This window comes from Miniopterus schreibersii (assembly GCF_964146895.1).
Source record: "Miniopterus schreibersii genome assembly, chromosome: 9".
NCBI lineage: Eukaryota > Metazoa > Chordata > Mammalia > Chiroptera > Miniopteridae > Miniopterus > Miniopterus schreibersii.
In genome coordinates, this window is record NC_138118.1 from 9,221,972 (window position 1) to 9,364,291 (window position 142,320).

The 142,320-nt window shown below is 46.6% G+C and overlaps 3 protein-coding genes across 8 annotated transcripts in view; 2 read left to right on the plus strand and 1 right to left on the minus strand.

Moving 5' to 3' along the window:
• The first annotated feature begins 2,405 nt into the window (after positions 1-2,405).
• Positions 2,406-112,424, plus strand: KIAA1549. Of its 2 annotated transcripts, XR_013999544.1 has the most exons (21): positions 2,432-2,570; positions 47,150-49,858; positions 52,538-52,626; positions 53,621-53,798; positions 55,031-55,161; positions 57,591-57,774; positions 59,011-59,070; positions 60,717-60,865; positions 68,065-68,242; positions 72,117-72,301; positions 78,908-79,104; positions 80,585-80,673; positions 85,805-86,010; positions 87,890-88,113; positions 89,137-89,290; positions 94,155-94,472; positions 95,515-95,561; positions 99,755-99,912; positions 104,434-104,579; positions 106,643-110,406; positions 111,014-112,424. XR_013999544.1 is itself a non-coding variant. In XM_081147057.1 (20 exons), the coding sequence occupies exons 1-20, from the start codon at positions 2,432-2,434 to the stop codon at positions 106,892-106,894; spliced, it is 5,793 nt and encodes a 1,930-aa protein (XP_081003183.1). In that variant the 5' UTR covers positions 2,406-2,431; the 3' UTR covers positions 106,895-112,424. The 2 variants fall into 2 exon arrangements, 1 of the variants encoding a protein (XP_081003183.1); XM_081147057.1 differs by having other exon boundaries at positions 2,406-2,570; positions 106,643-112,424.
• Positions 112,425-127,290: 14,866 nt separating this feature from the next.
• TMEM213 (transmembrane protein 213) lies at positions 127,291-132,106 on the minus strand. The gene is made up of 3 exons (XM_081147354.1): positions 131,943-132,106; positions 128,713-128,784; positions 127,291-127,789 (listed from the first exon to the last, which is right to left on the minus strand). The coding sequence occupies exons 1-3, from the start codon at positions 132,073-132,075 to the stop codon at positions 127,620-127,622; spliced, it is 375 nt and encodes a 124-aa protein (XP_081003480.1). The 5' UTR covers positions 132,076-132,106; the 3' UTR covers positions 127,291-127,619.
• ATP6V0A4 (ATPase H+ transporting V0 subunit a4) overlaps positions 131,806-142,320 on the plus strand; it is a 64,070-nt gene continuing 53,555 nt past the window's right edge. For 2 of the 5 annotated variants that reach the window (XM_081147350.1, XM_081147352.1), the window contains exon 1: positions 131,806-132,116. The gene's annotated coding sequence lies outside the window, so the exon portion shown is untranslated. The remainder of the gene's footprint in view (positions 132,117-142,320) is intronic. The other 3 variants (XM_081147349.1, XM_081147353.1, XM_081147351.1) reach the window with 2 other exon arrangements.

Here is a 142,320-nt window from a genome sequence, read left to right on the forward strand (position 1 = left end):
TGAGCCTGAGGTAAATAAACTGACTTCTTTGGCTTTTTAAAAATCTATAAAATGAGAAGTGGATGAGATATCTTTAACAGGCCATAATAGGAGCTCAGAAGTGTTCTTTAGTATGAAGCCTTAAGGCCTTGGCTTACTCCCTTCTCATATCAGACAAATGTGTGTAGGTGTGTGCATATACATGTGGGGGCATGTATGTGCGTACACACACACACATATATACATCCTACCTTGTGCCACTCAGTCCGTCTTGGACTCCGAGTCACACAACTTACCAGCTGAACTGTTAGAGCCCTGGGAGACGTTTTTCCAAACACTGAGGCAGAATGCTCTAGGTCCTAACAGAAGTAATATTTAGTTTTATGCCTTCAGAGCTCGGAGACTATGGGACCCAGGGGATCTCACTTTCCTTAGAAAGTTAGTGATCTCGAGTCTTTTGTATTATCTCGAAGTTGCGATTTTTATTTCCGACTGCTGTCAAACCCTTCTTAATGGCTGGGTAAACATTTAATTTCCCTGAATTGCCTGAGACCTGAGAGGGAGCTTCCTTTTTCTAGTACCCTGGGTTCTAGTGTAGGCGGGTGCTTACTGGAGGCTGGGGCCAAATCGAAAAGGTTAAACCTCTTTCCTGCGCAGGTGGGTGGTCTGGTTCAAGTCCACAAATGTATAATGAGGGTTTGCCGGTGCTGTGGGAAACCCTAAGCAGGGTGCCACCAGCTTCAAACTTTATATTAATTTGGTTGGAGAGGCACAGCATAATTTCAGAGAAGATAAAATAACAGGACGAGGCAACTTAATCACCTCAAGGTAGCAGTCTGCGGTCAAATGAAGTTTTTACACAGTGAGTTCAGAGAGTGAGGTGAAGTGTGAGTAGAGGTCCCAGACCTGGGGCCATCCCATCCCAGGGGCAGTGTCTCCACAGTGTCCTCACCTGGAGTTTATGAGCTGGAGGCAACGTCTGCAAAGCTTTCTCTTCAGGAGGGGGGTAGGGGGACAAGTTGCTAGGAACAGGGACTGCTTATGATGCGGAGGAATAATAAAGTACACATTAGGAACATGAACCAAAACTGTCTTCAACCTTTATTCTCAGTCCTCTTCCTGGAAGCTAACAGGCATGTGTGCAGAGGACTGCGCTCAGCCTTCTGAGATGGGGCTGTTCCTGCCTAGAAGGGTTGCAAGGATGGGCCTCCAGGGGGAACGGGGCAGGAGCACAACACCGACCCTTTTGTCCCTGTGGATGATTCACCTTTGTTACTGTCCCCCATAGTATCCCAGGCGGTAAGACAGTGCCCCCCACTCACGCCTTTCGTCCCCCGCCTAGTGCACCGCAACAGGACGCGAAGATTCAGAACTGCCGGTTCCACGTTGCAAGACCTTGAACCCCCGAGCGTTTCAGAGTGAGATGCCTGGGCCAACGCGGGTCCTTGGCCAAACGCTACCTCCCTTCTTCGCTTTCCTCCTTTCCCAGGGGATCCCTAGCCCCAGACGCTAACCCTCTGACATCCCCTCCACCTCCCGAGAGCGCTGCTCTCCCCCAAAGGGCCTGGACGTGCGCGGTTCTCTCCAGCTCCACTTCAACTCGGTTCAGCGGGCGCCTTCTGAAAGCCTACTACGTGCCGGGTGTGCGGGCGCCCCGGGTCGGGAGCGTCCTGTCCCCACGACCCGGGCAGGAGGCAGAGCCTCTAAGGGGAGAGGATGGGTCGAGCTGCGTGCGCGCTTCTCTCGCCCCGTCCGCTGCCTGCCAGGCTCCTGGGAAGCGAGCGCGACCTGCCCTCGGCTTTGTCCCCTCGCAGCCCCGAGGCCGTCCTGCAAGCGCAGGCGCCCGGCTCACACCTGCCGCCCCGCACACAGTCGGGCAGAGGCCCGCCGCGCCCGGGCCGCCAGGTTTCCGGCTCGGAGCCCTGCAGGCGGGCCTCCTGCTCTCCCCGGGGGCGCGCGCGGGGCCCCCAGGCGGCGGGACCCGGCGTGGGGTGCGGGCCGGGGCGGCGCCGGCTCCCGGCCGGGCCCAGGCCTCCCGCGCCCCCCGCGCCCCCTCCCGGGAGGCGGGCGCTGGGGGAGGACCCGGCGCCCCCGCGCCCCCGCGCCCCGCGCCTTCGCCCGGCCAGCGCGCAGGCAGGCAGGCAGGCGCCCGGCCGGCCGGGAGGTGGTGCTCGCCTCCCCGCGCCCGGGCCCGCGCGTTGCCGGGCAGCGGCCGCGAGGCTCCGAAGGGGGCGGAGCGGCGAGGCCGGCGTGCGGCTGGCGGCCCCTGTCCGCGGTTCCGGCCCCCGGCCCGCCCCCGCCTCGCCGGCCTCCCTCCGCGCCGGTGCGCGGCGCCCCGTCCCAGCCGCAGCCCAGCGGCCGCCTCCGCCGCGTCCGAGCGCGCCGAGCCGCGAGGCCGGGCCGGGCGCCGGTCGGGACCGCCGGGGGCGCGGCGCCGACGCCGAGCGCGGCCATGGACGGGAAGACCCGCGCCGGGGTCGCGCCGGCCCCGGGGCCGAGCGGCCGCGGGCCTTCCGCCGGCCGCCGCCCGTGGCTGCTGCTGCCCGGGCTCTGGCTGCTGCTGCTCGCCCGGCCGGCCTCGTGCGCCCCAGGTAAGCGCCGCGGGGACCCGCGGGCCGCCGCCGCGACCCTGCCTGCCTTCCTCGCCGCCGTTTTCAAAACCCTGCTCTCCCCGCCCATACTCTTTTATTCTCCGCCGCTCCCTCGCCCTCCTTTCTCGAGATGCTTTTCCATTCTTCTCGGGCCCAGCAGATAAAGGCGCTGAGAAAAACCAAAAGCGAGCGGATTGTGGCCAATCTGGCTAATGACGATCTGCAAAGCTATCCTGCTATCCTCGGACCCCGAGGCGGGTCTGGCGGCTTCATCTCCGGACGTGCCCTTATTTTTTATTTTTATTTTTTTTTCTGCAAAATGCAGGCAGTGGAATTGTATTTGTGCATGGCTGTATCAGTGTGTTACATCAAATGTTTGGGGACACTTTATTGTCAGGCTGGAGGGGGACATTCGGGGTGTGTGTGTGGTTTAAGAACGGGCGTTGCGTTACTCTGAGTGGCCCTGCGCCCCCCAGATACAGGGAGGCTGGCGGTGTCCCCCCAGTGCACCAGGACACAAAGAACATTCAAAGAACATCTCTTGGAAAGCGCCCTGGCCACGGGTCTTTCCAGGGAGCTAGCTGTATTGCTTTTACTTCTGCAAAGGCATTAGTACAATAGAGTGTGAAAATATTGTGATCCTGAAGTGTCAGGGCATGAAAGGAGTCAGGGTTGTTTTTATAATAGATGCAGTTTACTGACGGGTCGTCAGCATGGAATTAAGAGGCATGATTTATGAAGAAGCCTGTGGGCGGGTTTTGTTGTTGAGGAAATGATTTAATTCATTTTGCTTCTCTGAAATGTTTATTTGTCCACCCTGAGCATACACACAGGATGGTCTGGAAACCATCTCAGAGCTGACAGGCCCTAAGCCAGCGGTTGCCCCCCGGTGCACACACACTTGACCACTTTGTGGGCAGGAAAGGAAAGGTGGAATGAGCCACGCTGGGTGGACACGGGGCAAAAACAGAAAGCCTAATCCTCCCTTCTCTTGGGAGGAGGGCCAGAAGGCTGCCAAGTGGCTTTGAAAGGAAACGGAACACATTTGAAGGTGTCCCTTGGACCTCACTGTTGGAAATATAACCAGCGCCATGTAGGGGATGGTCCCGTAGAAGCCCGGGAAGAGACTTCAGGGATCATAGAATGGAAGCACTTTTACTAAAGAGGAAACTGACGTAGAGAAGTGACTTGGTCAAGGTCACAGGCTAGTCTGTGCAGAGTCATCACTTTTCAGTCTCGCTGCTGCCCTGACCCGCAGGCTTGTACACACCTGAGGCCTCCACAAAGGTTTCCCACAGCTGGGTGGAACCCTGCCTCAGAAAGCCACACCAGAGCCGTGGGCTTCTTGCTGGCAGTACACCAAGGGTGCAAACCACTTTGCCTAACGTAGCCCCCCAGGTCACAGTTCTGCTCCCTGCATGTTCCAGCCCTGTGTGTCCAGAGAGGAGAGGAGCCCCTGGGCTTTCTGTGAGATGATCATGAGGACTGCCCTTGGCTTTAGTCAACAAAGAAAGCCCACCTGATACTAATGGAGTCACCAGCTGTGGGACAGGCAAACGAATCATTTCCATTTACCGAGTCCTGCCTGTGTCCCGGGTGCTACGTTTTACACACAAGATCCAGTTTCCTTGTGGGTTAGGCATCATTGTCCCCATTTTACAGATGAGGAAACTAAGGCTGCAGGGTCTTTAGGTTAGTTTGACTCCAAACTCCATGCGCTTCACCTCTGTAACAGCTTCCCCGGGCGAATGTGGCCATCTGGATATATTGCAGAAGTGGAGGATATAAGTAATTCTTTTGATAAATCTGGTATCAGTAGTGGAGCTGTTTGTTCTGTTCGTCCATAACTTTTTCTTTTTTTTTAAACTTTTTCTTCTTTAGAAGTCCATTCCTGTTTCTTGTCAACCCATGATACAAACACAGGCGGATCCCTGTTTTATGGTGCACCGCTTTATTGCCCTTCACAGGTGTTGCCTTTTCTTTTTTTGGGTACAAATTGAAGGCAACACCCTCCACCAGCAAAAAGATTATGACTCGCTTTATTATGGTGGTCTGGAGCCGAGCAAGGCCGCAGTATCTCCGAGGCATGGCTGTATTCAGCCTGGAGACATGAAATGAGCTATGTGAGCACTCTCGAGCTGGCCTCACGGAAGCAGAGACTTCACCCTTCTGCTAATTTGTGCCCCGGGCTCCTCTGCTTTGCGCAGCTGCTTCTAGGCTGGGCACTAGGCTAGGAAGCAGCTGTCCTCAAGGACCCGATTGAAGCACGAAGCCCTGCACAAGCAAGCACAGACCCCTGCATGGACTGTTCATGGGCGAGACAGGCAGTGAGCGAAGGTGCTCCAGGGAAGACCTGCCAGAGGTGGCCCACTTCTTGAAGGCTGTGAGGAGTGGCATGGGTGAAGGGTGGCTTCCTGACGCATGGTGAGTGGTGGCTGAGAAGAGATTGCATTTCAGTGGTTTGGCCCTGGCCTCTTCTCTGTGCCACTAGGACCCTCTGGCCCCGAGTCCTGAGTGTTGTATTTTCACCATCAGAGTGGGGACGGGGGAGGCTTTGCTGAACTCTGACATGGTGGTTCTCTTTCTGAAGAGTAAGTGGTATTAGTCAGAAAATGTTCTGTCTTAATCCCGTTTTGGATTTCCTAGGTTAGACACCAGCTCCTTCTGTGGCTGGCTGAAAACGCCTTCCTCTTTCAGGAGGTTTCTCTTTCCTTGTTAACTTCTGTCAGATGGAGTCCCCCTTCCAGTTGGTCCCCTTAGTTCAGTCTTTATTTAAATTTCTATGTTTCTTCAATTTCTTGTCTATTTCCATTTCATTCAGCATTTTGAATGTGCCCTTTTTTGTTTGTGTAAACATTTATAAGTTTGGTCTTGACTGTTCACTGTTGTGGAAACAATTTGTAATACTTTGGACTTGCTTTTGAATGTTGTGCTTTTAGGAGATCCTACGCCCACAGCATAAAAAGAAAGAATCGTGCCCATTCCTTCATCGTATTCAGATATAAGTCTTTCTCAAAATAATAGTTATTATGAAACTGATAACTTTGTAAAGAATTTGGAAATTATTAGAAAGTATAGAAAACAGCTACCCATGCTTCCACAATCCACACATAACACTGTCAATAGTTTTGTCTTTTCTTTGTTAACACTGAAAAAAAAGGGAAAACGGAATCATATGCCCAATTGTATTTACCTTTTTCCACTCAATAATTAACTTAAGCATTTCCCTATTCAGTAATTGTTTTGAAAACACAATTTTCCATCCTAATAATCACTTAATGATCCCTTTATTATTCTTGGCTTTTTTGGCTGTTATAAACAATGCTATGATGAATAGCTGTATAGGTAAGGCTTTGTCTATATTTCTTTGTGTGTCAGTTTTTTGTTTTTTTAAAGTCTACATTTCTAGAAGGGAAATTAGGGTGTAACTTAAATCTAAGGCCCACCAGGCTGGATCTCTGCATGTTTTGGTCAGTGTGGTTGGTACCTAATAGGTGCTCAGTAAGTGGTTGTTGAATGAATCAACTTTTTAATGAGGCTGTAACGCTGGATAAAGCCTAGCAGTGGCCTGATTCACGTCGTCCTCACTAGTATTGAATATTATTTTTAAAATCCCGTGTTAAATAAATTTGTAATACATTGCTTTAATTTTGTATTACTTTTGAGTTGAATATTTTGTGTTTATTTGGTATTTGTAGTCCATGAATTTTCTGTGTTTTTGCTCATGTATCTGTTGTGGCATATATATTTAAATCTTTCTGTATATATGGATGGCAACCATTTTTTTCTATGTGTTAGCACTTTCCCCTTCCAATGGAGTTTTTTTTTTTTTTTTTAAATATATCTTTATTGATTTCAGAGAGAGGAAAGGAGAGGGAGAGAGAGATAGAAACATCAGTGATGAGAGAGTCATTGATCGGCTGCCTCCTGCACGCCCCTGACTGGGGATGGAGCCTGCAACCCGGTCATGTGCCCTGACTGGGAATCGAACCCCGATCGCCTGGCTCCTAGGTCGACGCTCAACCGCTGAGCCACGCCCAGCCGGGCCCGATGGAGTTTTAAAAAATTTTTATGTAATTTTGAAATTTAGAAGTTTTTGATTATTTTGAGTAGCAAAATTGGCCATTTTGTTTTTCTTTTTGAATGAATACCTTTTTAAAAAATATATATTTTTATTGATTTCAGAGAGAAGAAGGGAGAGAGAGAGAGAGAGAGAGAGAGAAACATCAATGATGAGAGTCATTGACCCACTGCCTCCTGCACACTCCTTGCTGGGGATCGAGCCCGCAACCCGGGCATGTGCCCTGACCGGGAATCAAACCTCGATCTCCTGGGTCCTAGGTCGATGGTCAACCGCTGAGCCACGCCGGCCAGGCTGTTTTTCTTTTTGTATTTTTTTCATTGCATTTATACTTATGGCAGTTTAAATTTTAATCTTACTTGATGTGCTATTTATTAGCCATTTCGAGGTGAATATTTGTTATACTTTTTGAGTGGTTTAGTATCCTATAAACAAGAACTAAGATAAATGTCTCAAAAGTGTCATACTTCTATCTTCCGCGTCAACAACTTGGGGATGGGGGAGTTGCTTGGTAAGAATTTAGATCTCTGGGACTCACCCTTGACCCACGTTAGACTTTTTGGTGGGGGCGCCTGGGCATCTTCCTTTTTAACAAGTTCACAGCTGATTTTAAGGCATTTTGGAACCACTGATCCAGATATTATAAATCCAGTAACTGAATTCATAGCATTTTGGGGGTATGGCACTTAATATCTTGCAGTTTTTTTTCTACCGTTAGAACAGTTGATTTAAGATCATAACATTGAAACAGGTTTTTTTTTCCTGTTATATCTTGTTGGCTTAGTTTTCTTTGGTTTGGGAGTCAAAGGACATGGAGGGCTTCATTTTAAATTCTCACTCCCGTTCCCTTGGGAACAGCTGTTGCAGTCTTTGTCAGGAAATACCTCCCTTAATCCTGAAAACAGAGCCCAGGCAGGGTGTTGTTAAAAGTCGCCTGGGACCTGGGAGCCACAGGTTTTTCTCTCAGTGCCCCGGGTGCTGGAGGCAGCTAATTACTGTAATTATACTCACACTGGGTTGATTTTCTCAGATAGGAAGATGCTGTTCTAACTGATCTAATTTGTTGCCAAGTTGTGACCACCCACTTTTCATCTGCGGCAGAGACAGGATTTCTCCTTCACACTCTCAGGCAGCGTGATCTGTTGGGAAGCACGTTGGACTGCGAGCGGGAAACCTGCGGGTGCTCTTTTCTGCTGATAAGTGGCTTTGTGGCTGTGGACAAGTTACCTTGTCCTGGGTTTCTTCATCAGTGTGAGATGGGGTCGCTCTGACGATCGCCGAGTTCTCTTTCAGCTCTTACACCTCCAGCCCATGTGTTGGCTGCCTTGGAATGTGCTTGCTATAGATAGTAAGTGTCCTGTGTCCATTGAATGCTCGTGGGTGCTGCCATCCACTGTTCTGTAGATGTTTTGACCCAGGGAATAAACCTTCATCTACTCTCCCTCTTGCATCCCCACCCCCAGCACACCTACTTTGTTCTCTCTTGCATGCCCCCCCTTTTAAAAAATATACCTTTATTGATTTCAGAGAGAGGAAGGGAGAAGGGGAGAGAGAGACAGAAACATCAATGATGAGAGTCATTGATCGGCTGCCTCCTGCACGCCCCATGCTGGGGATCGAGCTCGCAACCCGGGCATGTGCCCTGACCGGGAATCGAACCGCAATCTCCTGGATCCTAGGTCGACGCTCAACTGCTGAGCCACGCGGGCTGGGCTACTTTGCTCTTAATCTACTTAATCTTTCTCTTTGTCTCTCCCCCACATCTTGCTCGGTAATGCTCTAGGTATGCTAGTGCTATGGCACACAGCTCTGGGCATTGCTTTTCCTCATTGGTGAAAATCTAGCCTTGCTACTGAAAGTGTGGTCCACAGACCTGCAGCATCCTTGCCATCTGGGATCTTGTTAGAAATGCAGAGTCTCAGGCCCCACCCTGGACCTTCAGAGTCAGAGGCTGCATTTCACAAGGCCCTTGGGTGATCGCACACACACACTTAAAGTTTGAGAAGCACTGGGCTAAGCGGTAATGACTCCCGTTCCAACCTTCTGGGAGTAAGTGGTGTTGGCTCGCCAGGGCCTGAGTCAGCCCAGACTACGCTGGAGCCCATCCAGATCTTCAGAGACCTTGAGATACACCTGCCTTTGGGATCGACATTCCTTCACATGCCCAGGCAGCATGATCGGTTGGAAAGCTGCTGTACCGAGCATCCCTCATTCCCCTAAATTCCTTGGGTCTTCATGACCTGCCTCAGGATTCTTCTCTTAGGACCACTTCCCTATCAACCTTCCCAAGGTCCAGCAACTGAAGGGTTAATGCCCAGCTAGCGGGAACCTCAGGACTTTGCTGTAGAACAGCATGCCTTGGGTTGGTCATTTCACATGGCTGGTCATTTCGAATGCCCACCTGTTGTATACTGCGTTGAGTATCATCAGTCCCTCCCTCCTTCCCTCCTTCCCTCCTTCCCTCCATCCCTCCTTCCCTCCTTCCTTCCCTCCCTCCTTCCCTCCTTCCCTCCCTCCCAGATCTAGGACTTCTAAAAAAGTGTGTTAAGCGGATACATTTGATGGTAGTTGAAGTTACAGACCTAGGCCACCCTACCGAGAAAGAGCATGTAATTGCAAGAGAAAGAGGCCAAGGACAGATGCCCAGGAGACTAACGTTCAGGACAGGGGAAGAGAAGGGAGCCCACAGAGGAAACTGTCCTGACAACCAAGGGAGGGGAGAGCTTTTATATAGGTAGTTGTCACATTCATGTCCAATGCTGCTGCAGGAAACTTCCTCAGAGGATGGTGTGAGGGCCACTCGGTCAGAATCCCCTGAGGTTCTTATTAAAAACCTGGACTCATGGCCAAGCTAGACCTACTGAGTTAGGGGGTGCTGGAGGTTTTGTAGTCCTGAAACCTTCAGTACGCTCCTCAGGTGATTCTCATGCCTGTGAGGTTTATTACCCCCTGTAACCTGAAGGTGGCCTGGGGTTGGTGGAGCTTTTAGAAACAGGTTAGAGACCTGACCATGTTTATAGGCTTCCAGGAAGAACTGGTAAAGAAAGAGTGGTTGAAAATTTGAGGAGAAGAGGTAACCGAGGGATAATTCACCCCCAGTGAGGACGTTCATGTGGGCAGGCAGGCTGACGACAAGCGACAAGCAGGGGTGGGGAGAGAGAGTATTGGGAGAAGGAATTGGAGGGGCTGGTGGGAGGTTTGGAGTGAAGTCTAAGGCGTTGGGGGGGATTTGTAGTGATGCCAGTGCCCCCGTGATGTGATTTCGTCCAGCAGCATCTGACATTCCAGATGTGGCCAGGGAAAGGCAGGCGACTGGCTGAGTCAGGGCTGGGAGTCCCAGGGCAGGTGTGGTGACAAGCTAGGGGAGCTGGGGTCTGGATGCTGCTCGGTGGCCTCAGGCTGGATGAGGTGGGACCCGAAGCAGTGGAGGAGCAGAGAGGTGGGGCGGGGGCTGGAGGGACTGGCGGTGTTGGCATTTAAGGTTTCGGAAGGGATCCCCTCTGCGCTTGGGCTCCGTTATGTGGATGAAGGCCTTTGGGTGAGTGATCTGTGGATGTTGGATTTGCCAAGAGCGAGGTAGAAAGGACTGTGAGTGGGACACCAAGTCCTCAGGGAACAAAGGGAAGCGACCCAACGACGACTCCTGACGGGAGGAAAAACCTCTGTATTCTGCCCCTTTTCTCTGCCACCCCACTGCCCCATCAGTCAAGCCCCACATCTCCTCCGGGTTACCGACGCGGCCTCCACGCCTCTTGCTCCACCCGCCCCACCCTCCACCTTCAGCTGGAGCTTCCTTCACAGAAACGTCCGCTCTGCACTTCCAGCTTCTTTAACCGTCTGTGCCGGCTGCCCATGGTTTCATGGTGCTCCAAGTCTGAGTCCTCAGGTTCTAGGTTTACGGGGTGCACTGGGAATGGGGATCTGGGTGTAGGGGCTTGTGAGAAAGTGCCCACAGTGGGCGCAGACCATTCAGGACGTTGGTGCTTGCTCTGGGCAGCGTGGCTCAGTTGGTTGGGCCTCGTTCCATGCACTGAACGGCCTCTGGTTCAATTCAGTTCAATTCCCGGTCAGGGCCCATGCGCGGGTTGCAGGCTCGAGCCCCATTAGGGGGCATGTAAGAGGCAGCCGATGGATGTTTTGCTCTCACATCGATGTTTTTCTCTCTCTTTCCCTTCCTCTCTCTCTCAGATATCAATTAAAAAATCTTTAAAAAAACAACAGTAACAAAAACAAAAGCAAAATGTTGGTGCTGAAAGGGACCAGTGAGAGAGGGAAAGTGATGTGATTTGAAGACTGAGTTTTGCCCTCCTCGGATTGAGGGCCAGCAGCAGAGACAGACATCACTTTTCAACCCCTGGGTGTGCTTTACGGGGACAGAGCAGCAGCTGCCAGGGGGCCAGCTTCCGCCTTGGGAGATGCTGTGTGTGTTCTGGCAGTGACATGAGACCTGAGTTAGAGGGTGGTAGGGAGGGCCACCTGTGGAGGGGAGTAAGCCAGTAAGGGTGGGGTTGGAGGAGACAGATGTTGCTGGAGAGGGAGGCAGTGAGGGCAGGGGTGAAGTGTCTGGGATTTGGAGGGGATGGGACCAGCGATTCCTTTTAGAGAAGAGCAGGAAAAAAGATATAGGAGGCTGGATCTGGAGACGGGCTTTGAGGAGAGGGTGACTTTGTGGAGAGTGGTGGATGAGACCATCTTTTGAGAGGGGGGCAAGTGCGAGGTAGAACTGGGAGTGGGAGAAAATACAGGTGGTTTCCTGGGAGACTGAGAAGAGGCCTGGCTGAAGTTGGAAGTTCTGACCGTTGCTCTCTGCTCGCCTTTCTAGCAGCCCTGAGTGGCCCGAGCCTTGGCGGGCAATGAGCAGGTGACAGTGGTCCTGGGTCCCTGCCCAGGTGACGGTGTCTAGGTGGGAGGTCAGGGACTTTGAGGGCTCCTGCCGGTGTTTGGCAGGCAGTTCAGAGCCCTGTGGAGTCACTTGGAAACTCCTCCTTTCTTTGTTCCCTGGTCTCCTTTTGGGGCCTGTGGCAGGACCCCCCATCGCTGCTGTTTTGGGTGCTGGGTTCACTGTGGAGCCAGACAGCCTGCAGGGCTGCTCTGAAACACCGGGTAAGTACTGCTGGGAAGCTCTCAAAGGTGGAAGCCTCCAACATACCAAACAAACCATCTGCTGAAGCCAGCTTCTAGGGGCACTTGGGCAAAGCCCAGGAGACAGGTGTGGCCTGAGGACCAGCGGCGTCAACAACACCCCAGAGCTTGTTACAAAGGCAGACACTCAGGTCCCGCCCGGAATCTTCCCTTTAAGAGCATCTCCCGGTGATTTGCAGGCACACTAAGGGTTGAGGAGCTCTGGCCAAGTAGGCAGTGTCTCATTGAGGCTGGGTGCCTTTCAAAGATTTTTGATTGTTACCTAATTGGTGGGGAGAAAAATTCCACCCCGATTTCAAGGAGACTGGGAAAACGGAGCAGCAGCAGCAGGTTCAGAGCCGAGCTGGTGTCTGGCTGGATGGGCAGCCTGAGTGCCTTTGGAAGCCTCTGTCCAGTCCTGGGTTTTCCTGCACTGGTCTCGGCAGGAGTCAGGGTGGGTGACTGCCGGGGATTTCGAAAGCATCTGGAGATAGTTGAAGCAAACAGGTGTCAGCACTGAGGTGGCGCTGGAAGCAGCCCAAGTGTCCATCGATTGATACGGATGAATAAAACGTGGTACATCCATACAGTGGAATCCTGATCTCTTCTTAGGAAAGAGGGCCATTCTGACATGTGCTGCAATACGGATGGGCCTTGGCATTATGCTGAGTGAGATAAGCCTGTCACAAAAAGACACGCACTGTACGATTCCACTTATATGAGGGGCCTAGAGTCGTCAGAATCATGGAGACAGAAGTAGAGGGGTGGTTGCCAGGGGCGGGGGGTGGCAGGAACGGGGGGTGAGTGTTTAATGGGGTACAGAGTTTCAGTTATGCAAAATGAGGAGAGTTGGTTGTACAAAAGTGTGAAAATACTTAACACTATTTAGCTGTAAACTTAGAAATGGTTAATAGGGTAAATTGATGCTATGTGTTTTTTTTAAAAAAAACACCCCACAATTATTAGAAAAACAAAACCAAACTGAGGCTGAGTGGGATCCAGCTGGTCGGTTAGCAGGAGTGAGCATTGGTCAGAGCCGGGACCACAGTGGTCTGGGGACAGGGCAGGAGCACACGGCAGACAGGTTGGGAACAGGCGGGCTGAGGCAGGTGACAGGCTGGGACGGAAAGGCAATAGCACAGGGCAGATCTGGCTGGGTGGGGGGAGTGGTGGCGGGTTGAGGGGAGCAAGTCGGTGTCTGGTGTCTGGGACAGAATCACTTTGCTCCGTGGCACCACGAAGGATGTCCAGGCTTTTGTGCCTCAGGACTGCCTCACCTCTTGCCTGACCTCCCTCCTGCCCCCTCCCCAACCTTGCATTCGTGGGTGTTTTTCCCTGGCGAGTCATTTGATGGAGGATGGGATGGGGGACAGGGCTGGGGAAGGGGATTCTTGGAAGAGGTTGGAGTTTTCAACCTGGGCCTGAATACAGTCTCAGGAATTTAGAAAATCAAATTCTTCCTAGCCCTTGAAATTCGGCTTTGAAAAGTTTTTAATGCATTTTCAAGATTACAATAACTTTACTGCCTTTTTCCTGATTATAAAAGTGATATGTGTTCATTGCAATAATTTGTACTTACTGTTCCCTCAGCCAAGAACATTCTTATCTCAGATATTATCTACATGGTTTACTGCGTCCCTTCCTTCAGGTCTCTGCTCACATCTCCCAGTCAGAGAGGCCTTCCTACCCATGTTTTTTTTAAAAACAGCCTCCTCCGTAATTCCTTGCTCCTGACGCTGCTTTATTTTCCCCCATGGCGCCGGTCACATCTTGTATCTGTCTGCCCCTTCTCTGCGTCCCTCCACCAGGGCAGAATTCATCTGTTTTGGCCCGTGGTGTTCATTCGTCCAGCGGATCTTTCTTGAGTGCCTGCTCTGGGCAGGCCCTGTGCTGGTCCCTCGGGATGCGTCAGGGACAGAGTTGATTACATGGGCGTTTCTGGGTGATGACTTACCATGAAACAGTGGTGCAGACGAAGGGCTTGGCAGTGAGGAGCTGAAGTTTTCATCAGGGTGGCGTGGGAGGCCTCATGGACAAGGTGACTGTATTAGTTGCGGGGGCTGCCATAACGAAGTACCACAGACCGAGTGGCTTAAATAAGAGAAGCTTCCTGTCGCATGGTTCTGGAGGCTAGGAGTTCCAGATAGAGGTCGAGGGGCCATGCGCCCTCCGCAGGTGCCAGGGGAGGCTGTACTCCAGGCCTCTCCCCTGGCTTCTGGCAGTCCTTGGCTTGTGGCCCCATAGCTGCCCTCTTCACGTGGCATTCTCCCCGTATGCGTGACTGCGTCCAGATTTCTCTTTGTTACAGGAGAGTTACTGAGTAGGGTCCACCCTCCTCCAGTATGACCTCATCTAAACTGCTTGCATCTGCAGTGCTCCTGTTTCCAAATAAGGTCCCATTCTGACATACTGGGGCTTAGGACTTTAACGTAGGGATTTTGGGGGGACATGGTTTAACTAACTGTGACTTTTCATCTAAAATCTGAAGGAGATACAGGGACAGACCATGCAGGGTTTTGGAGGACGGTGTTCCCAGCAGGTGGAGTAGCCAGTGTGGAGGCAGCAGGGTGCCTGGTGCTGGGGGACGGGGAGGGGGCCAGTGTGAGGGGAAGTGGGCGCTGGGGGTGGGTAAGGTGGGGAGCAGTTGAGGGTTTAGAGCAGAGGAGTGATGTGACGAGGCTTGAAATAGAAAATTTATTGCACATGAAGTGAATTCAGATGGTACAAAAAGATGTAAGGTGGAAAGTGAAAAATCCCACCACTAGAGAGAAACACTGCCATTTCAGTGTTTCTCTTTTCAGACTTTATTTTCCTACTCACATAAGCACACGCGCACACACACACACACACACACACGCACACGCAAAGTACTGGTCTCATACGCCGCGTGTTGGCCGGCTTGCTTTTTTCACTTCACACTCTCTCCTAGAATCTCTGCATCACTGGCGAGATGGCCCCACTCCACGGTTTTACTCCACGCTGTGGGTGTGCCGGGCGTTATGGAACCAGTTCCCTGCCGATGGAGAATTATATTCCTTCCAACTTCTGCTGTGGTGAAAACACTGCTCTGAGGACCTTTGTACATCTCTCTTTACACACCTTTCTAATTATCTCCTCAGGATCCGTTCCCAGAAATAGAACTGCTGGACTAGGCGGTATTCATGTGTTCAGTTTTGATATGTATTGCCAAGTTGCTCTCTAGAAAGTTTGAAGCTATTGACATTCTCTCTAGCAATGAATCAGTGCCGCGTGCTTCCCCCCTCTGTAATACAGGCTGTTACTAATCATTGTTATCTTTCCCAGACTCATAGGTTAAAAAATACCTCCTTTAAAGTTGCATTTCTTTGATTGCTAATTGGCATCGGGATCCCCTTTGCACTCCTTTCTCTGGTTTTCTCTAGAAATCTCAGGGCTGACCTGGGAATAATTATCCAACAATTACACAGTGCTAGCCATGTGCCAAACACCATGCTAGGCACAGTGTATCTTGTTTAATCTAGACAAGAACTCCACTACGTAGGCATTGTTATTACCCCCATTTTACAGATGAGGAAGATAAAGGTTAGAGAGGTCACATAACTAGTAGGAGTCCTTATAACCCTAGGGGTTGGGGATGTGCATCTCCCAGCCAGGGTTTCCTTCGCTCTGGGTCCATATTTAAGAATGGCTCTATAGCCGGGCTGGTGTGGCTCAGCAGTTGAGCATTGACCTAGGATCCAGAAGATCGAGGTTCGATTCCCAGTCAGGGCACATGCCCGGGTTGCGGGCTCGATCCCCAGTCGGGGGCGTGCAGGAGGCAGCCGATCAATGACTGTCTCATTGTTGATGTTTCTCTCTCTCTCTCCTTCTCCCTTCGTCTTTCTCAAATCGATAAACATGTATTTTAAAAAAAGAATGACTGTAGCCCCGGCTGGGTAGCTCAGTTGGTTAGAGCACCATCCCGATATGCCACGATTGTGGACTCGATCCCGGTCAGGGCACATACAAGAAGCAACCAGTGAATGCAGAAATAAGTGGAGCCACAAATCGATGTTTCTCTCTCTCCCCTTTCCTCTCCCTCTCTAAAATATAGAAAAAAGATGATGTATTGTAGAATTGTATACCTGAAACATATATAATTTTATTAACCAATGTCACCCCAATAAATTCAACAAAAAATAAAGAAAAGAATGACTGACTATGATCTCTACCATTGGAGTGCCTGCTCACAGGCTTTTCTCGGTTGCTCGGGGGGATCCTGTGGACAGAAGTCCTGGCTGTGAAGGTGCACACAGGGCCTAGCACATAGAAGGTGCTCACTGAATACTAGGTAAGAGAAATGAAAGAGGCAGGCTCCTGAAAGCTGAAGTATTGTGCGGTGGTGCCATTTTGTTTTATTTCAGCAGATGAATAATTAAAATTTTAAAAATAAAAAATTTCAGGGAGTTAGAAATTCATCTTATGGACCCATATTCCATATCCTCCAGCACAGAGGGTAATATTTTTCTTTATACCAAATTTTCTTACTGCGTTTCCTCTCTGATCATGTCCTGGATCATATCCCTGTGGTTTTGATTATATTCGTATTTTGTTTTGACCATATCATTTCCTTGTGGTTTGTTTCCGATGGCAGAGTGTGTGGCTGTAATTCATCCCTTTTGTTAATAAATTGGTGTATTCCACTGGTTTAAAATCAATTTCTCATTAACTTTGAAATTTTGGTGGGAGGAAGTTGATGCCTTAAAATAAAGACCTTGTTCAAAACCCAACTGGTGTGTCCTACTTCCATTGTTTTATATGCCCCTCGAGCCTTTTCACTCTTCATAAAACACATTGTATTAACTCCTTGAGTTTTTGCCTGGATCTGGTGGTAAAGTTTAACCTTGTAAATAATTTCCAAAAATTTTAGACCTGAAACTGTTCTCTCTCTCTCTCTCTCTCTCTCTCTCTCTCTCTCTCTATATATATATATATATATTTTTTTTTTTTTGTAATATATCTTTATTGACTTCAGAGAGAGGGAGTGAGGGAGAAGAAGAGGGAGAGAGAGAAACATCAATGATGAGAGAGTCATTGATCGGCTGCCTCCCTCACAGCCCCCACTGGGCATCGAGCCTGCAACCTGGGCATGTGCCCTGACCGGGAATTGAACTGCGATCTCCTGGATCCCAGGTCGATGCTCAACCGCTGAGCCACGCCCGGCCAGGCAGTTTGGTTTTTTTAATCACAGTCCATATTGCTTTTACTCATTAAGTTCTCTGTCTCCCTCTTCCAATTCCGGGTTCAGCGCCGAGGAGCGGAAAGCAACGTGCCCTGTAGAAGGTCTATTTTATGGGTCAGGATCCCCTAGTTGTGCTGCAGAAACAGGCACCAGATCTCAGTGGATTGCAGCTGTGACTTCTGACTCACCGTGCTGATCTCTTTTTCTCCTTCCTGCACCTTTTGGATTTTGTCTGGTTCTGGAACTTTTGCTTACCTGGATCCTGTGTTTTTTCCTTGTCTTGGGCTTTGCAGCACCAGAATGCCTGCCTGTTGTGTGGAGGTCCCATGCGTTCACGCATGCATGCATTATTCAGCTAGCATTTTGTGAGCTTTGACTGCCATGTGCTGAGTGCCATGCTAGATTTTGGGACACTGAGATAAATACGACAGTCAGTCATGGCCCTCAGGGAGCTTGCTCCAGTAGGAGAGAGAGTCCTATGCGTGAATAACTGTCCCACAGGGTGCCAAGTGCTATAATAAGGACTGCATTGGTGATACAAACAAGGCAGTAACGTGGTGGATGTAGGAGTGAAGAACTGTGTGGGAGATTTTGCTTTCAGATAGGATGTAGGATGGAGCCTTCTAGTGTTGAAGAGGAGCACTGTTTCAGTTAGCTATTGCTGTGTAACAAATCAGCCCAAAATTAAGTTGCTTAGAATAATAATGATATATTATTTCTTGCAATTCTGTGGTTTAGGAATTTGGACAGGTTTCAGATGGGAGATTCTTCTGCTCAACGTAGCCTCGACTGAGGTCACTCACTTGGCTGCGTTTGGTTGGCATGAGGAGTGGCCTGGAAGGTCCAAGAGGGTTTCCCGCATGTGTCTAGTATCTTGATGCTCTTCCACATACCCTCCCTCCTCCTCCCTCAAAGCACAGTGGCCTCAGAGGAATAGACTTCATATTTGGCAGCAGGCTTCCAAGAGGGGTGAAGCAGAAGCTTCCAGCTTTCTTAAGATCCTAGGCTCAAAAGTTCTCCAAAGGAGCAACCAGAATGTTGTCCCTGCTGCATTCTGTTGGCCAGAGGAAGTCACAAGTCCTGCCCAGCTTCAGGGGGTGGGAGGGAAGAGGAGCTGCCTCATTGGTGGGTGAGGTAGCGTACGCTTAGGAATTGATGGGGGTCGTCTTTGGAGATGACCTACCACAAGCACAAAATGATTGAAGATATGGAGAAAAAGGTACAGTTACCAAAGCCAGGTCTCAGAGGAGACGGGAGTAAGTGATAACAGCAGGTATTGTAATAACTAATTAGTAACATTTAATGTGCACTTACCATATGCCAGGCCTTCTTCTAGGCACTCGACATGTATGAATTATATTAACTTATTTAATCCTGACAACAACCCTGTCAGGTACAATTATTAACTCCATTTTACAGAGGAGGAAACGTACAGGAGATGAAGTAATTTTCCTTAGGTCACACAGCTAGTAAGTGGGGCGGGGGGTCCAAACTCCAGGCGCCCTTGCACAGGAAGAATGGTGCCTCTTCCACTGAGACAGCGGGAATGGAGTGACGGCTGCAGGCGAGGGGTGGGAGGATGATGCTGTTGAAGAAGTTAATGTCCAATCTCTTTTTTTTCTTATCGATGGTGGTATGGTTATTACTTAAGTGTGGGTCCTGTGGGGCCGGGCAGGTTGGGCTCTGTGAAAAAAAAGTGGCTTATAATTGTAGTATCTGTGGATCATAGCAGAAAGGGATTGTTGAGTGGTCCAGGGCCCACGGAGGTGAGGACCATTCATGTGCAGCATCCTCCCATGGACCTGTGGGGGTTTCTGCAGCAGGGTCAGGTGGAGAAGATATATCATGGGGCTGATCCCAAAGTGGCTGTTTCAGCCCATGTTCAAAGTCTAGTAGAATGTTTAAAGTCTAGTAGATCTGTTTCCTCTCCAGCTGCTGTGATTGCCTCAGTCCCACAGGATTTCCCCAGTAGCTCTCAAAAAGCAGCATTTCCACCCTAGGTTTGAAACGAGTGCCAGGCATCCTCCTGCATTTACCCTACAAATGATTTTTGACCTTTAATTGGGAGCCTATTCAAGGAACCCTTCAATTGCCAAACGTCAAGTCTTGAGACTGCCCCAGCACCACTTAGAATGGGATTTTATCTACCCACTGTGCTCCCAGAGGAGACTCTACTCTTTTTGATGGAATAAAGGGTGTGGGCAATGACTGTCACCCATATCAAAGTGAGGGGCAGATGACTCCTGCTCCTCAGGCGGTGCTGGTGGCCTGCAAGGGTCCCGCCTGTCCACAGAACCGCACAGGGAGAGGTTATGAGGGCGCTGAGGGGGAGACTGCATTTTGTCTCATCCATCCCTTTAATCACCAATATTGGGTGGGGTGTGCAGTTTCCCAGCACTCTTATCACTCATGTCCTTGGAGACTGAGTCATAGAGGGGTATCTTCATCATAGTTGATCTCTTTGGAAACTCCAGAAGGCACCACCACATGTCTTTCTCGTCCTACACAGAGCACCTTAGAAAGCTTTTCTTGGGAAAAGCACATTCAAGACAGAAGCCTCCAGATGCACTCCTGCGACGGCCTGCCATGCAGCTTGGGCTCCAGGCTGGGCTTTCTGAGACATTCAGCCTTTTGCTGGGGTCGGAAACATTTTAGTGTGTATCTTCTGCACAACATTTGCACTGTCGCTTAAGCCACAGAGCTCCAGGGGCTGAATTCTGTTTCTCCTGGACCCCAGCGGCCCAGTGAACCTTTGGCCAGTTGAAGTTGAGACATCACTCGAATTCCTGCTTTGATTCGCCCTATCTTGGATTAGCGTCTGTGGTGTCAGCTGAAGCCTTTGACCAGACCAGATCTCATCCATGTCAAGGGGCCAGCAGCCTCCTCTATCTTGTCCTCGGGTTGAGATCTGACCCGATACGACATGGCCATGACATTTGGAGTTGAAAGTTGTTACAGGTGTTTAAAGAAGGGCCATATCTGATCCACAGGCACAGCTCCCTAAACATTTGTTCTGTGATCATCACACGTGAGGTTGGCCCCATACCCTTTGACCCATCAGTTCAGCTCTTAGGAATTTACTAACTTACAACTCTTTTTTTTTTTTTTTTAATATATATATCTTTATTGATTTCAGAGAGAGAAAGGGAAAGAGAGAGAGATAGAAACATTAATGATGAGAGAGTCATTGATCTGCTGCCACCTGCATGCCCCGCACTGGGAATCGAGCCCACAACCTGGGCATCTGCCCTGACCCAGCATCGAACCTCAATCTCCTGGATTATAGGTCGATGCTCAACTGCTGAGCCACACCGGCCGGGCAAGTTTTAACTCTTTGACAGTAAAATTTACATACTTATGAAGAGATTTCTTTTTTTTTCTTTTCTTTTTTTTAAATTCTGAGGATATTTTTCTGTTGCTTTTCAGAGAGAGTGGAAAGGGGGAGGGAAAAAGGGGGAGGGGGGAAAGAGAGAGAGAGAGAAACATCAATGTGAGAGAGACACATTGATAGGTTGCCTCCTGCATGCGCCCCAACCAGGTCTGGGGATCGAGCCTGTAACTGAGGTACGTGCCCTTGGCCGGAATTGAACCCGAGACCTTTCAGTCTGTAGGCCGACTCTCTAACCACTGAGCCAAACCGGCCAGGGCTATAAAGAGATTTCTTAATAGATGCTCTGATCAAGAAAAGTTATGTCTCTAATTTAACTTTAAATATGCTTTTTAATTTTTTCCATTACATTTGACATTCAGTATTATATTAGTTCCAGGTGTACAGCATAGTGGTTAGACATTTTTTATAACCTTTAAAATGATTCTCCTGGTAAGTCTAGTACCCACCTGGCACCATACACAGTTATTACAATATTATTGACTCTATTCCCTATGCTACACTTTACATCCCCAGGACTGTTCTGTAACTACCAATTTGTACCTCTTAATTCCTTCACCTCCTTTACCCAGTCCCAAAACCTCTCCCATCTTAAATAAATCTTATTTTGCAACCAAACTTTCAAGACATATTTCATGCTAAAATAATTGATAACCAACATCAGGGTCAAAAATGATCTGACAGTGATTACATTTTCTCTGTTTGTAAAATCTGGGTCCTAATTTCAGGCTTTTCATGGGAAATAAATGTAAAGACCCTTTGCCCTGTGCAGTTGGGCCTCCCCACGGTAAACCCCCACTCCCTTTCCCACGGTGGGCAGCCTGTTAGTTACCTATTTACTCCACAGTGCCTAACACAGAGCCTTGAACCAGTAGATGATTTGTGGTAGTCTTTTAGTTAAAAGAATTAAAAATATATATGTATCTTTATTGATTTCAGAGAGAGGAAGGGAAAGGGAGAGAGAGAGATAGAAACATCAACGATGAGAGACTTGTCATTGATCGGCTGCCTCCTGCACTCCCCTGACCGGGGATCGAGCCCACATCCCAGGCATGTGCCCTGACTGGGAATCCAGCTGTGACCTCCTGCATCCTAGGTCGAGGCTTAACCGCTTAGCCATGCCCAGCCGGGCACCTTTTAGTTTTGATGGTTGGTTAACTGCCAAGAGGGAAAGAATTAATATACAATAAGATTGTTTAAAAAATTTTGCATTAGTGCTTTTGGCCATAGTGCAAAAACAGATCTGTATTTCTTGAATAGTGTAACTTGTACGCTTACCTGGACAGGAGCAGGTCCTGAGCCATCCGACTGTGTTTAGATTGTATTGCATCGTTGCTGAGCGACCCAGGAGTGTTTGCGATCCACGTTAGTTGGGGGATGCTCGGCAGAAGCTGGCCCTCTCTGGACGGGGAGAGGAAGAGCAGCTGATGTGGGATCGTGGAGCAGCAATAAACTGAACTGGGGGGGAGAGAGACAGTTTTAAAGACAACCCCAGGCAGAGCCGTCATTATGGGAAGTATGTGACAGATTGTAAAATAGGCCCTGAGTCATAGAACTGCACAGCTGGGAAGTAATATAAATACTCACTCATATGTCATTTTTGACCACTGGCCCTGACAAGGGGTCCCAGGACCTGCACCTTTAGGATCCAGCCTGTAGGGGTGCAGCCAGCAGGATGAATTTCAGCCAATTTTTATTCTGTCAAGATTCAAATTCTGGGGAGAGAGCCTGGGGCTTGGGATGGGTGCCCGCTCCATGGCCAGGAGAGAATGGGCATCTTGGGTGGCACACACCTGGGTCATGTATCGCGATGGAGGTGGAAGGAGTGTTCCCCAAAGCAAGACCGGGGGAGCAGGTGTCGGGCAGGCTGAAACCCAGACCACTCCTCTGGCCTGTGTGTGAGTCACATGTCCGCTATGCACAACACGGCTTTTCACATGTAGACACACATGTGCACACATAACTGTAGATGAACACGCACATGTATCTAGAGGACCACACCCATGCAAAGATGCGGCTAGACAGAAATGTTTATTAACAGACATTTTCACAGACAAATACAAAATATGCGGACACACGAGTACATCCAGAAGCATCGCGTGTACAAGTATACGGGCAATAGCGTATACGGAGATGCACATATTGATATTCGCATGGAAGTGCACGCACAGATTTAGACTCACGAGCCCATGTTCACAGCAAAGCGCGTGGTGCCTGGAGAGAAAATGAGCAGAGGCGGGAAGGCTGCGAAGGAGAGGGAGTGGAGGGCCAGTAGAGACGAGGGGACAGCAAGTGATGTGGTGCCGTCTCTGGCATACAGTAGGAGTTCGTCAGTGTTTGAATGGAGAGATGGCAGAGCTGCCTGAGGGTACTTCAGAGGAGGGCCATGTGTGTGGTGACAGTCTGAGTCGCGGTTGTACCGTGTGGGGCCTTCCCCGTCCCTCTTTGTGGCACCATTAGCCTCTCTGGCACCGTGGCTTGAGCACTCCATGACTGCTGTGATTGAATTAAATTGCATGAATGCCCGCTCTCTGCTTCATATCCTTTCAGCATTTTCCCCGACATTCATTGGCCCTGATTAGAGCTCATTTTTATTCTTGTTAATCTAAGTTTTTATGCACACATCCTGTCTCCCTACTTGGAGTGTTAGCTCCTTGGCGGCGTAAAGCATCGCACATTGTACATTACTGCTGATTACTAATACACTGCTTCATTGAAGCTAGGGTGCCGCCGACAGTGTGATGGACCAGTTATTTTCTGTACCTCTGAGAAAGAAAAAACACAAAGTAAAAGCTGCCCCTTCCCCTGGCACACCCTTGGTTGTAAGTGCATGCTAATTTCAGATGCCTTAGGATGTGAAAAAAAGACAGCGTTTGGATGGATGAATCACAATAGGTGTGAAATCAGTGCTTGCCCAGTTTATTTTGTTCCATTGTGTGCATATTTGTGTTATGTGGAAGGTAGATAAGAAAGTTTATAAATGTTATAGGAAATGGCCTTAAATTTTCATATTGTGAAAATTCCACATTAAATTCCCGTTGATTTTTGTCTTGGGACTGAATCCTGTTGCTTTTCCTTTTGAATTTAGCACTATGTTCTTTCCTAAGGTGGCTTTCCTCGTTTTATTTCATTCATGTTTCTTTCATATTGTTGTTTTTCACTGTAGATTTTTCAGCTTGTTTGTTGTTGTGTTTTTTTTTTGATGGGGGGCAGTGTTTCATGTAGGAAGGGCGACCCTTATTTTAAAGACCTCACCTCATGGAACCTCCTAGAACATTTCCTTAGGCTCCAAACATCTCAAGATTATCACAGAGTGACAAGTGATAAAAGCAAGAGTTAGTGTCTCTAATGCGAGGTGCAAATTTCCACGGGTAAAAAATACATTTTTAGACTAGAGTATAAATATTTTGCAAAAGTAGCCCATTAGGTGATTATTAGAGCAGCTGGTTAGAGCTTCAGGCCCTGGAAATTCCCATCAACAATTTATAAGTTCCCCTTGCGTAGCTGTGAGTGACCTTCACGAACATCACTTGGTATACGGAGTCCTTCATTTATTCCTGGGAACTCATTTACAGATTTTACTCGCTGAGAAGGGCAGGGCAAGAAAGCATGTTTGTTTTTACTTGCCTTCACATCTGTTTACCACGTAAGCGTCCTGATTATTAAAATACTCCCTTGCCTTAGCCTGATGCCTTTTACGTGCCTAATCTTGTTTAGACCTAGAACCCTGAATTCTTAACTTTTCTAGGCCATATTATTAATCATTACACTAATAGTTGGCATTTTTTGAAAGCTTGCCACGTGTGAGTTCAGTGGCCCTTGACCTTGTGCACATTAGAATCACCGGGAAGGTTTTAAAATTCCAGCTCTACCCAGATGAGTGAAGCTCTAGGAGTGGAAGCCTGGCATCGGTCGTTGCCACAGCGCCCCAGGTGCTTCTCACGGGCAGCCAAGGTTAGCCCTTCCCGTGCATTATCTCATTTATCTAATGACTAACACTCGCCGAGGGGCGTGTATTCTTGTCATTGTTTCATAGATAGAAGCACCGGGGACAGGGCTGATTACCCCAGCGTTTGTGGACACTCCAGTCCAGCTCGTCTGATTCCAGACGCCGTTCTTTTAATACACATTAGTTATGCCTTCGAGCCAGACGGTTTGATGAAAACAAAGCGGTTGCCTTCTGCAATATTTATCAAGGTAACTCCCACATCGATTCGGGAAGCACTTCTGAAGCCCCGGCTGTTGTGCAGACGTCTGCGTCGTGCTCTTTCCTCTCGTAATTGGCTCATCGTGATGTATGGGCTTCCCATTGCGGCGCAGGAGTATTTGCCAAGTTGGCCCTTTGCTAACTCAGAGGGTTCCTGAATGATCCTTAGTGACTTGTTAAGTTTTGGGCGCTTTCTTAAGATTTGTAGTTATTTGAAGTCAGTTATTTTTGAGGAGGAAGTGGGTGCTGCCGTCGAACAAGTGGGTTTGTCGCTTAAGCCAGCGAGGTGGTTCACCTGGGAGCTGTTCTTGGAACTGCAGAGATGGCCATAGACAGTCCCTGGGGCCAGCCTGTGAGTGCAGACCCATCCCAGTCCCTGTCCCCAAGGAGCCGCGGAGGGATGCCACCTGCGCATCCCAGGAAAGGCCCGGGAAGGAGAGGGAAGGGGAAGGGAAACCGGGCTGGGCAGCCACAGGGTCGAGGAGAGACTGTTACAGGGAGAGAAGGGGAGAGATGATGATGCTGGAGAGGGAAGGTCAGGAAGCCCGCACCCCTTGCCGCCCAGTTTGGGAGTCGGGATACTCCGAGAGGAAGGGGTGTGGGTGGCGGAGGGGAGAGGCGCCCCTGGCCTTGGGGATGAAGGACTGATAGGGAGCTGGGGCAGAGGTGGGCTGAGGTGCGGGTGATGGGGGACCTCCTGTGAGATGGTGCTGATAATTTCAGCAGAGTAGGAGAGGTGATCTGATGAGAGGGTGAGGCTTCAGCCCCAGGGGAGAGCAGGAGCAGAGTGGCCACATGAGGAGGGAGATCGCTGAGCTGGTGGCCCGGTCCCCTCTGCCTCCAGCCAGGCAACGGGACGGTGGGGGCAGCACCGGCCGATCAAGTGGAAGTGATTATTCCTGTGCCATACAGTCCTTCAGTGTCCAGGCCCCGTTAAAGGTTTTTTTTTTTTATTGATTTTTAGAGAGCGAGGGGGAGAGAGAAAGACACGGATGTGAGAGGAAAACATCAATGGGCTGCCTCCTGCACACCCCCTCCCGGGATCAAGCCTGCAGCCCAGGCGCGTGCCCTGACCTGGACTTGAACCAGCAACCTTTCGGTGCACGGGACGGCGCCCAACCGACTGAGCCACACTGGCCAGGGCTCCCGGTCCCTTTTAAGTAGCAATTAGGTATAATTCAGATTGCAGAGGTGGTTTCCATTCAGCTTTTCAAGAATTCGTCCCCTCACACAAATTCAAGCTCACAGAACATACTCTTTTCCTGAAGACCAGGGAGGCCGGGAGGAAGGTTAAGAGGCAGCCTTGCCTCTTTTGACAGCTTAGTTGAGTGGCTGAAGCTAAGCGACCGGCTTAGTTTGAGTGTTTGGTGGATCTGTTAGAAGTGTTTTAAGGGTTTTGCAAGTTTGATAGAAATTTAGCTTTTGAAATTTTATACATCTCTGTCTATCGACACCTTTTACTTGTGACTTAGTGTACAATATAGGTACAGAAAAGTACTCTTAAGTGCCTTGCTGGATGCATTTGCACAAACGGAATACAGCTGTGTAACACCACTGAGATCACGAAACAGGACGTTGCCTGACCCCTTCAGAAGCTCGGTGCCCCCTTCCCCTCTCAGGCCCCTGCCCCCCAGGTAATCCTTGTCTGATTTTAAGTGGAAATATTAAATTAGGGTGTGTAATCATGTCACACACAAATCTGAACACAGTGGCGTCCCCCAAAGTGTTAGCTTGAGTCGCCGGGTAACTTGTTTTTGTGCAGATCTTGCAATGAGATGGGCTCAGCCATTGTCTGGAAAACGTGGCATTAATCAGAGGCCTGTGGCTTGGCACAGCCCATCCGTTGCTCTCGTGAACTCACACACGCTGCCCCCGATTCCTGCCGGGGGCTGGCTCAGATGCATTTGTTCGCTCTGTGTGACACACCCGTGGGTCTCTGGGAGCCTGCTGTGTCATAGGCAGTTCTGGAACCTGTCCCAGATCCTTGGCGCCCCCGGGCCTCTGCATTCATCCCAGGGAACACACATGGCCGTTGGGTAACCTGAGGAACGCTTAATGTCGAGGCCAGCGTTTCTTGGCACTCATCTTTCAAGCTCGAGCCTGAGGAAATGGGTTCATGGGCCTGCAGATTTATTTATTTATTTTTTGAAATGTTTAAAGAATTGCCCACATGAAAAGATGGTGAGATTTCGTGTCAAAATGAGGGTTTCGGGTTTCTCTTGGTTTTTCCTGCGCCAGGAGACGGGGCCGCCGGGGTGGCTGGGGGCTGCCACCTGTCCTCATCAGCCGCTCTCCCCGGGCCACCCTGTGAAGATACAGCGCATGTCACCGGTTCTCAGCTGGGCGGCAGCACCTGCGGGGGCATCTGGTGTCACTGTCAGAACACAGGGGACATTATAGACAATGGGTGGGGTCAGGGATTCCAACGGGGATCTCTAGATGCCTGCCTATAGGGCTGCTGTAAGGCCCTTATTATTTTTATTAAGTGAAAGTTCTGTGTTAGAATATCTTTGGTCTGTGAGAGACTTTTCTCCCTGCCCCTAAAAAAAGGAGTAATTGTATTAGGACAGAGAGTGGTTGAAAATTCTCACTGAGGATGCCCTGTGTCCCTTGTTTAAATAGCGTCAGTAGTCAAGAGTCCTTTTCTCTTAGAGGCCACAGATTCCTCTGGAGAAATCGACCAAGGCTTACGTACAAGCAGGAAAAAACCCTGCTTTATTTAAAGAACAAATTATAACCAGTGTTTTAAAGCAGAGAATTAAAAATAAAAAAAAACTCACTTAGTAAATGTAACAATAAATATGATGTCTTATTTGGTGACATATTCTTACGTGAAACCTGTTGGGGACAGACAGAAAATGAGAGGCAGATAAGAGCACAGGGACTGGGGAGAGGCTCGGAAATGGAGAGCGGTGGGGGAGGGATGGGGGCGGAGAGGGAGATTTCCTAAGCTCAGAGATGGGGGGAACCAGCTCAGACATGTTTCTTGTCAAAGCTTGCTGTTGACCTACACTGAGGATATATTTTAAAATTGCCACTCTCATCAAAGAACGCTTTATAATCTTATTTGAAAATTGTTTTGACTTAAAGGATAATTTTAATATGTGTAGCAGGGGAATACGTTAGCAATGTGGTTTTAAAATCAGGATGGTCAGAAATCACAGTCTTTGGGCAAGGTGGCACGTGTGAGTTCATGCTTTAAATATGAACTGTACTTTAGATAACATAAAGTTGATAGATGAAGCACACACACATAGAACACCAAGAAGTCTCACCCGTCTCAGAAGCAAGATAAGCCACTCTGGGGACCAGGAATGGCACAGAACCCTGAATAGTTAGCCGGGTGAGGGTCACCTTCTGCCTGGTAGAGGGGCTTGACTTGGAAAATGCAGCTGAGAGCCGAACACAGCAGATGCTCACAGCTCAGAGGTAGCACCCCGACAGCGGCTGTGAGCATGCAGTGAGAGGTCATTAGCACCTTCCTTCTGAGAAGCTCCGGGAATTGGCTGGAAGGACCCAGAATGGGAGTCTTAGTGCTGAGGCCTTGGGGCTGAGTTAACACGTGCATTCCTGGTCTGGGTCCCACCCCCTTGGAGAGTCTGGGGAGAGGCCTGGAAGCCCATAGTTTTAAAAGATCCTCAAGCAGGACCATTCTGAGAATCACTGTACTGGTCTGAAGGAGAGCCAGCTTTAGGATGATACGAGCTCAGTAAAGTTAAATCGGGAGAGGGTGTTTAATTTGTACCTAGGAGCTTTTGTATTTGAGCTCTTACATTGATTACCTTTAAAAAAAAAAAGGTAGTAAAATACACATAATCTTTAATTACTCTTTTAACCGTTTTAAAGTGTGCGGCTCAGTGGCATTAAGTACAGTCACAGTGTTGTGTAACCATCTCCACTGTCTAGTGTTGCTTCTGGGTATTTCATGTAAATAGAACTACAGTATGTGCTTGTGTGTGTGTGTCTGGCAGCTTTCGTTCTGCATAGTGGTTTCAGGTTTCGTTTGTGTTGAAGCACGTGTCCGTGCTTCATTCTCTTTTATGGCTGAATACTATTTCATCGGACAGAAAAACCACATTCTGTATATCCATTCATTAGTTAATGGACATTTGGGTGGTTTCCACCTGTCGGCTATTGTCAGTAGTGCTGCTGTGAACATTCCTGTACAAGTTTTTAAAAAAAAAAAAGTTTTTATTGATTTTAGAGGGCAAGGGAGAGGGAGAGGGAGATAGAAACACCAGTGAGAGAGAAACATCATCGCTCAGCTGCCTCCTGCATGCCCCCCCTGGAGATCGAGCCCGCAACCCGGGCATGTGGCCTGACCAGGAATCGAACTGGTGACCTCTTGGTTCATGGGTTGACCCTCAACCACTGAGCCACCCCAGCTGGGCTCCTGTACGAGTTTTTGTTTGAACACCTTCCAGTTCTTTGGGGTGTGCAGCAGCAGCATATAACCAAAGGACTTCCTTACGTCCTCTCCATCACTTGTTTCCTTTCTGTTGTGTTTTTTTTTTTAAAATTAAGGCCATCCTAGTGGGTGTGAATTGGTATTCATTGTGATTTTGATTTGCATTTCCTTAGTGATTCATGACATTGAGCATCTTTTCCCGTGCTTGCTGGCAGTTACGTTGCTTTTAAGTTAAAACTGATTCTGATGGGCCCGGCTCTCTTAGTCCAGGGCAGTAGCTTTGTATGTTGCGACTGGGACGCAGGTGCCGGAGGCAGACAGCCCGCAGTCCCACTCCTGGCTCTTGCCAGGCCCTGGGTGAACTGGAACTCTTGGGCTTGCCTTTCCTGTGGGCGAGGGGGTGATCACAGCACCTTCCCGTAGGACTTGGTAAGAACTGAGGGGGACATGTGAAGCATCCAGGCACAGAGTGAGCCCCCTGGAGCCGTTGTCATCATCAGTGAGCCCCCTGGAGCCGTTGTCATCATCGCTGTCACAAATGAGGAGATCTGTCATCATCTCCGAGCTTCTTTCCTGGGGGTCAGGCATGCTAAGCTGCCTTACAGCCTGGAGGGACACTCTTTAGTTGCCTGTCTGCTCTGTGAGGCCCCAGGGAGCCGTTTCTAGGCTCCCAGAGCTCACAGGTCCTTTGCCTTCCTTGCTTGAGTTTTCCCCACATCAGGCCCAACCTTGAACTTAACCTCTGCAGGTAAGGAGTGAATGTGTTAGCAGCACGGTGTCTGGGAAAGACCATCCCTGGGAAAGTTCCCGACTCCCTCACCTATCCCCCCTTCAGGGCTCCCCATGGGCCTGAGCACCCTTAACCAGGTACAGGGCTGGCCCTCCTGTGGCAGCACCCACTCACTGTCCTTATGCACAGAGCTGACCCCGGGTGCTGGCCTCGTGCCCCTATGGATTTAGTGTCTGAGATGTTATTTTTACTGTGTCATTTTTTAAAAATTAATGTTTAATGCAACCCAAGTTTATAGGCCTGTGTTGAGGTGCAGTGAGCATAGTTTTCAAACTGGGAAGCTGTTTTTAATATATAGATTCTTGTTTGCCGTGTAATTGTGAAGACGTTGAGCACAGCTGTTCAGGAACCGTAATCTAGAAAACTCTAGGGTGCAGTTCAAGACCCACCTCCCGAGAGAGGCAGTGTGGTGGTGTGGGGAGAGCAAGGGGTCTTGGTGGGGGACGGATCTGGGTTCAAATGCTGACCTCAGCACTTACCAGGTGTGGGCCTCGAACAAGTTACGCAATTCATCTTTTGGAGCCTCCGTTTTTTCAGCAACAAAGTGAGGAGGGTAATGGAGCGCCTGGCACAGAGTGGCAGTTATTGGCTCGTAAGCCTCTCAGTTGACCTTTTTTTTTTTTTTTGCAGTAAAATATACATAACAAAATTAGCCATTTTAATAATTTTTGAGTATACAGCTCAGTGGCATTCATTGCAACATTTTTAACCTTTCCTGTTCTTTCTTTGGGGAGCTCAGGCTCCCTCATTACCATATCTGAGGGCAGGGCTCCCCCCTTCCCCACGCTGCTCTGTGAGCTGCAGATACCTAACCCAGGGGAACCAGGGAGCCCTGGGAGGTCTGCTATTAATAGAGGTTTCTCAGGGTCGTTAGAGGATTCTGCTGAAAGCAATAACTAGTCTCTGGCTTTGGAGGCAGTTGGAGGGTTCTTGCTTCAGTCCACACAGCGATTCTATTTATTCACACTCCTCTGACTATGGGTGGGGAAGAAAAGGATTCTTTCTAGCTGTTTTCTAGAAACTTGAGTTAAGGGTTTGGGAAGAAGTAGAAATTGGAGCTGTTTAAGCATCATGTTTTCAGGTTATTTTAGTACTTCATTAATCTCTCCTTTGGAAAGGGGCTAAAATGAATGTGCTGCTTTGGAAAGATTCTGACACTCCTATTTCCTTTTCCCCTCCTTCATCATTGTCACAGTCTTCAAATTTCCTTTATTCTGTACTCACCATCTTTATGGAACTTGGAATATCAGAGAGAGAGAGAGAGAGAGAGAGAGAGAGAGAGTTTTACTCTAATACATGCAGAGCCAGTAATTTATCTGTAATCTTTGGAAAGGACAGTACAGAAATCAGCATCTTTGTATTGAATCCCTAATCAGGTGACTCAAGAAAGGTTCTCAAACACACACACACACACACACACACACACACACACGTTATTGTTTCAGATACCAAATAATTATTCTTTCTATAATTATATCTCTGAGTGTTAGGAATACCTTTAATTAACACAGACTTTAAAAAACCAACCCCTCTAATGAAATAATGGATGCAAGCAAGGATCATCGTGTCCGTTTTATCTTAGGCAAGAGTTGGTGAGGAGCCTCATAATGGACAGAACAGGCTGTCCCCACCTAAAGCCCCTCATGAAGTTTAGTGTCACTCAGAGTGGGACAGCCAGGTGTTAGGCACCTCCTGATGTGATCGATGCAGCAGGAATGCCGAGGACCACCTACAAAGTATTCTTGCCAAAAGTACTGATCCTGAATCTAATGAAGGCTCTCAATCTTCATTTAATGATCAGTTTATAGATTTGGGGGTTAGAAGAACATGTTAGATGACGCCATGAGAATATAGTCAGCCGAATATAGATTATGGCGTTCTATAAGGACAGAAGACCTTTTTCTTTAACAAGTAAGTAGTGAGAGCTTAAAAAAAGAAAGAAAGAGGGGAAAACTGTTCTAGAGTTAAAGAGACTTTGGGGACACATCGACCGAAGCCATGTGTTCCCCTGGGTAGGTCCTGATTTGAAAACAGCAATTGTACAAAAATATTTTGAGGCCATCAAGGAAAACTAAGTATGGAATGGATACCTAGATGATGTTAGGAATTATTTTTCATTTTGTTGGCTGTGATAATGATTGTGGTTCTGATTTTTAAAAGCCCTTATCAGGGGTGCTGAAGTATTTATTAGTGAAATGAATGGTGTCTGGGATTTGCTTTAAAAAAAATAAAGTTGGGCCCAGCGGTTGAGCGTCAACCTGGGATCTAGGCTATCGGGGTTCGATTCCCAGTCAGGGCACATGCCCGGGTTGCGGGTTCGATCAATGACTCTTTCATCATTGATGTTTCTATCTCTCTCTCCCCCTTTCTCCTCTCCTCTCCCTGAAATCAATAAAGACATATTTAAAAAATATATATAAAGTTGGGCATTGACGAAGCGAGCATGGCAGAAAGTTGGTGTTGAAGCTGGGTAGTGGGCTCTACTAGTCCTTCAACTTTGTGTATGTTTGAAAATTTCATACTAAAGTTAAAAATGCCGAAGTTGGTTTATTGGTGGCATTTAAACACTTTAAATAGGAAAAACAAATATGGAACTCTTTATACTGTTAGAACACCAGTTTCGGGAAAATTACCTTTTGGCTTATCTATATATTTGGGCTGGTGAGTTTCTTGGCAAATTGGTGTTTACATTAGCTTCATGTTTTTCCTTCTCCCGGAGTCCCAAGGAGGCCTCAAATAAACCAACAGAAGTCATAATTATAGATACTTAGAGAGTTAACGCCACGGGTAATTGCTAATCAGTAGGCTCTTCATACCAATACGCAGACAGAAGAGGGGGTCTGGGAAAGACTGTCAGCGAATGTAAATAAGTAAGGGGGAGAATAATTTGTGTGCTTGACTGAACTGGGCTGTGGAAGAAGTACATGTAAATAGCACTTTATTTGGCGGGATGGCCCCTTCTGGCCGTTGCAGAATGTTCGGTTCTCCTGCCACCCCTTAAACGAACGCAGCTCTCTAGGGAGTGGGAGGTGAACTTTTCTCTCGCTCTTCCTTTATGGGCTCATTTGACTTCAGTGATCATCTTTCTGCAGATAATCACCCAATCCGTATCTTCGGCCCAAATTGCTCTCTCGAGCGCCAGAATCACATCTCCACCCACCTGGCATTGGCTCCCCGCCTCCCACGCCAGCCTCGCCCGAGCCAGGCTCCCCTTGCTGGCTCCGAGCCGTGCACTCCAGCTGTTTTCACATCTGTCAAGATCTTTCTGGGGGAGGCCTTTGCACACGCCGTCCCCCTGCCCGGAGCAGCCCCCCACTCTCTTTTTCACCTGGCTCCTCATCAGGTCTGGGCTCAGACATTACCTCTTCAGAGCCACCTTTCCTGACCTCTGGTCATCCTCAGTCACAGACCTTGCTCATGTCCTTAGTCATCTCATTTTATAATTACTGTGCCTGTCTCCTCTCCTCCACTGTAAGGCCTATGAGCGGGGACCCTTCTGCCTTGGTTGACACTTCATACTCTGCCCTTAGCTTATGCGATCAGAAGATATTTGTTGGATTTATGAATGATTGAATGAGTGAATGAACATGTCAGGGCTTTGAGCTAGACGCGGGAAACAGGCTCACAAAAGATACAGTCTTTTCCTTCAAGCAGCTCATTGTACATAGTCTGCTAGGGAGGCAGACGAACAAGCCCAAAATGACAATTTAAGTTTTATGAGAAAAGCACATACAGGGCTCTGGGAAGGGTGGAAAATGGGAAGTCTGGGGGCACGATAGGAGTTAGGGAAAGAAGGGACAGGTATTCCCAGGAGAGGGAACAGCCTTTGCACAGCATGGTGGTCAGAGGAAGCGTTGAGTGGCTGGAGCGTGGGCTGGTTGCGGGGGCGGTGACACCAGCAAGACTGCAGTGACTGGGACTTGAAGGCTCTTGTGTGACAGCTGAGGACTTTGAATTTCTAAAGGCTGTTACAAACCATTGGAGGATCTTAGAACTGGAGTGATAAACCTTGATAAACTTCAGATAGACAGATAGGGGTAGATCAGGTCTGCATGTTAGAAAACTCCAGATGGTTCGGAGGGGCTAGAGGTAGCTTCAGGGTTTAGGGTGGGTCATGGTGGGGAGAGACCAGAGCCCGGACTGATTTCTGTGGCCAGGAACACACTTTTGATCAGGCTAGAGGTAGTTATAACCTTTCCCAACACAGCTTTCCTTGACTTTAGAGCCCAGGGGTCAGGATGCATGGGAGGTGGTGTCACACAGCTCGAATGGCACCGTGCACAAGTGGAGAGTGTCATGTTAGAGGTGCTCAGCTCTTGCTGGGCTGCCTGCCACCCTTTGTGCCCGGGTATATGACATCACTCAAGAAGCACTTACCGAAGCAACTTCTTGTTTGTCATGTGAAGGAATGTTTATGGATGCTCTGGGCTCTCCTGGTACTTGAACCGAATTCAGAGTGAGTACGGAAGCAGGGTCGGTGTCCAGTGTCTCAGACCCCTGTGCCTCCTGCACCCAGAAAGCCCGTCTCTTCATGGGGGCTGAGTGAGGCCATGTTCTGAGCAAGTAATGATAAGAGCCCAAACCAGGGAGTGGTGATAAGGGAAGAGATCTGAGAGTTAACTAGAAGAGCTGACTGTGAGAATGAGTTATTAACTGGCATATGAGGGAGGATCAGGGCTTTTTTAAAGGGCTGGTTAGATACTTAAGTGTAGTTCTCTATAGTGGGCAGTTGAATCTGTGACTCAGAACCACCTCGGAGCCCTGGCCAGTGTGGCTCAGTTGGTTGGGCATTTTCCTGTGCACCAAAAGTTTGCTGATTTGGTTCCTGGTCAGAGCACGTGCCCGGTTGCAGGCTTGATCCCCTGGGGGGGGAGGGGGTGGTGTGCAGGAGGCAGCCGATCAGTGTTTTTCTCTCTTTCTCCCTCTCCCTTCCCCTCTCTCTCAAAATCAATAAAAAAATAATCACCTTGGACTTCTCTCTTGGCCCATCCGTCCCATCAGCTAAGTCTTACTATCTGTTTGACCTTTGTGTGGTCTCTTTTACTTAAGAACAACTTTTCCGTTCCTGTCTGATCATTCCCTCCATGCCCCTGGCCCCTCCACCGTGTACCTGAGCGTAAGGTCGGTCACCGTTTTGTGCTTCACTGCCCCAGGCCGGTTCTTCCGCAGCATAACTTTGACAAAAAGATCACTTTGCTCAAAATATCGGGTGTCTCCCTATTGTCTACCGACGTTCTCACACTCCTCAGCCAGCTCTCCTACTGGTATTCTCCGCAACCCATGGAGCCACTGCTGTTTTGTTACACAGACACATCCCGCATTGTCTAGACCTGGAGCCTTTGTCCACGCAGCCGCTTCTGGCCAGGATGCCCCCTCCTCTCCCCCCTCTTCTCCCTTTTAAGTGTTCTGCTCCCTTGATATAAAATAAAAGCTTATGTTGGAGCTGAATTAAGGGACCGAACCTGTAGCATAAGCTCTGTACTGTGTGTTGGAATTAGACCCACCCTCTGAGACAACGATGGCCCTCGGTCTGTGTCCTGGGCTCCGGCCCCGTGTGGAGGCTGGTGGCTGCTGGCTCCGGGGCCTGGGGGGAAAGTGCCTCCTCATGCTTCGTCACAGGATGTCGTGTGCCATTCCAGCCCCGGGAGTAATCGGAGACAGGAGATTATCTCGAAGCCGGTGGTGTCCTTTTCCCTGTTATGGGACTGTGTTTTGAATTAAATTATTTTAGGAACAGATGGCTGCCTGGGAATTTTTTCTCCTTTGTTCTCAGTGAATCGAGTATTTAGTTGAGTTTGTTTTGGTTACGCGGGGTGCTGACGGGCTTGCTCTGCAGGTTGGTAAAGAGGCTCGCGTTTTCCTCGGGAAAGAATGAAACAGAACAAAGTGAAGCTCAACATCTTTCGACAAGTGCTCTGTGCCACGCTTTGAATTAAACCATTTTAATATTCTTCTCTCCTTAAATGAGAAAGCCATGCGAAGAAACAGGGAGTCCCTAAACTCTACCACGAAGCCTGCACTGATGCTTTAACTAACAGTATGCGTTTTTCGAAGGCTTCGTGGTACCAATATTTCAGTGTTGTTTGATTGCAGTTTTTTTTTTCCTGAAGTTACTCGTTGGTTCTCTTCATGTTTCAGTGAAGTCACTAGTTATCTGTGTCCCCATCTCTAGAGGAGGAAAGGAAAGGAAAGGTGTGACTAGTTATAAGGGATTTCTCCTGGGGAACTGAGCAAGTCTGAGATAGAACAGGACCCAGTTCTTCTGTTCTCTCTGGAATGTTCTGGAACTTTGGCCCTGTTGCTGAAGAGTTGTACATTTTATTAGCTAACACTGAAGCTCCCCACTACTGATGCAGGGGCCATTTGTCATTTGGGGGATTACCTTTCCCCTTTCTGGGGAAGCCTTCATTGTGTGAGGGTCAGAGGGCTGCAGGGTTGAACAGGTAATGTGGCATATGACCTACGTGTGATCAGGGGACACTCGCAGCTGGACTTTGTATTTTGGGGGAGTGCCACCATGAAGCAGGGGAGTGAAGGGTCCATTGGAGCTGTGCCAGTGGCAGCCCCAGCTTGGTGTCTGGTGGACACTCCCAGCAGTGACATCCCCGAGGGCTTCTCTGTGGCCTTGGCTCGCAATAGTGTTCTGAACCTGAGCTGCCCTATCCATTCCGTGGACCCTCTGGTATCCTTCCATCAAACCCCCCTTCTGCTTATGTAGCCAGAGTTGTTTCCATTGCAAACCACAGAGCACTGATGGAGAAAACCTTAGAACACTAACATAGGGTCATATTTCTTGCCTATCCATAGAAAGTCAACACTTTAACACCCATTCTTCTGGTGGTAATTCTCAGGAACTCTTTATCTTTTTAAAAAAATATGTCTTTATTGATTTCAGAGAGAGAGGAAGGGAGAGGGAGAGATAGAAACATCAATGATGAGAAGGTCATTGATCGGCTGCCTCCTGCAAGTCCCCCACTGGGGATTGAGCCCATAACCCGGGCATGTGCCCTGATTGGGAATTGAACTGTGATCTGCCGGATCCTAGGTCGAAGCTCAACCGCTGAGCCACGCTGGCCTGGCTTTTTAAAAAAATCCTCACCCAAGGATATGTTTTTATTGATTTTTTGGGGGGCGGGAGGAGAGAAACATGGATGTGAGAGAGAAACATAGATCAGTTGCCTCCCAGATGCACCCTGATCAGGGATTGAACCCACATCCTGCATTTGTGCCCTGACCAGGAACTGAACCCGAGACCTTTCATTGTATGAGAAGACGCTCCAACCAACTGAGCCACATGGTCCAGAGCAGGAACCCTATACCTTATTAGCAGAAGAGGGAACTGAGACCCATGAGTGTGAAATGAGTTACACAAGGTTGGCAGTTAGGTAACTTGGGGTGGACCAGGTGAGACCTGAGGCCTGCAGGTATTGTTTCTGATCTCTGTCCACAGTGCCTCTTGTTGGAATCAGAAAAGACAGACAGATGTCCTCTTAGTCACTAGGGCTGTCATAAATGTACCACAGACTGTGTGGCTTCAACAACAGAAATTTATTTTCTCATAGTTCTGGAGGCTGGAAGTCCAAGATTAAGATGCCTGTGGGACTGCTTTCTGGTGAGGCCTCTCTCTGCTTCCAGGTGGTGCCTTCTTGCTGTGTTCTTCCAGGCCCTTTTCTCTGGCAGAGTGACCAAGAGAGCGGACTCTGGTGTCTCTCTCTCTCTCTTCTTCTGAGGATGCCAGTTCATTGGATCAGAGCCCACCCTCAAGGAGCTCATTTAATATTAATTACCTCCTAAAGGGCCCTTTCTCCAAATACAGTCACATGGGGGGTGGTTAGACCTTCAACACACAAGTCTGGAGGGGACACACAATTCATTCCATACCAGATGTGGAATATGGCAGTCCAGACATTTTAATATTGTCTGTGACTTAAGAAAAGTTGAGAAACAAAGGACATCAAAGGGAGATTTCTAAGAGAAATCAATACATAGTATTGATATCTTAAAATACTGGGATTGGCAGTCAGTTACTTGTCAGTCGGCCTGAGGTTGATACTTTTCTGTGCGAAGAGCTCACTAGTGATGGTCCCTTAGGTAAGTACCCAGAGCCAGTTGTAGCCTGAAGTGTTGATTTGGGCGCCAGTTTTTCCTCACATGGGCCGTGTGGAGCCTGCTTTCTGGTTTCAGGCTGCAGTTCCCGTGGTAGAGCCTGGCCATCTGATTTCATGTCTGGAGGCAGCCTCCTCCCCCTGCTCTCCATGTGTACTTCACACGCCCTCCGCTGTCCTGGTGCACACTGCCCCCGCCGACAGAACTCCCTTTTCACTAGCAAATCTGTGCAGTTGACCACTTTCTGCTCTCACCCTCTCAGTCTCTCCTCCAGCTGAGGATCAAAGGCCAGTTCCCCTCTGGATTCCATTTCTTCTCAGCCAACTGGGCTCATCACTTCTCCTTCACATCTTCTGTTCCATCAGCATTGCTCTAGTCCAGCACTTTTCAAAGAAAGGTTCCTGTACTTGCATTGAAATTATCGTTGGCGTTGGTTCAAAGCATAGATTCCAAGACAACAAGAACAGGCGTAAACACAAACATACCCACCGATTCCTGAGCCCCAGGCCCAGCCACCTGGATGAGCTGAGTTATTTTAGGTTTTATTTTGAAAGAATTTTAGACATATAGTAAAGTTGCAGAGTTATTACAGAGTTCGAATATACCATTTGCTCAGCTTTCCCTAATATTAACTATATAATCATAGGAGAGTCACCAGAACTCAGAATTTAACATTGGTACAGTTCTGTTAACTAGACTACAGACTTTATAGGATTTCACTGGTATCCCCACTTTTTCTGTTCTAGAATCCAGTCCAGATTCCCACATCACATTTGGTTGTCACATCTCCTTAGTCTTCATAGTCTGTGATAGTCTTTTATGACCTTGAGATCTTTGAAGAGCCAAGAGACTGTCTCTGGGTTTGTCTGATGTTTTCCCTTGATTACATTGATGTTTTGTGTGTTTTTTTTTAGTTTTTTTTTTAGAAGCCTGTATCTTTAATGAGCTCCTTGGTGATTCTTATCTGTTGTCTGAGAACCAAACAACCTTCCTTGGACCCTTCCAGTTGCCTTCTTATCCCTCCCTTCACGACACAGCTAAACCTCTCCAAAGAGTTGTCTGTATATAATCCCCACTTTGTCACCTGTCATTCACTCTTCAACCCATGGCAACCTGGCTTCTGCCAACAGAAGGCCAAAGATATCTGCTGTCACATCTAGGAGCTGTTTCTCACCCATCCTTTTCTTGACCTCTCAGGGTCATTCCACCCACACAGGTGAGTCCTGTGTGAATCCTAAACATCTTTGCTGTTTTCTTGTCATCTCACATTCCTGGTTTTCCCCTGCTTCTTGGACCTTCTCCTCTTTTCCAGGTTTACTTATCTCCAGGCTCATATATCTGCTTGCAAACTTGATATCTCCATGTGGATTTTTCTAAAACAAAATCTCAGGCTAGTGCTTCTCAAACTTTAACAGGCATATGAATCTCCTGGGATCTTGATAAAAGCAGTTTCAAATACAGTAGGGGTCAATGGGCCCAAGAGGCTGCATTTCTGAGAAACTCCCAGGTGCTGCTGCTGGTCTATGGGCCACACTCAGAGTGACAAAGTTCTAAAAAACCCCACTCTAATCTAAACCATCTCAAGCTTCAATTACTGTGACCATATAACTGATCTCTCCACATCTCCTCTGGCCCCCATTAACCTGTTCTCTGCACTGCAGCAGGAGGTGATACCGTTGTGATTAGCTAGTTATTAATAACAGGAAAGGAGCAAAGAGGGAAGCCAGACATTATAGGCAAGTCGTTTGGGCAGCTTCACCAGGAAGCTGCAATTTCACACTCCTCAGGGAACAGCGGCCTATTCCCTGCAATACATCAGGAGGAGGGATCCAACAAAGGGAAGATATACATATACCCAGTAAAGGTGGGGGGACTAGGGAAGGTACTTGCCTGTCAAACAAACCTGGGGACAGACGATGGTTGGCCAGAATGGGCGTGGCCACTGCAAGAGCACAAAAATTTGGGACTACATAATACCCTGAAAAAGGAATTCGCTGTCTTCTTGTTCTGTTCCCATGCATGCATGAATATCTGCATACATGCTTCACACATATTGCACACACACATATATGCAGACAAATACACATATACAAAAACACATACTTATAAACTGGATGATGAGAATTCAGGTGTTTTTTATATTATTATTTATATACCTGGTAAATATAATTTTCTTTTTTAATTTTATCCCTCCTATACCGTCTTCCACCTTCCCTATCCCCCTCCCCCTTTGGTACTCACCATGGTGTTGTATGTGTCTATGAGTTTTTTCCTTAATCCCTTCACCTTTTTCACCCAGCCCCCAATTCCACTCCCCTCTGACAGCTATCTGTAGGTTCTCTCTAATTTTATAGTTTTCTTATCTATTTGATATTTGATAATAAAACCAGTTGGAAGGAAGAGTAACCTGGTAGAAGGTATTAGTTAGTGCACAGCTGGGGTGGGAGAAAGAGAGGGAAGAAAGACACTATTTTCTAAACCAGGAAGAAAAATGAAGAAATGGGGAAGGGTGGTTTTGATAATGGCAGTCACTGAAGTCCCCTCTTAGGACAACCTGAGAACTAGAAGCAGAAGGAAAGTTCCTAAAGAGTTGCCAAAGCGGGTAATGGTTGAATGATCTGACCAGCGGCCTTGTGTTTCTAAACTCGTAGGAACTCTAAGGGCCCTTGTTTTGTGGTAGGTTCACTATCCACAGAGAGTGGAGATGACTCATCACATTTTGAAAACTCCACAATTTAGCAAAGAAGCAAAAATAATGGTTCTGTTTGAACTAAAGCTCTTTAGAGATTTTTGATTCCGCTGTCCCTTGGGTGTTGCAGGCCAGCCCTCAGAGGGTGTTTTGTTCTCCGAGTGCCCATGTCTGCAGCTGCGAGCTGTCCCCAGGTGGACGGTGGGGCCTCACAGCTCAGAGGTTTCAGTGACAGAACTGAGCATGTGCTCTCAGCCACATTATAATGAACATAACATGTTTCAATGTAATTTCTTCACTAGCAGGTTTAATGAAATGGACTAATTTGACAACATGGGGTGGTGTGAAGTGTGTTCAACCTCTGAGTACTTATGAACCTGCCTTTGTAGGCTGGCTCTGCTCAGTGCTATTTTAAGCAAGTCTGCTTAAACTCTTTGAGCCTCTTTTGCAATGGGAGGGGATTGGCCACGGTCTTAAAGGATTCATTCAGCTTGAGAAGTCCATGATTCCCTGATTATTATATTTAGGGGAGATTTTTAAATAGGAAAATATGACAGAGTTCAATAAAACACCAAATTATCTTGCATGTGTAACACCAAGAAGTTCCTAGGGACAGGCATCTCTCTTTTTATAAGTTTTAGAAAAGCTTTATTATATATTACATAATAAAGCTTATATATAATAAAGCTTTATTTTTATTAATTTTAGAGAGAGAGAGAAACATCGATTTGTTGTTCCACTTATTTATGCATTCATTGGTTGATTCTTGTATGTGCCCTGACCAGGGAGCGAACCCGCAACCTTGGGTGGTATCTGGATCATGCTCCAACCAGCCGACCTACCTGGCCAAGGCCTATCGTAAAGCTTTTTAAAGACTTTTAAAAAGTGATATTATATATTACAAAGCTTTTAAAAAATGCTTTATATGTGTAAAATTTAAAAAAATTTATTTTTTAAATTACAGCTGCCATTCAATATTATCTATATTTTAAAAATGATTTTTAAGAGCAGTTTTAGGTTCACAGCAAAATTGAGGGGGAGGTGCAGAGATTTCCCATGTGCCCCCTGCCCCCACACATGCTCGGCCTCCTCTGTGATTACCATCCCCCATCAGAGTGCTATGAACCCACATTGACACAGCACTGTCACCCGAAGTCCCTAGTTTACCTTAGCTTGGAGTTCACTCTGAGTGTTGTGCATTCTGTGGGTTTGCCTTGTGAGTTTCTTTTTTTTAAAAATATGTCTTTACTGATTTCAGAGAGAGGCAGGGAGAGGGAGAGATAGAAACATCAATGATGAGAGAGAAACATCATTGATCGGCTGCCTCCTGCCTGCCCCCGACTGGGGATGGAGCCAGCAAGCTGGGCATGAGCCCTGACCGGGAATCGAACCGCGATCTCCTGGATCCTAGGTCGATGCTCAGCCACTGAGTCATGCCCTGCTGGGCTGCCTTGTGAATGTCAGTCACTGTTCCTCAGCCTGGCAGGAGGGCACTTCCTGCTCAGTTGCTGTGAAACGGCGTGGCAGGCACCTAACCCAGGGCGAGGTGTAAGGTAGGCACCCAGAAAGCATGTGTTGTTGTGGTCTCCACGGGAGAAGCCTCAGCACTTGCCATTCAGAGTGTGTTTGCAGACCTGCCCACCCTGGGAACAGCATAAAAGCTCAGCGCCCACCCCAGCCCCGATGGACACCACCTGCATTTAAACAAGGTCCCCCCGTGTCACTTGTGTGCACGCAAAATCTGAGGAGCACCGGGATCGCCCAACACTGTTCCTTTCTTGCTGTCATCACAGAGGAAACCTTTTGTGTACTAACGCTTTAGAGCTTGAAAATTGATCTCCAGGGCTTGAAATTGGAGTCCCCGAAGCCTTTTCTGCTGGGAGAGGGACTCACCTGGGCTTTCTAGCCTCTTCCTGAATTAATTCCAGAAGTAATTCCCCATAGCATTTCAGCTGCTGTCTCTCTCCTGGGGCTTGGCCAAGAAAAAAAAAGCATCACAGCTTGGCACACCTCACTTTCTTAATTGGAAGTTTCAGAATTTTTCATCCCTTTAACCACTTTGTCTTCCCTGTTCCCTGTCCTTTGAAGACTGCGTTTATTGAATTCTAATTTACATCAGATACTTGGGTTTATAAATTAGCCACTAAATGGTGCTTTTCTTTGTTATTTTATCTCTTGCAGTCTTCCGGTGCACTTATAAATATGTTTCTGATTCATTTAAAAAGAAATCTCCCTCCCTGTTCAGATGTTATATAACAAAATAAATTATGTCATAGCAGTTTTAAAACAGACACATAAATGATTTATCCTTAGGAAAAGGTTCACATCTGTCTGCTACGTAGGTGGACAGAATGTTGATTTAATGACCTCTTAAATGTATAACTTCAGCCTTTACCGTAGAAAAGAACAGCTGCTACTCTGCCTGGTGTAATCAGTATCATGTTTGCTCTTTTGCATGCTTGGAATGCGACAGGTAAATGCAAAAAGCACATAGGCAAGAAATCCTAGAGTCAGGTTGTATAGAAGACAGCAAATGCTGAGTAAGATTGCTATGAAACAACTTAAAATCTCTAAGAAATGGTTTTCTTTTTCTTTTATTGTTCATTTTTAAAAGACATTACATAGAAAGGAATGTGACCCTTCAAAGTAAGCAGCTTTTATCTGGTGTAAGTTTGTCATTTTCAGATGCTAATGGAACCAACGAGAAATATTTTACCTATATCAACATATGGCTAAATATCATTTACAAAAATTTTAGTTTATATACACAAAAATCTATTCACAGAATTTGTCTTCACTCTTGATTTCCACCTCTGCTAGAGTCACAAATACCTCTGGATGCCCCCTTTCAGCTTCTTTATGATTGTAATACTCTATTTTAATTCTGTATTATACCTTTTGTAACCTCACGGATTACACAGTATTATTTGTTCATTTATACCATCAGAATTTGTTTAGATTTAACCATACTACCTTTATCATTTATTTATTCTCTGTTCCCTCTTTTCAGGTCTTCCTTCTGGGATAATTACCTTTCCTCTTGAAGTATAGCAGGTCCTCACATAACATTGTTTTGATCCATGTCATTTAGTTATAATATTGGTGAGATGCTGTAGGAATTTAACTCTTGTTTATAACTTTTAGCCTATGGTAAAACTGATACATTGTTTTTCTTAAAGCTGCAGAACCTATCAGTGATGTTGAGAATTATTCTTGTTTAGAGAGACTTCTCTACTGAGTTTTCTGTTGGTATGACCACTTTTTGCTGATCTGAAAATGTCCTTATTTTAACTAAGAGAGTAATGCTGTTTATTCAAATCTAAGATGTCAGGTATTTTGTACTTAGCATTTTAAAGTTTATTTCAATGTCACTTGGCTCCTAGTTCTGTGAAGTAGGTATCTGATGGTGTAATTGCCATTTCTGTTCTCTGACTGCATTTATGATTTCTTTTTGTCTTTGGTAGTCTGTGGTATGATCACGTGTGTAGGTATAGGTTTTTAAAACATTCACCTTGCTTGGGATTTCTTGGTCTTCCTGAATGGAAAGATTCATGTATCTTAATTAATTTTGGACAATTCTTAGTGCTATCTTTGAATATTGTCTCTACCCAGTTCCCTCTGTCACTTCTTTTTAAAACTTTGATCAAATGTATGTTGGACTATTTCATTCTATCATTCATGTCTCTTAACGTCTCTTTTTTTATATTTCTCAGTCTTTTGTTTCTCTGTGCTTTGTTCTTAGTAATTTTTAGATCTATCCTCCAGTTCACTAAATTTCTCTTCAGCTGTGTCTAAATTGATGTTTATCGTTTATTATATATTATATATCGAGTTTTAAAATTATTATATATTTTTATATAATATATATAAATTATATAAATTATTATATATTTTTTCTTTCTAAATGTTCTTTGTCCCCCCCTCCCCCAATTCTTTTTGGCTACTTTTCATAGTCTCTTGCTCCTTACTCATGTTTCCTGTCCCATCTTTATTCTTTTAAATGTATTAAGATACTTTTAAAAATATTTCATAATTCCAGTATCTGAAGTCTTTACAGATTTGATACTATTTGTGTGTTTTTTGTTTTTGTTTTTCCTCTTTTGGGTGGTTTCTTGACTTTTTTCCCATAGTTCCTTATTTCCTCATGTGTTTTGTTAATTTTAAATTTTGCAATAATTTTTTGGAGTTCTAGCTGCAGAATACTTTGATGCTTAGTTTGAGAGTGTGTTCTTCTGGAGATGATTTATGTTAGCTCTGATAGGTGTTGGAGACCTGGTCCACTTTCAGTTATGATTCTCAGCACATACTTTTTTGAACCATACAAATAGTATAAGTTCCAAACTTGGGGAGACTTTTTATAAAATATTTGCACAAAGTCAGAGTTGTAACAGATACTTTTTCTTGCTGTCCTTTGAGAGATGGATCATTTTCTTCCTAAGTCATGTTTTCCCTGAGACTCTGGCACTTCCTGGGTCTCTACTTTTTGGAGATGGTCTTCAGTTAGGTTCTTCACTTGTCCAGAACCAACGTTTGTCCCTCGTTCTCCCACGGCCTAAGCCAGCAATTTTCAACTGGTGTGCCACAAGACTTTTTAAAACACGCAATACTTGACTTTTTAGTTTGGGGCACTGACCTCTTTTCCCTTAGATTGTCAAATAAAAAAATGACAGCAGCCAACACAACAATAGCTGTCCGATGTGAATGAATCAAAATTATACCTAATTTTTGGTCAGATCTGCAAAATATATATATTTTTTGATGTGCCGCAGAATTTTAGTAATTAGTTTATGTGTGCCATGAGATGAGAAAAGTTGACAATCGATGGCCTAAGCATTAGGCTGCGTGGTCTAGTGTCCTTCTAGGCTATCTGGTGACTTTAGCATTTGATGACCTCCAATGTCCAGCTCTTGCTTTGCTCCTGTGCTCGACACATGTCCCCCTATTGTCTTGCAGGCTCACTCAGTCACGTAAGAGGATGTTTTTGGAGTTTTGTTAAGCATAATTGTTACTAAGTTGGGAAGGCTTTGAGTTTTCTAGCCTGCCATATTGCCAGGAATAACATAAAGTAGAAATAATTTACTTTTGAAAAATAAAAGGAGTGAATTCAAGATGATCCCTATACTAATTCACACACTCGTGTTCTGATAGACTGCCTGGGTAAGTGAGAGGTGGATGTTATGAGTCATGATAGCTGCTCAGTCCCCAGCCTGTGCTGCAGTGGACAGTACCCTGGGCCTTCACCAGGGTTCTCGGCCACCACGTGTCCTGCTTCTCTATGCGTTGTATCTGGATCAGAGGTGGAGACGCCTAAACCACTTATATGATCACGAGAGCTGTCACAAGGACAGAGAATACAAAAGTTTGAGAGGATGAGAGGATGCTTTTGGTACATGTTAGAACTTGGTCCTAAGACACCACTCACTCATTCATTTAACAGATGCTTATTGGCTCTTACTTTATGTAAGGGAAACAGATCAACCGTCCCTCATGAAGCTCGCCGTGTAATGGGCAGACAGTTGATTTCAGTGGGGCATGATAAAAGGATATGACAGTAGAAGCCGGGGAGAGGTAGTAACCCAACTTGAGGAGGGAGGTGGTATCTGTGCTGCATCTGCAGGACCAGTAGTCATCCATCATCCAGGTGTAGAGCTAGGGAAGAGCATTGCAGGCAGAGGGACCAGAATGTGCAAAGTACTGAGCCAGAGAGAATTTGGGTTCAGGGAGTTGCAGATAGCTCCTTTGGCCAGAGCGTAGTCAGGAAGTTGTGAGACTGAAGCAGTGAGCCGTGAGAGCTGAGCCTGGAGGTAGCCGAGGCCTAAATGTAGAAGGCTGTCTAACTAGGAAACTGTTGAACTCTCTTACCTGGGTGTGAGTGACGCTGTCAGAGTTGTCATGTTCATTTATCTCAAGAGCCAGCTCTATGGAAGAGAAAGAACATGGGCTTGGGAGTTCAGGCAGGTTTACATTCAGATTCCAGCTCCACCTCTGTCTGGGTGAGCATGTAATTGATTTTAGTTTACCTTCTGTGAACCTCTCTTTTTCCTGTGATAAATGAGAGAATGGACTAGACAGTTTCCCAAGGCCACCTCCATTCTGTTGGTGACGTTAGAAAGCAAGAGAAAAAAATGCCATTGTGGCCTGGCTGGCGTTGCTCAGTTCGTTGAGCGCCATCCCATGCACCAGGAGGTCGCCGGTTCAATTCCCAGTCGGGGCACATGCCCCGGTTTTGGGCTCAATTCCCAGTAGGGGGCGTGCAGGAGGCAGCCGATTGATGATTCTGTTTCATCATTGATATTTCTATCTTTCTCTCTCTGAAATCAATGAAGACATTTAAAAAAATGCCATTGTGTACATACACACAAGCTTAAGTAAGGCCGGAGCTCAAGTGTGTGACTGTTTGCAGTTGTTACCCTGACAGTAGTGCTGGCAATTTGTGGCTTCCAATGAGCTGTTTGACGTCTATGAATCGTGGATATTCTCAGTGAGTGGGTATTGGTTGAAAGAGTATATGTTTTTATATCCAAATTCAGAGGTGAGCAGTGTGACTTGCGTGGCCTCTCCACTGACCCAGCTGTTGTTTGCCTTGTAGGTGAGCTTTCTCCGGACCAGCACAACCTTTCTTCGCCCTCCGTGGAGCTCGCACTGAAGGAGAGCACCGTGCACAGCACTGCACACGTGGCCTTACCAGAGACTGCCCCAGGGTCCCAGCAGGGCAGCTCTCTCCGCCTCCTGTCACCTCCATCCGCCGCTACTTTTGTTACAGCCTTTTTTAGCCCAGGAGACCTGACCCAAAGCACAACAGATCACAGCGTCTTTGTGGCAAATTCCGTGGCCGCGACGAGCAACGAGGTGGTCATCGATGACGATGAAATGGATAACTTTTTGCCAGAAGCTCAGTGGACCTCCTCCCGCGTGGTTTCTCCCTTACAGTACGTCACAGCCAGCCCACCAGGGTTGCCCGAGGAAACACTGGACTCCGCGCCGACGCCATCCTTGCCCAGTGTTTCTCCACGAGATGAAGCAGTGACATCCGCCTGGCCAGGCACAGCACAACAACCGACAGCGTGTGCCGAGTTCCCCGGGCGCTGCAGTGCTTTTTGGTCGACTCTTCTCACTTCCGAGGGCATGATTCCAACCCCTAGTAGGAATCTGGTGCTTTATCCTACTGACCCTTATGGGCGCTCATCGAGCAGGACTTTGCTGGAGGTCGTGGCTTCAGGAGCAGGGGGCATAGAAACTCTCCTCTTTAGCTCGACGTCTTCAGTGCCTGAGCCGTTAGGCGATCGCATTACCCAACAGCCACTCCCCACCTCGGCGGAGGTCTCAGTGCCTCCAAAGGATGTTCTGGTCCCAGGTGCAGACGGATACCCCGATGTGACCACTGTGTGGAGTCGGAGCCTGAAAGAAACCATGTCTCCAAGCACATCTCCTGCTGCAGCTGCATCACAGGCGGCCCTTGCTTTCAGGAGCAGCAGCCGCAGCGTAAATCCAGCTCTGTTTTCAACCCCTCTTGCGTTTGTGTCCTTTCCTGTTCCATCGGCCGACGTTTCCTATGACCCCGTGTTTTCCGGCAGCTCCAGGGAAGCGCCCCAATTGCCTGGCAGTTCAGTGGCCCCAAGTCATGCGGACGACACTCCCGCCTGGAGCCCAGCGCCTCCGCTCCGACCGTACACGTGGTGCGTGTCCTGCACCGCGGTGTCACCGCGGCACGGGCTGTCCACCAGCCTCATGGAGAAAGACATGGGATCGGGCGACGGGGCCGAGACCATGACCCTATTGGAAGCGAGCAGCATCTCTCCTCCCCCGAGCAGCGTAGTCGCCGACTTCTCTGAATTTGAGGAAGATCCTCAAGAATATAACCGACTTTTCCCCTCAAGACCAATGGTTCCGCTGTCTTCTCGGTCCGTGGGAACCTCAGAAACAAGCACGGGCCTTGCAGCTGCGGTGGACGTGAGTAGCGCCGTGACCACACACGCGTATCCTTCCCACGGCCGCCCCTCCCTGCCCCTGTCACTCGATACTGCGTCCTCCGGCTCCTTCTCTGCCATTGAAACTCAAGCGCCGCCGTCCAGTGTGACAGCTGGGTTCCCCTCGGCCAGCCCCGGGGTCCTCCTCGACTCATCTTTCTCCGTCTCAGCAAATGGAAACTCGCCATCGCTGGCTACCAGGGACCCAACTCTTTCCCCATCTTACGCTTTGGAGCCTTCGGTGGAGGCCTCACTTTTTCCTGACCGAGAGCCCTCCAGCTGTTTTCAGCATGAAACCAGAAGCCACTGGGAGTTTGCTTCCAGCTTCTTCTCAACTCCCCCGCTGGAGGCCGGCCGCTCGGTCCCGTCACCTTCAGAAACACTTGCGGTCCCACCTCTCACGTCGAGCGATTTGTCAGCGTCCATTTCTCAGGCCTCTTCCACCCTGGTCGAGACACTTACGTTGTCCGACTCTCTCCATCTGCAGCCACCTTGGCTCTCTGTCCCTAATTCCACAAACCTTGACTTTTCTCAGCTCTGGCCCAGCTCAGACCTCCTTTTAAATGCATCCACTTTTCTGCCTAGTTACTCAGAAATGCCACCTCTCTCAGGCTTCTCCTCCGAGTCTCCCAAGCTCTCTGGAGCATCAGCAGTTTCGCTGACAGATTCCGAAGCTCACTTTACCTCAGCTCTCTCGGAAACTACCTCTTCCTTTGAGTCTCCGCTCACGTCCTACGAATCTGCAGTCGCCACGCCGGTGCCCTCCGGGTCGGAGCCCCTCCTGGACGTTTTCACCGCTGGCACTCACTCGATGTCACTCTCGACTGCCTTTCACACGACACCCACTCTGACGGAATCATCTCTCTTTTCAACTCCAGCGTCTTCCGATGGCGATATCAGTGCTCTGGGTGATCACACGTCTGTCTTACCCTCTCTCTCCAAAGTCGTTCCTACCACCGCAGTATTGGTCACCGCCGTGTCCCTGCCGCCAGCATCCTCATTTGTTTCTGAAGTGGCCCCCTCACCGGTACCTACAGACCCACTGTCTGTGGGCCCATCTCTCCCACGCACAGAGTCCCCGATGAGCACCTCCAGGGAGCTGAGCGCGTCTCGTACCAGTGCCGCCCCCGACCATGCTGCGGACACCGTGCCGAACAGCGTACCCCAGAGTCAGAATCCCCCCGAGAGCAGCACGGCTCTTCCCTCGGCACCCCTTCATCCGGGCCCCACCTCCGCTCCCGAAGCCGTGGTCACTACTCCGGCAGTGGTGGCCACCAGGCCGCCGTATGTGTGCGACATTACAGTTCCTGATGCCTATTTGATCACAACTGGTAAGGCCCTCCTTCGTCGTCTCTCTCGGTTGGGGTGATCTTTCTAAGGTGCTGTTTGAAATGCTTGTGTGATGTGCGGCATCGTGGCAAAGAGTGGAGAGAGGCTTGAGGCCCGGAGATCTCCTGGGTTCGCGATCCTCACTCCTTTGCTGGCCACCTGTGAGCCCTTCAGACAGTCATTCGCCCTCGCTGAGCCTCAGTTTCCCCCACTTTAAACAAGAACGATACTGGCACCCACTTCATGGGGTTATTGTAAAGATTTAAATGTGCATTCATGCATATAAAATACTCAACCCAGTACCTGGCACGTAAGGAGCACCCCCAAAATACTGCGTAGTAGTTAGTGGTAGCAATAAGAACAAATAGAAGATTTAAACCTTAGAAGCCTTTGCTGGGATGTGTCTTTGGATCTCCCCACCCAGTGGGTGCTTAGGAGACACGGTTGAAACAAACCTGAGTGACTGGCGGACAAGTGGCACCTTCCCTTGCCTGTCCCACGAGACCGGAGGGCCGATCACGCAGGCCAGCCGTTCTCCGTGGGAGATGACAGGCGTGCGTGAAGGCCGGGACCGCGCCCATGTACTTACAGCACAGTGTTGGTGAGCGGCCGGCTCTGGGGGTTGATTTTGGTGGGGATGAGGGGTGGAGGTGGACGGGGGAAGAAGCTGGGCAGAGCAGGAGCGGCGTGGACGAGGGGGGGAGGAACAGGGAAGGTGGAGGTGGGAAGGAGAAGGAGGGTGCTTGGGCTTTGTCCTGAGTGACGAGGGACGTGAGCCGTGTTTCCTCTGCCCGCCACGGGGCTGCTGCTGCCTCCGAGAGGGCTGGGAGCAGCTGAAGCCTTCGCTCTCCTCACCGTGCCCGCCCCAAATGCGACAGCCATTTGTTAACCCAGGTGACAAGGAACTGTGGCGCTCGCTCGGAGTGTGCGTGGAGGGCCTTTAGAAGCTCTCCAGGATGTAGAGATGAATGACGTGGCCCTGTCCCTCCGTCCCTCGGTCCCTCGAGGCGCTTAGAGTCCAGTAGGGCGGACGCTGAGCCTTGTAGCTGCACTGAGAATGGTTGAAGCAGAGCTCGCTGAGTGACTATTTGGGATGAATCGGAGGTGACGTTAGAGGTTGAGTGAAAGGCTGTCATCCGAAGATGGAAGGAAGTGTCCTCCAGGTTGAGGGTGTGCGCACAGGTGGGGCGGTCGGACAGCCCCGGGACATTCAGCTTGGCTGGTCATTGATTAGACTGTGTAATGGGAGGAGGTAATTATGCAGGAAAGGAGGTTGGGACCAAGTGGTGAACTTCATCTGGGATTCCAGCAGTCCAGCGGGGACAGAAAAGAGTTTCTAATGGACAAGATACTTTTCTTTCTTCCTACACAGTTGTTACACAATAGTTACAAAGTGGTCAGTTACAAGAAGCTTATTAAAAGAACTACTGAAAGCTTCTTTATCTCTGGGATCCTATGACATTTATGATACTCACGGTTCTAATGTGTCTTTTAGAGTTTATTAGTCTACATATAATTAGAAACCATTTTAGAAGTATCTCTAAGAATATCAACCATAGGTAGCATAGATTAGCTTTCATGTATGACATACATTTAATGAGTTTGATATCCTTTGTTAGGGATCCATGTATTTTTCATAGCGTTTTGGGGTAGAATTCACCCATTGTAAATGTACACGTGAACAGTTTTAGTAAATGTGCAGAGTTGTGCAGAAGTATCCGTACTGTTACACGGTGTTTTTAATTTACTGTTATTTATATATATATTTTATTGTTGACAGTATTACAAATGTTGTTTGTTATATGGTATTTTTAAGTGGAGATGAATGCCGTCTTTGCTCTCAGTGATACTTTTGACCACAGGAAGTAATATCTCATTTAGAATCTTCATTTAGATTTTTACTTTTTTTTTTTTTTTGTAATTCAATATCAGAGAAAAGAGGGCCGGGGTGATTATTTGTCCTCTGAAAGGGTCCTTTTAAAAGGCAGCTCTGTACTGAAAGGGAGCGTGTTCTCCGTGCACCCATGACGGATTCTTAGGAAGGCACTGACCACACGTACCCATTGTGGGAGGTTGCCCTTCGCACACAGGGCCGACCTGACCCCAGGCCTCCTCAAAGCTCTTTCTCACCTCTCTTGGCTCTGGGGAAACCCTAGATATTTGGAGAAACTATAAGGTATTTGTTGATGATCTTTTCCTCCCAAAGATTCTTGGAGTCATATCCCAATGTTGCAGTTTTGGGTCTTACTCTGATCAGTTCGAGAAGGTGGAGGTTAGGGTGGTGGGTCATGGGGGACTATTTAGAGTAATGCAGCAGAACCTGAGTAACGTCATTTTTTATGACGTTTATGGGTTGCTGAAGGAACTTGACTCTTGCTGGACACGAGAACTCCATGCTCTGTCCCCGGGGTTGGCCACAGAATCAGATTCCTGCTCTCACCTGCGGAGGCAAAGCGTCGAGGGCTTTCTTAGCGTGTCGAGCTGATGCTGTGTGTGCTTGACCTGGTACCTTCAAGATCCACTATGTTCTTTTCCTCATTGGGGCCTTATTTACAAAACGAATTTTGGAACCGCTGCTACACTTCGGCACAGCACTGGCTCTGCCCTGGGGTCCAGAAATGGAAGGCCTGCCTTGTTCACAGTGACACTAACCTGCATTTGCTGGTGGCTTTGATTTGCAGTGCTGGCCAGGAGAGCTGTGCAGGAGTACATCATTACGTCCATCAAGGAGGTGCTGAGAATTCACTTCAACCGCGCCGTGGAGCTCAAGGTGGGTCCCTGAGGCTGGGGGTCTGACTCGGGAGCCCAGGTGAAGGCACAGTGTAGTGGAAGCCCTTCCTGACCCCAGACTGGGCCAGGTTTAGTCAGTCCAATCAGAGGGTTGTGTTGGCAGAGTTGGAACAAAGGGCCTCCAAGACCAGAGTTTGGGGTGATGACCCTAATGATTGTGCTTGATTTACCTGAAAGAACTTGGAGTAGAGTTGAAACTGGATTTTAGAGAGCGTGCATATGCGTGTTTCTGCACATTCAGTGGGATAGAGATACATTTCCAGATGTTCTGTGGTGGGCACTGTGCTAGTGTCTCCTCTCCCCTGATGAGCTCGGAAGCCACGCTTAGACCCCTCACCTTCCCAGTGGGAGCCACAAGCCGCATGTGGCTATTGAGCCTGTGAAAAGGGGCTCATCTGAGTTGATGTGGTCTGTCAGTGCCAAATACACACTGGATTTTATAGGCGTAGTGAAAAAAAGGAATGTAAAGTATCTCACTAGTAATTTACATTGAAATGATAGGTATCTTGGGTTAAGTAAAATGTCTTTAAAATTAATTTCATGTTTCTTTTTATGTTATTGTTATTTTTTTAATGTGGCTTCTAGAAATTTTATAATTGCATGTGGGGCTCACATATTTCTTTTGGCCAACACCGCTCAATAGAATGACTATTTCTTTATATGTGGGTTAAACACAGCAAACACATTGAATTCTCCATAATTCCTTATTCAGCTCATGTTGGCTCTTCTTTCTCGCCATCCTTGCTCTTGTAATTCTGTGCTGTTTTCGAGGATAGCAGATGTGTAAAAGTAATGGCTAAAATAAAAATCTGGCTGTCTGTGAACCACTAGCCCTTCCTGTAAAACCAGCTATTTATTTTTTTACCTTACTTTATTATTTTTCTACTCTGTACAACTTCCTGTTCATTTCATCGATGGTAATTCGATTCAGTAATTTGATAATTATTATCTTTTGTCATTTTTTATTTTTATAGGTTTATGAACTGTTCGCTGACTTCACTTTCCTGGTAACATCTGGTCCTTTCGTTTACACGGCAATATCAGTCATAAATGTGCTTATAAATAGTAAACTTGTGCGTGACCAGACTCCTTTAATCCTGGCTGTGAAACCCTCCTTCCTGGTGCCGGAGTCCAGGTTCCAAGTTCAAACGGGTGAGAACACTGACCACACAGTTGTTCTGACTTGTAAATTGAATTTCGCTCTTTTTAAAATAATATATATATATATTTTTAATTGGGGAAGATTTAAAAATATTTAAAATTTCAAAAACTTTATAATCAAGGAAAATGTCCAGCATATACAAAAGTACACAGAATAGTTTAATGAACCCCCTGTACCTATCACACGGTTTCAACAATTTTCAACTCCTTGTTACATCCATGCCCCATCCACATCCCCTCCTCTCACATTACTTTCTTTTTTGTTTGTTTTTTTTCCATTCAGTTTATTGGGGTGATGTTGGTTAATAAAATTACATAGGTTTCAAGGGTACAGTTCTATGATACATCATCCGTATATTGCATTGTGTGCCCCCCCCCCCCCCCCAGTCAGGTCTCCTCTGTCACCGTGTGTTTGACCCCCTCTACCCTCTACTACCCCCCACCCTCCTTCCCTCCGGTAACCAACATACTGTTGTTTGTGCCTGTGAGATTTTTTTGATCTTGTTTGCTCATTTGTTGCTTTCAGTTTTATAACCAAGAGTGAAATCCTGGTTCTTGACTTTTCCTGTCCGACTTATTTCTGAAATATTGACATTTGCGACAGCATGGATCGATCTCGCGAATATCTCACATTATTTTGCTATGATGTCTTATCATCTCATTCATAAGTATTTCAGCCTATGTCTCTAAAGATAAGGATTCTTAAACATATATAATACATGCGTGCGCATACACACATATACACGTATCCATATCTACATGCATGCATACATACATATCTGTCAATAATATCATCATCTCACCCCCTAAAATTCGCAGTAATTATTTCTGTCATATTTAACTTTTTATTGTGGGCATTTTCCAAACATACAAAAGTAGTGAGAATAACATATAAGCCCACATGGGCCCGTCACTAAGCTTAAAACATTGTCAACATTGTCCCAATTCTGTTTGATCTATCCCAACACGTTTTTTGAGGAAGCCAGAGTGTTTTAAAGCAATACCAGATGTCATGTCATTTCACCTATAAATACTCAAGAATTCATCTCTAATTCACATACATGTGAAATGTTTCAGTCAGTTAAGCATTTTCCCTTTTAAAAATGATAACGTCGCTTTGGCACCGTTGGTTGATTTAGGTTCTGTTTCTCTGTCTCCTCACTCCTCTCTGCTAGAGAAACGAGAGCCTCATTCATGGGCCTGTGCTCGCTGTTTTCTTTCAGTCCTCCAGTTTGTGCCTCCGAGCGTGGACACTGGCTTCTGCAACTTCACCCAGCGCATCGAGAAAGGCCTGATGATAGCTCTCTCCGAAGTGAGGAAGCACCAGCAGGGCACCTATAACCTCACGGTGCAGGTGAGAAGAGCACCGAGTGCCTTTCCGGAGGAACTCGCTTCATAATGTCTCGTTGGAGGTGCACGTGCTCTTGCTAATTCCCTTCAGTGGAGGAGGTCCTGTTCCTGTAGATCAGGGTTGATCTCTTTCCATGGCGTTTGGGTGGGGTAACCAGGGAGCTCAGATACGGTGAGCTGAGAGGAGCATATGCAGGAGATTCAAGAATGTTCTACAAAGGAACCTTATCAACTTATAGCATATCCAGTGGAGGGAGTGCCCTAAATACACTGTTGTTTCCTTTTATGGAATAGCAGAAAGGCAGTGCGTCCCTCTAAATCTGGGGAGTATAGCTACTAACCAAAGAACAGGCTGTGGATGTATTGTATGGAAACTGCTGCTGTTTTTATATTTCTTCAATATTTTTTCCTTCATATTTTTTGTTTTCTCTTTCTGGAATTCATAGTAAATAGATTTTGGTCCTCTTGGATTCACTTTTCATATTTCTTATTTTTCTTATATTTTTAATCTCTTACAAATCGCTGTTTTTACAGATTTTCTAAACTTTGTCATCCAAGTCATTAATTTACTCTTCAGCTGCATTTATTATGTTACTCAGCCCCTCTATTGAATTTTCTTTAAGCCATCACTTTTTTCATTGTTCTCTGCTCTTTTTTTTATTGCAGCCTTTCTCTGCAATGATGCAGCATTATCTTGCATAAGGATGTGATATCACCTTGAAAGTCTCTGAGGACATTAGAGTTTTTTAGAAGTTGTCTTCTGTGTGCTAAGTTATCTCGATTTTCTCTGCAGCCACGGTGCTGTGTCAATCTCGGTCCTTTGCTTTTGCGCTGTTAGTTTTCCTCAGATTCCTGGAGACGGTTGGTGGGTTGGTGTTAGGAATGAAGGAGCAGGTGCTTGATTTTTGGAAGCTTGGTTGGCTTTCCCCTTCAGCTGTCGAGTCTGTTTCCACGTCAGCCCTGTGTCCTGATGGGAGATTCAGTGGAGCGCTGGGCACTGGGCAGACTGTGTCTGCGGTGAGCTGCTTTCTGGGGCTGTCAGAGACGGGCAGACAGGGACCCCTGCCCCCAGTGCAAGGTAGGGAGGTGGTACCCCAGGATGGGGCAAGTCAGTGTGTTTTTCATGGCAGAGCTGCTTTTTCTTTCATTGTTTCTCCTCCTTTGTCTCTTGTGAGCAGTCTCTACCCACCTCCTTGCTGAGGCAAAGTCTCTTGGTCTTTCAGGCAGGAAGCTCACTGTCCTTAGGGAGCAGTACTTTGGGCTATTCTGGGTGGAGATGTGGCTGCTGTTGGCACCTCTGTGTTGGCCTGGGTGTGGCAGTTAGAAGGGAAAGAGGAGGGAGGAAATTGCCTGGGCTCTTTGGCACACAGCCTTTAATTAATTATGGCAGCCGGCTCTTGGTTCCTGTGGATCCCGACTGTGGAGCCTGGGAGAACGGCCCTCAGCTCCACTGTGGCCTGTGCCTGTGTGTGTGTTGGGTCTTGGTCCCACCTTTCTGGTTTAAAACAACATGATTCCAACCTTTCCATTTTCCAGAAATTTTAAAGGCCCTCAGGTTTTTACCCTTTCTCAGCGCTGTTGTGGACGTATTCCTCTTTGCTCAGCTTTATTGCTCTTTCTGTGGGATCTGGAGGGGGAGGGGGAGGGGAGGGACAGGACTCTAGATGCATGTGCTCAGTTCATCACTTAATGTAAAAAACATCTTCGGTATCCTGAGGATTTAAAGTATTGCAGAAGGGAACCAGGTCATTAAAGCCCGTTTACTCTTCCTTTAAAAATGTTCCCTCTTTTTTTTTTTTTTTAAATCCTCCCCCGAGGATATGTTTATTTATTTGAGGGAGAGAGAGAGAGAAACACCAGTGTGAGAGAGAAACATTGCTTGGGTGCCTCCTGTACACACCCTGACCGGGGGTCAAACCCGCAACCTAGGTATGTGCCCTGACTGGGAATAGAAGCTGTAACCTTTCTTTTTTTTAATTTACGGTTAATCCTCACCTGAGGATATTTTTTTCATTGCTTTTCAGAAAGAGTGGAAGGGAGGGGATGGAGGGAGAGAGAGACAGAGAAAGAGAGAGAGAGAGAAACATCGATGTGATAGAGACACATTGGCTGGTTGCCTCCTGCACTCGCCCCAACCAGGGGTGGAGAGTGAACCTGTAACCGAGGTACATGCACTTCACTAGGAATCGAACCTGTGACCGTTTGGTATGCCGGCTGACGTTCTAACCACTGAGCAACACCAGTGAGGGCTGAACCTGCAACCTTTCGGTGCACGGGGTGATGCTCCAACCAACTGAGCCACATGGCTGGGGCTAAAAATGTTCCCTGTTTTTGAATTTCGGTGAGAGAAACTATGAGAGGGAAACCACAGCCAGGCTTTCAGCGGAACGTTTTCACTGGATTTAGAAGCTGACTCCGGCTTCCTCCTTTCAGATCTTGAATATCACCGTGGGCTCTCCGCGGGTGGCGCCCCGCCGGGGCCCCGTGAACATCGTCTTCGCCGTGAGAGGCGCGCAGGGGTTTTGGAACGGGACCCAAGTGAGCGAGCTGCTCAGGAACCTGAGCGAGGTGGAGTTCAGCTTCTACCTGGGCTACCCCGTGCTCCAGATCGCCGAACGTGAGTACCCCCCCCCCCCCCCGACGGCGCTGGGGATGCTGCCATGGGTGTTTCGCTGGTGGACCTTTTTCTCAAGTGGCATATTTAGCTGAAAACCAGAATATAAATCAGATGACACTGGAGCTTCTCAGAGTCAGTCAAGCCAGGGTGGGCCTCCAGAGCCCTCCTCATCCACTGGGCCTCAATTTATTCTCGTTTCTAAGGAAAGGGGTCCCATTAAAGATGAGACCAGTCCTGGAAGAGGGGAAACCAGAGGGGTGGAGAACAGATCTGTGGTTGCCAGGGGTGAAGGGTGGGAGGAAAGCTAGACCACAAAGGGTAGAGGAGGCGATTTAGGGGGGCAACGAGATTGTTGTAGGTCTTTATTGTGGTGGTGGTTACATGACTCTATGCATTTGTCAAAACCCATAAAACTAGATCCCCCAAAAGAGTGAATTTTATTTTGTGTACACCTAAAAAAAGAATAATAAAGGCATACAAAACCTTTCTTCCTGGCAGTTAGATTCACAGTGCAAATGGAATGGGGTGGGGGTGAGAGAGACATTTACTTAAAAACAACAACACCAAAAACAAAATAAAAAAAAGCAATAGATTCCAGAGTTGAAGTCAGGCCAAAATAAAAAAATAAAAACATAAATAAATAAATACTTTTTTTTTTCCAAAATGGAACAACCAAATGGTTCAATGATTCTTAATGTATTTAGTGTAATGTGACTTAAATGAAAAAGAGGAGCTGTCAAATGCAGCAGTAGACAGGGGTAAAATTCGTTATTTATGTCGAGCAACTTTCGACTATGTATATGAAGATGTGAGTAAAATAATATGCTGGGCAGCAGGTGTACGCCAGGACTGGCCCACGGCAGCCAGGACGTAGGGTCACTTGGCCCCGAGTCACTGCTGGGAAACCTGGAGCCCTGAGGAGCACCGTGTGAAAGCTCATTGCTCTGCGGCAGTGACATGTGGGTGGTCCTGTGAGGCAGTGTCCCGCGGTGCCCCTGGAGCAAGCCCTGATTTCTTTTCGTCCCTCTTTCTCCTGGAAACGGATACCCCGAGAAGCTGTTTATTGCCCATGCCGTCACACCAGTCTGGCATTTTCTTCCCCGTTTAGTGCTGAATCGTACAGGAAAGGCAATGCCTGTGACTTAACCCGTGTCTCCCGGGACTCTGCCCTTTCTGACTGTTGCAAAAATGCTTTTGACAGATTTGTCTCTTTCCCTACCCCTTCCCCCCTTATAGCCTTCCAGTATCCGCAGCTCAACCTGTCGCAGCTGTTGAAGTCCTCTTGGGTAAGAACAGGTACGTGTCACTTCCGTCGTGTTTCGGGAACTGTTAGACTAAAAAGTCTGTGCCGGCGTATGAAGAATTGATCCCGCCTTTCCCGTTTCTCAGTCCTAAATTCAGGGCAAAGCGTCCCTTAAATTCTTGGCAAAGAATGAATGAGAAAAAGAATTCAGATTGGACGGTGGGAACGGGTCCCACTGAGTTAGAGCACAAAAAGCGTTGGCCTTCTCTAAAATTCACGCATCGAGTCCGGGGCAGCCTAACAGGAGTTGACAGCTTTCAGACCCAGAACAGGGCGAGGTTCTGAAGCGAGGATTTTTTATTTCTCCTAAAAGTCTTATTTATTTGGTTTTCAAAGGACAAGTAAGGTAACTTGGTGAGCAAATAAGAAGCTTTTTAAAAGTCTTGCGGGCCTGGGTCGGATATTTACAGCTATGGCATCGCCAAATAAGACTTTCTGACCTCGTTGTACAAAAGTGTAAGAGGTAGGACCATGCTTACCGGTGCCCAGAGAGTGAGGAGCGCAGTGCAGCTGGTCATGGCGAGAAAGCAAGTGGAATGGTGACAGTCACCATTTGTGGGTTCCTGTACCTGCACGTCTTCACATACAACATTCCACATGCAGGCCCACCTCTCGGCGTGGTCCTGAGGCCTCATTTCCCAGATAGTTTTCATAGCCGTTAAGTAACTTGCCCGCGGTTCTATCTCAGAGGGGATTTGAGCCAAGCTGGCCGAAAAGAAAATCTGGCAGATTGTCTCTGTAGATAATCTTGTTTACAGCAGCTGGCTGAAGACAGGCACCTTATCTTGAGTCAGTTTATGAGTCCAGATAAGATATGAACTTAAACCATTTCCAGAAATTTTGAAATAAGTGCAGACAAAATGTTTGATCTTGCTCAGGCCATCTTAGCCCCAAAGCCCCCGTGCATCGCTGAGTTTCTGGGACTTCTGGCCACCAGTCTTTGTAACACGCAGAGCTTGGAACTGAAGATAAGACCCATGAGCAGCACTTCCTGGATCCTCCCTTGCTTTTCCCCCTTTTAATGTCTCCACTCTAGGGCAGTGATTTTCAGCTGGTGTGCTGCAAGAATTTTTAAAACATGCAATACCTGACTATTGAGCACTGACCTCTTTTCCCTTAGATTGTCAAAAAAAAAAATGACAACAGCCGCCTGGCCGGTGCGGATGAGTTGGTTGAGCATGTTCCCATGCACCAAGAGGTCATCGGTTCGATTCCCAGTCAGGGCACATGCCCAGGTTGTGGGTTCAATTTCCACTTGGGGGTATGCAGGAGGCAGCTGATCGATGTTTCTCAGCAGTGTTTATATCTCTCTCTCCCTCTCCCTTCCTCTCGCTCTAAAATCAATAAAAACTTATTTTAAAAAAATGACAACAGCCAACACAACAGTAACTCTGGTGTGAATGAATCAGAATTATTACCTTTTCTTTTTTGGTCAGATCAGCAAAAAATATACTCTTTGGTGTGCTGCAGAATTTTAATAATTAGTTTATGTGTGCCACGAGATGAAAAAGGTTGAAAATCGCTGCTCTAGGGATTGGCCCTTTCCAGTAACCTTGTATTAATTTCTCTTATACCCGCACCCTTTTTGCCTCCACCGCTAACTTGTTTTGGGCCTGTGTGTGTTTTAATTTAAATGTAGTCCTCCTGGGCGTCGTTGAGAAGCAGCTTCAGAATGAAGTGTTTCAAGCTGAGATGGAGCGCAAACTGGCCCAGCTGCTGAGCGAGGTTTCCACGAGAAGGCGGGTGTGGAGAAGGGCCACCGTGGCTGCTGGGAACAGCGTGGTGCAGGTAGCCAAGGAGGCCCGAGCAGGGGCGGGGGCGTTGTCACGACATGGGGAATGCCACCAGGGAATTCTGATTTCGGTGGAATGCGGCCTCAGGTGGTGACCGAATTGGGCAGCATTTCAGATCAACTAGAGTCTAGCAAATACTTCCCGAGTCCTCAGTAAGTGGTCGGTGCAGGAATGGACCTTGTGGGGACCACAATGAAAATAATTGTGTCATTGGGTTGCCATGCCAGCGGATGACCTCATTTTTCAAAAAGTCATCTTTTAATACCCCAGATGTAGTCAGTTATGGGATGGTAATGTTACTCATATCATCACAGACATAACCATTCATCTGGAAGAGACCTTAAGAGACCAGAAAGCGGAAAATTTTCCGCCCTCTACCCTAGCACCTCATCCTGCCTCCTCCTGCCACCCCTGGTGGTCTCATGTCACCCAAAATGCTCTTCACCCTGTCGATGAGCAGAAAAGTTACAAATGACAGATTCATTTGAATCGAAAAGTGACCCATTTTGAAGTGCACAGGCTCCCAGCACTTTGGAGGCTGGGGCTGTGATTTATCCCCATCTCCGTGTGCATTCATGTTATTTCGGATATTTTCCTTTACCAGCTGCTGGCCTGTGGAGCTAGGAAAGTGGGATGTTTGGAGCTGTGCATCCGGAGACAGGAAACCGGGTGGGACCCGGAAGGGCAGGGGCGAGGAGGTGGGTGGTTTAGGGGCATGAGGGAGAAGACTGCAGAGTTGATGCTGGCAGTTGGCCTAGAGCTGGCACCGTCATCCCCCAGCTCTTCCACCAGGTTTTCCCCCGTACGCATTGCTTTTAATTTCCCCTCCCACAGACACGGTGGTTAGGTTTCTAAAACAGTTCCTTTGCCAGATTGCAATAGAATACAGAGCAATTTAAGAACTAGTAAATTTGAGAGTTATATTAATTAATATAAATATAAAACAAATAAATATATATTTACATGAATATAAAACAAAAAATAAAAATGAAGGTGAGTTATAAAAGCTTGGCCTTGTTCAGTGACCCTGGCTTCATGCAACTCAGGGTCTGGGCGGAGGTTAATAGATGCCCATAAAACAGTTATAAAGCACCATACGACACGACCAGGTGCTAGATTCGATTGGAAAGCTCCATAAGGTAGGAATATTGGATTTGTGAACGTTAACCAAGCCACCCCACGGTAACGGTGCCATCTGATGGGTTGCTTGGAAACCGTGCCCTGCTGCTCGTCTGCATCAGAGACAAGGACTTATGTGCCGGGCATAGGACTCTTCAGCAGACATCATTTGCAAAAGTGCAAGTATTAAAATGATCGAAATGTCCAGCAGTTGGGGAATGGGTGAATAAATTGTCATGAATCTATATCTGTTAGAATATATGTGCAGCTGTTACCATTTTTTTGAATTAGTGATATAGAAAAATCTTCAAGTGAAGAGAGGCTATAAAAGAATGTATGCAATATAATCCGAATATTAATGTAAAACTCATGAAAAAAATGAATGGGAGGAAATATGCTAAAATATTTACAGCGGTTTCCTACGGTTGGTTGAATTTGAGGTGACTTTAATTTTATTTGTTATACATTTTTCTTTGTGCTTTTAAAAATGTCTCCAATGAACGTGTAATTTTTATAGTGAGCATGTGATTTTAGTCAGCAAGTCATTTAAAAAATGAAATAGAAAATGTTGCCCAGAATGATGACTCCATCACACCATGGTTGTATGGATTCCAGAGAGGAGTCCGATAAGAGTCATCCAGAAAGGATGCTGGACTTAGATTTCACTGACTGTTATTTTCAGATTGGCCAAGCTTGTAGGATCTTTAAATAAGGTGGATATCATTGGAAATCCGAAATATGGTTCCTGCAAGAAGAAACCGCTTCTAAAATTGATCAGAACAGCCCCGGCTGGTGTGGCTTAGTTGGTTGGGCTTTGTCCCGTGCACCTGGGACGTTGCCAGTTCCATTCCTGGTCAGGGCACATGCCAGGGTTGCGGGCTTAATTCGTTCTCACATCGATATTTCTCTCTCTCTCTCTCTCTCCCTTTAGAAATGAATTAAAAAATCTTTAAAAAAATGTATCAGAACATTTTAATGGAATAAATAGGCACATAGGTAGGAGGACACAAGGGTGTAATCGACTTGCTTTTTAGTAGCCCTTTGTTAGTATCCATTCTAAAGGCTAATAAAAAATTAGTGCAGCACCGTTCGGGGTCAGGGAGTAGGTGGCTAGGGAACAGAAGTGGTCAGGGAACTGGCCTAGAAACACCAAACAAAGGGCCGGCCAGGGGAACCCAGCTCAGGATGGAGAAGCACCAAGAACAGTTTCTCCAGGGCTGCGGGCTGCGACCTGTGTTGTTAAGAATCTCTATCTGTGATCTGGAAGAAGGCGCTCACAGTGAAATCATGAGGGTGTTGATTTGCCAGAAGTTCCCAGTGGTGAGGGAGTCCAGCAGCCATGTCAAGCGTGCGGAGCAGTGTTACAGTCCTGGACACGTGGCTAGAGAAGTGGCAGCTATTTTGCCAATGGCAGCTGTGGAGAGCAAGGATTCAAACTGCGTGTATAAAATAGAGGGCTCGGCGTCATTGCTGATCATTTACTCAGAACATCAGCCAGCGTTCTGCTGGAGTCCGAAGGGGCAATAAAATTGTTGCGTGTTAATGAGAGAAATGGCAGGAGAACAGAAAGCTGTATTTGTTTACAAATGTTCTAGATTCTGAAGTACTAATGTAAAGGGCCACCCTGAACACCAGAGAGAGAATACATTTTGGAACAAATCAAAGTACTGCTTGATGCAGCAGACTATGAATTTATGAGAATTTTTTCCAGCTTGATTGAGAGAGACCTGACATACCACACTGTGTGAGTTTAAGGTGTACAGTGTGATGATTTGATATAAATACATATTGCGAAATGATTACCACAATAAGGTTTGTGTATGTGTGTGTGGTGAGAACTATTAAGATCTTTTAGCAACTTTCAAGTATATAGTACAGTATTATTAACTGTTCACCCTGCTGTATATTAAATCCCTAGACTTATAACTGGAAGTCTGTGCCCTCTGACAACCTCGAGCCATTTCTCCCATGCCCAGCTTCTAGGCAACCACCGATCTACTCTCTGTTTCTATGAGTTTGTTTTTTTTAAGGTTTCACAGATAGGTGAGATCATATAGTATGTGTTAACACGATACTCTCTAGGACCATCCATGTTACAGATGGCAGGATTTCCTTCTGGTTTTATGGGTGAATATCATTTCGTGTGTGTATGTGTGAAGGTGTGTGTGTGTGTGTGTGTGTGTGTGTGTGTGTGTGTGTGTGTGTGTGTATATATATATATATATAACATTTTCTTTTTTCTTTTAAATATATCTTTATTGATTTCAGAGAGGGGAAGGGAGAGGGGGAGAGAGAGAGAAACATCAATGATGAGAGAGTCATTGATTGGCTGCCTTCTGCATGCTCCCCTCTGGGGATCGAGCCCACAACCCAGGCATGTGGCCCGAGTGGGAATCGAACTGTGATCTCCTGGATCCTAGGTCGATGCTCAATCACTGAGCCACGCCAGCCAGGCTATAACATTTTCTTTATTCACCCATATATAGACACTTATATTGTTTCCATGTCTTGGCTATTGTTAACAATTCTTCAGTGAACATGGGGTGCAGATATCTCTTTGAGGTAATGAGTTCTTTTCCTTTGGATATTTAACCAGAAGTGTAATTGCTGGGTCATATGTGGTAGTTCTATTTTTAAATTTCAGAGGAACCTCCATATTATTTTCCATAATGGCTGTACCAATTTGCATTCCCACCAACAGTGCACAAGGGTTCCCTTTTTTCCACACCCCACCAACACTTATCTCTTGTTTTTTGATATTAGCTATTCTAACAGGTATGAGGTGATATCTCATTGTGGTTTTGATTTGCATTTTCCTGATGATTAAGATGTTGAACACCTTTTCATATGCCCGCTGTCATTTGTATGTCTTCTTTAGAAAAATGTCTATTTAAAAATAGATGTATTTTTTTTGCTCTTGAGATATATGAGTCCCTTTTATATTTTGGATATGAAACCTTTACAGATGTTTGATTTGCAAATATTTTCTCTCATTCCATAGGTTGCCTTTTTATTTTTGTTGATTGTTTCTTTTGCCATGCAGAAACGTTTTAATTTGATGTAGTTCCACTTGTTTATTTTTGCTTTTGTTGCAAGTGCTTTGGGTCTCATGTCCAAAAGATCTTTGCCAAGAGCAATGTTAAGGAGTTTTTCCCCCTACATTTTCTTCTAGGAATTTTATGGTTTCAAGTCTTATATTTAAGTCTTTCCATTTAGAACTAATTTTGTGAGTGGTGTAAGATAGTCCAGTTTTATTGTTTTGCATGTGAATATTCAGTTTTCCCAACATCATTAATCAAAGAGACTGTCTTTTCTCCATTGAGTGTTCTTGGCTCCTTTGTCAGCAGGATCTTTTGTGGTTCCATATAAACTTTTGGATTGTTTTCTCTATTTCTGTAAAAAAATGCCATTGGAGTTTTGATAGGGATTGCATTGAGTCTACAGGTGGCTTTGGGTGATACAGACATTTTAACAATGTTAATTCTTCTGATCTGTGAACATGGGATATCTTCCCATTTATTTGCGTCTTCTTTAATCACCAATGTCTCACAATTTTTCACTTCCTTGGTTAAATTTATTCCTAAGTATTTTATTATTTTTGATGTTATTGTGAAACAGCACTGTTTTTTAAATTTCTTTTTCAGACCGTTCATTGTTAGTTTATCGAAGCACAACTGAGTCCATTGTGCTGATTTTATATTCTGCAAAGTTACTAATTCATTTATGAGTTGTAATAGTTTTTGGTAGAGCCTTTAGGTTTTTAAAAATATATAAGGTTGTGTCATCTGCAAGGAGAGACAGTTTTACTTCTTCCTTTCTGATTTGGATGACTTGTATTTCTTTTTCTTGCCTGATTGCTATGGCCAGGACTTCCAGTACTGTGTTGAATAGGAGTGGTGAGAGTCAGCACCCTTGCCTTCCTTGTTCCTGATCTTAGAGGAAAAGCTTTCAACCTTTTGTTATTGAGCATGATGTTAGCTGTGAGTTTGTCATATATGGCCTTTACTATGTTGAGGTATGGTTCTTCTATATTCAGTTGAGAGTTTTTATCGTGAATGAATGTTAAATTTTGCCAAATGCTTTTTCTGTTTCTATTGAATGGTCTTATGATTTTTATCTTTCAATTATTAATGTGATGTATCACATTTATTGATTTGCAAATGTTGACCCATCCTTGAATCTTAGGGATGAATCTCACTTAATCATGGTGTATGATCATTTTATTGTGCTGTTGAATTTAGTTTGCTAGTATTTTATTGAGACATTTTTGCATCTATGTTCATCAGAGATATTGATCTGTAGTTTACTTTTCTTGTAGTGTCCTTACCTGGCGTTGGTATCAGGATAATGTTGGTCTCATAAAATGAGTTTGGGAGCATTGCCTACTCATCAGTTGTTGGGAAAATTTTGAGAAGGATTGGCATTAACTCTTCTTTAAATGTCTGGTAGAATTTGTCAGTGAAACCATCTGGTCCTGGGCTTTTATTTATTGGAAATTTTTTGATTACTGATTCAATCTCCTTACTTGTTACTGGTCTGTTCAGATTTTCTGTTTCTTCATGATTCAGTTTTGGTAGGGTGTATAGTTTAGGAATTAATTCATTTCTTCTAGGTTGTCCAATTTGGTGTATAATTATTTATGGTAGTCTCTTTTTATCCTTTCTGCTTCTGTGGTATCTTTTGTAATGTCTCCTCTCTCATTTATAATTTTTGAGAACTCTCTTTTTCTTGGTTAGTGTAGCTAAAGTTTTGTTAATTTTGTTTATCTTTTCAAAGAACCAACTCTTATTTTGTTAATCTCTTCTGTTGTTTTCCTGTTCTCTATTTGATTTATTTCTGCTGTAATCTTTATTATTTCCTTCTTTTTGCTAACTTTGGTCTCAGTTTTTTCTTCATTTTCTAGTTCTTTGAGGTGTAAATTAGATTATGTATTTGAGATCTTTCTTTTTTCTTGGTGTATACATTTATAATTATGAACTTCTTATAACTGTTTTTGCTGCTTCTCATAAGTTTTGGTATGTTGTGTTTCCATTTTCATTTGTTTTAAGATATTTTCTTATTTTTTCTTTGGATTTCTTCTTGGGTCCATTGGTTGTTTCAGGAGTGTGTTGTTAATTTCTGTGTACTTGTGAATTTTCCAGCTTTCCTCCTATTATTGATTCTAGTTTCATATCATTGTGGTTGGAAAAGACACTTGATAGAATTTCTGTCTTCTTGAATTTGTTGAGACTATTTTTGTGGCCTCACATATGGTCTACCCTAGAAAATGCTATGTGTGCACTTGAGAAGAATGTGTATTCTGCCATTGGATGGAATGTTCTGCATATGTCTCTTAGGTTTATTTGGTCCATAATGGTGTTCAGATCTGCTATTTCCTTATTGATCATTTCTCTGAATGATCTATCCATTATTGGGGATGCGCTATGAAAGAATTTGAGAGAGTCATTAGCCCAAGAGCAGTGGTTCTCAGCCGGCAGTGATTTTGCCCCCTAGGGCACATTTTGGCACTGTCTGGAGACATTCTGCTTGTCACAGCTGATGAGTAGAGGGAAGGGCTGCTTCTAAACATCTTACAGTGCTCAGTACAGGCCCCCACATCGAAGAATTCTCTGGACCAAAATGGCAATAGTACCAAGGTTGAGAAACCCCATCCCAGAAGAGCAGGGAGAAAATGCTAATAGATTCAAGAAGGGATTGGATAGACCAGGCGACCAGGGGTGTACCTCGCCTTTGCGGTTGATGTTATAACATCATGGAGCTTCTTGGGAGCAAGTCTAGACTCCTGGACTTGGCAGCCCTATGGTCTGTGTATCCTACTGGCCCTTTGCCTCAGAGAAGACTTTGAGCAAGATGAAGCTCCTTTGCTATTCTGCACAGAGGATCTTTTGTTTTAACTGCCCCCCCTCTTTCCATCAAGAGAGCATCGGGGGCATTCTGGAACCCGGGATAGGGTAAGGAGCTGATCACGAGGACTGGAATATATAGTGATTAACACACTCAAGGCTGAGTACCCAGAGGAAGGGGCAGCTGGACACACGCGCTTCTAAAATGCTGATGGTTACCGTTATCTTCCAGGTGGTAAACGTGTCCAGGCTGGAGGGAGAGGACGATCCCGTGCAGCTCATCTACTTTGTGGAAGATCAACACGGAGAAAGACTCAGCGCAGTCAAGTCTTCCGATCTGATTAACAAGATAGACATCCAGAGAGCAGCCATTATCTTGGGTTACCGAATTCAGGGCGCCGTCGCCCAGCGTAAGTGCTGTGCTGGGGTCAAAGGGCAGTCTTTTTCTGACAGTGAACTTGGAATTCGCTTATTTATTTATATATTTTTTGGCTAATCCTTGCCCAAGGATATTTTTTCCACTGCTTTTTAGGAGAGTGGAAGGGAGGGAGGGAGGGGGAGAGAGAGAAAAAAAGAGAGAGAATCATCGATGTGAGAGAGACGCATTGATCGATTGCCTCCCCTGTGTGCCCCGACTGGGGCTGTGGATCGAACCTGCAACCTGGGTAGGTGCCCTTGACCAGAAATCGAACCCGTGACCCTTGGGTGCACGGGCCAGTGCTCTGACCATGGAGCACGCTGGCCAGTACTGAACTCTGAAGTCGAAGCATTCTTCTGGGGGTATAACAGACGTATGTCTTACACCCATATTATTAAGTGGCACTTACATAAGAGGTTAGCTGTTAAAATTGATTTGAAAAGACCTTTCTTTCCAATGCTGGTAGTTGTAGCCTTCACTGCTGTTTTTCCTACCTAGTATTTTGTATTCATAGCATTCGAGTGAGTTATAGTAGCTCAAGTTAACTTTAATCCCCCCCCCCCCCTCCTGTCCTATTTCTCTTTTTGAAAACTTGTCTTAGGTAAAATAACATGTTTTCTCTGTATTTATTCCAAAACCTTACATGTCATATTTTGAACGTTGGTGGGGACAGTGAGTCACGCAGGAAGCTGGGAGGTGCCCTCTGCATTTATTGGCTTCCTTCTGGGTCTTTTAACACAAAGAAGTCCTTGGTCCTTACCGTTTTCAATCCTGTTTCTCTCCCACCCTAGCCTCACACCACTCCGCAATTTAGAATGAGGTTATTTTGATATTTCTTTATTATTTTTGGAAGATAGTAGGCCCCTGTGCCCCTGGCAAGGGCTGCTCTCAGCGCCTTTTTTCCAACTAACCGATTTTGGATATTTAAAATTAAGAAAAAGAGTGGCATGGAAGGGTGGATTTCTCTAAATATACCTTTATGAATCAGACTGCTATTTTAATGTGACTGTTTTTCCTTTATGATCCTGAGAGCAGTCCTTGTAAAAGCTCAGGGATGCTCGCTCCCGACATAAAGGGTAAGTCAATGTTTAGAAGGAATTCAGCATCAGAGAACATTGGGAAACTCTGTAGAGTGAACACATAGGTGACAAAGGCCGTTTCAAGAAAATGACAGCTTCAGAATTATCCTCGGCAGTGGGAGATTCTTCGTGAAATCTGCACTGGTCCCTGGACACTTACCAGGACGAGGGCCGATGGGCACACTCTCTCCATTTTATAGAAGGTGCTGGGAGACTTTCAGCAAACAACCGTCGGTGGTGTGTGTGTTTGAGATATGATTGTATATTAGTGTGCTCTGTTCCAAAGCAGTGAGAAAAAATAAAGCATGTACTTAACATTTTTTTCACATATGACATTTCTGGTTGTCGGAGAGGTGCCCCACTCCAGATAAACACTTGACCTTTTAAAAAGATGAACTGCAGTAGGGTAGGGTATGGGCACCTTTCCAGCCCACTTCCACCTGCCCTTTGCGCCTCTCTTTCCTCCCTTTCGTGCTAAAAACCTCAGGGGTGACAGTCCTGGGATTGGAAGCCCCAGCCAACACCAGGGCAGCTGTGGGCCCCGTTTCGATCCACTGTGCCTCTCACAGGGTTTTACTAGGTTAGAATTAAGAAGAGCATCCAGCTGCCCTAGCCCCTCGGTGTGATTCTGTCCCTCCTTCTGTATTTTTAGTTGTTTTCATGCAAAATGAGCTATCTTTAGGCCAAATTAAAAAATGTAAACTTCGCCCCGGCCGGGATAGCTCAGTTGTTGAGAGCATCGTCCGGAAACACCAAGGTTATAGTTTGAGCCCCAGTCAGGGCACAAACCAAAACCAACCGATGAGTGCACAAGTAAGTGGAACAACAAATTGACCTACCCCCCCGTTTCCCCCCTTCACCCCCTCTCTAAAATCAATACATAATAAAAAAAAAAAAATTAAAATAATTAAATAAATGAAAGTATAACGTCCTATCACTCTGTCACCTTTCCCGTTTCCCGCCTAGTCTCGCTCTGTGATTCGTGCATCCTGCATAGTGTGCGCTGTAGAGAGCTGGGGGACGTCCCCTCCCCTGTCACTCTCTCTGGAGCCTCAACCCAAACTAAAAGCAGCACCGAGAATCGTTTTCATCGTTACGTCTTTGAGCAGAAGCCTTTCGATCCCAGGGCACGTGTTGACCGTTATTGGATGCGAAAAGGGCATGAAGCGTGGTCCCCGAGATGTATTTGAATAGGAGAGACTTAGAGCCATGACCATATTAATGAGCAGGGTAGTTCGAGTACCCCAGTGTGGTACATTTGTGCAGTAAAATGCATCTCAAAAGAAATCATAAGGTACCGTCCGCAAGACACACGCAGCCAGGACAAAAGACCAAAGAGAAACTGGTGGTGTCACAGGGAGGTTGTTGGGAGTCAGCCCTAACGGGTGAGGAGTTTGGGCAGAGAGGAGGGCGTTTTGGTTTTCGGAGCCTAGTGACTGGAGCCTGAGCTTTCAGAAGAGCTGAGCCCTCTGGGGCGATGAGTAGGGAGTGCAGGGGGAGTGAAGGGCGAGGGCCGCTGCTGGGAGGCGGGGCTGGGGAAGGAGCTGGGGCAGGACACTGGCAGGACAGTAACTGAACCATAATTGTCCAAGGCCATGGGGGGGGGGGGCGGCAGATTCCAAGTAAGTTTGATTCAATTTTACTTAACTATTATTATTATTATTTTTTTATTTTTTATTTTATTTTATTTAAAAAATATATATATATTGATTTTAGAGAGAGGAAAGGAGAGGGGGAGAGATAGAAACATCAGTGATGAGAGAGTCATTGATCGGCTGCCTCCTGCACGCCCCCGACTGGGGATCGAGCCCGCAACCCGGGCGTGTGCCCTGACTGGGAATCGAACCCCGATAACCTGGATCCTAGGTCGACGCTCAACGCCTGAGCCACGACCGGCCATGCTATTATTATTTTTTGAAAAACAAGCTCTGGCCTGTTTTACTAAAGGACAGTTTTGCATGATTTACTTTTCACCAGTCTGTCCTGGCAGCTTCTGATGGTATCAGAGCCCCCTGGGTCGATGCTAGCTGGTGTGCCCACCTCGGTCCTCTGGCTGCTGGAGCGATGGGGCCCAGTGTTGGCCAGCGTGGTGTAGTCTGTTCTCTCCGATTTCCTCCAGGCTGGGCAGGTGCTGGCGAGGGTGACCAGTTCGCTTTGCCTTGTCTGGTCATCTTCAGAGTCTGCTTGTTCCCACTTTTCAAAACGAGTTGGAGCCTCGAGTTGATTGACTCCAGCGACTCTGTCGTCTTTTCAGCCACCGTCTTCCTGCCTTGGGTGTGGGATGACCCCCCAACCCACAGCAGCCACCAGGATCCCTGGGGAGCCAGAAAGGAAGTGATTTAATGTGATTTAAAAAGTCACAGCTGGGACCTTAAGTAAAGCCATTTCGATTAAAAGCCATGTTTCAAGGGTTTAGGGAGAGACTGGTGAGGAAATTAAGGCAGTGCTCGTAGACTACATTTAGGATTTCTCATTTTTGGTGAGAATTGAGGATGAGCTTGTAGGGTAAAAAAAGTCAGGAGACCCGGAGTTCACGTAGCTTTGCCATTGAATTAGCCATGTGTAGACACATTCTGTCACCGTGATCCCCGATGTGTCGTTGATGTAACCTGTGTTGCGTTTGTTTACTTGTTGGCCTTTTCTGGCATCAGGAGATCACAGCCTCTAACCAGTTGTCTTGAGCTGCAGTGACAGGGACCTCCCTGGTTCCTCGTAGAAGAAGACACGTCACTGCCCAGAGGGGCTGTCCAGCAGAGGGGTTACTGAGAGACCCTTCCTTGTGTGCAGCCGTGGACAGGGTGAAGAGGCCGCCGCCCGAGTCCCAGAGCAGCAGCCTGTGGGTCGTCGTCGGCGTGGTCATTCCCGTGCTGGTGGTGATGGTGATTGTTGTCATCCTCTACTGGAAGCTCTGCCGCACAGACAAGCTGGACTTCCAGCCCGACACCGTGGCCAACATTCAGCAGCGGCAGAAGGTAAGGGGCAGGTCCCCGGCCGTGGCGTCCACAGCCGCACCCGGCAGGCAGGGTGGGGAGCTGGGGCTCTTGGCGCCGAGGGAGCTGGTAGGGGAATCTGGCGTTAAAGGGGGCGGCCCTTTGCCTTCCCCTTGCTTACTGAGACCCCAGTTCTGTAGTGTGAACTACACACCAAGAAGATGAAGCTGTGTAGACGCTTAGCCATGCCTTGGAGAGCCTCTGAGTTCCACTGTGATTTCGTTTTTTGAGACCATCAGTTAGAAGATCGCAGCTATTTTGGGTATGAATTCTGATCTCTCTTAACCCTGGATATCTTCAGAGAACGGGACCGAAGGGAGAGTTTTCTCTGATCTGTGTGTCTGTCTCTTTCCTACGAAACTTCACTGGATGGCTCCTTTCTTTTCCACCCACCTATCGCAAGGCCACGTGTCCGCCTTGACCGAGGCCACTTAATCATCAGAGATGGTCCAACACACGCCATGAACATTTTCACTTAAAATATATGAATAGGGCTTAGTTTCCGATCTTTCCGCATACCTCCATTTGTGTGTGTGTGTGTCTATGGAGAGGAATTCCCTGTATTATTTATTATAATAAATACCTATAATGCATCAAGTGCAGTTTCCAGTTTGGGTTTCTTTAGACAAGAGCAAAGCAACCCGAGTGCCAGATTCTGTAGATCTGTTAACCCTGCCCCAGCCCGCCCTGCTCCGCAGTCTTTGCTCGGTAACTCGCCTGCTCCCAATTTGACAGCAGTGTTTTAGCAGCTCCTCGCCCACGTCTTTCCAAAGCATTCAGTTTAGTTTTTATAGCGATAGCAATTCTCCTCTGCCATGTTTCAACAGTTCGTGCAGTATTTAATTGTCACATACAGGTTTCAGAGCAAGGATATCGATTCTCGGTCAATACCTAGCTCGCCTGGTGTGAGCCAAAACATGCCAGGCACCAGCGAACTCGCTACCCGCCGACATTTAGCACAGCTTGAGATCGGCCGTGACTGAGGGAATGGAAAGCGGCCATGAGTCTGCTCTATTTGTTAATAGACCCTCTAGGGGGTCTCAAAAATTTAAAGGAGTCCCTCAGCTCTAAAAACTGGGTAAGAAAAAGCAGATAAGAAATAAAGAATAGCCTGACTCACCTTTGAATTTTACTCTGATCGGGTGGGTATAAAAATTTCTGTGCACTACAAACCTAGACCTACTGAATAAAAAAATAAGTACTGTTTTTAAATTCATTTCACTTTTGTAAAAGTAAGTGGAGACTTCTTTTTTTCTTAAGGATTGAATAAGAAATGCAGAAATCTTGATTAAATTGCAAGCGTATGGTTATCAAGTAGAGTGGGAGCATTTTATACATCGATAATTATATTTGTGATGTGGCTTCATTTATTATTTACCTCGTCTGCCAAGGTTGTTTTGTTATTAGGCTAATGAAAGGCATGGAAAAAACTTGGAAAAAAAAAAGTGCTTGCTAAATGATTCAGAGTGTGAATTTCACCGTAACGAGATCAGCAGTAGGTTTGGAGATGTTTTCGTTCGGGTGCGAGAGCACAGTTTCAGACGGTTATGTACTTAGGTCTCGTGTGTCCCTCAGTTCCTAATGTAAACACTCACTGGGGAAGCCCATCCATTATCTGTTACTTCCAGAAGCTGTCAGAGGACAGCGTCCCTGGAGTTCATAACAGGAGAGTCCCCAAGCTTTCTCCATCTCCTTCCGAAATAGTGTCCCATCCCAGACGTGGCTGTAAGTCAGACGGGCAGAGTTTCAAGCAGAGCCTCCGTCCTTTGGAGCCGCTCATACATTCTTGCAGCAGATTTGCAGGAAAGGTCATCCGCATGGAGCTTCCCTCGTGTTCAGGGGGCTCTGCCTCCCCGTTTCAGAAGCACGGGCTTTGTTTTGCTAGCGCAGGAGCCCACCGTCTAGATCTTGTCCAGTGTTTGCAATAAGAAAATGACGATCTCCACCTAGTTGAAAAACACATTTCTCCACTTCATAAGCGCTTCTTCTGAGATTCCCTGGCAGTAGCCAAGGGCCTCTCGCCTGTTCCTTGGGGCAGATGGAAAGGGTGCTGTCTCCCCGGAGGAGTTCCCCTCCTTTTCGGGTGCCTTTCAGTTTTCTCTCTCTGTTCTGCTCACCCCGCCCCTGATGCTGCCTCCCTGCTACGCTCTGAAATCTTGTAGCAAATCCCAGAGCTACGAACATCTGGAAGCAATAAATCCGGTGACCAAAAATCCACACTCCCTTCCCCTGTAACGAGAAGGAAACCTCTTCAGATTGTCTGGGAGGAGATTAGTTTTGAAATATGATAAGAAGGAAAGGCCTTTCTGCCATATTCTGAAGCAGGCTCCTTTTTTATTTCTAATAATAAAGAAAAAAAAAACGCTAACCCGTGTCTTTCTTTTTATCTGCATTCTCTTTAATCCGTAGCCCAAAAAGTCATCCCTTGTCACTGTTCCCAAAAAAACTGCAGCTTGGACCCCACCTCGCCCCGCAGAGGTTCTATTTAAAGATACGAATGGCGTTGGCTACCTGCTGCTGGTCCCATGGAAACTTGTGTCTTCTGTCGGGGACAGTGCACACCTTGTTGTTGGTGCGGGACCGTAGATCCTGGCTGGGAGGTGATGTGGGGTGGCTGTGACCTGCTGTGCTGGGGACGGGAGAGCCTTGGAGTCCTGCATGCCAGGCCGTGGCGCACGGGCGGACACGCACACATGGCGGTAATGTCCCCTGGTCATTAAACATCACAGTGGTCCTGATGAGCTTCCGCAGGTCACAGCCACCAAACTGTAAACGCTTAAGCAATGGGGATCTCTTCGATCCCAGACACTGCTGGGATTTGCTCTGTGGTTTCTGTTGTCATCTTAGTGCTCCTTCCCGGGGTTCAGGCTCGCCGAGGGCTGGGGACCTCACCCTGTCTTGTTCCATCTGGGTCGCGTTAGGTTTATGGCTCACGTGTTTTAGAACTCATCGGGCATCTCTGCTGTTACTCGGCCGACCTGCTCTACCAGGCCTCCCTGACTTTTGGTGACATCCTGGTAGGGTACTGACCCTGGGGCCTGTCCCCTTTGTGATCTAGTAAAGAAAGAAGAAACAAAAGAGACGTCCTTCCTCAGAAGTAACTGGGTCCTAATGCGACGATTAAGGCTCTAAATTAATCGCTGCTCTTTTATGAAATACTGATTCAGGTTTTTTCAATACAGCCAGACTTAATGCTAGATTTTTTTTAAAAAAAAGAAACTACAAAAAATGTACCAGAAAGCAGGGATGAAACAAAAGTAGCTGATTCCAGAAGTGAGGGGGGCAGTGATTTCTCTAATTTTTTCCTTCTGTGTGTAAATGGCTTTTGTTTTGTGCCTAAGCCCGGATTAGTTGCCAAATTTCTATTGTTGCAGGAGGTGGTGACTCACCCAGCCTGGGAGAAGTGTAAAGATCCAATGGGTATATATAGAGATGTTAGTTGGAATCAACAATAGCCAACAGGACTTCAAGGCTATGATGGATGTATCTTCCAATAAGTTTGATGCTTCCACTGACCTTTTTGAAATTCATTCCATCATCAGCCTTATTGAGGGTGTGCCATGTGTCACATGCTGTTGCTGAATTACAGACTTTCATGTCTGAATTTATATCTGTGGCTTCATCTGGTGCCTGAGAGCTCTTAGCTGACTGTGTGTGTTAACTGCTTAATGCTTATCAACCAAGAGCAATAACGATGCTGCTAGTCTCATTTGTAAGGTACTTGGGCATTTGTGAAGCATTTGGACGTATACATGAATTTGGTTGTTACACGAGCCCCTCTGAGAGTTTGTCAGGGAAGGGCTTTCGTGCCTAGACGTGGGGTACACAGGGTGTGGTTTGTATTTTCCCTTTGTTCAGGGGGAACTTTGGAGAACTTTGCTTACAGGAGGTCTCCAGTCTGTGGCTCCTCCTTCGGTTTTGACAAAGCAAATCACCTACCTTGCAAAAAAGAGTTTCCCAATCACTAGAGGTATTTCCTTGCTTACTGGGAAATAGACCAAAAAGGTTTGTACCAGGATCGATAAGATGATGGTGATGGTGATGGTTAGATGACCCTTGATTACTATAACTGTTACTCTTTCATTTAGAGGCACCTCGTTTTTGGAGCTAAAATGAGGTATCGCTGGGGGGAAAGCGGCCACGTGGGTGAGAGCGTCTCTCGGTTCTGTAAGTAGTCGGTCACTTGTGAAAGGAGGCTGGATAGGGGGACCAGCGTGGTGCCTGGGCCACTGGTGCTCTCAGGAAAATGACGTTTAGGTGAGAGCATAGATGGAGGTTGTCCATCTGGAATTTGATTCCCTTAAGAGGGCTACCTGCCTCTAGGAAGGTGTGCACCCCACGGATTTTGGGGGGGCCCCATTGAAGGTCAGTGAGGAAATCCATTTATTCTGGGTGGGGAGCCATGGAGCAGCAGGTTTGAGTTTATTGTTTTCGAAACAACATTCCTGAGCCGAGGGGTGTGTGCCAGTCACAAACTGCCTGTGTGTGGTGGAGTCGCCTGCTCTTGAAACACGATCTCATTAATTTAGGAAATGTAGGCAGGCCAGTCTTTGCCTTTTGTTTCCAAGCAACATCTTTGTAAACTATATTTACTGTAAGTTTTGTCTCCCTCTGCTGGCATAGTCACGATTGCAGGTTACTCTCCTACCCCATCGATCCTGGCTGTTTAGTGCTAACAAGACGTTAGAGATCACACATCCAGGCCATTGGTGGTGTTACTCATCTGTGCCTAAACTTAGCATAAATACGCCAAACCTTTTGCTTCTACACATAGTTTCTTGTCTAAGCTAACTCCTCAGGTGGGTTTACCTGCGTCTGTTGACTGATAAGACTGTTTGTAGGTGTGGGACACAGCCTGGCCCGGAGGGCTCGGGCTTGCAGTTTATTTTCTTACGCTCTGCAAGGGTTAAGGAAACTGTTAATTAAGGAAACTGTCAATCCCCAGTGGTGTCCCACCTTTACCGTCCACGTATCCGTATATTTTGAGCACCTCTCCTGTCTTAGTCCAGGCGGAGAAGCTGAGGCCCAGGCTCTGGTTGCAGGCTGGTGGGGTCCTGGTTGTGGATTTGGTCTTGGTACCTCGTGTCCCCAGGTGCCTCCTGCATCTGCCAATGTGACAGAAGACCTCTTTCCCCTTTATCATTGTGCCCCGATTACTTCTGTCGGCCACTCCTTTCTAGAAATTCTTTATCCCCTTGCCTTCTGTTACATTGAATGGTCCAAATTCTTCCTTTTTTTTTAAAGTCAGCTTCTGTTTTGTTCCTGGCTTCCTTTTTTCTCTCTGAGTCCCCAAACTATTAGATGTCCTCCAACATTTTATTCATAGACTATTTTTATCTTTAAAAAAATGTCAACTCCCCCACATGTCACCTTCTAGATAGATGCTCTCAAAGTCACATCTCCAGCCTGGAAGTCCCCCCAAGCTTTTGTTCTCCGAATCCAGCCACAGAGCTGCTTTCCTTTGGAGCTTTTTTTTTTTTTTTTTTTTTTTTGCCATTTCAACCCAAGCATGTTTAAAGCACAACTTGTATTTTTATTTCCTCAAGTCATCGTTCCTTCATGGGTCACCTCTCTCCCTGAGTGTCACTTCCACCGCAGTCTTCCGTCCTGGTCGTCACTGGTTCTTTCTCTCCTTTGCCACTTGCATCTGTTCGGCTTCCAGGCCTTCCTGCCTGATGTCTAGCGAGGTTCATTCCTTCCTTTCCTTCTTTGCTAAGACTTTGGGCTCCGGCTCTTGTCATTCCATGCATCTGGTATTGTTGGGCCCTCTTCCTGGTCCCTTTGTGTCCTGCTTGGATTTTAGAAACTGCCTCTTTAGAGCTATTTAGTGCTGTAGAAGCTGGCATTTGGAGTTGTCCCCCTGTAGGCCAGTCTTCTCTTACTCCCTATATTCCTACCCTTCTAGGGCAGCTAATGAGATCTCTTCCCAGCCTCTAGGGTTCTCTGGTCCCCAACACAACCCAGAACACACTCTGTGTTGCTACCTCTTTTTATGTCTTTTTAAAAAATATGTCTTTATTGATTTCAGAGAGAGGGAGAGAGAGGAATAGAGAGAGAAACATCAATGATAAGAGAGAGTCATCGATTGGCTGCCTCCTGCATGTCCCTCACTGGGGGTTGAGCCTGAAACCCCCGGCCATGTGCCCTGACCGGGAATCGAACCATGACCTCCTGGATCATAAGTCGATGCTCAACTGCTGAGCCACGCTGGCTGGGCGCTCTTTTTATTTCTAAGTTCTGTCTGTCCTCCAAGTCCTGCCACAAGTCCCCATTTCTCTCTGTGGAATATTGTGCCCGTGTCACTCTCTCTGGAATCGCAAAATGCTACTTTGACAGTGGGCCAGGTATCGTCTTGTGATTTCTTTTGTATTATGGCCTAGCTATTTAATCCTTGTACCCTTCTTTAATTTTTGGCAAATACTTATTTTTTCTGTAAACTTGAGGTACAAATGGCACTTTGCACGCTCAAGTTGTTTTAGAGATGCTTGCGGTATTAGGTTGGTGGGATGGCAGGCACAACCTCGCCAGCCCGCACAGTCTTGTTTACAGTCGCCGGAGTTCAGGTGGCCCCTCGCCTGTGTGTTTCAGCTGCAGATCCCCAGCGTGAAGGGCTTCGATTTTGCCAAGCAGCACCTGGGCCAGCACAGTAAGGACGACATCCTGATCATCCACGAGCCGGCTCCACTGCCGGGACCTGTGAAGGACCACACCACGCCCTCGGAAAACGGAGACGTCCCGAGCCCCAAGGCCACAGTCCCCTCCAAGAACGTCCGTCACCGAGGAAGGTTCGTGCTGGGCTTTCTGCATCGTACTCTGTCTCGGAGCATGTTTCCCTTTCAGTGTCCGAAGGGCTGACGGTGAGTGTTGCCCAGGTCTGCAGCCCAGGAGACTGGCCACAGCCTGCCGAAGCCAGCGAACCCGAGGGCTCTTGAGCCACTCGAACCGACTAGCAAAGGACGCTGTCCCTTTCTTTCCCCAAGGCACTTAAGAGTATGAATCACTGTCCATTGTGGTTTGGCGGTCCCCCTGTGATTAGGGATTGGCCAGCTCAAGAGTATATATTCTGGTGTGAGCATGCTTGGCCTCTGGAAATATCAGAAATAATGTCTTAAAGGCACATAGCACATGATACACACCCAGTACTGGCTTTGTCCTGGCCCGTTGTCCCTTCATTGCACCGTCCGCAGGTGACCTTCATCACATCTTTTCGTGACAAGGGCCACGGCTCTGTTAGAGGAGACCAGGTTCAGAATCAGGCTTCGTCAAGTTGACTTTAGATCATCGCACAGTCTAGCTTTGGCTATTAAACCCTCAAGTTATCAGCCTTCCGTTGAGCTTTGATGCTCCAAATCCCGATTTTCCGCCAAAGGAAAAAGTGTGATCATACCAAGATTTGAAACGATGTTATAATTTCTGACATCAGAAAACCTACCCGGGGGTTCTGGCCTAGTTTTAAGAATTTAATGGATGCTAGAACGTGATCTTTACAAAAGAAACTGCATTATGGAAAGACATGTTATTTGCTTAATTATCTCGCAGGCTAAGCATAAATCGTTAAGGATTTGCGAGTACAATTTTGCAGTCTTTCTCCTTCCCTTGTAGTCTCATCCTAAACATGTAGTCACGACATCTCGATGGCCTGTGTGGTTAATGTAACATCTCAGCCTCCCTCACGGGCACCAGAATATGTTGGCATGTCAGCCTGCTGTTCAAGCCAGGCAGCACCCAGAGAGGGGTGCTCACTGGGGAAGGATCTCTGCTAGCCTGGTGCCCCCTGGCTCCCCACTGCCCTTGCTCTTTAGATACGGAATCAAACCTCAGGGGGATGTAAGTGTAGGCTCCTTCCAAAGACCTGGAGCTCTGCGGGGTGAGTGCCGCACACCCCTGGCTTCCTAGAGATCCCGCAGACCCAGGTCACCCTGTGCCAGGCCCGAGCTCCAGATCTTCTGACCCAACCCATGCCAGACCCAGACTGCCGGGCCAGGGCCCTGGTAGCTGAGGGACCGTCCCCTAATCCGGCCCCTAGTTGCCTAGCATTTGTTGAAATGCAGCCTGCTGGGCCCTGTCCTGTGTGGTTACACTGCCTGCAGGAGGTAGCCAAGTGCTATGGATGTCCTTGAAGATGTCGCGGCATGAAATAATTTTTTGGATTGCCCCCGTTTCTACCAGTCTTGCCTGGAGGCCCGACTTCCACATCCAGATGAACGTGACCGTCCCCCCTTTTCTTTCCGTTTCCTAACCCTGACGTTTGTTCCGTGTCTGCAGAGTTTCGCCCTCGGATGCCGACTCCACCGTAAGCGAAGAGTCCAGCGAGAGGGAAGCGGGAGACAAGACGCCGGGCGCGGGGAATGACGGCAAGTCCCCCAGAGCCCCCCAGAGCCCCAGAGAATCCCACAGAGCCCCACAGCGCCCCACAGAGCCCCACAGAGTCCCCCAGAGCCTCACAGAGCCCACAGAGCGGCCTGTGACCCTCCTCGCTCTCCAGGCTCCAAGTGATAGTGATGAGGTCCCAGGAGGCGAGGGTTTTATTCTTCAAATGCTGGCCTTAGAAAGATAACCCGTGCAGTGGAGCCTTCATGGTCCGCGTGGCGAAGGTCTCGGCATCGCGGGTCACTGTCTGGCAGGGGCTGGTGTCTGCGCTGAGGCGGGGTGGGTGGGACAGGTCGGGGGTGCTTGCTGGAGGTTAGGGACTCCCGGGGGTGTTCTGAGGCTCATAGCCATGCTTCATTCTACCTTCCAGTTCTAATGATTTTCCTTCCTGAAGGACAATGAAGAATCTGGCTAAAACCAGCGTCTCAAAAACTGCCTCCAGGCTGCAGTGGCCTCCTTAGCATCCAATTCAAGGACGTCACAGCCCTCGCTATCAGGAAGTTGTGCATTTGTCGTAGGTCCGAGTGTACATGATTTGGTCCTGGTTTTCCCTCTGGTGGATAGTCCAGTGTGATCGGATGTTTCAGCATCTTTGTGTCTGTAGTGAGGTGCTGTAGCTTCTTCGGCCAGGTCCGAAATGAACTTCACTCCCGTTCTAAGTGGTAGAACCGTGAACCTCATGCCCTTTAAAAAAAATGAACCCCGTGGGTCTTACAGACTTGGAAGCATTTTCTGGCATGATGACAGGTGGCTGGGTCTTAGGTCAATAGATTCTGTTAACAAAAGTGCTAGTGTAGCCCTCGTGTTTGCTGGAGATTATGGATGTTTCTGTAACAGAGAGAAAACCGGGTGCCTTGGGACGTGATTTTTAATAGTAATGCCTATGCTTGTATTTTTCTTCACAAGTTTCTCTGTATGAAAATGTGGTACAGAGGGACCGGTTTTGGGACGGAAGCCAGAGGGCCTGTTCTGTCATTGTCATGCTTGTGACCTTGCAAGTAAGTCCCTTGGCCTCTGGGGCGTCTGTGAGACTAAAGGAGCTGATTTCTGAGGTCCCTGCCAGCTCCTCTCAGGTGTTTCATTTCGATGTTAATCTTCCCCGCAGAATAAAGGGAAGAGGTTTTTCTTTGGATCCAGTTTCACAGAATCTTAAAAATGACTTAGCACCATGGTAACAGGTGCACTGTTTCAGAGAGAGAGAGGATTGAAATCTCATTTTTGATCCTGGGAAAGAAATATTTGAAAAAGAGAGTCAGCTCTGGAGTTTCTCGATTTCTTTGCGTACCTGAGAAAGTCTTGCTTTTAGTTCCCACATTTAACTCCTTACTGATAGGATTACAACAAGTCTGTTCTACACACCTAACAAAAATCAGTATCGCTCTCAATGTATATTCAAAATCCCAGTAGTGGGCATGTCAGCTTTGGGACAGAGGTGACAGTGGGAGGGGACAAGTGGATTAGATGTTCTTGTGAGTATTAGAAGCTCCGATCTGAAGACACCAGAATCTGTGCATTATTTCCATGTTTTAGGAAGACGGTTTTCTCACTGCAAATATCAATTCACTTTTAAAACTCTGTTTACTTCCTTAAAGGGATAGCGCCGCCTGCCACACAGGCATTTTATTGCTTACATAGAACTCAGTTAAATCCCCTGTAAAAGGATTCCGAGCTTGTAACCATAGCCTTTGAATTATTCTGTAATTCACATAAAATGTGTAAGTCACGCTGAAATACAGATCAGTGAAGGCAGGCGGTTGCTTGAGACTGTTCTGGGACGCTCGTCCGTGTTGCCCGGGGACCAGTGTCCCCTCTCTCCACAGGGGGTGGCAGGGCCGTCGCTGTCGTCTGGGGTTTTCAGGACCCACCTTGCGCCTGCAGCGCAGAAGAGACCATTGTTTGGATTTCGGTCGATTCGAGGCTGTGCTGTGGTTCCCTTCCCAGCTGACCATTTGGAAGGTGGCTCGACCGTCCCCGGACCCTTACGAGATGATTTATGCAAATGTCACCGTGCTCACAGTCATTGCAGGTTTAGAATAAGTCACATCAGTGCCACTAGCTGTGAGGACCGGGTCGAGGAGGAGGCGCACGCCTTCCCCGAGTGGAGGTGGCCTGTGGAGCGGCCCTGCTGTGCCAGACACGGTGCTCCCCTCTCTCCTGTATCAGGAATATTCCCAGCAGTGCGCGGAGTGTTTTCTTGACACTCTCCATAGGTTGCATGTGAGCAAGGGGCCGATTTTTCAAGTAAGTAGAAGTTCATTGATATGACGTCCACAGAGTCCAAATTCTAGGCTGTCGCATAGGAACTAGGCTGACATCTACCTTGACACCTGCTAAAGAGTCTGCAAAGCAAATTAGATTTTTAACTCGATTGCACGGCGGCTATTTTGACTATATGTAACACCAAAGTTTTTCAAGAAATTGTGGAGCATCCATTTACAAAATGATTGACATCGTAAGTTATCTTTTCATTAGGGCAGATTTCCAGAGGCCTCTTTGAGTTAACATTTTATCAACTTAGTTGAGGGGACTGGTCATCCGCTCAGCGAATGTTTACTAAGTGCCTGTGATGGGCAGGTGCTGGGATAGGATGAAGAAGATGCACGTGGCCCCTGCCTCACAGGATGCTAACGTGGGTCACAGGCATTGAAAATAAGGCAGTGGGACTGTATTTACCTAGAGGTGATGAAATAATATTTCTTTAAAAATGTCTTACTGCTCGTGCATTCCTGTTATTCAGATCACCTGCTCCTCTGTAATTCTCTTTTGTTGATATTATCCGATGCTGTAGTTTCTATCATATTTTTTTGTTTATGTTATATTTAAAGAGAAAGGTGTTTTAATCCAAAGTCCCTACTTGCCTTAAGGCAGGATTCACACTGCATTAATCTCTGCGTATGCATTGTTTTCCATTGGCCATTATTTTACAGGTAGTTTTTTTTTTTTAAATGTGCAATGCATAGCAAGTAATAAAATACATAAACATATAGATAGAAACTGGGGCGTGTGTTTATACATGCACACATACATCCTATATGTGACAGATATATATGTGTATGACAAATTAAATAAACCCCTCTTTTCAGCCATCAGAAGGGCTGGGCTCTGGGCAGTTTGGAAGCTTGAGGGTTTCCTGTGCATCCCCTCTTCTGCGGTTGCAGTTGGTGAATTATAGAGCGAGGATCTGTGACCGCAGTGGGGGGTGGGATGGAGCGTGGACAGGAGCCAGCCACAGGCCTGCAGCTCTGTGGTACCCAGGCGGGCAGACAGCACAGGGGGAGGGGCCGTCCTTCCTTCTCCCCCTTTGCGTTGCAGCCACTTGGAGCTCTCTGCACCCCGGTCTTTTTACCATCCTGGAGGAAAGTGACCTCACCTGTAGGTATCAGGTGCTTAACGGGCTGTCCTTTGTGACATTTGCTATCACTTTATGAGTTTGCTATCACTTTATGAGGCTAGCAAGGCCAGGCTCTCTGGTGCAGCTTATGATCTCCTTTTAGGCCTTGTGCCTGCAACTTGAGAAGCTGCCACCAGATGTGTGGTGGTTGCCTGGCCGCTTGCACTGACAAATAGGGAAGAAAGCCGGAATCCGGACAGCTAGGCCTCCTCGCTGAGAGAGACGATGCTCACTCACAGCTGTATATATCATTTCTAATCGCTTGGGGCAACAAAGGAATAGAATGTAAATGGAGAGGAAATACCGAGACTTACATAGCATCGGTGTGCATTGCTTATATCAAATATCAACTATTATTTCTTACTGCTTTGTTCAACTTTATGAGGAGAAACCTCCATAATTTCCAGTTACGCTTGAGGTTTCAAACCTCAGGCTTTTGTTTGAAGACAGTTCCTTTGTGCTCACTCCTTCTCTTGGCTTGCGATCCACTTAATTTAAAGCAGGATCCGGACCTCCCGGAGGTAACTGTGGCTTATCAGAGGGACATCAGTGATCTTCGTGTGTCTAAGTAGCTCTGTGGAGGTCTTTCATGTATTCTGCCCCTCTCATCTATCTCTATCTCCATCTCCTTTTTTGACTTCTTAAAATGAAAGTTCATTAGGATTATTTCCACTATAAAAGTAATACTCATTAGAGAAAATACAAGAAATTGGAGAAAATCACCCATTATACCAAGATTTAGTTTGTTAACATTTTTAATTGTTTCTTTTCTACCTATACATTTAAACTTTTTTCTTTTTTGCAGTTCTGGTTACTTAAAAAAAAATTCATTTGTGGTAAAACATACATGCCATACATTTACTCTTTTAATCATTAAAATATTTATTTAAAATAAATTTTCCCCTTTTAACCATTTTTTAGTATACTCATCATCTCTTTATTATTTAAAAAATTTTTTTAAAATATGTTTTTATTGATTTCAAAGAGAGGAAGGGAGAGGGAGAAACAATGATGAGAGAGCTGTTGATCGGCTGCCTCCTGCACGCCCCTGACTGGGGATTGAGCCACAACCTGGGCATGTGCCCTGACTGGGAATTGAACCCCGATCTCCTCGGTCCTTGGTTGACACTCAACCACTGAGCCACACAGGTCGGGCCTGTCATCTCTTTTTAAAGTGGGAATGAATTTCCTTCAGGCAACAGGTTTTTCTTCTCATGCCTCTTCAACTTAATTTTCTTTCTGCATCAGATTAGAAGACCCAGCAGGGTTCATCAGCGAATGCCTGCATGTCCACAGTCCCCGCGTCTTTAGTATAATTGCCTTGGCAGCTAAATGTAAATCGTTGTAAATAAGAGTGGAAGATCAGAGCTGCTGTAAGTTCCACAAATTGCAATTGACTGAGCAACTTCAGGCTCCTTCTGCCCTTTGCCCTCTTTTACTGAAGATTTTGACATCCCTGTAGACAAAACATGGCAATTTTTGGCACAAAGTGTCATAAGGATTTTCTCTTCATCTTTTCTGATGATATTTGTAACTTAATGAGGCTGAAAGAGATGATCCTGAACCCAGATAATTTAAGCTCACATAGGCCACAAAGTAGGGATGTGTTTTTGGTCAGGAGCCCATCTGTGGATTCTTTAAGGATTAATCCATAATTTTGGTTATTTGTGGTTTCTTTAGGATGACTTTATATATTTATTTTCCTTCTTTTCCTTCTGTTCCAGGGCCTCCACCGCCCAGTTCAGGGAACGAGCAGCACTCATCCGCCTCCATCTTCGAGCACGTGGACAGGATCTCCCGCTCCTCTGAGGCCAGTCGCCGGGTCCCCAGTAAGATCCAGCTGATCGCCATGCAGCCGATCCCTGCACCTCCAGCTCACCACCCCGTCCTGGCTGACCGAGTGGCAGAAACCAACAAAATTAACAAAGAGGTATTTGTTTTTATTAAAAGGCACGTAAAGACAAAAGCTCACATGCCGATTTGGTGTATTGCTTAAAAATGAGTGAAAGTTGAAGTGTCAAAAGACAGCTAAAGGTCTGAGCTGCTGACAGGTATTCTTCATTTAAAATTTAAAATTATACTTAGTTTCTTTAAGATCAGATACTGTTCAGGGCCACTGTTAGGTGCATTCGCAGATGTGTGGAAAAGAGACCCCAGACTGCTATCCTTCAAAGCCCTGCTTCACCCAGTGTGGTTGGTTTAGGGAACTTGAATGTTTAAAAGGTGCCCGTCATTTGCAGAACAGCGTGGCTCGCTGTGCCAAAACTGCGCAAACAATGTGATTTAGGCTGAGTATCTGTTTTCCTTCTGAGAGTTTGGAATTTCGGCACATGCCAGGCAGAGGGGGTGACCAGCCCCCGTTAAAAACCCTGGGTGTTGAGTGTCTGACAAGCTTCCCTGGTGGACTTTCACACGTGTTGCCACAGCTCAGTGCTGGAGGAATTAAGCACAGCCTTTGTGACCCCACTGGGAGAGGACTCTTGGAAGCTGGTGCCTGGTCTCCTCCAGACTTTGCCCCGAGTGCCATTTCCCTTTGCTGATTTTGCTTTGTATGCTTTTGCTGTAACAACTGGGGCTAGAGGCTGAGTCCTGTGAGTTCTCCTAGTGAATCATTGAACCTGGAACCATGGTAGACTTTGTGCTTCCTCATAGATCTGTTCTGGTGCCAAGGCTCTAGAAATTCCTAGAAAAACCCTTTTCTAATGAATCCCCTCCCCTCCCCTCCCCTCCCCTCCCCTCCCCTCCCCTCCCCTCCCCTCCCCTCCCCTCCCCTCTTACCTGGGGATATGCTTATTGATTTGAGAGAGAGAGAAACATTGATGCTACAGAAACATCGATTGACTGCCTCCTGTATGCACCCCGACCTGGGATTGAATCCGAAACCTTTTTGGTGTACGGGACAGTGCTCCAACCAACTGAGCCACCTGGCTGGGGCTAGGAGGGGCTTTCCTAACGGTCCTGCTGGTAAGTGTCCGAGAGCCTCATGCAACTGACCACCCTTCTCAGTCTCAAAGAAGTATGTGTGCGGCACAGCCAGGATTGTTCCATTTTATTTTGGCCTGCATCCTGCTCTCTCCTCCCAGATTCCCAGCGAGCCCGTCTGTCTGCACTGCACCCCAGCACAGCAGAGCTGCCACTGCCTTAGGTCGCCTCCTTGCCCCCAAGCATTCCTCTGCATTCCTGTTTCTGGCCCTCACCCTTTCCCCACTCCCTCCTCTTCAGGTCCTACATGCTCCTCAAGACCTAGCTCAGGCCCCACAGAGCCAGCGGTGATGTGTTTCCATACGTGAGGATCTTCTCTTTGGGGAGGGGGGCATCTCATGTCAGAGGACTTGTTTTGGTGACACAAGATAATTATCAGTAACCGGGGATTCTGTTGTATAATGCAAATAACGTCTTTGAAGCTGTCTTCATTTAAGAGCCTCTAAGGTGATTATTGGGTACGGAAAACATTTGTTCTCTCAGGAAATACTATACTCTATTTAGTTGTCAGTGCCCCTTAGTGTCCTCAGAGTTGCCATGGCCCGTCTCCCAGGTTTGGGTTATCTTTGGGGGCCAGGACGAGGCTTCCCCCTCACACACAGTGGGCGAGTTTGGGGTTAGAGCCAGCTGGGCGAGGGCAGGTCCCCTGAGCCCTGTATGGGTGTGCTCGCCCATTGTCACACCCTTTGGCCTCGTGGGAGCTTGGGACAGCCATCTAGGGGGCAAGGAACGTGGCAGGAAGGCCTTCCCAAAATGCTTTCTGAGCCTGGGTGCCACAGACCCTCAGCACGTTCCTGTTGTCTGGTTCCTGCCACCTCGCCCTGCAGATCCAGACGGCGCTGCGACACAAGTCGGAGATCGAGCACCATCGGAACAAAATCCGGCTCCGGGCCAAGCGCCGCGGGCACTACGAGTTCCCGGTGGTGGACGACCTGTCGTCGGGCGACACGCGGGAGCGGCACCGGGTGTACCGCAGGGCGCAGATGCAGATCGACAAGATCCTGGACCCCACGGCCAGCGTGCCCTCGGTGTTCATAGAGCCCAGGAAGAGGTGGGACCCGGCGCGGAGCCGGCTGCCTCTGCTGTCAGGGCTGCTGTGGGAGGGCCTGCCCATTTTTAAGGGAAACGTCTCTGAAAACAGATGCAAGAGGTTTATGCACAGAAAGGCTGTGCAGGCTCCGGGGGTGGCTTTGATCCTTTGTGGGTGGCCACTTGTCTGCAGGAAGGCTGCTCTCATTCCCCTGCCTGGACCTCCATGGCCTCAGAACGCTTCCCTGAGCTAATGTCTCCTGGTCACCCCTCCCTCCCGAGACCCACCCCTCCCCATCGGCCTGGGCCCTCCTCACCCTCTCAGCCTGCTCACCTCCTGGTCTGCTCACCCGGGTCAGAGCGGGTGGATGTCTCCTTCCTGTCCCACAGCCACCGTCAGAGTTTTGGGCCTTACCTTCCCCTTTGCCTCTCGGACTCCTGCCCCTAACACAGATGCATTTCCTTAAACTGCTCTCAGTTTCATCTTTCTCTGCTTAGAACCTGTGATGGTTCCGTGTGCGGCCTGTGTGCCCGTAACTGGCAACAGGCAGGGCCACCTGTGCACCGCACAGCGGCGTAGACAGACCTGCCACTCCGTGAGTTGGTGGCCTCGTCACCCCCAAACCTCCTCCTGCATTCCCATTTCTGGCCCTGGGTGTGGTTGTGCCGACACCTCGCACCCCTCCCTGTCTGTAGACCCTGTTTGCTCTTCAAGAGCCAGCTCAGGCCCCTGCAGCCTTCGATGAATCAGTCGCTCACACTGACTGCACCCTTTTCCCAACGTCTGTATGAATAAGTGACACCGTGCGTGTGTGGCCTCGGATTGTTCTCTGTTGTTCCTTGTGTGTTGCTGTAGTCTGTCCAGGAGGATGGTGAGCTTCCTTGGAGCCAAGACTGTGGCTCACACATTGTTTTTATGCAGTGGGTGTTTGCCGCAGTGGCCAGCACGTCGCAGGTGTTCACAAAAATGCCTGGTGTTTAGTTGATAAGCGGGTGGCAGGAAGGTCTATTTCCTATGAGGATAACCTCTTTTTTCCCCTGGCAGCTCGCGGATAAAACGTTCTCCGAAGCCCCGCCGGAAGCACCAGGTCAACGGTTGCCCCGGGGACGCGGAGAAGGACAGGCTCATCACCACAGACAGCGACGGCACCTACAAGCGGCCCCCCGGCGTCCACAACTCCGCCTACATTGGCTGCCCGGTGCGTATGCCGACCCTTCCTCCTGGCGCCACTGTTGGGTGGCTCTTCGGGAGAAAGATGACCAGTGGGGGCTGCCGCCCCGTGGGGTCGGTGCCCAGTGGCTGGTGCTCCGGGGCTGCTGGGCTGGGAGGCCTGCAGGGAAGGGTAGGGAGTGGGCTGCTTGTTGGAGGGGAGACTTAGGTCATGTGAACCAGGGCCTGCGTGTTTTTCCTTTCTGTGTGCGAGTCCTCTCCCCTTGGGCTTCAGTGTGGACACTTCTTCAGGGTAACTGGAACACAGACAGAAATATCCAGAAGGTTGTCTTTTATCTCCCTGGCTAGAGCCTTTTTCGGGTCTCTTGGTGATAGGAGGGATATTTAGGGTTTTGTCCCTCCCTTCTGTTTCTGGAGTGCTAGGAAGGTATTGTATTTGCTCATAATGTATATTTTTTTATTTTAATGGGAGAAAGAGCTTACTGGAAGTTAAGAAATGCGGAATTAAACATTTTTTTTCAAACAGAAAGGACACAGACAGTTGCTTGAAGTGTAAAAGGCAGACATTGATAGCTTTAAGACACACAGACCCCATTGAGTAGGGAAGAGAGGGCCAGCCTCCCCAAGGGGCCGGGAGAGATACAGACACGCAGGCACCCGAGACAGGGAGCGCCAGATGCGGGCGCCTGCAGCCTTGCGCCAGGGTGTGGCCTGTCTTCTTGCACCAGACCCCCTCCTCCGCCAGAGGCAACTCACACAGCCGTCCTTGTGTAGAGGGGAATTAGCAACAAGCACGTCCTTAGAGAAGGGGCACATGATCCCTTTAGACAGAGCTTACGCAACCAGCCACTTACTTGAGTTTTATATTTTGTCTCCTAAATTACACTAATAACTAACACTGCCAGACACTGCATACAGTTATACAAATGTGCCAAACACCATGCTGACCTTGGTGACCATCTGAAAGAGCCCTGCTTTTCTTTGGGAGCCTTAAGACTGACTGTGTCCCTCCTCCCTCCTCCTGAGGGCTGGAGTGATTCCAGGGAGTTGGCAGGTCAACAAGTCAGACTGCTTCGCCCTCTTGGGCGATGGGCGATGGGAGATGGGAGATGGGGAGGCCTTCCTGCGTGCTGGGAATGAATTCCCAAGGTCGGGAACCAGCCCTGGCAGTTCCTACAGTAGATGGCGTTCTTGCACTGCTGTTTTCAGGCAGGTGGTTGTCTGGGCGTCTGTGGTCCTTGTTTTGCTGTTGGGGAGGGCTGTCCCCTGGCCCCCCAGGAGAGTCATGCGGTGACACTAACAAACAGGGAGAAAGAGCGTTTCTCCCCCTTCCACTTCCCTGACCAGTGGGCTCATTCTCTCAAAGGAATTTGCAGGGGACCCTTCTCAGTCCCAGTGTCTTTTTAAATTTTTTATTTTTTTTAGCAGCCCTGAGTGCCATCACAATGCCATGGAGTCGGGTGCAGGGACTAACCTGCTTTCTCTACCTTGCCGTCATCCATGACCCTAGATCAGGCCGCTTTCCTGGTGGCCCCAACCATCTTTTTATTTTTGTATTTTGTTTTCAGCAGAAAGCGCAGGGGTTCCTCCTTCAGCTGGTAGGAAGAAACCCTTGCCTGGAGAGTGCCACCTGTCAACCGCTTCTCTCCAGTGGGTTTGTTTTTCAAAGATGCCTTAAAATGAAAATCTTCCCCAGATGCACTTCTTACTTACCCTCCCTAAAAATTCTGAAACACGGATTTTCAAAAATAATGCCTTTTTCAGAACTCACCTTCTCTTGGGTAGTGTACTAGGCATACGTGTTTTTGAATTACCTTGACTTTTACACTTTCCCCCCTCAACATATCATCATCTCCTTGAGAGCTCTGTTCTCCTAAAGTGAAAAAAATATTCCTGGATTTCTTACAACTAAGGTTACGTTTATAATCCGGCCTAGGCAAACTTCGGCCCTCAGCCAATCCAACCAGCTTTTAGAAATAAAGTTTTATTGGAACACAGCCGTGCCCATTCATTTGCATATTACCTGTGGCTGCTCTTGCTACAGGGCAGAGTTGAGTTAGTTGCAGCAGACACTTATATGATTCACAAAGCCTAAAATATTTACCTCTCTGGCCCTTTCTGGAGAATGTTTGTCAACCTCTGACATAATTGATCATTCAAACCAGACGCTGTGAGAGTGAAAGGATAACAGGCATAAACCGAGATTGTCCTGGGCCAACCAGCGAGTGTAATACCCACAAAGGATTGCAGAATAGGCGCCAGAACACATCATCTCTGGTGATTAAATGTAAAAAGGTTCGTATATATTTCAGAGGAGCGATAGATGAACATGTATCTTTGCAAAGGAAACTAACTGAGTATAATGAATTGTCTGTGATTCAGGAGACTGGAATTCAAATTCTAGCTCGGGGATCTTGGAGAAGTACTCACTTTTGTACATAATTGCCCTTTTTCATTTTTTATTGAGTACCATCTGTACGTGAAACACTGTGCTCCATGTTGAGATACAGAAAATGAAGATGACCTGCCTTGGCCTGCAAGTTCCGACAGTCTAGCCTGGGAAATGAGGAGGCCACAGGATGAAAGAACAAGAGGCTCTGACATCCTGGCCGTGGAGCTCTGGGCCTTCTTGGCAGGACCCTTGGGGCCAGTGGGAATCCAAGGGACCCTTCCCTCCCGTCTTCAGAGAATCTCTCTCTTGCTGTCAAAGTTAAAGCTTCTCTAAAAGTATGACCATAAGGGTGAGATTGGCAGTGACTGTAGCTCTGGACTCTCCTCAAGTGTGTGTAAGTTTTCCTCCCCCCGGTGGAGTCTCAGTTTGGGTTCGTGGCTGTGTCCATGGTCCCACCACTCGCTTCCTTGTGATACAGCTACCTCGTCAGCTACTGGAACACCCCCAGGAGCATCACCTCTGTCCCTGGAGAGACCTTCTTACTTACCAATAGGATGTGTTTCCAGACACATGTTTCCATTTCTCCACCAGGAACTGTTAGGTTGTTGGCACACTGCTGACCACAGGTTTTCCTATCTGTTCCTCAAGAAAAACCAGTAATAGGGGGAGGGCTTGCATGTGGACCTTTTGTTCACCTCCAAAGAAAAACAACAGAGTTTATTCAGTGCTACGTGATAAAGCAGAGACCCCCTTTGGAGCCCAGAATCCTTACTTAGATGCCTTGATAGAAAAACAAAAACAAAAAACTATGTTCAGCTCTCTTTAGTTAAAAAACAAAAAACAGCCCAGCCTGTGTGGCTCAGCGGTTGAGCATCTACCTACGATCCAGGAGATCGAGGTTCGATTCCCAGTCAGGCACACGCCCGAGTTGTGGGCTTGATCCACAGCAGGGGACATGCAGGAGGCAGCCGATCAATGACTCTCTCATCATTGATATTTCTCTCTCTCCCTCTCCCTTCTTCTCTGAAGTCAATAAAGACATTAAATAAATAAATAAAATAAAACATTAAAAACCAAAAGGATTCCTTGATGACAAATGTCACTTAGTAGGACCTTTACTGGCTCATTGCAGTATTGGAGAAGCAGACTTACAGGACCAGGGGAGGGGAGAGCGCCTGCCCCATCTCAGGAGGGCAGTCAGAGCCTCAGATCCTGCCAAGAGAATCCAGAAATCTGAGGTTTAATAGGAAATTTTCAGATTTTTAAAATAGTGGCTAAGTATGTTTTTAAATACTCTGCCTGGGCCAAACAAAACAGGTCTGTGGGCTGTTTGTGGGTTTGCCAGTTTGTAGAGTGGTTTTCTCTCTGGAGTTCAGCAGCTGCTGCCCTGAAGTGGGTGACGCTGGCGTGAATAATACCTGATCATCTGCTGGACGGACCGTTTTCATTAGAAAGCGTTTTCCAGGCAGTTGGCTAAGAGCGAGGATGTGTCTGTGGAAAAGGTTTCTCTTTGTGAGAGACTCGCCGAATCCCCACAGATGCGGCAGTGTCTTCGGTGGCCCCTTTGGTCGGGTGGTCAGCCAGCTGAGCTGAACCGTGGACCCGCAGGGCCAGCAGAGCCTTCTCGATAGGAGCTGCCCACCCTTCCTCCTGGAGGGCACGGGGCCACCAGCCCGTCCTGCAGACCCCCTGCTTGCTTCAGTGTCAGGTGGAGCGACTGTGGTGTTTGGGCTTCCGGAGCCACTGGGACCGCAAGGGCCCCTTTTCCCCTTGGTTCCCTGCTTTGTCCCCTACTGTTCACCTAAGTGTATATGATGACAGCCTTTTGCTCATAAGGTAGCATCAGAAAGTAAGATTTTTAAAAAACCCTAATTATTACTTATACCCCTGCCTCTTAGTGGGTATGGAAGATGTTTAAACCTGTCTTGATGACTCATGTTATCCAGAGATACCTCCGTCTGAAAGACAGTTTCTGAATAAATAAATACTATTTACTGCGGTAAACCGTTGTCGTAATAGGTGTAAAATTATTTATATGCACACAGTTGTAATACGGTGGTGACTTTGAACTCTTGGGGGTGTGTAGGGCTATTTTTTCCTATTGTTAATAGACCGCTTTAGTTTTCATTTCTACGTCTCCGGAAAGTTGACTAGCTATTTCAGTGAGTCGACTCTGCGACATCAGTTTTGGTTACTTAGGGGCTTTCCATAAAAATGTATACTTCCAGGCACCGAAATGCGTCTCCGACGGTTGCAGGAGTTTTGGCGGACCGATTGTTGAATGTTTTCATTTTTTCCTTTATGCCTGATTCAAACTTTCCGCACCCGTGAGAGCTAACACACTCCTCTCCGCTGTCGTCTTAAAAATTCTTACGGGCACCTTTTCCTCAACGTCAGTGAAAACCGATCACTTGCGCTTTGGCCCTCGATTGGAGTTTTGTGCTCGGGCCACCGCCGCCTGTGTCTGATTGTCCGTCTCTCCGCCGTGTCCCCTCTGCAGTCCGACCCCGACCTGCCGGCAGACGTGCAGACGCCGTCGTCGGCTGAGCTGGGCCGCTATCCGGCCCTGCCCTTCCCGGCCCTGCAGTACGCCCCGCCGCAGCCGTCCATCGAGGAGGCCCGCCAGACCATGCACTCCCTCCTGGACGACGCCTTCGCCCTGGTGGCCCCCAGCAGCCAGCCCGCCGGCGCGGCCACAGGCCCCGGGGGCCCGGCCGGCCTGCCGGCCAGCAGCACCCCCGCCCGGGAAGAGAGGCGAGCCGCCCAGTGGGGGTCCTTCTACAGCCCGGCTCAGACAGCCAGCAATCCGTGCAGCGGCGTAAGTGTGGGCCTTCTGGAATCCTCCAGCCCGGAGCTCTGTAGATGCCTCCTTTCGAATTCCTCCCGCTGCATTAAATGCCAGTTAGGGCCACTGTCCCCTCTCACCGAGATTATTGCAAGAACTTTCTCATTGTTTCCCTGCCTCTGGTCTTCGGCGTAGGGTGCCGGGGGGGGGGGGGGGGGGGTGGCTGACAAAAGAAATGCTATTTATTGGTGTTGATCGGGCCAGCGAGCCGAGAGGCTAAGACACGATGGGTCCTCTGGGTGACAGGAGGTCTTGGAATGAAGACGAGGACCTACCAGGAGCCTCTGAGTCTTGAGTTTTCACTTTTTGTTTTTCTTAATTTTTTCCCATTACAGCTGACATTCAGTATTATTTTATATTCGTTTCAGGTGTACAGCATAGTGGTTAGACAATCAGGTACTTTACAAAATGTTCCCCCTGATATTTCCAGTACCCACCTGGCCCCGTACATAGTTATCACAATATTATTGACTATAGTCCCTATGCTGGGCTTTACGTCCCCATGATTGCTTTGTAACTACCAAGCTGTACTTCTCAGTCCTTCACCTTTTTCACCCTCCCCAGCTCCCTCCCCTCTGTTCTCTGTATCTATGAGTCTGTTTGATTTTTTTATTATTTTTTAAAAAGATGTGGAGAGAGAGAAACACGAATGATGAGAGAGAGTGATTGATTGGCTGCCTCCTGCTGGGGATCAAGCCCTCAAGCCAGGCATGTGCCCTGACCGGAATCGAACTGTGATTTCCTGGTTTATAGGTCAACGCTCGACCACTGAGCCACACCGGCCAGGGCAAGCTGTGTGTGTGTGTGTGTGTGTTTTAAAGTCTGGTAGCCCAGTTCCCCAAACTGAACCTTCTGGGTTAAGTGATGGCGGAATGCCCAAGTAGCATGCTAACTTTTTATGAGAAAATAATTCTCCTGAAAGGTGATCCCATAAACCTCAATTTATAAGTTTGCTGTTGTCACCTTCTAATAAGTATTAACTATTAATCTTCATCTTCTTTTGAATTTCTTCCAGAGATATGACGACTATGGAATGACTCCCCCATCAGGCCCATTGCCAAGGTAAAGTTCTCAGGAGAAAATGTATTAGGAATCCTCGCACAGGCTGTTTTTCTTTTTTTAAAAATTTAATTTTGTAAACTTTTTTTTAATGTAATATGAGCAGATGCAAAACTCTGAGTTGTATTCTCTTGATCTAACTAGAAGAGGAGGGAAGAAGTTAGAATTTAAGTTCTGCTTCCAGTAATGGCAGAATAGATCATTTGCTGAGGACAGCTGGGAAAGTTAGACAAGGTTTTAAAATAAAAATACAGAACCCAGAGAGCTAACGGCAGTGGAGCAGTATGGCCCCAGGGTCTGGGAAATCCCGGGAGGTAGCCCTGCCTTCTGAGCCGCTCCTTCCCAGGGGCACTGATTTTGGAGGAGGCGGCTGAGAAGCTGAGCAAAGCTTCTGACAGGCTCCCGGGGCTGGGAGGATCAGCAGAGGCCCTTGTGAGCACCCAGAGGCTTGCGCTCAGACCCTTAGGGGCTATACCTTGGAGTAAGGGGTAACGGTAGGTACAGGGTTCCCTACAAGGACCAAAACTCGGCTTCGGATGGTGTGACTCCCTCATTGGGTTGAGGTGACCAGACGTCCCTCCAGCTGCCTGGCAGAAACAAATGTTGACTCTCCTTTATGGGAAGATAATACCATATTAGACCTCCCAGTATCATCATAGTTTTGCATGAGGTCAGACACACAAACAGACACACACACACATAGACACACACGACCAGGCATATGAGAAGAAAATAAAATATGATTTTCAAAAAGTAAAGAGAAGCCGACAATAAAAAAGGAATTAGAGGGGATCCAGGTATTGGAGGTACTGAACACAGATTTTAAAATAATTATGTTTAGCCTGGCTGGCGTGGCTCAGCAGTTGAGCATCGGCCTAGGATCCAGGAGATTGAGATTCAATTTCCAGTCAGGGCACATGCCCGGGTTGCGGGCTCGATCCCCAGTCGGGGGCGTGCAGGAGGCAGCTGATCAGTGACTCTCATCATCGATGTTTCTCTCTCTCTCCCTCTCCCTTCCTTTCTCTGAAATCAACAAAATAAATAAATATAATTATGCTTAATATAGAGTTAAAACCCACTGTCTGGGAAGATGTACAAGCCAATGATGCTGGTATAATTTTTATGTTTATAAGCAACAGACAGAAAATAAAAAAATTTGAAGATACTATGTAAAATACCACTCAAAAATATAAAATACCTCAGAGTAAATGTAACTGAAGATATTCAGGCCCTGTAAAGAAAGGTGTTCATGGGTTGGACACTCAGTATCTTTTAAATGTCAGTTCTCCCCAAGTGATCAACAGGTTCGTTGCGGTCCCTTTCAAAACCCCAGTAGTTTACTCTTTTGTTCTTTTTAAGTCCATGGAAACTGACACGCTGATTCTAAAATTTATGTGGAAATACAAAGATATTAGGATTATTCTAAATGTTTATAAACTACTGTCAAGTAATTAAGACTGCGTGGTGTTGCTGTAAAGCTAGAAACGTAGACCAGTTGGATAGACCAGAAAGTCTATAAGCAGACCTACACGTGAGTGGACAGCTGATTTATTACAGAGAAGGAATTGCAGGAAAACGGTCGCAGAAATTATATGCAGCTTCCCTTCAGTGACCAGGAGCCTCACAGGAGTGGGAACGCTGTATGCTTCCTCTGCACTTTTTCTGTTAGTTTTCTGCATCCGCCCTCATTTTCAGAAGGGCTTGTTTTATTTCCCCCAGCCCCGCTCCCCCGCCCAGGCACTGCGTTGTGGTCCCAGAACAACACAGGCGGGGTGACCCGGGGAGGTACTTAATGACAGGCGACCATACGATCTGGTTCTCCCAGTTCAGTTCCGGTTCATACCTGTTGTCCAGCATAATTATGAATAACTTCCACTCTCCAAGGTGTTCTGGTTTGGATGACAAACTTTATGGTCACCCAAGCTGAAGGAATCCGGACTGTGTGGATCAGACCGAACCCCGGAATGCACAGTTAGGAGAAAAGAGCCGCAAATGTAGGCAGGAGGGGGCTAACCGTCTGTGTCAAGTAGCAATAATTAAGTAAAGAGTGAGAGCTCGTTATGGGTGGATGGGCCAGAGAACAGAATGAGGCCAGGTGAGCTCCAGTGTACAGATCTCGCCTTATGTTAACCTCGTAGATCTGTAAGGTCAGCGATGTCACCGTCTCTCCCTGAGGTCGCTCTAAAACAGCAGCAGTTATTTAAAGAGGAATATAGATGGCCTGGGTGCCCGTTCCTGAGATACACTCCAGAAATAACACCGTGGAATGAGGGCAAGTCAGTCTGCTTTCTCATCGAACTGGTTTGATCTGTTAATTACGGGTCGACTGTTATTTGCAAAGAATTGTACTTAGACCCTCATCTTTTTAAATTCTTGACTTTCTTTAGAGGAGTGGCTCTCAAGTGGGATTCTGAGACCCCTGGAGGGTCCTTGCGACCCTTTCAGGGGGCTCTGTGAAGTCAAAACTATTTTCATGATAGTGCTAAGATGTCATTGGACATTTTTCATCATTTGCACTGAGGTGTGGGAGCGATGGCGGGTGCACACGCTGGTGCTTCAGCAGGAATCAGGGCAGTGGCCCCGAATCGTACTAAGTCGTTGTCGTCTTCACTGCGGCACAATTGCCACTTCCAAAAAAATGCCACTTTTATGTTAGGATGTCCTTGATGGCGTAGTAAAAGTGATTAATTTTATTCAACTGAAAGCCTTGAGTCTTTAATAGTCTGTGTGACAAAAGAGGAACTTCAAATAAAGTACTTTGCTGAACATGGAATTTTGAAGGTGTTTTGAGTTCAGGTGTTTGAGCTGAGAACCAAACTAACCGCTCCGTGTTTTTACTGGAACCAACAACCAGCAGACATCGTAATTCAGACTTGGGTGTTTGGCAGACACTGTCTTGAACGTGAACTAGGTGGGCCTGTCACTTCAAGAAAAACACCTGACAGTATCTGTTGCCAGGGATAAAATTACAGTTTTGGAGGCTTTTGTCTGCCACCAGGAACTTGACAGCGCTCTGGTCCTTAAAGACGCTGCTGATGAGCTCGATGGTGATATTAATGAGTGTGATATTTTTAATACTGTGAAATGAAATGTATCAATATCTAGAAAGACTTCAGAACGCAGCGAACTAATATTTTCCAAATGACCAGTGTCATAAAGTCATGCTTGGATCCATTCCAAGTGCAAGACAGACCACCAGTGGGTTTTAATGTAATAGAATATAGAAAGTTCAAGTTCATTGTTTCAGATGCCACATCGCCACTGACCCTTAAGGAAACTCCGTTGAGCATTGGTGTGGTATCAAAGAAGAAGGTTTATCTGAAATATTGAGTATTAGCTGAAAAGGCTATTAAAATATCCCTCCCTTTCCCCCTACTTACTTATGGCAACTGATTAAATACAAAGTATATAAGAATCCACATGTCTTCTCTAAAGGAAGTTTGAAAAAGTAGTAAAAATTTTCTTGCTAATTTTTTTTGGGGAGGAAATATAGTTAATTTCAGGGAAAATGTTAACATGTAATACATTTAATAGTGTTATTTTAAATGAATTTAAGAAATAGGTATTTAAAAAATTTCTAAGTTTTAATTTCAAATACAATAAATATCTATAGATACAATACACACAAATAAAAGCTCTGGGAATCTTCACTATTTTTTATGGGTGTAAAGGGATCCTGAGGCCGTAAGCTTAAGAACCACTGCTTTCGAGCACTGGTTTTCTGCCTTGAACTTCAGGATCATCACTGGAACTTTAAAAACTACCAATGTCTGGGCCCCACTTCTAGAGATTCTGTTTTAATTGGTCTGGGGTACAGTGTGGGCATCGGGGCCTTTAAAAGCCCCTCAAGCGATGCTAACGTGTAGCCAACTTGATGACCACCCCTTTAGTTCAATGCTGGAGATGAGCAGCCCTGGCCCTTGACTGCACCTTCCCTCGAACTGTAAACTAAAGTATTTCTTCTTTCATCATCCGACAGAGATTTTTCAAGCATCTGCTAATTCCGGCCACTGATCTGAGGGCTGGAGACTCAGCCGTGAGTAAATAGGAAAAGTCCCTGTCTCAGGAGAGGAGATGGACAATAGGCCAGTAGCCAAATAGGTCTTGTTTTTCTGTAGGACTCAGGGCGCAGCTGATCGACCACCAGGGCCAGGGTGCAATGTGGTCCTGATGTGCTTGGTGTGCTTTGCTTTCAGACCCGGTTTTGGCCCCGGTTTGCTGCAGTCTTCGGAGCTGGTGCCTCCCGAGCCCCAGCAGCCACAGGCATCAGCTGAAGCCCCGTTTGCTGCCCGAGGGATCTACTCTGAGGACATGCCATCAGTGGCCCGGCCCCGGCCTGTCGGGGGCACCACAGGTACATGTGGCTATTTAGCTTGCATTTCTGAACTAGAAGATGCTTGCTTTTTGGCTAAATTCTGGCAGAGCTGGTTTCCCTGTGACCCTGGTGAGATGTAGGCCAGGGAGGTGGGAACAGAGGGAGGGGCTGAAATCCCATGACTGCCGGCTGCTGATTCTTTCCTGAATCAGCATCTCAAAAGCTCCCCTTCGCATGGAATTCACAGCACACCTCTTCTGGGGAAAACAGTTCTAAATTCTTAGGGTTAAACGGATAGATCTATGTCTGAGCACTTGTTATGGCATTAAAACAGGTATTTGTTTTACAGAGAGCGCTTTTCCAGCTTGTAAGAAACAACTCTAAAAGCTACTGGTCAGTGACTGGGGTGGAGATTTTTGTTTTATTTGGTCACTTCTGGGAGGGTGCAACCACTGATTACTCCTTGAGCCTCACCTCCCTCATTGTTTCCCTTCTACCTTTGTTAATATGATCATCTTCCCTTTTAAAAATTTCATGTCATTTTTTCATGCCTCTGTGCCTGGGTGCTGCTATCTCCTTCCTGCTGCCAGACACGTGGCCCCCGGGGAAGCAGGTAGCCACTTGGAACCATGGTAGCTCCTTTCTGCTCCTCTTTGCTCCTCTTTCCAGCCCTCATTAAAAAAACTGTCTTAGTGTCATTTGTGGGTAACCAGTGCCACTCTTAATAATTCAACAGTGAAAGACCACTTTTTCTAAAGTGGTCTACAAATTCATTATAAGACCTTTAAGTGTTTGCACATGGCTCTTCTTTCCTTTTAGTATTTAGGTTACTTTAATTACCTGTCGAAATTCAAATAAAAATTTATACCAGAGTATCTCTGCATAGGAAACATTGATTGGTTTCCTCCTGCATGTGCCCGGACCAGGGCCGGGAATTGAACCTGCAACCCAGGTACGTGCCCTGGACTGGGAATTGAACCTGCAGCCCTTTGGAGCGTGAGCCCATGCTCTAACCACTGAGACACACCGGCCAGGGCTTGTGTTAATATTTGAACTCAGAACAAATTCTCATCAAGTTCAGCACATGCTTGACGTTGGAGTGATTTGTCCCGAGATCTTATAAATCCCCAGATTTTCAAATGCTGCTGTACCTTCCACTTGGTTTCCTTAATGGGTCCAAGGGAAGTGTAAGTGGACAAGCTAAGAGAGCTCCTGCAGACCCGCAGTGAGAGCCGCAGCACCCGACAAGGCTGATTGAGCTGGTTCCTATATGACAGCTGGCTAGTCTGCCCCACCAGTTTACCTGAGATCCAGTCGTACCCCAAGATTACAGATTACTCTTTATGTCGCCAGACATCATCTCATGGCTAGCTGATAGCATAATGCTGTGTTTGTGAATGTTGTTCAGCGTTCCTAAGGCATCTGTGTAGCTTAAGATGCTGAGTGCTTTCCGTTCCTTGTACAGCTAGCTCTGCGTACTCTGGAAAATCCTCAGTTACCACTCATCTTACCGCGTTTTATTACAAGGGCTCACAGTCACTCTATTTTCCCCACTCATTTCTTCACTCTCCCTTTTGAAAACTGAAGCTTTAATAACAGGCGCCATTCATGTTAAATGATGTATTCTGCTATTTTCTAACTTTCTGGAGAATATATACCTTTATTATTTTTAAAAATTTATCTTTATTGAAAGTGTTACAAATGTGTCCCCCCCCCCCGCCAGCCCCCTCTCTGGGCCTTCACTGCACTATGGTCTGTGTCCGTGGGTAATGCATATAAGCATATAAGTTCTTTGGTTAATCTCTCTTTCCCCTCTTCCCTTCCTTCTGAGATAGATTCAGAGACATGGAAGCATACAACAGACTGATGATTCTCAGAGGGAAGAGAATATATACTTGAAATTAGTTTAGCCAGGCCAGTGTGGCTCAGTGGTTGAGCATTGACCTATGATCAAGGAGATCAAGGTTCAATTCTCGGTCAGGGCACATGCCCGGGTTTCGGGCTTGATCCCCAGCGGGGGGTGTGCAGGAGGCTAATCAGTGACTCTCATCATTGTTGTTTCAATCTCTCTCTCCCTCTCCCTTCCTCTCTCTGAAATCAATAAGTACATATTATTTAAAAAAAAAAATCAGTGTAGGTCAATTCCAAATTTGCAATAATTGGTGGATAATTATCCATGGTCTCCTTGGTAGTTCTTGTATTTTTCATTGTCTGTCTGTTAACTAAACAAATAACATATCCTGACATCCTACAGGGTGTCCCATACTTTACAGGTACTGTGCTTTGCAGTGAGTCTTGTTTCTTCTGTTAATTGTTGCATAGCACGTATGCCAAAGAAAATTCAGACATGTTCATTTTTAATCTACAATAATATAGAAATTATATGTAAGAAACACTTGAAGAAATTATTTTCTAATACTTTCTAATAGATTAAATTGTGTAAAAACTTGTAATGAAAAAAATACTAAGATACTAGAAGAGTTCCCTTTCTGACTGTGTAAAATTATCAAACGTATATATGTCTGAAAATTACCAAAAGCAAGAGGATAGTAGTACCTAGGGAAGATTTACAGCAGATATGACCAAGAGGATCATTTTATTACAGAGGATGGCTCATGTAAATTGATAAATGGACAGACCTCAAAGGGTAGGAAAGATAAATGGCCAAAGTACAGGAAGAAAATACACAAAAGAAATGTGTGTGTACCATATGAAAATAAATGTATGAAAAACACTATTACATTATTTCTGGTGTTCGTGTAAATCATTAAACTTTTGGAAAGCAGCTTGTCAATGACTTAATGAGCTTTCGGTTTGGTAATTCCACTTCCGGGAATCTAGGCTCCCCTTCTCCCCCCAAATCCAAAATATTGGAGAAAAACTACCTGGGCAAAGATGTTTATCAGAGAATTATTCATAAGAGCAAATAATTGTGAGCTCCCTAAATAGCCAGTAATAAGGGCATCAGTGAGGAAATGGTGTAGCTTTTTAAAATGAAGAGCTCAGAAAGAGCCAGAAAAAGGGAATTTAAGATTTCTGGGTTGCCTCCTCTGTGTTTGGTACTTGACCTACTTTATCTCTTTTAATCCTTGAAATAACACCACGAGGTAGGTTTCTTTTTATCCCATTGGAGAGGCGAGGCGTTGGGGCTCAGCAGGAGCCATAGCTGGGTGCTCAAGGTCGTGGGGCCTCCAGGGCTGGGCTGGGATGCAAACCCAGGTTGTTGGGCGTGATGTCCCAGTTGAATCATGGGGAAGCCTGGTTAAGTGAACAAAGCAAGATACATAATGTGTCTGAAATGTGATACCAACTACCATCTCGGTCTCAACACAAAGGTGTTCTTTTCTCCCTCTGCAGTTGTCTGAATCTTTGTAAATAACGGAGCACTGTGTTGCATTTATGTTCTTTGCAAGATTCGCTCAAATGATGTCTGTTGGGCAAACAGAACTGATAGTCCCAATCATTTTAATACTGTTACGAATCTTCGGTAACTGACAAGCGTGCCCGCAAAGTACATTGCTCTGACAGGAGCCTGGAAGTTTTTTTCTGACCTTTGGTTTTTGGTTTTTATTGTATATCCAAATAAAAAGCGGAGGAGCTCTTTTTCTTAAAAAAAAAAAAAAAAAAGTATTTGCTTAAGGGAGGCTGTTAATCAGACAAGGAGAGGAGGAAGAGACTTGAAGACGGAGAGAACTGCCTCCCTGACCTCTGAAATCTCTGAATCTTTATAGGACTGGCCTGAGCATCACAGATGAATTTGGTGACCCCAGGGGCATTTGGAAATAAGTCATTTTATTTCACAGTGCTTAAAGATCACTTTTTTCCTCCTTTAATCTGCAGATTAGGGATGTTGCCATATGCCAAAAGTTGATGGGGAAAAAAAATAAATTGGTTCAAGCCCGGTCTTCCTAGCCACATGAGCCACAGCACGTGTGAGTGTAGGACTGAGCTCAGAGAACCTTCTGGCTTTGCCATCAGTGCACCTCACCAGGTTGGGTGGGTGGCTTTAAAGTTTTAACTGTGATATAGCTAAGTTATAGGAACAATGTGAGTATAATGAAAATATACTTTAACAGTCTGAATGAAAATAAACACGCACCCTGCCTTTTAAGAAAAAAAAAAGCGTATTGTGTTTTTGGCTCCTTGTGAGTCTCAAAGCCACGAGCAAGAGGAGCTGGATTTTGGCTTCTTGATGGCGGCTCCTAAACCTTTGAGGCCTTTCTTCTCAATAAATAAATTTGTCCTTATTTGTAACCTCTGCAGAAATGAATGGAAGGGTCGTTTAGTTAAACCCTTTCTTCCCACCCTTTGATGTCTAGCCAGAAAATAAGACCGTCACCATCAGCCACTCTATTCAAAGGAAGCGAAAGCCCGTGAACCCAGCTCAGGGTCTGGTTTTCTTAGGAAATGTCATTCTCTGGAGACAGAATTGGTGCCACATTTGAACGATGCTCATATTCCTGTCCCCAAGGGAGGGTGGTGGTCACAACCAAACAGCCTTCCCGTGCGGCCTCGCTCTCCTGCCGGTAGTGACCAGGCTGTTCCATTTTGTCCCCTCAGGCTCCCAGATTCAGCACCTGACCCAGGTGGGAATTGCCAGCAGAATCGGAGCTCAGCCAGTGGAGATGCCACCAAGCAGAGGCGGCCAGTACGGGGGACCGGGCTGGCCTTCGTACGGAGAGGACGAGGCGGGCCGCAGAGAGGCCGTGAGTATCTGGTGCGGGGTCACCGCTGAGAAGTCAGGCGTAATCACTGAATTCAGCTGCTTCTGCTCTGGGCATAAAAACCTGCACGAGCCAAAACTTCTAACCTCGCTCAGTTTTCCCCCGTTGAGTGTATTTTTGCCTGCAGTTTTTAGATGATAGGTTCCCTCCGACCCAGAGTGGGAGAGTATTTGCATTGCACTTTTGGAAAGTATATAATTTTTCTTGAAGCAGATTTTAGGCTTGAAGTCTTAAAAAAAAATAACATTTTAAAAATTAATAAAGTCAGTGTTTATTACAGAAAATCTGGACAGAGACCTAAGTGAACAGTTTTTCAAAATTTTTTTCCAATTTTCTATTGTGGTAAAATACATATAACATAGTTTACCATCTTAACCATTTTAAGTTAGTTATTGGATTTTAATACATCCCTACTGGTGTGCAGCCGTCACCACCATCCATTTCCATCTCTTTTCATCTTGTAAAACTGAAACTATCCTCATTAAACCCTAACTTCCCATTTGTCTCTCTCCCCAGCTCTAGGCAGCCACCGTTCTCCTTTCTGTGTCTGTGATTTTGACTTTCAAGTAGTGAATGTGAACCTGTAGGTGACTGAAATCTGGACCTGGTCTTTGGTGCGATGGCTGTATAAATATGCCTGACCTTACTCCCTCCTGGCTCACTGCTGTGCTTTCTTGTGGGTTTATTAATATCGTGTCCGTTACGAGCACTGCGAATAGATGCTTTTGCCATGAGCACACAGTTTGGGGCCTTTCAAGGCACAGGGTTTAGTTTGGAGGTTTCTCGTCACTCTGGTCCCTCCTTTATAAGCACAGAATCAGTGCAGACACAGGTAATTTCTACAAGTGCTTTCCTTTGCTTTTTCTCAAGAATTTTATATCCACAGGGAATAAATATATGAATTTGAAAATACAAACCAAAATAATACCTTTCATTTGTCCTCATCCTCATTGCATTTACGTGTTTTTTAACAAATACGCTAAATTCCTTTAATGACTGGATGCTTTTACTTAATGAAGGGAAATTAACAGTAGACTATAACTTTTTCCTAAAAGATGCATTATTATAGATCTCGGGCGTTGGCCTTCTATTTACTGACATCTTTCCTTTCCTGCCTTCATTGTGCCAACTTGGTTTCATCAGGTATTTGGATTTTCCTGTCAAATCCAATGGTCACGTCAGCGTTCCTCCCTATCCCATTTGGAGAAGTGAAATGTGCTAGAGCTCGAATGCCACGTTCACCAGGCTAGTAGCTTACTCAGCATAGGTGGAACCGCAGGTTTAGAACTCATGTATATGCAAAGAGAGATTTTTCAGTGAAAAAAAATGTGAAAAAAGATCACTGAAAAGTATAATAATTCTTGCCAAACACCCTGTTCTAGAGGGTGGGGCACAGGTGGGTTTACAGTTGTAAGTGCATGAAACACAGAGCTTATTCTTGTGTTATTATTTATTAATTATTATAGTATTTTCCAGATGAGCAACTGTAAACCTACTTTTGCCCCACCCTATATAATGGACATATAAGCAAAACTGTGAAAGGTTTCAGTGCGGATAACTTTTTAAAGAAAGGGCTCTACAGAGCGCTCAGTAGACAGACAGATAAAATGGACAGTGATTTTGGATCTCGCTCCCTTTCCGTGGTCTTTGTCAGTCCCTCTGCCAGAACCTGCTTGTCCCTTCCAGCTCTCAGGTACCCTCCTCTGACCTTCCACCTCCACGGGGTGCTCCAGCCTCCCTTCCTTCCCAGCTCTCGGGGTCCCTTCCTGTCCTCCCAGCGGCCACTCACCTCCACGCACACAGACACACAGACGTGGCTGACCCGAGTACCCTTTCTGTCATTATGTATTTCTGAGGCCCCTGTTAAGGTCAAGTGCAAGGGCTTCTTGATTGCACTGCTGTCCCCTGACTGATTTCGCCACGGTTACTACTCTCCTTTCCAGCCCAAGGTTTTCCTACGGGAGGGCTGAGTTTTTGGGTTTGAACCTGACTTTTCCCTCCTGTTCTCATGTGGCAAGTACAGGGCCCTCTGCCGTGTTTTTCAGACACACGTGCTGGGACATCAGGAGTATTCTTCACCGCTGTTCCAGGTGCCAAGGACTTCAGGCAGGGAGCCCTCCGCTCCCCCCGGGAACGCCCCGCACAGGGGGCTGCAGGGCGCGGGGCTGGCCTACGCCACCAGCTCCACGGAGGACCTCCAGCCCGGCCACTCGTCCGCGTCCCTCATCAAGGCCATCCGCGAGGAGCTCCTGCGGCTGTCCCAAAAACAGACCTCCGCGCACAACTTCCACAGCTGATGGGCCTCGCCTTGCATTTGCCAAGTATCCGCTTCCCGTGGAAGCAAGACTCAGAGGGGACCAGCCGAGGGGGTGTCAGCAAGAGGACCGGCGCCCCCAGGGCTGGGGGCCCCCCGAGCAAGGGAGCAAGTTGCAATTTGAGAAGATGCCAGATGCCATAAGTCACGTGAAGCTCACGATGCTTTTATTAAGCTGGCAACGTGCTGACCACTTGGGTTCCCGTTGAGATTTCTGGACTTTCGGCCAAAAGCCAGCAGCACTTCACGAAAGACTAAACCACAAACCTAAGCTAATGGGATTAGAAGTTGGTCTCCTTTTTCAAGGCGAAAGATGCCCTCGTAGGGGATGTATAGGGCCGAAGGGCACCCAGCATTTCCACGGGAAGGCGTGTTTGAGGCTGGTTTGTACGGAGAACCTGCTGCTTTGTTTTCCGAGAGAAGAGATTTGAAGACGTTTTGTTAACAGCTTATTTCCCTCTTTTTCTCCATAGGAACTTATTTTACTAGTGATATTAACAACAAGGATACTAAGACTGTTCGGGAATTTAAAAAGCTACTAGTGAGAAACCAAATGATAGATTGTAGAGCCCGAGATTCCACACGAAGCCATCCCCTGCATTTTCCCTTCTACTTCTGGTGCTACTGCTCCGAGGGCCCTTCCCCTCTGTGTCTGTGAAATGCGACTTTGGCTTTTGCAATGGAAGAATATGTTAAAGGTTTCATTTTGTTCTAGAAAGGAAAAAGAAAACAAAAACACCTCCCAGATGAGGGGAGAAAGCTTAATATTTATTTGTTTATTCAAAATACATATCAAAGTTTAGATTTACATTCTTAGTTGTATTTGCTGGTTTTTAATTGGGCACATGGGACTCTTGAGAGCTTCCCACTTCAGCAGGTACCATCCTCAAGGCCAGTCCTATAGAAAGAGGTTTTCAGGAGGGCCAACCAGTTCCTGCGCTTTGCAGAGGAATTCCTCACAAATTACGTTTGAATGAGAAACAGTGTATAAACAAAAATTATGTTTAACCATTTCCTAGGGCCACCAAATTGGGATTCACGAATACGTTCCTAGTGGTCGCATTCTCTGTGTGTTCAAGACCTAGAAATGAAACTCAGTTCTTGGCAGCCCCTCTGCTCAATCAGGAAATGTGAAGAGCTTTGGGAACAAGGGGAAGGAGAGGGTCATTCTGAATGTGTGATTTTATTGTGCTTGACTCTGCTCAGTGACTTGAAACCATCTACGTGCTGTGGGCCTGACCGGGGGCATCGTCTCCCTCGAGGTTTACTCCTGAGGTCACCACTCCCCCGTCCCCCCACGTTAGAGCGAGGGTTGGAATAACAAGGGCTGTTTCGTTTTCTGGAACCTGAGTAAAACTCAGAAGAAAAACAGACTTAGATTACACATTGCTACTATGAGTCCTTTTTTATTAGATCAGCTAATATTTTAAACAGCATATAAGCAGGCAGAATTGGGGGGCTCTAATCAAAATCTGTGTCACCTTTAGGAACCTTGAAACAGCTAAAATCGATTTCTGCAGTGTAATCGTTGTTCCAGAGCCATGCTTCTGCATTTGGTTCCTTAAGCCTGTCTACAGCCTTAGAGTTCAGGGCAGCAGTTTCTGGGACGTGAGGTTGCAGCCACTCTTCATCTGTCGGCCTCTGAAAGAGGAGGGTTGGAGCTTAAGTCTCTAAAGGATGTTAAGTTAGGGAAAGGGACTCCTTTCCAAGCAGCCCTCACAAGCTCCAAGAGCGTGGGAGCGAAGGCCTCCTTCTGGGCTTGATTTCTGACCCTCGGTCTTGGTTTAATACCCACAGTGGAGGATTCTCTTTGCATGTCATTCAGAAATACCAGGTTTCCTGAAACATATATTAAGAACTTCAGGCATCCAAGCAGAATTATATTATGGACACCATACAGTGAATTCAGGTCACATGACAGCAAGTGGACTGAATGCAGGCCCATCTTCTCCCGTTCTGCCCGGTGTGGTCGGTGTTTGCACCAAGAGTGCACGAAAAATAGTTACCTCCTTTGGACATTGAAGAAACGGGCCTCTGTTGTAAAGGGGGCTGCAATGGCGATTGTGATGCCTTTCAAACTAGCATAAAAGGATCAACCTGTATTCTTGGAACTGATACACTTTTAAACCAATGTCAAGACCAAAGAGAACATATAATAACTGGTGGGGTGTGGTGTGGTGTGAGCAGGCCCGTGGGATCACCAGCACTCCTGTGTTGGTTGTAAAGCACACCCAGGTTGCCCGTGTTTTCTCTAAACACTTGCCACCAAAGTTTTACCAGTCACCAAACTCAGGACAGACTAGCTGTCATGGGGAGCACCACACCCACATGGGTCTGCAGACACTCAGCCAATGTGACCCGCTTAAAAGGAAGGTCCATCATGTGTGCTTTGGAGTTCCATTTATTTGAAGCACTCTAAAATGAAAAGTTGAATTTTATGTCTCTCCTTTTTTCCTATTTTCAAAGTTCCAGTGGTAATGTAAATTTGAATCACAAGCTGTAAATTTGAGTCAGTATTTTAGAGAGTACTGTTGGAGAAATGATCATTTTCAGATTCTACTTTGTCATGAACTCCCTATGTCAGGTCCCTTCTCTGAGCCTCATTGTCCCCGTCAGCCAAAAGAGGACAGACCTCCCTTGCCCCCTTCCTAGGATTTCTTATTGTGAGAATCAGATGTGATCATGTGTGCAAGCGTCCCTTGAGAAGGGTGCACAAAGCACTGTGAAAATGTAAAATATTATCTGTATGATTATGCTGGGATGGACGATCTAAAATGCTGTGACCCACCGGTGAATGAGTTCACATGGAAGTACCCAGAGCAAAACTAAAGGCCTCATGTGACTCTTCCTCTCTCCTGTTTTTGCTTTAAATTCACTTCCTTTTCCATTAACTTTTAAGCAACATTTACTAAACTCCTTTCATGCTCCTGATTTTCTGCTGTTTGTGGCCCCAAAAAGGTCAAACATGAACCCTGCCTTCTGGGATCTTAGAATCTAAGTTGGATAATACAGATGGGTATAAAAGATGGAACGTACACATAAATAACATGGTTTAAACGTCAGTAAAATTTGTTTAAAGTGAACAAGTGCATTAGGTACTCAGCAGAAGAAGTGGAAAGGTTCATATTTGGAAACAGGATCTTGGGGAGAAGTCCACTTCGGCAGCTACCTGAGTGAAGACGGGGAGCTGCCTGGGGAAATGGTGAGATGGCGCGGGGAAGCCTAGAGTGGACCTGAGGAAGGATGGAGTAAGTGGGTGAAGCCGTCACTGAGAGTGAACTTGATCCTGATCTACAATATGAGGACAGAATTCCTAACCACACTGCTTAGGGAGTTTTGTAAGGTGAGGAAGTGGTGGTGTGAGTACACATTTGGAGAAACATAACGAGAAAATGACCAGGCCTGTGAAGTCTACGGAGGAAGAGATCCATTCTGGAGAGAAGGGGAGTGTACCAAGCTCTGCCAGAGGACCCGATGTAAAGCATGAAAATAGCGGTAAGGACGCCACCATCTGCTCCAGTGCTCAGAGTGGATCTCAGTGGCCCGCCATTGGGCCACATTGAATCCTTAGTGTAGCATAATAGTTTATAAGTACATATATTTGACTTCTTAACAGCCACCTACATGTTTTTCTCCCAATTTTATTTAATCTCAGAGTATGTTTTGATTTCGGTGGCACATGGTTTTTGAGCAGCCGACTAAGTGGGTTTTTTGCCAATCAGACTTTTCAGGGCATGAGGTGTGTGCAAAGCGCAGGTGCAGGTCTGCCTGAGGGCTGTGGGCTGAAGCAAGCAATTCTGTGCTTTATGAGCCTCTGTTTACCTGTGAGCAGGGTCAGCGCTGACTGCACTGCACAGCTTCTTACTGCTCCAGTGACCAGACCAATCACTCGGACACTGGTTGGCATTTGCGGTAACTCACCAGTTAATCATTAAATAAACTTCTCTATCCCCTTCGTACTAGATTCTTAGACATGAATGAGTGTGTTGGTTGGAAGGAAAGCTGGTTGCGGTTCTGGGCAGGGGGATGGGCACCTCTAGTCTTAACTACCACACTGTCTTTAGCTCTAGTTGAATTTTAGCCATTTCATTTCTACCTCCAGAGCGAGTCTCCAAAGCCAGCCTCCAGAGCCTGCTTGTCTGCATTCGTCCCAGACAGGAGTGGGAGAAAGTCCACTCATACCTGCAAACAGACCATTGGCCACAAAACCCATTTCTCTGGGATGGTAACTTGAACTTCGTTTTTACCTTTAATCCAACACATTGACATATTCTTGTAACGGGTGAGAGGGGTTTCTACGAGCAGCTGCTGTAACATATTCATAAAATGTCATAGGCCGACACTTAGTATGTAGTGAACTAGGAGTGTGTACATTTCAGGTTTCTTTTGATATTTTTGGAGATGATTTTCAGTGTTTAAACGAGGACTCCTTTGTATTAAAAAGACTTGAAAACCGAAACCTCACGGTACGAACCTAACTCCGTGCTTGTGTGTGTGTAATGGTACACTTGAGAGTTGATCTTAAGAACACGCAGCAGCATTGAAATTTAGGAAAAGAACATTGAAATGCCTTTGGAAACACGAAACAAAGTTAGGAACCCGGCGGCCAGCAAGTGAGAAGGAATGAATGTCTGAAACTGAGGAACTCTAGTCCAAGTTAGTTTCCCACAGGGTGGATCCTGATGCAGGGGGCTTGCTTTTCCAGGTTTTTCTGCTCCGGGGGCCACTTTGAATTTAAAGAAAGGGGGGAAGGGGGAAGGGCCAAAGAGATGTAAGCGATTTTGGTCTTGTAGGCCCTGATTTTGTGTAACCGTTCTGGACAACTTGGAGCCTCATGCCCACCAGATTTCATGCATTCACAACTTGACCCTCTGAGTTAGGAATAGTACAGGCTCGAGTTCAAGCCAGGCCCCTGCGCTGTTCCTGCAGACGTGGGGAAGGAAGGAGGCGCTAGAGGATCGGAAGCTCCACCAACGAACTCAGTTGGTCTAAACACCAGAGGGCTCATTTCAGAAGAGGGGAGTAGACTGAGCTTTGCTCTCCTCCAGAGCATCGTCCAGGGAGCATGCAGATCGGGCTAGCCTTACCCTTACAGGAAAGGTTGCTTAGTAGAGCCGCCCTGGGATGCCCACTTGTCCCCTCCTACTTTGTCAAGGTCCATATTCTCCTGACCCTCCCTGCATTCTCATTCCGAGGTTATGAGTGTTAATGTACGAAAATACGCAGAGTACATTGAGGCCACTCGTGGCATCAGTACTGCAACTTGAACTTGACAATCATGGTTTGCTGGTCTCAAACGGGCACTTAAATTTTGGTATGGGTCTATGATTTAGTAATTGAATCCTTCCTTCTCTTTGTCAGTTATGTTTCTACCCTTCAATTAGCTGCACTGTTTTCTAATGTGCTGTAGAGTTTTGGAAATAATTTATGCAAGTGTTTGGTTTCCATGTTTACAATTTATACAGCTTTCCTAGCATTTTAAATGGAAATGTCAATAAATGCTACGAATTGGTGTCAAGCGGTATTTTCTGTTTATTTCCTTTGCAACGCGACATAAAATGTGCAGGTTGAATGAGATGATTTTTTTTTTTTTCCATTCTCTAATTTTTGTGTTGCTGGTGAGAAAACCTAGGACTTTCATTTTCCAAGCATTTGACTTGAAAGTCATCTATTTAGTGTGTGGAATTGGCAGAATTGTTTTCGCTCACGTTGGCTGGTGCTACTCCCTTCTCCTACCCACTAATCAAATCAGTGCTTCCACTGAGGGCAGATTCATTTTGGAATTAAAAGATTAGGACTCTACAGTCTAGAAAGATAAATGAGAAGGTCAAAGTCTAGACAACCTGGAAAGGTAATAGTGTGAACCTGGAGCTACTTACGAAACCCAAGAAAATAAGAACCCCTTGAAACTGAGCAAAGCAAAGGGCCTGTGAAACACAGTGGGACCTAACGAAATGAAACGTGGACCCCTGGAGAGGATCCTGACACAACCACCAAAAAGGTAATCGGTGGGGAAGTGGTGAAACCCAAATAAAGTCCATAGTGTGGTTACCAGTTTATGCAAAGGTTAATTTATTGCTTTTGCCGGCTTTGCTGTGGCTCTCAGGACTTTCCTATTAGGGGGAGCTATAGGAAAGGTATATAGAAACACTGCATTATTTTTGCAGCTTTTCTCTAAATCTAAAATTATTTAAAAATTGGGAAAAAATTTTAAAAAATAGGGAAACAAATTAATCTGGCCCAGGTAAAGCCCATAGCCTCCTCCCCACCCCTGAGGCTCATATGAGCCTGCCCTGGGCATCCACAACCTAGAACCTTCCATACTTCTCAGGGCAGCCAGCTCCTGCTGATGGCGAAACCACAATTAACAGTTGTATGTCTTGGCTGAAAATAAACCTTCATGAAGGAGACTTTAGGGCCAAGGATCAACCAGAAGGAGAATTTGAACCTAAAAATGAAAGAAAATAGACCACTATGAAAGAGACTGTAAAGAAAGTATGTTTCAAGTGTTTAAAAAAGAAAACCAGTAAAGAACAGAATAGGCTATTCTGAAAGTTTAAGCACATTTGACAAAAAGAAAAATTAACCCTTGAAGGGAAAATAATGTAAAAACAATGTATACACACAATGGTCAGATAGTAGAAAGAGTTGAGGAAGTAATTGTGACCGTTTTAATATATCTTTACATTATGTTTCATACAGCTTTAGATTGAAAACAAAAAGCAACACAGTGTAGGCCGGCTGGTACAACTCGGTCCCCTAAGGGATCCTATATGCCTTCGATGTAAATAGGCTCGAAATGGTAAAAGAACAGGGAGTTACGAGGAGCAGCTAAGGCTGAGAAGAAAGGTCAGGCTGAATTCCCACGCCCGGAGCCTCAATACGGAGCTGACGTGCATATGAGTTTAAACCATAGTTGGCATAATTGGACAACCCTCTTTGGCCTGTTCAGTGTTGCACCTGCCAAGCACAGCTTAAGGCAAGTTAACCATAAACAATAGCAAATATGAAGACAGCCCTTTTTTTTCTTTTTTTTTTCTGCAGTGCTGGAATTAGTTAGATTAATGAAATGTTTTGATTGTTGTTGGATCGTGCACTATTTATCTGCTAACTCTCTTCCTCCAAGATCCCCCACACTTTCCTTGTTTACACCCTTCTGGGGAGTTCATGAGGGGTGGTGTTTGCTTCCTCTGGCGTTGGGGATTTGAAAAATTATGGCCCCAAGTCTAGATAATCCACATTTGTGTAGTTAAACTATTATTTGTTGTACTTGTGCCAAAGGATAGCATTACAGACGCGTAAAACATCTCTGGAAAACTCACATTGTAAGGTTTAGAGTGGCTGGGTCTTGGATGGTTGAACACGCATTAGCCTAAGGACTTAGATCTTGATTCTGTGATGTGATGATATACCGCAAATAAGTGGCTTCCTTCAGCATTTTATTGTATTTCAGCATTTTTAAAATCCTGAGATGGTTCTAAAGGAAATACTAGTACAAAGAATTTTTTAAAAAGAATGGCTTAGGAGCTAAAATGGGGTTGCTGCGTTTCAGTGTAAGTGGATGTTAAACTCCCCCCCCCCCCCAACAGTCATTCTGCACTGTGGCCACCTATGAAGAGCCGCAGGGACGTTGTTTTTAGCAGAGCTCAGGATTCCCCTCAGGTCCTCCTGAGACTCTGAGAGACAGGAGGACTCACTGCTGCATTTGAGGCCAAGAGCCTGCGTGTGTTTGGATAGCTGTTTTGTATTTCCCTGGTACTGTTCTGCCTGGGTTCCTTGTGAGACACGAATTAGGAATCAAGTTTTTAAAAACATCTAATGAGCCAAATTTAAGTCAGAACATCATATGACTATATGTAGCCCATTAATCCTGACCGTTTTCGCTCTACCTTTCCTGGTCCAAATGCAGATTAGCAAAAAAGAAGGGAATAAAAACCACTGGAACTCCACCATCAGAGATACTGCAATCAAACTTTTAGTAAGTTTTGTTCTTTTTTTTGTTCTTTTTTCTTTTTTAATAAGTAGCCAACTTAATCTTGTTTGGTGATTGGGACTGGTCAGGAGATTTGCTTTCTAATTGATCTCGCAGTAAGCTGTTGATTTGGATTCAAAGCAGACAAGGGCAGGGAGAGGGCCTTAGACTTGGTGCGGGAGATAACCTGGAAGGAAGGGTGGGCGGCGTTTTCTAACTGCCGGAGGACAGTGACACCATGACCTTGAGAAGTGCTCCGTAACGTTCGGTTATGCCATAAAACGAAGGGGGAAAGTGATGCCGTTTGGCATGTCTTGGAAAGGCAGTGATGAATGAAGTCAAATGGTTTATAGAGGTCCAGTCAGAACATGTTTTATTGTGCATAACTGCGAAGGATCTTAATTCCGGTGTTGAGAATCTCATGCAGCAGCAAATCAACTCGCTGAAAAGTGACTAGATTGTGCGGTGGTAATGATGATGCGTGAAGGCGTTCCTTAACCATGTTCATTCAGTACAGATGTGCGGTGGGCGTAAGCCCTGGGAATTTAGCGCGCGTCGGGGCGTGGGACAGACAGGCCCCCTGCTCCTGCTCCAGTGGGAGGCCGTCAGTAATCAGCATGGAGGTCATCGTGACCTTGACAAGAGCAGCCTCAGTGGGGTGCTGGAGAAAGAAGCTCGAGTGGAGTGGGGGTGAAGACTAGGCCATGGGAATGGAGACAAGAGCGAATTCAGCCAACGCTTCTGATGTTTTGCTGAGAAGGGCGGCGGAGAAGGTGGTAACTGGCAGGTGGGGGTGTAGGGTAGATGACATAGGGGTGCCCAGTAAAATACAGGGCGCCCAATTTGAATGTCAGATAAACCAGGAATAGATTTTTTTTAGTTTAAGCGTGTCTTAAATAGTGCATGGGACACACACACGAAAATATTATTTGTTGCTTACCTGGCATTCGAATTTACCCCGGTGTCTATTTTCATTTGCTGACTGGAAATGATGGGTGTCAGTGTTGTGTGCCAATGGGGGGTCCGTGGAGTGGCGGAGGTGGGTATTGATAATGTAGAAACCAGAGAAGAAAGAGAGGGGGGCTGGGATTCAGAGTGTGATGGGCAAACTGGCCTTGGGAGGAGAGGATATTTTCACAGTGCAAAGGAAGGAAAACAGAACAGCACAGGTGCAGGTGAGTCTGCAGGTCTGCAAAAACTCACAGCCTGTTTGGTTCTGGAAAACAAAAAGCAAAAACAATTTCAAGTGCATTTGTTACCATTTCTTTAGATTGATAGGTTCAGGGATTTTTTAAGTAGGCAGCAAAACATTAATTCACAGTAAATTGTCTAACTTTGTTGCTCGTTTAAAGATGAACTCTGCTTCATTTTCCATGGCTCGTAAAATACATTCAGATTCAGGCCAGCACCTAATGCAGGTTAATAGTGCCTGTTATTTAGGGGAACATAACGACTGAGGAACACGGTGGTCTTTATTCTTTTAAGTGTGTGTGTTTTCTGGACCAGAATGTGGCCTTTCTTGGTGAATGTTGCACGTGAGCATGAGAAGAATGTGTAATCTGCTATCGTTGGATATCGTAGTCTATAAATGTCAATTAGATCCGGCTGGTTGATGGTGCTGTTCAGTTCAGCTATGTCCTTGCTGGTTTTCTGCTTGCGGGCCCGCCGGTGACTGAGAGAGCGCTGTTGGAAGTCTCTGCAGGTTCATCTGTTTCTCCTTGCAGGTTCTATGAGTATTTGCCTCACATTTTTTCTTACTCTGTTATTAAGAATATACGCATGGAGGGTTGTATGTCTTGGAAATCGGGCTCCTTTATCATTTCGTAACGCTTCTCTTTATCTCTGGTAGATTTCCTTGCCCTGAAGTCTGCTCTAAAATTCATATAGCTATTCCGCCTGTCTTTTGATTAATATGAGTATGGTATATCTCTCACCATCCCTTTACCTTAACTCTATCTTTGTCTTTGTATTTCAAGTGGATTTCTTGTAGACAATATATAGTTGGGTTCTTGTTTTTTTAATCCATTCTGGTAGTCGCGGTCTTTTAATTGGTGCGCTTAGACCATTCACATTTAAAGTGATGATTGATACGGTTGGATTAGTGTCTGGCATCTTTGTTACTGTTTTCATTCATGGACCTTTTCTTTGTTTCTGGCTTTTTGTTTTTTGTTTTTCTTGTCTTCTACTCTTTTTCTGCCTTTTCTGGTTTTGTGAGCATTTTATATCCTTCCATCTTCTCTCCTCTCTTACTATATCAATTTTACGTCAATTTTTTATTTTTAAGCAGTTGTCCTGGAGTTTGCAGTACACATTTACAACTAATCCAAATCCATTTGCAAATAACACTATAGTGCTTTACAGGTAGTACAAGTTCCAAGCTCTTTATATGTTGAACTGAAACCCAGAAGATATGGTGGTTTTTAATTCACAGTTAAATACACATACACGTGTGCTACTCAGACATACACAGTTTCCCATAGTGTTGCCCAAGGTTACTGTGCAACCAACTCAAACAGCCCTCAACATTTTGGTAAAATTCCTGCCGGGAATACATCTCCTATGTATGTATTTTATTTTACCTCATTGAGGGACATACAATTTTCTATCCTTTCTTCACTAGCACTGTCATAAATATATTCTCCTATCATTAAAGACTTATTTTTAGCATGATTTTATGTCTGTATATACATTTTTCCAAATTCTTGTGTAATTTATTATTTATCTTATAGCTCCCGTGTATCTGAGTTTATTTCTTTAGTAAAAACTTTTTTTCTTTAGCAACCTGATTACGTTTGTTTCTCTGAATGCGGTTGGCACTCCCAGCTCCTTTAACATTTCAGCGGAGGAATTGCTGACTCCGCCATTCTTGGTTGAATGTGAGGCGTGTGATAGGTTCTGGGGGTGGAAGTCAGAGATCAGGGTGACAGCCTGGTGGGGAGAGGGACCTTTTCCAGCTTGCAGATTTCTCATTGTATCCTCACATGGCGGGAAGGGCTGTATGTCTTTTCTGCAGAATTTAACCATTCCCCTAATGTTAAACACTTGGTTGTTGCTGATGTTTTACTATGATAAATAATGGTGTCTAAATATGCTTGTGTATAAATGGTCTAATTTTCAGATTATTTCCTTAAAATAAGTTTCTAGAGTTGCAGTTACTGAGACAAATGGTCTGAATAGATTGAAAGGGTCTTATTCTATATTATCAATTATTTTTCAGAAACATGAGCCAGTTTTTTATCGCCATTGTCCATTTTTAGGATGCGTCTCATTGTGCCCCCCCCAGCATTAAATAATAACTTTCATAGTTACCATTTCACATCTAAATAACATCCCATGGCAATGTTACCTCACCATTACCTTGCCCTTTGGTATTTAGGGTTTTTTTCCCAATTATGTTACATTATCTAGAATAGCAAAGTATTGTAAACAACTATTACTTTTCCAGACTATTTCCTAGCTTTGTATCCTTTGATTTACTTTTCTATTAGACAAATAATCAGCAGTAGGTCTTAAGATGGGGATATTTTCCGTATGTATGGATTTTAAGGGGCTCTCTCATAGTGTGGTGAACATCATTTACTGGAAGTCACCAGGCAAGGACAGGTCATCCCTCTGTGAGGTGTGGTTAAGTGTGTGTGTGTGTGTGAGAGAGAGAGAGAGAGAGAGAGAGAGGGGAGGTGGTGGGACCCATTGGCTTCTAAGATTCCTTCCAGCTCCAATTCTGTGAGTCACTATTGTCCCAGTACCCCAGGCAGTCTTGCAGATAAGAATTTAAAGCAGCCCGGCCGGGCGTGGCTCAGCGGTTGAGCATCAACCTAGGATGCAGGCAATCGGGGTTCGATTCCTGGTCAGGGCACATGCCCGGGTTGCGGGCTCGATCAATGGCTCTCTCATCATTGATGTTTCTCTCTCTCTCTCCCCCTCTCCTTTCCTCTCTCTGCAATCAATAAAGATATATTTTTTTTAAAAAAAAATTTAAAGCAGAGAATTTCAAGCTTGGAGAGAATATATATTAAACATTTTTTAATCCATGCTGAGCTGTTTAGACTGACATCACTGGCCAACTCATTAGCTCCTTGGGTTTCTTGGAAATCCACAGATGCAGGTAAAAACAACTTATGTAAATCGCATTAAATGTTAAACTAAATATCTTGGGGTAGCCTGGCCATTGTAGCTCAGTGGTTGAGCATCGATCTATGATCTAGGAGATGGCGGTTCGATTCCCAGCTGATTCCCGGTCAGGGCACATGCCTGCACTGGGGGCTCGATCCCCAGTAGGGGGCGTGCAGGAGGCAGCCGATCAATGACTCTCTCACCACTGACATTTCTATATCTCTCCCTCCCTCTCTCTGAAATCAATGAAGTCATATTTTAAATAAATAAATATCTTGGGGTTAAAAAACATTTAAATGTTATCACCCTTAGACCATCAGGGACATCGGCTTTGCCTTACATGCCAATCCCTCCCACCCCATAGGTTGTTTGCCACCCCCTCCCAGCCCAGGGCTCTTCGCAGGGAGCTGCCCTTGGGCAGGCGGGAGGTGAGAGGTTTGTTTGCTCCTGTTGAGCTGGTCCCTTCCCTGCGTTACCCAGGGATGGGAAGGAAGGCTGCCGTCCTGAATGCCAGCTGGAGATGCTGGGAGACTGCGGGACGCTCCATTTGTCTGCTGGAAAAACAGCTCTTACAGCAGTGTATGCAGTCTGGAAAAATTATTTTAAAATATTAAAAATAATTTTAAAAATGTTTTAAAACCTCTGCATCCCTGGCACCTGCATTCTGGTGTTTTATGGAATAACATGGTCTGAAAGATTCTCAGTATAAACCTCGTAGGTCACGATGCCCGTGGTTTTCTCAGCATCCCAGCCCGGAGCATGCCTGTCACCCAGCCTCGTAACCCGCTCAATTGTATGTTCTCGCCGCTAGGACAGAGTTGCAGAGCTGACCAGTAGCATCTACATTTTGGTTCATTTCTAGGAAAAAAACACTGTGGCCTCACTCATAGTTCCAGAAATGTCAATGGCAGAGTTAATCTCTTCTCTACATTTCTCCAGACCTGGCATGACCCTGCACATCTGCAGATGAAAAAGCTGCCTGGAGCCAGGACTGAACAGGGCAGTAAATTTTATTTTTTTAATTCAGCTAAAGTGCACACTTACCTGGAATTTTATTTATAGCCCAACCTTTAAAAATACCACATTAAAAGAAAAATGCTAAGTGATACAAATCAATAGCAATGTTTTCTTCAGGTTCAGAATGGAATTGAATTCAGTAAATCGAATGCAGTCTCTAGCAGCAGGATGCTGTGTATCTTATGCTTGGGTGAGGCATGGGCATGATTGATGCCTGTCCTGGAACAGGAACATAGAAACTGAAAAGTCAATTGCAATTTCTACGACAACTGAATGAAATCTCCACACGCTGGCTGCAAAAGCAGGTTATTCCACAATACTTCTTTTTAATTAAGAATATGTTTCTTCTACGACTCAGCATTACTCCATCTGGCAATCTTATCCAGGGAAATATATTCACAGACCCACAAAGAGCATGTGAGGGCTTCTGTAGCCGTGTGACGTGGACGTGGGGCTTGGAGCCAGCCTAGGGATGTATCTCCCAGATAATGGAGAAGGGACCCTCGGTGTATCAGGAAAATGCTCTAACCAACTGAACTACCCGGCCAGGGCCTGTAATCAAGCTTGTTTTTGTTTGTTTTTAACTTTAGCCCTTTCTTTCCCATACGATTATTTATTTATTTACTTATTTATTTTTAATTCTCACCGAAGATATTTTTTCCACTGCTGTTTCAGAGAGAGATTGAAAGGGAGGGGGGAAGGGGAGAGAGAGAGAGAGAGAGACATCAATGTGAGAGAGACACATCAATTGGTTGCCTCCTGCACGCACCCAACCGGGGCAGGGGATCGAGCCTGCAACTGAGGCACGTGCCCTTAGCCGGAATCGAACCTGGGAACCTTTGGTCTGTGGGCCGACACTCTAACCACTGAGCCAAACCGGCTAGGGCTGCAATTTATTTATTTAAACAACTCGTTTGCAAATACGTTACCTAGCAAGTGTGTTTTGTACCAGACAAACCTGTAATTGAAGCCAATTGTTACATCTTATGTGTCATTTGTTTTTCTCAGGTTTTAGCAGCCCTTAGGACACCTCTGTGCAAATTTAAAAAGGTGCCCATTCCTCAAGGAAAACTGAGTGAGTTATGAACAACCTGAACTACTCTAGAAGGGCTTTCCCCATCCCAGTGGGCAGCAAGCAGGCTTGGCCCCCATCCCTGACACGCTCTCACCTGTGCCTGCGGCCCCAGGGCACCCTGTGTTGGCCTCTGTCATCTCCCTGGCCACCCAGAGCCAGGCAGGGACGGAATCCTGCTTGGCAGTGTCAGGCAGCCGGGAGTGGGTGTGGGGAGTGAGCTCAGGGACCCCAGAGCATGGTGGGGACAGGGTGCTGGTATGTGTGCATGGTAGACTGGACGTGTGTGATCCTGGGGCTGGTATCTGTCACCTCCAGTCACGTTTCCCAAGGCAGGGTCTCCACCGCCTGACCTGTTCTTGGGCAGGTAGTGTGTGATGCGGGAGAGGAGAGCTGTGATGGGCCAAGGGAGGTGCAGGAAAGCTGCCTGGGACTGAGGGTGAGTCACCCTGCACTCTCATGGCTGGAAGCTGCATAGGGGACTGCAGTCTGTTTCTCTAGTTGCTCCACGTCTGTGGTCCATACGTTGCAAGCTCTTGAGCACAAGGCTACACTTGGTTTCAAGTTGAAACTGCTGTTTTTTTCAAAATATTCCTTGTATTAGTTTGCTAGGGATGCTGTAACAATGTGCTGCAAATTGGGTGGCTGAGACCATAAAAATATATTGTCTCGCAGTTCTGGAGGTCTGAGGGCTGTGAGGGACGGTCTGGTCCAGGCCTCTCCCTGAGCTGCTGCTGGTTTGCTCGCCAGCTCTGGGGTTCCTTGGCTTGGAGAAGTGTCACCTGATCTGTCTTCATGTTCACATGGCATTCTCCCTGTGTGCCTGTCTGTGTCTGAATCCCCCCTTTATACAAGGACAGATTCAGTGAGGGTGACCCATCTTCACTATATCTGCAATGACCCTATTTCCAAATCAGGTCACGTTCTGAGGTACTGGGGTTAGGGTTTCAGCACAGGAATTTGGGGGGGACACAATTCATCCCACAACACTCCCCTCTCAGCAGCTCCCCTCATTTTGACCTGATGACAGGAATTTCCGAGGTAAAAAAAGATCTTTTTCAAGGTACAAAGAACAGGACAAATGTTTCAACAAAGAGGTTGACAAATAATAGTATGGAAATAAACAAAGACCACCCAAATGGGAACAGGCGGAAGCTATTTTTCAGAGCTTGCCTTAGGAAGGGGTCGGCCACCACCACGTTTGGCAGAGGCTCAGGCAGGCAGGGGAGTGGGAAAGCTTTTTAGAGGAAAAGAGTTAGGCCTCAGGTCTTCAGGGGCCCTGACCGGAGGCTGCTGGCCTGGAGCCGCTGTGGGCGGGCATGTGTGCTGGGTGAGGGGTGCATATTTGGCTTTCTCCGGTTGGTCCTAAGTTGGAAGTGGGCACAGATATTAATTAATTCAGTGAACTGAAGTTGTCAGTTATTCACCAAATCCTGGCTGTTGGGGCCGATCGCTGTGGAGGCTGCTGTTTGGCTCCTGGCCTGGTCGCTGCAGAGAGACTGGTTCGACTTCTGGACAAGTTGCTGTGGGCGGTGGGTTGGCTTCCTGGGCTGGTTGCTACAGATTGCGGGTCAGGGTTCTATTTTTAGATCTGGCCTGGCCCTTGTCCATTTGTATATTCAGTCTCTCATCATAGAATTAACTTGTTGGGTAGACCCGCCAGTTACTTGTTTCCACAAAGGGCTTAAAATATGTATAATTATAAACTTATAGAAACAATAATTTACATTTTTTCCAACCTTGAAACCCCAAGTTTTCCCAGGAGCCGCCTCCTTTATCCTCAGAGCTCTGTTGCTCCACTGTGGCTATTTGCACAGCCCATGTGTCTGGGTCTCCTCTGATTCACGGATTCATCAAACATTTACTGAGTTTTGCTGCATACCCAGGACCCAGGTGCTGGTGGAAGGAATCAGAGGTTAAAGACAGTCCCTGCCTTCGGAGAGATCAGTGAGAAAGACAAAAGGCAGATACAATATTCCAAAGAGCTCAGCTGTCGAAGATGAAGTGGACACTAAATTGATAACGACAGATTTTAATCAATAATATACTGTCGCCATGGGAAGGGAGTCCAGTGGGAGCTGAACTCAAACTTTGGTTTGTGTAGAGAAGGCTGGGTGTTTTACAAGGACAGTGAAGGAGTGGGGTTGGGGTGTGAGTGGGGGCTCAGTAGAGTCAGGGAAGTGAGAAATTAGAGTCGGTCAGTGTAAAGGCTGAGTAGGCCAGCCCATCTGCTAGCTGGCAGTCCTCAAAGTTAGGATCTGCCCTCCCACGAGACTGGGGACAGAGGCCTATCCTTCCTGATGACAGTTTGAACTTTAAAGGTCCTGAGTTGTAGGATGGATGAATGGTTGGATGAAGAGATTATAGATATAGATATAGATATAGATATAGATATAGATATAGATAGGGAGATAGATAGATGATAGATAGATGATAGATAGATAGGTACAGACATTTCAATTCATAACTGTGAGCACATTTGAGTAAATGCTCTAAGAAAGGGGCCTATTGTCAGACATTGGTCACAACAAACAGTAAATTCTTCTGGCAGCCCGAGCTGTCCCGGGCAGTTTAAGGGGGCGCTGGGGTCATCCTGGAGATATGGCCTTGAGTTGTTAGAAACCGTGTTAGTGTTTAAGTCTTTTAATGTGTGGGCAGGGGGTGGACAAAATCATTTGTGTTGAGAGGCTATAGTTTTTACAGGCCAGAGTTGAAGCCTAGTCAAGAAGTGAGTTCAGGGGAGCTTTGGTCAAAGACAGAGTCTTTGTCACAGTGCTGTCCTGGAGGTGAGCATAGGCCATTGAGGTGAGCATGTGTTCGTGTGTGTGTGTGTGTGTGTGCACGTGCGTGTGCATCCAGGGAGGAAGGGACAACCTGAGTTGGAAGATCAATCCCAGTGAACCAAATGAACCCAATCAGGAGAGAGAAGCGGGGGCTAAGAACAAGGGCAGGTCCAGGTTTATGGGGCCTAAAACACATACCTTTAGAGGGCCTTCCTTTTTTTTTTTAAGTGCCCTTGGCCAGAATTGAACCTGGGACCCCCCAGTCTGAAAGCCCACACTCTAACCACTGAGCAAAACTGGTTGGGCTAGAGGGCCTTCCTTTAAAAAATGAATTACAAAGTTAGGTTGAGGGCCTCATGGTGGGTGTGGCTGGGGCATGCAGGTAAGGGGACCCAAAGTTTAATCTCCTCTTGGTTCACTGCAAGCCTGCCTCTTGGGAAGGTATGTTCCAGGCTATGTGAACAGCAAGGAGGAAGGCATGGACAATAGAGACAGCCTGGCATGTTTAGGGAACTGAAAAAATTCAAAGCTGGGCTTCTTGCAGGATACGCAAGAGGTGAAGTAGAGAAATGTTGGGGATCTGATTATAGAAGGTCTTATGGGTCATCTCAAGAGTATGGATTTTACTCTCCCCACTGTGAGGAGTCACTGGGGGACTTTAGGTAGAGGAGTGACTTGATCACTTATACATGGTCATGCTGGGCAGAAGTGTGAATGGGCTAGAGCCTGGTAAGGCTGGTTGTAACACCAGGTAGGACAGGGCACCCCTACCGCTCATCAACGAAGACCGTGGAATCACACCTATGACCTCAAAACGGATGCCAGGATTCAGACACACAGAGCTGTTCCTTGTCAAAGACATTTCTAGACTGGTCTTTCTCTAAGTTTAAAAATGTGCTTACATTTATTTTGGTGGAAAAGAGGCCCAAGCTAGCCTAAGACTTGTTTTTGATTAATTTTGTATGGCGCAACATTTCATTCCACATATAAAATTCTATATTTAGTTTATTTGTCCTCGGGTATCATGCACATAAAAAGGAATAGCTTTTAAAGTGATGACTTTTAAAGTCAGATAATTATGCCACACCTCAATGTTCACTTACTATTTCTGCATAGGACATTTTGATACCGAGATGTCTGGAACATCATGAGCTCTGTGTCATGCCGTCTAACTGTGCTGAAGACAGCAATGACTACTACAGGCAAAAATTTTAAATGAAAGCTACATCTACCATTAGGCAGGCCCTGCTGCTCTCTACCAGGAAGCTCTTAGATCCCTGGAAGTTGATACTTGGTTTTTTAATTTATTGACAAATCTTTATTTTGCTAGAATAGATTCCATGCTGAGAACCAATCTGAGATCCAGCATCTGGGAAGCAGAGCTGTCAAGTTATATAACCATCTTTCTTTCCTGTCTCAAAGAAAAGAGCGATTGTTTGGATTGGGTCTGCCTTCCTCTTGGGCAGATGAAAGAAAAGCAATTAACAAATTACCTAAACTTTAATGTGACATGGCGGAGCATCTACACACAATTCACTTCCATGCAGTCTAAGAATCTACACGTGGCCCCAGCTGGAGGAGATCTCAGACACCAGCTGGTGCGCCGATTCTCAGCTTTTTAAGGCAGCAAATTAAATCTCACCACAGGGGCCTGATACATGAAAGAGACCAGAACCCGGGCTCTGGCTAGAGAGACGGGCCTCGTGTTCACCCCTCTGCGCAGAGAGCTCTAGGAGTCTGCAGCCACTGATTGGTCCAAATCTTACGTTTTTTCACTTAGAAGACTGATGCTCAGCAAGGCAGTGTCTTGTTTTTGTTCGCATTGGCCAGAAGTAGACTTAATTTCCCTTCTTTCTTTTCTTTTTGGAGCTGGTGCTCTTTCCACTCTGTCATACTGTTTTGTTTCAAAAATATTTGCAGGTATGAAACCCAAGTATCCTCATCATGGACTCTCTGGGTCTCTAAGGAATTAAACAATCACGTATTGTGGAAACTCCATGAATCCCTGAAAAGGTGGCACACAGACTGATGTATTTGTCCCCAACATACCAGGCATCCTGCAGACACTTTTGTTCACATGATTGTTTAACACTTAGGCATAAAAAAATCCTCCCCAGCCCGGCGGGGCATGGCTCAGCAGTTGAGCGTTGACCTAGGATCCAGGTGATCCCGGTTCGATTCCCGGAGGTCAGGGCACATGCCCGGGTTGCGGGCTTAATCCCCAGTTGGGGGCATGCAGGAGGCAGCCGATCAATGACTCTCTCATCATTGATGTTTCTCTCTCTCTCCCTCTCCTTTTCTCTCTCTGAAACCAATAAAGATATATTTTTAAAAAGAAATTAAAAAAAAAAGTCCTCCCCATTTTACTGATTTGGCAACTGAGGTTCTAAAACTATCTGGCCCTTCAGAGTGAGCCAGGAGATCCCTTTCGTTCCATTGTCAGGGAAATTTATTTCGATTTTCTGCAAGGGCCTTGGGCAGCTTTGCTTCATTTGCCACCTTTGCACAACGTGTTTCTTCCTATTTCAGGGACTCTCACTTTTCTTTTTTGTATTTTGATTATTTAGAGTCGATCCAATATAAATACATGGTTCCTAACCAAGGGCAGAACTTGTTTCAGAAGGAAAGAGCTGTTTTCTCCTTTCTTCCTTCTGATGAACTCACCTCCTCTCCTCCAGACCCACCGCCGGACTTCACAGCGCAGGCGACATCCTCGGGCTAAGGGGGCCCCTGAGAGAACAGGAACCCAACCAACTGGCTTCTTTGGAAGTTTGGTTATTTTAACTATTTCTAGAGAGATGGAGGCTCTGAATGCAGAATGGTGGTCGTAAGTTCATCTGGGCCAAGGACTCACCCGTTCGTTCTTTCACGGGACAAACGTCACGAGGAGCGTCCTGTGCCCCAGGAGGATAAACTGACCGTGAGCAGGTCGTGACGGCTGCAGCTCCAGGTCCCCAAGAGGGTCAGGGAGGCTCCAGGCGGAGCAGTGGCCCTCGTGCTGGAGGCGGGGCCGGGAGGCGGGGACGTGGGGGACATCCACCCAGCTAGGGGTGTCCCGGTCAGCACCCGTCACCCCTGTGCTGGGAGTCGGATGGCTGGGCTCCTGCGAAGGCTCAGCGCCAGGCTGTGTGGCGGCTGCCCGTGGGGAGGGGCGAGCTGGGGAGAAAGCCCCCGAAGGCCGTGAGAACCAAAGGAAATACCCCGAAATAACGCGGGATGGCGTGGCGAGGGCCAGGGCAGGCTGCTGGCAGGGAGGGTGGGACAGGGTGGCCGCGGAAGGTGCAGTTGAGGACAGAACAGAGCTGGAGAAGCACTGGGCGTGAGGGTGGGCACAGCGAGGGTGTCAGAGGTGACCCTTACATTTCGAAGTGAGGGTGATGCCCTTGACTCAAGTGAGGGACAGATGACAACGACCTGTGTTTGGTGAGAAGGTTGTAAGTTTAATTTCAGATGCGTTGGCTGAGAGACCAAGGCTTAGGGTTCTCGAGCCACCACCCTGGGAGCCCAGAAGGAAGCAGTGCCCATGGAGACTGTCTCGAGAAAGGAGGTTATCGGGGCTCAGAGGCCCACGTGCCTCTTGAAGGGGGCAGCCCTCGGTTGGAACCCCTTCCTTCCCTCCTCCCCTCTTAAAAGGACTGAAGTTCGAAGGGGAAAAGGGCTTCATGAGACAGCACGCGGGCGCCGCCCGAGCCTGTGGCCGCAGTCGGGGGGGGGGGGGGGGGGGCTGGCGTCCTCGGGGCGATCCTGCGTCTCAGGCTTGCGGGTCCTTGGGCTCGTCTGAAGACAGCTTGGTCAGTTTGTCCACGCAGAGCAGGATGAGCGTGAGGAACCAGAGGCTCCAGCCCACGGCGGCGGCCACCCAGCCGTACTCATCCACTCCCAGGTGGCAGCACCGGGACGCTTGCGGGCAGAGGTCCGCGTCTGCGGGAAGAGAGAGCGTCACACCGGCCCCCTTCTCTAACAGTCACAGCAGAGGGAACGGGAAGAGAGAGTGTCACACCGGCCCCCTTCTCTAACAGTCACAGCAAAGGGAACGGGAAGAGAGAGCGTCACACCGGCCCCCTTCTCTAACAGTCACAGCAGAGGGAACGGCGGTCATAGTCCAGCACTTGGCCTTGACGACAGCACGCCACGCGCTGGGCTAAATGCTCTACCCGTTACCGTGTTTCTTCCTCGCAAAGTCATAGGTGCAACTATTACTCCCATCACTCAGGAAGAGCCCGAGGCTGTAACTCGCCCAAGGTCACGGGATGGCAGAACTAGAACTCAGGCCCGTGTCTGTAGGACCCCCAAGCCGTGTTCTCTGTAAGTGCCCAGAAGTGAACACGTTTGGCCATTCGCGAGGGCAGGCTAAAGGAAGCCAGACTTCGAATGAAGCAATCCTTTTGATTAATCAGACGTGTGATAGTGGTGGTTTTATGACGTACCGGCCTCCTTGTGGCTGGAAGTGTTCAGGTAGAGGGAGAAGGGAAATATGCAAAGAGTAAGAAAATGAAGCTCCCGCCTTGGGCAGAAATGGACTCGCTGAGTTTTGTGGCCTTTCCACTGGCAAACTTCTGCAAACCTTTGAACTCTGGGCCTCTTTGGCTCCTGTCGTGGGGATGGGTCATTAAAGCCATCTGTACCAAAGATTGTGAGCCCAGACGGGGGTCAAGGCCAAGATAGCTTTTTGGACAGACTGCAAACGGCTCTGGAGGCCGTGAACAAACCACACCAGCACCCAGGAAGGCCGGCCCGGCACGGCACCCAGCCCCCCACACTGATGAGCGGAAAGCCAGGAGGCTAGTGTTTCCCTCCCAGACCCAGGGCCAGCTCTGGGGTTCAAGCAGTTGGCAGAAACTTACTGGGGCACTGTTCCAGAGTCTCAGGGCCTGCGTGGTGGTTGGTCAGGGTTGAGTTGTTGGCACTGTTTGCTTCTGGAAGACAAGACAGGAAACAGTCTCAGATTAGTAGTGAGTATTGTGAAAATATTATAGAAGTTTCAGTCTAGGTTCCATGCAGCGAAGCTAACCCCTGTTATGGGCTGAATTGTGTCTCCCCCAAATCCTGATGTTGAAGTCCTAGCCCCCCAGTAATGACTGAATTTGGAAATAAAGCCTTTAAAGAGGTCACTGTAAAGTGAAGCGGGGTCATGGGTGTGGGCCCTAATCTAATATGACTGGTGTCCTTATATGAAGAGGAGGAAACGCCAGGGATGTGCACACAGAGGAAAGCCATCTGAGGATACTGAGAAGGTGGCCGTCTACAAGCTGAGGAGGGAGACCTCAGGAGAAACCAGCCCTGCCAACACTTTGATCTTGGACTTCTTTGTTATGGCAGTCCTAGAAAATGAACATGTCCCCTTTTATTCTCATTCTGAGATGATTTATTTCCATTTCACATTGTCTTTTAGTTACCCAGGGCCTGCTATCTGCAGCTTTCCAAACCTCTAATTGGCGGCATTCTGTGCAAATAGATGCATAGAAAAGGGTTTTTCTAGTATATAGTAACCTAGTCATTTAAAAATCTGGAGTATCTTTTCATAATCCTCTTTCAATTCCCTCCAAAACCTTGAACAAATAGACACTGAAATCTGACCTTGATTCTTGATTTCTGACAGAGATACTGGTATTACTCAGCAAGATGGTTATCAGGGAAAAAAATTGAGCAAGTCTAGGTTGCCAGAATTTGCAGCACCTCCAATTGTCTGATTAAGAAGCATGGAGCCCAATGAGAAAAGGAGCTTCATCAGGAATTCTTAAAGTCCTATCAGAGTTCGGGGGGTGAGCTAGGGTTATGGAGGTGAACATAAGGATCTCCAAGGAAGAAAACCCATTGCCCACACTCCCTCTCATAGCAGAGTAAGAGGAGAGATGATCTTCATCTGTTCTGTCCTGTACGGCAGCCACTGGTGGCTATTTAAATGCCTTAAAATAAATTAAAATTTCAGCTTCTTGATCATATTAGCTACATTTCAAGCGCTCAATCACCGTATGTGGCTAGTGGCTACCATATTGGAAGTATAGCACGGATATGCAGAATTTCTGTCAGCAAACACACACACACATGTTCTGTTAGTGCTAATCTAGGTAGAACAAGACCAAGAGACCAATTTTGAAGACTCTTTCTTGGAAATTATAGGCTGTTCAGTCTGCTGCTTGGGAATGCAAAAAACCAAAACTGGTTTGGAAACTCTCAAGGCCCCACAGAGTCTAGGTCAGCATGTCCTTCAAAGGAGCTTGGTGTCACATAGCAGGACAAGTTAGGAGGAAACTTCTTAAATAGCCAAAGCTACGAAATTGCTGCTCAGACTAATGTTATGCCACCTGCCCCCAAGCCACTCCAGTGTGCTGCCGAAAGTATAGTAATTACCTTGATGCAATCTTATTGGTACTGTAAATTATTTACAGCTAAATGGCTTAGAGCTTGCTCTTTGTTTGTTTTGGAGAAATTGATTCCTCAACATTTTAATGTCCCTTATAACCCAAATAACTTCCTTGGCCCTGACTTTCAACTCCCCTCTACTCTGGAATGGAAGTGGTCCCCGTCAGGAACAAGTGAGTGGAAAAAACCGAGTTACCTGGGTGCTAGTATTAGGTGAAACCATATGGAATTGCCATTTCTGTAGGTCAAGAATTATTCAGCAGTTTTATATGGTTCAAACTGATTAGCCTAGTTATAAGTTCCTAAGGATATTTTCCATTTTTTTAATTGAATTTATTGGGGTTACATTGGTTAACAAAATTACATAGGATTCAGGCATGTAATTTTATAATACATCATCTATATATTTATTGTGTGTCGACCACTCCAAGTCATGTCTCTTTCTGTCACCATTTCCCTCCCTTTATCTTTTTCTGCCTCCCTCCACCCCCTAAGAATTTAAATATCACCCTCATAAGCAAGGCCAGCTAGGGACTGGTCCCACTTGGGGTCACTTCCAAAGTAAAGGCTGCTGGGAAGACCCAACTATTCAGTGCAATTAAGATTGTCAAGTTTTTTTGAGGCCCTACCCTATACAAGGCACTGTAGGGTAAACAGAAAGATGCAAAACAGTCTTATTTGGGGAGGAATTATACTGGACAAATGGACATGGTAACATTCATTAACTGTTTACCATGAGCTAGTTTATTCAAAGGTATTTACCTGCCATCACCTCATTTCATCTTTACAACAACCCCATATATATATATATAAGCACCATGATTATCCCCATGTTATAAATAAGGAAACTGGGGCTGGGGCACAGAAAGGGTAAATAATTTGCTCAAGGTCACACAGCTAGTAGGTTGTGCAAACCAGTGTTGAGGCTCACTGGCTTTGAGAGCCCACGCCTTCCAGGCCTGCGCAGGAGAGACTGTGAGGATGAGAGAGACAGATACAGGCTGGCCGGGGGTGGGGGTGCAGTGAGGAATGGTTTTGAGAGAGACAGACAGACGGACAGAGACAGACTGAGGGAGCAGGGCAGATGGTGTTCTCTGGAGTTGAGTAGCAAGATCAAAGCCAGAGGCAAAAGTCAGGAGCACGGGAGTGTAAGGGAGGTCTCGGCATGAGGCTCAGAGCCCAGCCCGGGAGAGCCTGACGGCGTGGCCTCAACCCCTGCAGCCCCCACAAGGCAATAGCCCAACATCCCCGCGTCCGGGGGGCAGACTGGATGCTCGACAGCACCTGGCAGCTTTCATGCTTTAAGGTTTCGGGAAAGTTGCAAGAAAGCAGAGGGACAAGGGAGGGTCATGGGCCTTAGGGGAGGGGAGGGAGCATTGCAATGCCCAGCAGCTCGGGGCACTGAGAAGCAGCACCCAAAAGATGCCATTTTAGGCTGATTTGGTCCCCTGCTGGGAGAGGCTCTGTACCCCGCTTTTTCTTCTTTCTTTGTGGCAGAGGACACCAGAGGTGGCTGCCCCAGTCCTAGCTGAGGACAGGAGTAAATTTAAGAAACCTCTCCCCCACCCCTGCCCAGTCCTTCAGATGAGAAAGGACTGTTTCCTCTTTGTGCAGGACCAACCCCAGCCAAGGAACCCTCCTCCTCCTTCCTTCCCCCCTCCTCCCTCCCTTCCCCTCCCAGCGTGGCCAAGAAGCAAGCTCATAGTCCCACCTGCCAAGCAAGCCGAGTGGAAGGAGGCGAAGACCAGGCTGAGGACCAGGGCAGCCGGGGGCACGGGCTTCATGCTGGGCAGCAGGGCTTCTGCCTGCACCGCAGGGGAGGCGTGCTGAGTGCCCGGTGCCATGTGTCCTGTCCCGCGGGAGCTTGAAAGCAATGCTGTCAGAGGTGAATTTCTGCTCTGTTTTGGGGAAAAGAGAGAGGGTGGAGCAAAGCAAGTTCAGCTGTCACACCTTTCTCTTACCTCTAGAAGGGACCAAGCTCCGTTGGCTGGGGGCGGGAAGGGAGGGGCGATTTATGCAGCTCTTCCCTGAGCTCAGGTTTTGCAGGTACTGAGCAGAGGAGGGGGGAGGCCTGTGGCCTGCTGGTTCCTTGAGGGTGAGTTTGCTGCCTTGGCCAAGTGCAGGTGCAGTGCTGGATTCCTTTCTGTCAGCCCGGTATTTACTGAGCACTTACTGTGTGCACTGAATAAAGTCTGGGAAAAACTGCCCTCAAAACGCTTTAAGCACAAACACGCCTTTCAAACAGAGCGTTGTTTCGGGAATGACTCGGGAGGGACAAAGTATGTTGCATCTCAGTAGCAAGAGGCCACATCACCAGTGGGATGCTCCAGGGAGGAGATGGCATTTGAGTTGGGTCTTGGAAGATGGATAGAATTGTGACAAGCAAAGAGGAGGAGGGCATTGTAGGCAGAGGGACAGGTGAGCGAAGGCCCTGAGGTAAGAGGTGCTCAGAAGCCCACTGTCCCCACAGCAAGATGAGTGTAGGTGACCGGAGGAGGAGGTGGGGAGGTGAATGGAGAGCCGTGAGGCTGAGCGTCTGGTGGGCCAGGCTGGGGGGTTTGAAACAGTCAGGAGGCAGATGGGAGGCTCTGTGAAGATTTTGAACTGAGGAGTTAGCTTGATTGGAGCTCTGCCTTCAGTCTGGAGCATTTACTGAAACCCCCCCGTGGCTATGAAAGGCATCATCCTAAGGCATTTGAGACTCAACGGTGGCTAAGCCATGATCCCCACTTTCCCTGCTTACAGCCCAGCAGTGAGGCCAAGCAGTGCAGAAAGAGCTGAGCTGTAACATGGTAAGAGTCCAATGTGGGTGTCTTCACAGTTAGGGGGCTCGAAAACAGGCCTGAGAGGCTCGGGGGAAGCACCCGTGGAGCACTTGACATTCAGGCTGGGCATTTGAGAGCAGGCACTTTTTTCTAATTTGCCCAAAGCTGCAAATTAGTGGCAGCCCTTTCTTTTTGGGTTTAGGCGTTGGGGGGCAGGAGTGCTGTAGGGAGGCTGATTTTCTGGCAGTGCACAAAAATGCAGTTTAGACCTACCACTTGGTTGAACACTCAACAGTTATTGAGTAACTGCTGTGTGCTGGGCCCTTGGGATGGGGGTGGGGGGCCCAAGGTGGGAAGACAACACACAGTCTCTGTCCTCCAGGAGCTCAGGGTCCAGTAAGGGTCATTGACAAAAAAACAAGGACATAAATAATGAGTGGTGGGGAGGTCTCTCCCGCTGGGAAATTCATGGAGACTCAGAGGATATTTTACAATGGAGATGGCATTTTGACCTGAAATGGGAAAGGTGTGTGATTTTCCAGGCCGAAGAAGGAAGCTACATGAAGGCCTCCGAGGAATGCCCCTGTCACCCTTGTTTGGGAAGTGATGACTCCTGGGAGCATGGGATTGGTTATGGTGTGTCTGGTCAGGCCAGGGACAGACTGTAATGGTCCTGCATGGCAGACAGGGAAACTGGGCTTTGTCCTACAATTGGGACACCCTACCAGGAACTTGTAGACGCCTTTGTATTTCAGAGGCATGCAGAACAGATTCTTAGGCCGGGCCTGGATTCAGGGAAATCTTCTAAGGAGCTATTGCAAAAATCCCAGCAGATCAAAAAAGGCCCTGAACTAAGAGGTTGGACTGAGGATAGAGGAGAGGGGAACAGAATCAAGAGGCACTTGGGGGCCCAAATCAACAGAAGGGACTGGCTGGTTTGGCTCAGTGGTTAGAGCATCAGCCTGCGGAATGAAGGGTCTTGGGTTTGATTCCGGGCCAAGGACATGTGCCTTGGTGGCAGGCTTGATCCCCGGCCCTGGTCAGGGTGCATGCGGGAGGCAACCAATTGATGAGTTTCTCTCGCGTCAATGTTTCTCTCCTTCCCTTCTACTCTCTCTGAAAAGCAATGGAAAAAATATCCTTGGGTGACGATTAAAAACAACAACAAACACAGAAGGGACTCCAGGAAAAGGCCTTCAGGATGAAAGCAAGGTTTCTAGCTGAGGTGAGACAGTGGCCACAGGGCCACCTTTGGGTGGAATTCCAGCCCTGCCTCTGATGTCTGAGTGGCCCTGGAAAGTGACTTCATACATCCAAGCCTTGGGTTCTTTATCTGAAAAGTAATAGTGTTACTTGAAAGTGGACCATGCCCAGAATGGGCCTGCCTAAGGCCAGCTGGTAGTGTGTGGATTCTTGACTTTGTGCAGGAAAGATTTCACAAAACGAATCCAGGTGACTATGAGTATGTTTTCTAAAGCTGGGGGCAGTGAAACAAGGAAGGGCCTGGGATAGGAGAAGCAACAGGGGAGATCTTAGGTGGGCCTATTTTAGCTACAAACGTTACGGGAATATGCTATGGGAAAGAAGTGAGCCAAGGCGGGGCTGCTGTCAGCTTACTGGAGTCAGAGAAAAGGGGCCTTGGGGACAGGTTAGGGGGTTAGCCTGGGATGAGCTGCAGCTGCTCATTGTTCCCCTGGTTGCAAGTCTCGTGGGCTCCCTTAGAGTTTAGGAGATGCACACCAGTAGAGGATTCTAGAAGACAGAGAAGGGAAAGGCGTGGGCATGCTCCTGGGAGGGAGAGAGCACTGGGACCTTCAGTTGTAGGGTTTTTAAAGGCTGGGTGTTTAGGGGAGGTCTTAAGGGAGGGTCAATAGAATATTCATCAGCTTTTCCAGGTGTGTCCTTTCAGGATTGTGGTCTCCACTGATTGGTCAATGACAGGGCAGGGGCTCATTAGTCAGTGTAGCTGGTCCTGGTGTCACCCTTGTGGCTTTGTTGCTTTTCTGGGCCTGGCGTTGAAATACAACTGAGGCCTAGATGTTATCCCTAGGGAGGAGAGGTCAGGGGTCTAAACCACATAACCAGTGATATGAAAGATCAGTGGATCTAAAATGCACCACCAGTGATATGCTGGGGGAGGAAAGGCCGTGCTAGGGGGTAGGTCCAGCATTGTTTTGCCTGTTGCTAGGGACTTTCACCCCTGGTGACCTTCTGTACCTACCTGTAGATTGCTCAGCCAGTTTTTCAGCACTCTGTCTCAGTTTCCCCATTCCACTTGTCAAGGAATTTTCCTAGCTTCTTACTGTCCTGCCTCAATAGGACAGAAGTACCCGTCTCAGGAGGTGTTATCCATGGCAAGTGCTTCACGTAGTGCCAGCTGATGGTAAGCGCTCAGTGAATGTTAACTCCCACTTTAAAGAAGGGCCATCACAAGTAGAAAATATGCGAGAAAGGCACTTCAGGGGAAAATAATGCTATTTATGTATTGATTTATTTATATCCTGTCTTGGTCGAAAAAGCATTTAAGGAAGCATACATATCATTAATGAAGCTAGGTCAAATAAATTGAAAATAAATGAGAAGACATGAGGCAAAGAGAAAGTTAGGGTAGGAACTATGAGGAGGAGCCGTGAGCGAGTTTAAGTTACCAAATGGCACGCTTGTTTTCTGAGCTTTCTGGTAGCCAGTGGGAAGAGAGTCACACTGTCACGTCTGTGATTCACAGCCTCACAAGACAAAACAACAGGAGAAGCACACTGCTCTTGATACCAAAATCCCCATGGAGATGACATTACTTAATAGGATGAACATGGTTCTTGACAGTTTCCTCCCTGTAGCCCCCGGAAGCTTCATAGATTGGGGCTGATCTATCCAATGGGCTCTGGAGATACCAGCAGTGCATGGGGTCACTGAGAGTCTTTAAAAATTGTTTGAGACATGAAAAAATGTTCTCAGATCCAAAATATGAACAACAGCAAAACTGTGCAATCAAGAGGAGTAGTTATTTCAAAAGCAAAGGTATACAAGTCATTTAAACAGAAACCATTTCATGTAGGCTGTTAGGCGCATTTGAATATGTTTGATGTAAGCAGAGTGTCCTTCTGAAGTGATAAGAGCCTGGGACACAGAAAGATTTAAAACAGTCCTGCCCAGGGTTGTTGTGATGGTGGGTTGAATAGTGTCCACCTGTCTAAGCTGACAGCATCATGTCAGATCATACCATTGAAAAAAACTTCTGGACACTGTGCATGTAGAGGGCAAAGATAATAGCCTGTCCTCTCTCTCCTTCTGTTTTTAAAGAATACTTTTAAAAAATTGATTTTAGAGAGAGAGGAACATCGATTGCCTCTTGCACACTCCCTGACTGGGGGTTGAACCCAAAACCTGGCCATGTGCCCTGACCGGGAATTGAACTCACCACCTTGTGGTGCACAGGACAATGCTCCGGCCAACTGAGCCACCCAGCCAGCGCTCTCCTTTTGAATACATTGTTATTTGATTTGGGACTGTTTTAGGTAGTGTTTGCAAGTCAATCAAAAGATAAGCATTCTTGCCCTGCCCTGGGTTCGATTCCCAGTCAGGGCCCACAACTAGGTTGCAGGTTTGATCCCCGGGTGGGGCGTGTACAGGAGGCAGCAAATCAGTGTTTCTCTCTCACGTTGATGCTTCTCTCTCTCCCTTCCTCTCTCTCAAATCAATAAAAACATATTCTCAGTGAGTATGAAAAAAAAAAAAATGAGCATTCTCTTTACAGATCAAAGGATTTTATTATCGTAAGACAGGATGGACTGGACTGGTCTCTGGTAACTCTTGAATTCCCAAAGGAAGGGCTGCGTGGTAACTATTTCACAAGCTTTGCCATTTTCCTCTGTTTTTACAAAGCAGATCTGTAGTTAATTGCCCCGTGTAGCTGGTTAACTCACCCAGGAGCTCTTGCTATGTTTTCTACCAGGTTTGCTTTGGAAGGTGTACCAGGAAGTTGCCTTGCTCTACCTGAGACAGTCTGCGGGAACTTTCTCAAGACTTTTTTTTAATGGTCCAGATAGGTATTTGGTTACACATACTTTTAAGAAGTCCAGGCTAACATACTTGCGGCCAGTCTCCACGGTGGTGGTTGGGGTTGGCCAAGAGCGTGGGGTTCCAGGGCCCTCACTGCCTCCAGTTTTATCTGTTTGGCCTGCTGTGATTTCATTTGAAAAAGAAGAGTGTGTCCAGGGCTAAAAGATTGGAAACCAGCCCTCGTGGCCTGGAATGGCCTCTGCCTGTGGGGAGGGTATTTTATGTTGAGGAAACCTCCCTTGTGAGTCTGATAGGCCCTTCTGCTGTCTCTCCATCTCTGGGAAGAGACCACTGGCCTTGAGCTTGGGGCTTGCATTCCAGTTAAGCCACTCTGAGGAGAGCCATGGCCCTAATCACCTTGTGCCTGCTGTTCCCTAACTTTGAAGCAGAGACGGGGTCCATGGTTCTCCCTGTAGGCAGCTTTTATTTCAGAAAATAATGCCAGTCTCTAGTTACTCGTGGGACCGAAACATCTAGACCTTCACCTGAGCAGCAGTTAGTTGGTACAGGAGGTTAACCTCCCTCACTACCACTCGGTTATGGGTCTATAGTTTGGAGATGGTGAGAGGCACCCTTGTAAGAAAGATGGAGAGCCACACAGAGTCCAACTTTGAGATCATGCCGTGGAGTTAATGAAGGCAACAAAGTGAACGAAGCTTGGAGCCCACCATTTGGAGCCCACCATTTGGAGCCGTTTCTGAACAGTTCCCAGGGTGATTCATTCAGCTTGCGTTTAATCCACAATTGCATTAGGGGGTACCGTGACCCCTGCCTGGATTGAAGTGTGGTCAAGAAGATTGGGACTTCCTCATGGCCAAAGCCATCTTCTACCTGGGCCCTGGATCTCATTATCCTCCACCTTCTCAGAGGTATATTTCTTCATTTCCAAACGTATGGAGGTTTTCTAGTTATCTTTTTGTTACTGATTTCTAGCTTAATTATATTGCAGTCTGCAAACACATTTTGGTGATTTCTATTTTTTGATATTCATTAAGAACTCACATGTGGCCATACCACATGTCTTTTACTTAGTTTTGCATGCTATATCTTGTTCCATCATTTCTTTCAACTTTTCTAAACCCTTATTAAGTTTTAGATATGCATCTTATAAAAAATAGTGTAGGATATTTTTTAAAAACCCAGCCTGACTATCTTTGTCTTTAATTTGGCCACTGAATCGATTTATGTGGAATATATTTACTGATAGATTTAGTTTTGCATGTCCACCTAACCAAGTGCTCTCTGGTTTTCTCGTCTCTCTATTGTTGTTTTTTTTCTTCTCATTGATTCTCTTACTGTCTTCACAGGTAATATGAAGGGTTTGGAACTTTAACTTTACTTATCCACTCTTGATTTTTATACTATTATAGTCATATATTTTAACTATATACATTTTAACTCAATAAGTCATCATTATTTTATACAGTGAATGTTTAAATTTATCCACATAGGTACCAATTTATTGTTCTTGATTTTTTTCTTCATGTATGTTTTTCCACCTGCAATCATTTCTTTCTCCTTTTTAGTATTTCCTCAGTAAGTGATGAATGATCTCACGTTTTGTCTAGATATGTTTTCATTCTTCATTCTTGAAAGACATTTTCACTAGGTATAGAATTCTAGGTTTACAGTTTTTTTCAGTGCTAAAGATATCATTCTATTTCTTTTTTAAAAAAATTTATCTTTATTGTTGAGAGTATTACAGGTGTCCCATTTTTCTCCCCAATTGACCCCCTCCACTTCGCTCCCACCCCCTCCCCAGGCCTTCACTCCGTTATTGACTGTGTCCATGGGCTATGCATATATGCATATAACTTCTTTGGTTAATCTCTTCCCACCCTCCACCCCCCTTCCCTCTTTCCTCTGAAATATGATCATCTGTTGCCTGCTCAATGTCTCTGGATCTATTTAGTTTGTCAGATTCTTTTGTTCATTAGCTTCTTAAAGAAGACCCTTCAGCTTTTCCTGTAGTGCTGGTCTGGTGGTGATGAACTCCTTTAGCTTTTCCTTGTCTGGGAAGCTCTTTATCTGACCTTCAATTCTAAATTATAGCTTTGCTGGGTAGAGCAATCTTGGTTGTAGTTCTTGTTTTTCATCACTTTGAATATTTCTTGCCACTCCCTTCTGGCCTGCAAGGTTTCTGTTGAGAAATCAGCTGACAGTACTATGGGGGCTCCCTTGTAGGTAACTAATTGCTTTTCTCTTGCTGCTTTTAAGATTCTCTCTTTGTCTTTAACCTTAGGCATTTTAATTATGATGTGTCTTGCTGTGGGCCTCTTTGGGTTCCTCTTATTTGGGACCCTCTGTGCTTCCTGACTTGTAAGTCTATTTCTTTCTCCAGGTAGGGGAAGTTTTCTGTCATTATTTTTTCAAATAGGTTTTCAATTTCTTGCTCTCTTTCTTCCCCTTCTGGTACCCAAATAATACAAATGTTGGGCCTCTTGAAGTTGTCTCAGAGGCTCCTTATACTATCTTCATATTTCTGGATTCTTTTTTCTTTTTGCTCTTCTGGTTGGGTGTTTTTTGTTTCCTCATATTACAAATTGCTGATTTGATTCTCAGTGTCCTCTTCTTTACTGTTGATTCCTTGTAAATTATTCTTCGTTTCAGTTTGTGTAGCCTTCATTTCAAATTGGTACTTTGTTATCGATTTTCTCAGTTATTTCCCTAATAGTCTGCTTAAACATCCTTATAAACAAAATTCTGAACTCTGTATCTGTTAGCTTGCTTGGATCTATTTCATTTAGTTCCTCTTCTAGAGATTTCTTCTGTTCTTTCCTTTGTGACATGTTTCTTTGCCTCCACATTTTGGCTGCTTCCAGGTGTTTGTTTCTATGTATTAGGTAGAGCTGCTCTGTCTCTTGGAATTTGTAGAGTGGCTTTGTGTAGTAGGTGTCCTGTAGGGTCCAGTGGCTTAGCCTCCCCAGTCACCTGAGCTGGGCCTTCTAGGTGCTCCCCTGTGTGGGCTGTGTGCACTGTCCTGTTGTAGTTGAGCTTTGGTTGCTGTTGGCGTCACTGGGAGGAATTGACCCCCCAGGCCAATTGGCTGTGAGGACCAGCTGCAGCTACAGCCAAAGAGCTGCTGTGCTGGAGACACCCCTATGGAGCAGAATTTACTTCAGTGGGGCTTTGGTGTTCACCAAGTGTGCCTCATTCTATTTCTTTTGACTTCCATTGTTTCTGTCCATCTAATTGGTGCTTCCTTATAGGTAATTTGCCTCTTTTTTCCTTTGGTTGTTTCTAAGAGTTTTGTGTTGTCTTTAGTTTTCAGCACTTTTATTCTGGTGTGCTCAGATATGAATTTCATTTTATTTGTCTTGCTTGGGGTTTGTAGGCAATTGAATATGGAGTTTGATGTCTTTCATCAATTTTGAAAAGTTCTCAGCCATCAAATACTACTTCTGTCTTGTTCTTTTCTCTGCTTCTGGGATTCCAATTACACATTGGTTAGACTTTCCCACTGTGTCCTGTGGTTCTCTGCCACCTTCTTTATTATCCATTCTTTTGTTTTTTATATGCTTTATTCTGGATATTTTCTTCTGCCCTATCTTTTATTAAATCTTGACATCTCTGCCCTAATTTTAAAAAATGATCAAAGAAGACAATTTAGGTAATGTTAACAAACTTTAACACTTCATGAAGTGGACAGCCTCCTTTTGGAGAACTGCAAAAAATAACGGAAAGAAATTTTATAGGATAAAGAACAAAGAAGAGACAAAAATAAAATATCTGATTGGCTGGGGTGACAGAGTCAACCTTGTTCGGGGTGAAAAGGCCCAGAGTCAGCTTGGTATTTGGCTGACTGAATACACTGCATTTCTGGTCAAGTGGAGCATTTACAGGGACATGAAAGTTAACTAAATTACGGTTTGCACTCTGGGCAGCAGTAGCTCCATCTTGGACCTGAAATTTATTTCAATAATAACTACCCATTGGGTTCTTAATTTCAATTGTATAATTTTAGTTCCAGAATTTCTATTTTGTCTTTTGATAGCTTTTGGTTATTAAGTCTTGTTTTTCAACTTCATGAACAGAGGGAACATAAAATACACATTTAATTATTTAGAAGAACATTTGCCATGCAATACAAAGAGAAAAAGCAGGATATAAAACTATATATTCAGTATGATTTCAGTTTTGTAATACACATATACAAAGAAAAAGGTTTGAAAAACCTGCTATCCAACGTTAGTGGGCATATCGAAAATATACAATCTGGGATGGTTTTCATTTTCTCCTTTACATTTTTTTATGCCTTTCAAATTCTCTGCAGTGAATCTGTATTACTTTTAAAATCAGTAAATAAAATGAAGTTAATACATTTTTTAAAAGAGTATTTCATAGGAAAGCAATACAGTCACAGTGGAGCAGGTAGATGATATTTTATAGTACCTGTTTGATTGCCTGGAGAAAAGTTTCAGTGTCAGGGAATCTTCTCCATTTAAAAAAATCTGAAGCGTAAGTTGTATGTAGTGCAGAGAACTGCATATTGACAACCTGTGCTTTTGGGGTGCTCAAGGTGTGCAACAATGTACAGACACACCCAAGAATGTTCAAGACACAGAGACGACTAGAAGACAGACAGAAAAAAACCATAGAATCTCAGTGTTGGAATGTCACCTGGAGGCCATCGCGCCCAACCCTTAACCTAGTAAGAATACTCTCCTGCACAGAAAGGAATATATTAAAGAGTTTGGTGTGGCTGCATTTGACCTTGCCTGCTTCTCAAGGCTGTTGCTTGGACTTCTGCTACCTCAAGTGACAATTTTCTTACTAATTTAAGGCAGCCAGTTCCACTGTGGGATAGCTCTCACTGTTAGAGAAGTTAGTGAGTTACTACATCAAACAGGTAAGGGCATTTTAAGGTGAAGCTAATAAACAATGGGAGGGGAGGATCTGTTCAGTTCCACGACTCTGTGATTGGCAATTTCTGGCTCCCTTCAATGTCCAGTCTTACCATTTGTGCAAAATATTTCTGTTGGCACAACAGGGCTTGTGGTCAGATTTACTTTTTGTTTGATAAACAGAGATGTGTATTCTCAAAAGAGTAATTTTAAGCTAAGGTTTTTGGAAAATGAGCTGCATGGTTGTGGTCAACACTCAGCCAATATTTTTTACCAGTTTTGTCCACATGAAACTAAAAAGGACCAGATAGCCGAGTCAGAGATTGTTGGCCCTCTCTTCCCAACATCCAACTTCTCTCCCACTGGGCTTTTCTGGCTTCTTCTAGAACTTTCCTTTGCCCTCTGTCTCTCTTTCTCTCTT

Excerpts from the sequence above, each read along its gene's own strand:
- KIAA1549 (XM_081147057.1), top strand. The coding sequence starts at position 2,432 with ATGGACGGGAAGACCCGCGCCGGGGTCGCGCCGGCCCCGGGGCCGAGC. Across the intron at positions 86,011-87,889 it reads CCAACAAAATTAACAAAGAG|ATCCAGACGGCGCTGCGACA; the intron begins GTATTTGTTTTT and ends CTCGCCCTGCAG. Across the intron at positions 99,913-104,433 it reads GCCTGTCGGGGGCACCACAG|GCTCCCAGATTCAGCACCTG; the intron begins GTACATGTGGCT and ends TTGTCCCCTCAG.
- TMEM213 (XM_081147354.1), bottom strand. The coding sequence starts at position 132,075 with ATGGCACCGGGCACTCAGCACGCCTCCCCTGCGGTGCAGGCAGAAGCC. Across the intron at positions 128,785-131,942 it reads CCACTCGGCTTGCTTGGCAG|AAGCAAACAGTGCCAACAAC; the intron begins GTGGGACTATGA and ends CTTGTCTTCCAG. Across the intron at positions 127,790-128,712 it reads GACTCTGGAACAGTGCCCCA|ACGCGGACCTCTGCCCGCAA; the intron begins GTAAGTTTCTGC and ends CTCTTCCCGCAG.